Source organism: Pogonomyrmex barbatus, unplaced genomic scaffold (assembly GCF_055798465.1).
Source record: "Pogonomyrmex barbatus isolate J1 unplaced genomic scaffold, ASM5579846v1 scaffold2, whole genome shotgun sequence".
Lineage (NCBI taxonomy): Eukaryota > Metazoa > Arthropoda > Insecta > Hymenoptera > Formicidae > Pogonomyrmex > Pogonomyrmex barbatus.
In genome coordinates this window covers 23,929,562-24,072,053 of record NW_028297116.1, presented here as the reverse complement: position 1 = coordinate 24,072,053, position 142,492 = coordinate 23,929,562, and the positions used below count along the sequence as shown (strand labels likewise).

The window sequence follows — 142,492 nt, the reverse complement described above, 5'->3', positions numbered from 1 at the left end:
TCCGATTCTTTTCACCATCGATGACTCCGCCAAATTCTGTGTAACTTTTGTCTGTATATAATTTTAATATATAATCATGTTTCTTAACTTCATTTTATACAATTTTTACCAATGAAATATACTTAGTTAGATAATTAATGTGCGAAACTTTACTTTTGACGCGCATCGTTAGAATTATTATGATTTTAAGTCTTGTTTTTCGATCAATTTCAATTTTTATCAGACTGAGGATGACCTAATGTAAGATCAAAACGTTTGTTTATTAAATTTGTTTTTGTTTATTAGATTTTTTTATTAATTTATGTATTTATTTTCACTAATTATATACGAATGTTTTCACACTGTTTTTCGCTTTTATATTCCTGATCTTTTATTTATGAATTTAATAAGCGCCTTCTATTACTAATTTGGTATAATAGTATTTTCAATATTAGTTTCACAATGAAAATTTGTATTATTTTCTAAAACAAATGTATGAATTACAAATAGTAATTAAAAAATTCAATATATTATAAATATATGTCATATATATGTCATATATACATATAATCATATTTTAATGATAATAATTATTACTTATATTACATCGGAATACTAATTTTTCAAGTATGAATAATGCATATTTTCTTTAATGTTATATAAACCTCCAGTTTTTTTTAAGTATTTATTATTTTATAAAAATACAAAAACCAAAATTCTAAACAATATGTAAATCATTTCTAAATTGCTTTTAATATTCTATTAAAAATTTGGATTAGAAATATTTTTAGCAACATTTTAGAAATATTTTGTGTAATAAATAAATATTATAGATTTCATAAAAATTTTAAGCTTTGTGTCCCTGACGCTAAAAATGGATCTGAAATCTTAGATGAAGAAAGAATTGATTATACACATTGATCAATTAGTTGAAATAGTAAATGTGATTGTCAATTTTTTGTCCAAGATTTCAGATCGATTTTTAATATCGTAGGTGCAAAGCTTTAGAAAATTAGAAAAAAATATAAAATACACACATACATTTTGTGTACGTGTGTATTCGCGCGTGCATATTATTCTATTCTATTCTATTCTATTATACAATTATTATTAACTTCAATTTTTTCAAACTCCTGTATTATCGTTATCAAATTCATTATTCAAACCATTAACTGATGATTTTATTATACTGTACATCTTTTCCATTATAGGATCATATTGACTTTCACATAATCCTTCTCCTATTAATAAATATAATATAAATTTTATAGAGAATTGTTGATATAAATTACAGAAAGAATATTTTTATTAGTTTATTAATTTAATTGTTAGTTTAATTGTAGTTTGCAACTTGTAACACTATTTCTCAATCAATGAAATTCTATATAATATATACCCTAATAATGCGTACGTTCTGAGTATGTTCTGAGAAGATCGCAATACATATATTGCGATCATCTCAGAATATTCTCATACGTACTGCGATCAACTAAGTACGTTCTAAGTACGTTCCTATGTCCGGGGTAACACCTTCCATGGAATTTCGCGAATATTCGCAGCGAATGATGACAGTATCAGGAAAGGATGAAAAACGGGAAATTTTCAGTAGATTATGGTTGCATTCCAATATTGATTGCTAGCACTGAAAATCTATAATATACGTGACGCCCCTTACAAAAAAATAATGAAAAAATGAAAAATAAGAGAAAGTGATGAAACATCTTTTATCTTGGTATCATATTTCTAAAACGACCATCCCTCCAACTTGGGATCCTGGCTCGATGCTGCTTCACTTCTATGTTGGGATGAAACCTGCTACTGAAATGATGATATAAGTGAATACAGAATTTTGGCATAAAATATGATAGATATGATTAATGAATGCTACTATATTGTCGTATAAACAGTCTCAATTTTAAAATCTCGATTACATATGTAATTCTTGTAGATAATTTATTACATATATAAAGCCGTGAATATATTATTTAATGAGAATCATTTTTCTTATGAAAATTGTTTATAAATTATGTTTATAAATATGTTATATATATTTTATTTACTTGTTTATAAATTTGTTAATAATTGTATTAAATATGCGAAATATTTTTCTTATTTGTATATTATAGTTAATTAATTAACTATAAAATAGTATAATTAAAGAAAGATAGTAATTAATAATGTTATTTCATTATTTATTTATTAAAAAATGGCTTAAAAATAACGATTAAATGACGAAATATTTATGACAATAATATATCATGACAAATGTTACGTCTATAGAATATATGCGCGCGATAGAAAAGCGTATCATTTCTGTACCTCTGAGTATAATCTGAGAATATATGCGTGCGAAAGAAAATCGAATGATACTGTCCGATATGTTCTAGTGATTTCAGTACGTTACAGATAATCACAGTACTAACAGTACGAAAATAGGAAGATTCGCAGTATGTCGTGTGCTGTTAGGGTAATATATAAATGTAATATATAAATGTGTATATAACAATTATATTGTTGAACGAGACTAAAAAGATTTGTATAGGTTACAATAAATAATTTTACCTGTTTTATATAATTTGCTTCTTTCTTTAGCATAATATTTTCGTGTTCTCTTTTTCAAGTTTACCCAACAATTTTTTAATGTTAATGTATCACGAAATATTCTTGATTCATTATTAAATTTTTTGCAAATTTTGTCCCCACACTTATTTTTTTCTTTTGTGGATATAGCATCAGTTCTTTTGTTTTCTATTATATTTTTATATTGTATCATCAATTCTATCAATAAATATTTGTAAGAAGTTCCTAAGGCAACCGGTGGATGGCGCCAAGAGTGCTGCTCGGCGATCAAAAAGAACGGCTCTCGATCGACCACAGCGCTGTCATGTGATACATCGAGACGATCAATCAGAAAAGGCTGATGCAATTGTATTTGTTTTAAAATCATCGAACCTGCTCCAATTGTTCGGAACAGCGGGCGATAGATACTCTCTCTTCGGCGGATTGGACAGACGTATCATCCGCGATAGTCGAAACTTAATCGTAGTCGAGTCATCATGTGAATCGATATCTTAAGATTGTCATTGTATTTCGAGCAGAGTTCGTCAGTGAAAATACATTTTCAGTATTATATTGTTAAATTGCCTACAAGTTATTATGCCTGCCTTTCCTGCTCCATTATCCATCACGTGGCTGTTAACTCCTCTGAATGCGCGTATTAATCGAATCTACAGTATTTGAAATAACGGACACCAATTCCTGACAAACTGTTACTTTATTCAAATATTCAAATTCAAAATAACAAAGAATCTTACATATTTTTCTGTATTGAGAAAATTTGTTCCTCTTTTTTTCAGCATTTTTATTAATTTTTATTAATTATATTAATTTTATATTAATAAATGATTACAAATCCTTTCAATAATCATATCAACAATCACAGTGAACTGCTGATCAATTTATGCATCGTTTTATAAATTTATGTTCATCGACCAATTATTACTTGCCAAAAAAGTTTTAGCACATAGGGTATAAGTTTATTTAAACTCTTCTCAAGAGATGGTGGAATACGATTATATATAAATCGAGCTTAAATCGACGTGTGTTAATCAACATTTAGATGAACTTAGATTAACAGTCACTAATAGTGAAAACAGGCATTACTCGATAAGAACAGGCACGTGGATTCCACGTTGTATCCACGTGTTTTATGTAGATTACGCGGACAAGACTATATCGACATGATATTCACATGAATTCTATATAGATACTTCCATATAGATTTTAATACATGTGGTCCACGTAGAATTACTGATGAAATTTAATGTAGATAAAAATAGGAGATAACAACATAGAATTCATGTAAGTAAATTCATATCGATTTTCATCTTATGCAATCTACGTTGAAATTTTGTTATTTCGATGACGCAGACATAGACACACTAAGTTCACAAAAAATTCTTCAGGTAGCTTCACAGAAAACATAAAACTTAAGTTTAGATGAATTTTTTATATTTTAAAATCTATATCAATCTTTATCCCATGTATCAATTTTGTAATTGTTGTAAACAAGTGTTATTCAATAAATAAACAGATTATTTAATAGTATTTCATTTTATTATTAAATGTAACAACTAAATATCTATTTTAAATTATAATCTATTTATTTTAAATAATAATATATATAATTTAGATATATAGATAATATATAAACACTCAATTACAATTAATATTAATGAACACAAATTAAATTATAACGTAAAAAGAAAAGTCACCGAACAATTATTTTATAAAGCAAACAAGCTTATGCGATTTCATACCAGATGAATTTTTTTGTAATTAACATATAAATAAAAACATCTAAACAAAATAAGTTTATATACACAAATTACATTTTAATACGTAGCTAATGATAATATATATACTAATAAAAATAAATTGAAACGAAGAAATATAATAATAATTTTCTTTTATTTATTTATGAATATTCAACATTGATGAACTATCTTACAGAAAAGTTAAAAAATTAATACTTGTATAGAAATTAAAATTAAACACTTATTAAATTAATTCATAGAAAACAAATTTATTTATTTTAATAAAAAGAAAAATTATTATAAAAGAGAAGAATTATGAAATATAGAGATTATTTCATTCTTCATTCATTATTAATTATTAATGAGCATTTTTATTATTTATTAATATTAATAATATACAAGAAACAATACATGGAATAAAGGTTTATGTATATTGATAAAATATATATAATTATATATAATATATATAATTAATAAAGAAAACGAACAATTCTATTTTTACATTCAAAAAAATAAAAAGAATTGGAAAGCTTCTTATTGTTATAATTATAAAATTTCAGAAAGTGGTATTGGAAGACACACACCCTTTGAAGTGATGCAATTATTATCTTCCCTATATTTTTCAGAAAAAGATAAGAGCACTATTTTTTTTTTAATATCATCTATACGCCATTTTTTAGTGATCCAAGAGTTTTCACAACATATATATTAAAATATTTCGAAGAAAATGGATAAGAAAAAAGATCACATTTTTTTTAAATCTTCTACCAATCAAGTAGATTTCTTCATCACATTTTATAATATTTTCAATTTTAACTACTTCATTGATTTTCGTGAGACAATAGGCATCATCAGATTCCAAACGAAACATCTTATCTGATCTCAACTTTCTTATATGGTATTCCTTGATAACTCAAAGTTGGTCCTATATTATGGCATTGTTTTAATAATAATTCAGTTCTTATAAATGGGGAAGGTTGAAGCATAGCTGCTCTTTCCATCACACGGTAAGCTATTTGTGAAAGTGTCCTTCCTGGTGCATGGAGTAAGTCCTTGAGGTGTCCCAAAAAGCTTTCAAATTTAAATGCGCTAAACTCTTCAAGGCTTCCATGTAACTGACAACATCCACAACAATATGTATTAAATGATGGACATTATATACAAAAGTCAATCCATAAATTTGACAACTGTGCTCCACAAATAACTTAAGCAATTTATCTGCATCAAAAGCATAATCTTTGATTAATATAGAATCAACCAAAATTCGAACAGCACAAGCAAATAATAAAAAATTTTGATAAACTTCTCGAAGAAGTTTTTGGAAAATAAGAAAGCCATCGTATAATAAGAGTCTTCTGAGCTCTGTATCTTTGTAATATTTCCAATCACTCAATTTACGTGGCTCCTAGCAAGTCAGATAGAAAGAAAAGTTCCAGGAAGTTACAAAACTTGTCTATTTGAAGAATATGTTATACCCTGTATGGGCTACAACGATAATATTAGAGATAGTTGGGTTCGTTAAACCTAAGGAGTTGGGACTCCGAGCAGGATCAAAAGAATGTAAGGACCTTCTTGAATTCACTAACACACTTTCTTTATTTTAATTGGTTTATAATAAATGCACAAATTCTTGAGTTTAGTATTTCTTATTTTATTACTTTACACACGGTTAAACATCGGCGGGCGGCTCGGTGCGTATCGCGTCATTCTGGCGGCCGACGACCGAATATGTCACCTGAAACACTAATAGTACGGCTCGCGTGAACTTCGTCGCGCTTTTGTAATATCTTGCGCGATGTTTATAATGATTCCGAACGACGTTATTCTTGACTCTCTCGACTCCGCCTTGTGTAATCAGTTATATAGTCTGATCGATGCCCGATCATCATTCTGATCGGTTGCATCGATCGGTTGCGTGATATTGATTAATCAATATTACGCTCGGTTTAATCATCAAATTTAGGAATTTGCTGATAGGCTTTTTCGCAATGTTCTCGCGTGATGCATTTCTGCGATTTTTCGAAAGACTGGTCGCAATTTCGGCGGTCACACATTTGTGTCATTTTTCGAAAGACTTTTCGAGATTCATGCGGCCTAATTTTGTTGCCATGCGGACTACTTTTATTATTGGTTGTAGGTCTGGCTATAACATCCCCTCCCCGTTAGTAAAAGAAAACGGAGGTACGAAGTTTTCGCTTTTTACATAATTTTTTCTTCCGATACATTTTTTGTTATAATCGTTTGCTTAGAATCGAATACTTTTGCTTATTCTAATCGCGATCTACATTGCGCGCGATCTACATTGCGTGAGTTATTATTTTATTTTGTTTTTTCTTTCTTATGACAATTATTATTGTTGCGATAACACTTTTATTATTATTAATAAGCTGCTAATTGATACAGGATATTCAAAGTGTTTTTGTGAAAAAAGGGATATCTCGTTATTGTTTATTTCGTTCTTCATGTTATTTAATTTCTTTGTTAATTCTGTCTGTTGCGTCTTATATAACTTTTAATTTAATTTTTTCTGTCTTATTTGCCTTGAAAGTTTCGCTTAGTAATGTAATGTTATATTTTGTTAAATACGTTTTTATTTCTTTTCCCTTGTTGGTGCTTGTTGATTTTATTGTCGCATCTGATGTGATTATTTTGCAATTACTTGATAACGTTATTTTTCCTGTATTTGTAATAGTTCTACGCATTTCTTTATTATTTTTACATAAAATTGTAATAGTTTGTTTCGCTGGTGTGGAATATAACCAAGAATATGAATTGCTTAAAGCTATCCATATGCTATTTTTTATTGTTATGTATTTAATTTTACAATTGTTATAACAGTTGTCATTTTCTACATATATATCTATTTCGCATAACGGGTCGGTTTTTACATTTCTAATTGGAAAGATTTGTTCACACAAGTAGTTTGTATTTATTTGCTTGCATTGTGTTAACTTTTCGTAAGTCAGTTTTGTGTACGTATGTCTGTTAGTATCCAAAGCTATTAATGGATTGTTCGTTTCAATTAGTGCGGATATGTTTTGCTTGTATGGTACCGGTAGTGATATTATGTTTAATATTTCGTATAGTGGAAGTGAAATTAGCGGGAAATGTAGGATTGTGTAGACGTTTGTTTTGTCGCAGTGCGCGCTCATTGTCGTTACTTTTTCTATTATATGCCAATCCTCTTCCCTTATTTAAATGGAAAATATGATCTTTGTGGTATTTGTGTGATTGCTTCTTTAAGATTTTTCATTATTTCTTCTAACGGTATTAGTCGCGGATGTAGTATTCCATTTTTTATCGTAGTTAGGTATTTTAGTGTGTCTTCCGCGTTTTGTGTCACTGCGGCAAGTATTGCGTTGGTGATTATAAAGTGTTCTTTTATATTTTCGCTACTTATTTCCGTTGTTAGTGTCATTTCTAATTTTTTGATTGCGTTAGGTAAAATGTTTTCATTATTCTGGATTATTTCTTCGTGATTACTTATGTGCGCTATCGTCGCGTTTATAATTTTAATTTGATTTTTTATTATATGCTCTGTTGCTTTGTTGTTTGTTATGTAAGATACTTAATTGTTCATTGATTAGTTTTCTATCTTCATTGTCCATTGTTCCGAATAATGTTTTGGCAATAGTTCCTATTCCATCTATCAGTCCTCGTTTCGTTTTTGTATCTTGTGCTTTATACAGAGAGTTTATTCTTTTTGTTAAATGTTTTAACCGCTGGTAATTGTTTTCAATTATGATATTATAGTTTTGACATGACCCCTTGTTTGTGAAGTGTAACATAGTGCATATATTTTGCGTTTTTAGTACCTGTGTGTCGATAGCCCCCCAACATTGAAAAACATAAAGTTTCTATAGCTCATTCGATTGCTCATCGTTTGCACATGTGTGCACATTTCAAATTTTCGTTTGCACACTTCTAGTAAAAAAGTTATTAACAAAACAAATTTCGGGGGCTATCTTCACATTAGCCCCCCAAGTATGAGTAAATTAAATAAAAAATAGCTCAATTGATAGATATTCGTTTGCACATTGCCAAACAGGTCGATTTTTCATTTGCACACCTCTAGTTAAAAAGTTATTAACAATTAAAGTTTCAGAAGCGAACGACTTCGGTAGATGAGATAGAAACAAAAATGTTGTGCTTAAAATGGTATTATTCGATGGATTTTTGTTTGCATTTTTCTGAACAGGTCGAATTTTTGTTTGCACATTTCTAGTAAAAAAGTTATTAACAAAACAAATTTCGGGGGGCCATCTTCACACTAGCCCCCCAACTATATATAAATATATAGTTGGGGGAATAAATTAAATAAAAAATAGCTCAATTGATAGATATTCGTTTGCACATTGCCAAACAGGTCGAATTTTCGTTTGCACACCTCTAGTTATTAACAATTAAAGGTAAAAGGTTATTAACAATTAAAGTTTCAGAAGCGAGCGACTTCGGCAGATGAAATAGAAACAAGAATATTGTGCTTAAAATGATATCAATCGAAAAGTTGTGGGGTTTCAGTTATTACAAGATATAAGAGTTTAGGTACAGATATTAAAGATGAGAACATGCAATAGATTTAAGAGAAATAAACAAGAACCGAATATGAATGAAAACACCACAACTTTTCGATTAATATCATTTTAAGCACAATATTTTTGTTTTCACCTCATCTATCGAACTCGCTCATTTCTGAAACTTTAATTGTTAATAACTTTTTAACTAGAGGTGTGCAAACGAAAAATCGACCTGTTTGGCAATGTGCAAACGAATATCAATTGAGCTATTTTTTATTTAATTTACTCATAATTGGGGAGCTAGTGTGAAGATGACCCCCCGAAATTTGTTTTGTTAATAACTTTTTTAGAAGTGTGCAAACGAAAATTTGAAATGTGCATACATGTGCAAATGATGAGCAATCGAATGAGCTATAGAAATTTTATGTTTTTCAATGTTGGGGGGCTATCTTCACACAGGTCCGATCCATAACGCGTCTAGTTTTTTCGATCTCCCTCGCCGAACTGTTTCGTCTTGTAATAGGATTTTATCTCCTATTTCGAACGTGCGTATTTTTGTTTTTCTGTCGTAGGTTTCCTTCGCTTTTTGTTTTTCCTTTTTTACGTTTTCTTTCGCTATCTGATTCGCGGCTCGTATTCTTTCTTGCGCATAATCATCATATGTGTACGATGATTTCGGTGAGCTAGTTAGGGCCGTAGATAATTGTGCCTGGTGCCCGTATACCAGTTCGAACAGCGTGAATCCCGTAGTGGTGTGCGGTGTCGTATTATATGCGAACATCGCATACGATATCCACTCGTCCCAATCATTATTAATATAATATAAATATCGTAAATATTCGGTTAATGTCCGATGTGATCTTTCAAGTGCTCCGGTTGTTTCTGGATGATAGGCCGTCGTTTGCAATTTTTGTATTTTTAATAATTTGCACGTATTTTTATATATATATTTATTGTACCTTCGGCTTTCGCCAAGAAGCGGGACTTGGTTTACAAATAAGGCCTTAAGACACTTATCCCTCCACTCCTATTCACGCATCCATCCATATTCAAATCTAAATACTCGACTTCCTGAATCTCGCCATAACTTATACTTATACTTAATTAATGCCTAGGCATTGCATTGTGTCCCTTCCAATCACCCTACTACATTAAGTATACGAGATACATAAAATACTATACCATATATAACATAACATCACGTATACATAAAATACATATAATACATAACATACATAAAATATATAGAAAACACACTTTCATATACCCCTACCCTTGCATCTCTCTCTCCTCTTCAAGCCTTCCTATTCTTATATCTCTCTTTCTCCTTCCAAAATTTTACTAACACTTTCTCTTTCCTCTCATCCAAGCTATCATTCTCCAACCTGCTTATTCTTTCCTCTACGCAGTCTCCCAGTTCCTCAAACCAGTCTTTTGTTACTTCGCATTCTCCTATAAAGTGTACTAGGTTATCCTGCCCCCTCTCACAGAAACTACATTTTCTCTCTTCCTCTTTTAACCAGTACTTATTATCTATTTCCATATTTCCACACCTTAATCTCATTAATGCTCTTATTCCTTCCCCCTTTTCCTTTCCTCTCACTTCATTTACCTCTAAATAGCTAGGTGCTTTATTCTCGATCATAAACCTTCTATATCTTTTATTATATTTTGCTTCCCTAATCCTATGTTCCTCCTCCTGACGTTGTACGTCCCTTTCTCTTTCCCTTATTTCCTCAATTAAATCCCTTTCTACACCTGGCATCCCATCTATCGCTACTACCCCCCAACCGTTTCTATTGTAATATTTCTCCCTCTCCTTTCCATATAAGTCCTTCCATCTCTCTCTCCTTTTTTCCAATCAACAGACTTTTACCCATCTCTCCTCCCCCATTCCTTCAATCTTTTCCTCATATTTCCTCGCTTTAATACCCCATTCTATTTTAAGCTTATTCATCCCTAATTCCCTCGTGATCAAGTATCTTGGTGTACAAAAGTCTATTTTAAACATCCATCTAATGTAGTCCATCATTATTTTCTCTAATTCTTTCCTTTCCCCCCAACCCCATAATTCTACCCCATAGGACATCACACTTTCCACTAAATACCTGAACATCATCCATCTTCTTATAAAATCATCCCTACAAATTCTTTCTCCTAATCCCCATACCATGTTTGCCGCTATCCTTCCTTTTCTCTTTAGTTCCTTTATATGAAAGTCGTAAGTCCCTCGCCTATTAAAGTTAAAACTAAGATACTTGAAAGTCTGCACTTCCTCGATCTCGCTTTTCCTCCATTCCCATTTCATTTTCTTTTCCCTCCCTTCTTTATTGAAAATCAACATCTTCGACTTACCAGTATTTAATTTTAGTTTCCTTTCCCTTAAAAATCCTCCTAAAGTCCCCATCATATCCACGATAGCCTCCCTATTTTTTGCTAACAACACCAAATCATCTGCGTATGCCAGCGACCACACTCTGTTTTTCCCTAGTTTTATTCCGCCTGTTCCCCTCTTTTCTAGACGCTCATCTAGATCCGCAATGTACAAATTAAACAGCGTCGGACTCAGTACACACCCCTGTCTCACTCCCTTCTTCGTCTTGAATTCTTCCGATAGACCATCCTTCGTCCTAATTGCTGCTCTCGTATCTTCATAAATTTCCTTCATTCTCTGTATTAGTGTCCCATTGATGTTTTTCCTCTCCAGTGTCTCCCATAGCTCCTTCCTATTCACATTGTCAAAGGCCGAGCTCAAATCTGCAAAAAAGGCATACACTTTCTTTCTTTTTTCTCCTGCTTTCCTCTCTCTCTGCACCAGATGACTTAGCACAAAAATATTATCCATGGTCCCCCTACCCTTCCTAAAGCCACCTTGGCTCTCGGGTACTAGGGTCCCATGCTCGACCTCATCCTCCAACCTTTTCCTCAACACCTCCGCGTAGATCTTGTACGCTGTGCAAAGCAACGATATCCCTCTATAATTCTCCATTTTCTCCATATCTCCTTTCTTATAAATCGTTGCTATGACGCTTTTTCTCCAGTCCTCTGGTATTCCGCCTCCTTTCCATATACACGTCAGCAGGTCTGCTAACCTCCTCTTCACCTTCTCCCCTCCGTACTTCCACGCTTCCATAGGAATACCGTCTATCCCTGCTGCCTTTCCTTTCTTCAGCTTCTTTACTGCCTCCGCTATCTCCTCTGTCTTCAGTTCCCTTTCTACTTGTTCCTCCTCCTCTATCTTCCCCCTTTCGCTTTCCCTTTCTTCCTCTACTTCCTCTCCTCCAAGCAATTTTCTAAAGTACTCATTCCAACTTTCTTTACTCATAGAATTTTCCACCCAGTTACTTTTCCCTCTTTTCTTGTTAATTACCTTCCACACCTCAGCCTCATTTTTTAAATTTCTTAGTTCCTTTTCTTCTTTCTCCTTTCACTTCCTCTTCTTCTCCTCCACATGCTCTTTGAAACTTCTCCTTTCTTCCAAGAAACTTTCCCTACTCGACTTTCCTATCCTCCATCCTTTGTATAATCTATGTACTATCCTCTTCTTCCTGGTGCAACTCCTGTCCCACCATTCCTTGTAATCTAGTTTCTCCTTTCTTCTTTTTATTCTTACTCTTATCATTGCGTCCTTCACCAACTCCTTTACCGCCCCCCATTTTTCTTCTACTGAGACTTTACTTATCTCCTCTTCGTCTTCTTCCCCTTCTGTCCTTTCCTTATATAATTCGATGTCCTCCTCCTTCCATCTATATCTCCATTCCTCTTCTTCACTCCTCTCTTCCCCTCCTGCGTTCTTTTCTCTTCCTTCATCTTCTTTTAATTCCAGTACCAGGGGCATGTGGTCTGAGTCCGTCCGCCCTATTACCTTAAAGCTACTTACAACGTCCATACAATAATCATTCGCTATTACATAATCGATCGTGGAGCTGCCCCTCTCTCCTATGTAAGTGTATTCGCCTTCCCCGTCTCCTATCTTTGTCCCATTCATGATATTGCCGCCTATTTCCCCAACTAAATCTACTAAATCTCTGCCTCTGCTGTTAACTACCTTATCCTTACTTTTTCTTACGACACTCCATCCTTCCTCGTCATTTCCTCCCTCTAAACCAATTCTTGCATTAAAATCCCCTCCTATTATTATGTACTCCTCTTTATTCTCTTCTACCATTCTTTCTATTACTCCCCTTATCGCCTCCCAATTTCTCGTGGCATAGACTGCTACTAATACATAATCTCTTTCCCCTTCCCTCCCCTTGATTTTCGATACAACAACCCCATCTTCCTCCTTCCATTTTAGTTCTACATTATCCCCTTTCCAATCTTTTCTTACTCCCACAATAAATCCCCCCATTGCCCTGCCTTTCTTTTTTACCCTCCTTGCAAAACTACATCCCCACCTGTGCGTAGTCGGTAATCTGCTCTTAATTTTCTCCCACCCCTTTTCTTCTACCCACGTCTCAATTAAACACACATACTCCATCCCTCCTACAAATTTCCAAAATTCTATATCCTGTCTCCATATTCCTGCTATATTCCAAAACATTAATCTCTTATTTCTTACCCTTCCCCCTTCTGCTTCATCTTTCTCCTCCCCTCCTTGGCTTAGTCGAAATTTGTACTCGTTCCACTTCTCCTACTTTCCCCCCCTCCTCTCTCTCCCCGCTCCTATCTCTCTCTATCTCCTCTTCTATCTCGCCCCAGCTTCTCCAGACATTTCCTATTTTAACCCTCCCTGTCCCTATCTTTACCTCTAACCCCTTTTCTCTTTGTTCCCTTTTATATCTCTGTATCCTTTCCTGTATCTTCCTCTCTTCCCATGATAAATCATTTTCTATATATATCCTTCCCCCTCTTAGCTTGCTTTTATTTGTCATAATTTCCCATTTCTTCTCCTCCCCCTCTACCTTTGCTATTACAACTGCCTTATTAATCTTACACATTTTTATCTTACATTTTATTCCTAATTCTTTCTCTATGAAATTCTCTACCCATACTATTTTATTCTCTTCCACTTCTCTTATCTTACCCCCTAAACCTTTAATCACAATATTATTGTGCCTTTCCTCTCTCTCTTTCTCTGTTACCCATTTTCTCACTTTGTTAACCTCTCTTTCACTAAGCCTACTACATCCACTTCCTCGCGTTCTCCCACTTCCTCCGCTTCGAGAACTTTCCCCATCCCCTTCCCCCCCACTCATCGGCTCTCTTATCCCTGCAATCTGCCTTTCTACACTGCCTAATCTTTCCCCCATATCTCTAAATCTTTCCTCCCATTCTCTTTCCCTATTCTTATCTCTTTCCACCATCTCTCACCTCCTCCCTTAACTCTTTCACCTCTTTTAGCCATTCTCCCCTAAATTCCAACCATTCGTTTTTCCATTCCCCCGATTTCTCCTCTCCTGCCCCTGTCATCTTAAAGGTTACCTTTTTTCCACTCGCACTGTCCTCCGTCAGTAACTTTCTCTGCCTCAATTCTTTGCTTCCTACCTTACCGGCCTCGCTTCCCGCACTCGCCACGCTCGCCTTTCCCGGTGCCATAACCTTAACGCTCTACGCTCTCCTAAATCTCTTTGTATCTCTTCTAAACTTTCCTCCTCCACTCTCCCTCCAATCTCCCTACCTCTTCCAATCTCCCTCTTCTCGCATTCACTTCCCTACTTTCCTCCGCCAACTTATTCTACTCGAATCTCTAATCTAAATCACACACTCACGTTTTCCACGTTCACTCACTCATGCGCTCCCTAACCAAGTCCCAATTTGCACGTATTTTTAAATAATTCGCTGGTAAAGTTTGTTCCTTGGTCGGTCAGGATTTTGTCTGGAATTCCATATTCTAATATAATTTTTGTGACAAATTCTTTCGTTACTGTTGTCGCCTCTTGATTTTGTATCGGTATTCCTTTGCTAAATTTTGTTAAACTGTTCTAAAATGTCAATACATATTTGTTTTCCATCGTTGTTACAGGCAAAGGTCCTACAATATCTAACGCGCATTTTTCAAACAGTTTTGTTGGCGTATCTGTTATCATTAACAGTGCTTTAGCGCGTCGTTGCAATTTATTTTTCTGACAATGTTCTCATTTTGAGATGTATTGCTCAACATCTCGTTTTAATCCTGGCCAGTTGTGGTGTAATCGTATTCTATTTATTGTTCGTTCAACGCCCTGGTGTCCTCCTATAGGTGCGTTGTGGTATTCATATAATATTTGTTTCTTTTCTTCTTCTTTTCTGACGCGACGTCGTCAGTTTGTTGCTCTTGTGTTATTGCTGCTACGTTACGGCTTAATGCGTCAGCATTAGCGTTTGCTTTCCAGCGTTATGTATTATTTCGTAATCGAATTCTTCCAATTTTAATCTCCATCTGATTAAACGTGATCCGGGATCTGTTACATTAAATAACCATATTAACGGTTTATGATCGCTAATTATTTTAAATTTTGTCCCGTATAAATAAGGTCTGAAATGTTTTACTGCCCATACTATTGCGAGTAATTCCTTTTCAGTCGTATTATAATTCTGTTCTGCTCGTGATAGTATACGGCTAGCATACGCGACGGATTGGTCTTGACCTACTTCGCCTTGCGATAAGACGGCTCCTATTGCATAGTCCGATGCATCCGTGGTTAGGAGGAATTCTCTCGTGAAGTCTGGATATTTTAATATCGGTGCCGTCGTTAATTTATTTTTTAGCATGTCAAACGCATTTTGCTGTGTTTCGGTCCACTCAAATTTCTCTCCTTTTTTTGTGAGTTTTGTTAAAGGTTTTGCTATTCGTGAGAAATCTTCGATAAATTTTCGGTAGTATCCGGCTAATCCGATGAATGATTGCACATCTTTTACCTTTTTGGGCATAAGGAAATTTTTTATGACGTGCAATTTTGATTGATCTGGCGAAATTCCATTTTCCGTAATTATGCGTCCTAAATAAATTACTTCTTTTCGTAAAAATTCGCACTTGTCCGGTTGGAGCTTTAGATTGTTCTCTCTTAGTCTTTGGAGAACTAATTTTAATCTTTTATTATGTTTTATAAGGTTAGGACCGTATATTACAATATCGTCAAGATATACTATTGTGGCGGCTTAGTGTTGGGAGGAGCGTTATCCACGATATGAAGTATTTTGATGACGGAAAAAAGATGTTGGCCGCGGTGGGATTCGAACCTAGGTCCTCCGGTGTATGAGTCTCGAGCGCTACCACTGCGCCATGCGGGCCACGGTTCTTTTTCGTGTATGTTTCTGCTAGGTATTAGTTGTGTGAGCGGGGGACCGCCACAGGACTCCCCCCTTAGTGGACAAGCTCCGATTCTTCTCTGTGTGCCCGTTGTCCGGTGTGTCTGCTCAGAGAGATATGTGATGCGCGATGTGAGGAGGGTATGTTGCCGCTGCGACTCTTGTGCACTAGTTGCTTCTCCGTTGCGTGGGCGAGCCATTTGGACATCGACAGTGAGGTTGTGAGCGTAACCTCGAAAATCGAGGGGTGTCCAGTGATTGGCTGTCTGTATCGGTTGCGATGTGGACTGGCCGTATGGACGTCGACAGGGAGATGTGTGCGAGACCTCGGCAAGTCGAGTGCGTCCGATGATTGGCCAAGGAGAAGGCAGAAGGTTGCGGTTGCGTTGCGTGTGTTGCGTTGCGTTGCGTTGCATGTGTTGCGGGTGTTGCGTGTTCAGATCACGTCGGCGGTTACTAATTTGTGGCGGCTTGTGTTGGAAGGAGCATTGTCCACGATATGAAGTATTTTGATGACGGAAAAAAGATGTTGGCCGCGGTGGGATTCGAACCTAGGTCCTCAGGTGTATGAGTCTCGAGCGCTACCACTGCGCCATGCGGGCCACGGTGCTTTTTCGTGTATGTTTCTGCTAGGTATTAGTTGTGTGAGCGGGGGACCGCCACACTATTTAATTACTATTTAATTCCTTGCAAACCCCGTTAAAATTGAATTCATTAGTCGTTGGAAGGTTGCAGGTGCGTTTTTTAAACCAAATGGCATTCTATTAAATTCATAATGACCGTGTGGTGTAGAGAATGCCGTTTTATTTTTATCTCGCTCCGTCATTGATATCTGGTGGTAATCTGATGCGAGATCCAGTGTCGTAAAGTATTTCGTGTTGCCCAGCTGATCAAGTATATCCGTTATGTTGGGCAACGGGAATGAATCTCCGATTGTGAGATCATTTATTTTTCTGAAATCTATTACAATTCGTAATTTTGTTTTTCCTGACGCGTCTGTCTTTTTGGGCACGACTAATAGTGGTGCGTTCCATTGGCTGACGCTCGGTCTGATAATTTCTTGTTTCAACATTTCTTGAATTTGTTTATTTACCTCGTCTTTATGTTTTTTCGGTAAACGATAAGGTCGTACGTTTACTGGTGATGAATCTGTTCGTACTGATTTCATGCTTAATCTTTGTTGTGCACGATAATGTGTCCCCTTCTAAGTGGAACACGTCATTATATTCGTGACATAATTTTAATACAGATTTTCGTTCTTCCTCATTTAAATGTTCTGTGCGCAAGGAATTATTTGCTCTTCTCGAGCTATTAATTTTATCTCTTTATTTTTTGTCTGCATTGCGTTCACAGATTCCTGTATTATTTTTTCTTGTATATTTATTTCTTCTAATATTACTTGCGGTACTTGAACGGTTTTTTCTTCTTCCGTAATATTTATTATACTGATTGGACATGTATAATTTCGCGGTTCGATTAGGCAACATCCAATAAAAATTCCAGGTATCATTTCTTCTGGTTTCGTCAATCCAATTATGTTTTGATTAGTCGTGATTTGCACGATTGTTTCTACTGCGCGGCCTTAAAGTTACGCGCCTGTATGGGTAAAGTCTGAATTTTGAAATTGTACTGAATTTGTTTTTGGATTGAACGCAGTTATGTATTTCCAAATGAAATCTGCTCCTAGGATTGCATCGTATTCCATTGGCGCATTATCTCGCACTATGTATATGGGGTGTCGTATCTTTTTTCGTGACAGTTGAACCGTAACATGTGTTTTGCCCAATGTTATTATTTCATGTCCTGTTATGCCTGTTAACTTAGTTTTCTCTTCATAGATTAGGACGTGGTGTAGAACATGTTTTAATTTTATTATTATTGCTGATGCGCCCGTATCAAACAAGAAATTTATTTTTCTACCTTTGGCTTCTGCAATCAGTAATGTGATCGCATTTAATCCAGTGTTAACGAGCGATGTCCCCTTGACGTGTGCCACGCGATACTCTGGCGCGGGGCGCGGGACGGTCGGTTTATCTTCGCCGGTTTCGCTCTTTTTATTTTTAAAGTTCTTCGCGCAATTTTCTCTTCGCAAATTCGAAAAAATTTTTCCAGAATTTTTGCTGTTTTCCGATTTTCCATTCAGTGTCCAACATTCGTGCCGCAAATGTCCTATCTTTTTGCAATAGCTACACTGTTTTTTAATTGTATTTATTCGTGGTTGTCCTTCTGGCTTAGGCAGGGTATATCTATTTGAGAAACGGCTAGTCCTACAATCGCGCCCGTAATGACCGATTTTTCCGCATTTTTCACAACGCGGACTGGGTGTATGCGCTTTAAATACTGGCCAGTTTCGATAGATTAGCGTTCGCGTGCTAGGTTCTCGCGTTTTTTCTTCCGCGGTTGCTCCTGCGATTGCTTCCTGTATTGTTTGATATCGCTGCGATCGTACAATCAATTTAATTTCGTCGTGTAAACTGTTCTGGTAATTGTAGAGCACCTGCTCTTTTATATTTTCTAAAATCGCGCGTTGCTATTCGACCGTATGATTTTTTCCTTCTTCCATGGATTCGTATAATTCCATAGCTATATTGTCTGTTCGCCTACCGAATTCTTGGGCATTCTCGTTTAGTTTTTGTTTAAGCGAGTTAAATTCGAGTTGTAAATGTGCGGTACTCCGTTTGCTTAAATATTCTTTTTCTAGTTCTCGTTTTAATTGTTCGAAGTTTATTATATCTCGCGTACGGAAATCCATCATGGCCTTGCCTTTGAATTTAGTGCAAAGAATGGCTTATAATAGAGAATGTTCATCCGCGGGATATATATTTTTTTTCGCGTACTTGCGTTTAGAAATTCGTACACGCGTCCTCGTGATGTGCCATCGATCTCTGAGATCATGTTACGCGCGTCTTTCAATGTGAGAAATGTCAGTGCATTTCCCGGCTGGTTTCGTATATCTTGATACGAACGTCTGTAAGTTAGATCTAGCGGGTGCAGCAGAAAATCCTGAGATATTCTCGTTCGTTCGCCCATAGGCAATTGTGTTTGCCGGCTTAATCCGTTGACTTGCACACGGAGATCGCGTATTTCATCCATTAATTCTCGAAGGATTTCGATTTCATTCTGTTGTTCGACAGGTGAGTGAGCCATTTCGTTTATTAGCGATTGATATATGTTGAACGAATTAAATATGCTTCCGTCTCGGTAAGTTCGTATGTATGTGTTTGCGCGCTTGTACGTGTGTGTTAATGTGAGAGTCGGTATCGTTCGGTTCGAGCAAGCTATAATCCTTTTCGTCGTACGGAAATTCGCGTTCGGTTATTACGTGGACGTCTTCGTCACTATCGTATCGTAGAACACGTTATCGCATATTTCTTTTAACGCGTTTCTCACGGTATTTAACGCGGAGATAGTGTGTGGAAATTTTTCGGGGTTATTTATTGGCCGCGATTTTGGCCAAGTCGCATTCACTAAGCTGTCCTTCGCTGCGGACATTCGCCTTTACAAAATATGATTTTTCTGACTTACAATAGAAGATAGATCATATACGCTCGCATGGTCGCTGCTTGTGCTGGCGTTCAGTTGGCTGCGTGTAGTAGTGCGTGTCGGTGAAGCGTCCTTGCTGTCTGGTATCGTTGTACACGGTCAGCGCTGGCTGGCTCTCGGTGCTCGTGGACTCTTTGGTCGACAGCTCCGCTGTCACTGGACACTCGTTGTCGTAGGTCAGCACTCTACTAATGTTGCATTATACACTTATAATGACACCCGACTCACCCCCCCTCAATTATTAACAATGTGAAAACGTCCCCGACCGATCAACCGTCGGGGCGCCGACACGGCGATCCTTCCGCGATCCCACCGTCGCGAAAAGCCCGTCGAACAGCGGATGCGGCAAATCGAAGATCACGCGGCTTCACGTGCGCGCCGCGTGGAACAACAGGCACACGGTAAGGCCACCGCCGCCGGCCCCGCTACCGATCGCGCCACCGAACATCCTCGCGGAATTCCCGAGCGCGTTCGGCGAATTATCGCGTGGATTCCGACAAAGACATCCCCCGGAACTACCCCGACCCGAGTTCGGCCGACCCGTACCCGACGACTCCCGACCGATGGCCGGCTCGGATATATTAGGCGATTCCGGGAGATAATCAAGACCTATCTCCGGCGAGACAGTAATCAGTCTGATACTGCTCTCGATATTCTCAATCATCTCCAAAAGCGATCTAGGGTGCTACCTATCGTGCCAGGAGCTTCTGGCCGATCGCTCCTCTAAATCCAGCGCACAAGTATTCACAGGTTGAGGAACTTCTCAACCTGGGCTCCACAAAGAAAGCCCTTGTACACATCTTCCTCTGACGATCGAGAAGCAGGGAGCTTCCTGCATTCAAGCCGTCATAGCATTACACACAGCTGATCCGTCATAGCACTACACACAGCTGATCCGTCAAAACAAAACGGCCGAACCCCCCGCGCCCCTTCGCGCCCGCGCCGCGCCTATCGAGGAACGCGTCGAATTCAGAGAACCGACTGCGAGCAAGCGATTATATATAATACTTAGAAACCGCGCGTCTTTTCGCCGTACCAACGGCGAAATACCGAAAGATATATGTAAATACTGTACATACAAAAACCACAGCCAGTCGGCATTGTAAATATAAACCTAGCTATACAAAGAGACACGATATTTTATTTCTCGTATCGAATCCTGACCATATCCGACCGACGCTATCCTGCAAAACTCGCTCGACGCGGAGCTAGAGACGTTTTACACTTGACACAATTTCGTGGGCGGCTTATTTTTTGACGGGGCCTTTTCCGTCCGCCTGTTTTCTACAGGTCTTGTATTTTCTGCTTATCGGGAATTTGATTCTTCTGCCTGCTTGTAATTTATTACTACAGGTCTTATCTTGTTTCTTCAAGAAAAAAATTTTTTCTTCTGCCCGTAATGCAATGCGTCGGGGCTTACTCGTTTGATTCTGCTGGCTTGATTAACGATGATTCTCTCAAGTTGTTGTTCTTGGGGATGGTGGACTATCCCACCGCTGCCACCAAAATGTTGTACCCCGTATGGGTTACAACGATAATATTAGAGATAGTCGGATTCGTTAAGCCTAAGAAGTTGGGACTCCGAGCAGGATCAAAAGAATGTAAGGACCTTCTTGAATTCACTAACACACTTTCTTTATTTTAATTGGTTTATTTAATAAATGCACAAATTCTTGAGATTAATATTTCTTATTTTATTACTTTACACATGATTAAACGTCGGCGGGCGGCTCGGCGCGTATCGCGTTACTCTGGCGGCCGACAACCGAGTATGTTACCTGAGACGCTGATAGTACGGCTCGCGTGAACTTCGCCGCGCTTTTGTAATATCTTGCGCGATGTTTATAATAATGATTCCGAACGACATGTTATTCCTGACTCTCTCGACTCCGTCTTGTGTAACCGGTTATATAGTCTGATCGATGCCCGATCAGCATTCTGATCGCTTGCGTCGATCAGTTGCGTGATATTGATTAATCAATATTACACTCGGTTTGATCATCAAATTTAGGAATTTGCTAATAGGCTTTTAGCAATGTTTTCGCGTGATGCATTTCTGCGGTCTTTCGAAAGACTGGTCGCAATTTCGGCGGTCACACATTTGTGTCGTCTTTCGAAAGACTTTTCGAGATTCATGCGACCTAATTTTATTGCCATGCGGACTACTTTTATTATTGGTTGTAGGTCTGGCTACAACAAATAATATCATTAGATAATGTGTATCTGCTAGTCTTACAATATAATCTTAACAAAATTCTTTTCATAATGCCAAAGTAGAAGAGATGAAACGATTCTAAGGGAAATTGACTCAAAAGTGATCAAGTCTTGAAGTCAAAGGTTATTCCTTTGTGATATTCTTTATGGGTTTGCTCGAAAAGGGATTCATCTGTCAGCAACGATGCATCTTTACCAAGGGGATACGTCATTCGATTGCCGAACCATTCACCTTTAATAGTACATCTTTATAAGAGAATATTAATATTAAACAAATATTTATATTTGTTGAGAATATTAATATTAACAAAAATTAACACTTTTTCATCGTCATCACAAATTTGTTTCAAAATGACTATTAAAAATTGCTCTTTTATAACTACAATTTGTTTTCTTAGATTGATAACTTATGATCATAATTAAACATAATGGAATCTTAAAATTCTGTTTTACAATTCTGAATCTCAATTTTATTATTACAAAATCCACAAATTATTCATTATGTTCATTTTATTATATGTATATTTCAACTTTTTTATTCAGAAAATGCTTTAAACATGCTCAGTTTTATTAAATATACAAATAAAATTCATGTCAGATTAAATCATCATAAAACTTTAAAAATTATTAAAAGACAATTAAAATATATTTATATTTTCCTTATTTTATTAGGTATACAAAAAAGTTTTGAGCTTTTTTTTGTAAAATTCAATCTTTATTCAAAAACAAACTGTTGTAGCCAGATCTACAACCAATAATGTTTGAGCCATGCTCTCGCAGGTGCATCTGCAATAACGTTTCTGGTTTTTAATTTATAGCACTTGTTTTGTACAATGAAACCATTCATTAACTCTTGGGTTTCATTAATAAAATCTTTCAAGAAAGCATCAAGATCTGATGGATTTTTAGTTTCTCCACACCATATGCCTATAATGAAAACTTCCTTTCTATTAGCTATGGAGTCAGCAATTAGCCATAAAAATCGCCGTATGCTCTTGTGTATTGAAAAACCATCGAAAAAGACATCAATTTCTATTATGTTAGATAAGATATTTTCCAATTCTTTAGATAGTACAATTTTTAAGACTCGACAGGATACCATAATATCAAAATTCTTCATCAGATTTAAATTCTTTGATAAATAACGTCGTCTTTTTTGGAGTATTCAAAAGTGTCTTTGCACATTGAGGAAGAAATTGATGATTATTTTTTCTTAAAATTATTAGAAGATCAAATAATGCGTTAAGTTTTATATTTTTTTGAAGAGCCCATTGAGCAAGTTGTTGAGCTAACTTGAAATCAAGTTTTTTAGCTTCATTTATATTACAATGTTTTGAACAATACTTAATTTGATTTTGTGTATTTTGCTCACAAATATCATCATAAATAGAATTATCTTCAAACTTTCAGTTACTGATAGTATTAACAATAGAGGCATTGTCTATTTGATATTTGTATATATCCATATCACAAACTGTATTATTTCAATTAAACCAGTATTTTCATTAATATGTGATTCTTCTATGTCTTCTCGTGTGATACCGATAATATTATCATAATCGCTTTAATGATCATGATTGTGATCATGATCTTGAAGAACAAAAGTTGCATTTCTAAATTGATCAATATTATTATCTACTTTTTCAATATTATTATCTACTTCATTACTAGAAGAAGAATAATTATCCTGTGTTACAATGTCTACAGGTACAGTATCAAAATATTTGATATTGCTTCTCAAATCTAAATTGACATCTTTGTTATTGTGATTAATAGATAATTGTTCCATGTTACAACATTTTTTGTTAAAATAATCATGAGTACTTTTCTTAGCAACATTTTCAAAATATTCTTCTTCTGAATAAATATCAAGATTTCGGCCAGATTTTCTTTTTAATTTTTTTCCATTCTGTATTTCGTAAAATGCCTAATTTGTAAAAAAAAAATAAAATGATACACACGAAAAAATAATTAACATTCAGAAATAAATAACGTGTAAAAACTTAAACTACAAATCTCTTTAAACATTGTAGATACTTTACTTTTTTATTTATTTTCTATAATTTATTATTGAATAAATAAGATAAATTATGTTATTATATAATATCTCTTTTGTGTCTCTTGTGAGCAAGTGTCGTCAATCTGCTCGGAAAAGCGATATTTCATGATGTGCGATATTTCATTATGTAAAGAACTGCTAAGATCATATATCAGGTTGTTTCGTTTCAATCATTTAAGATGTTATTACATTTGTCGTATGACAAGTATATTGTAATAACCTTAATGTCTGTCTGTCTGTCTGTCTGTCTATCTGTCTGTCTCTCTCTCTCTCTCTCTCTCTCTCTCTCTCTCTCTCTCTCTCTCTCGATGTGAAGACGTGTGTCACATCGCTCCGTCAAAATAGTGAATTTTCGTGCGTAAATAGTGGGAAAAGACGTAAAATAAGTATTTCGAGTTATGTCGCCGTAGATCGAGGATGGATATGAAAGTTATTTAGCCGAGATACGGCGATCTGTGGATGTGAGCAGTGAATTTATTATTTGAGACATTGAAGTCTCACAAGACAGTAGACATTATACGTGGACACAATAGTGCTGACGTGTGAAAGTGGGTCACAGGTGACTGATCGCTTATGCTGATACTAGCGGTTTTGGCCGGTAATTATCAGCATGGACGACGAATATGCAGAGTATCGATGCTCGGCATGTAGGAAGGCAATTAAGAGCAGAGTCGTTAAATGTAAAAATTGCCCAAAGCTTTTTTACCATCCAGGATGTGTAAATAAGCATAAAATTATCGACAGAAATCAAGAGTACGTGCAGTGTAAAGGCCCATTTGAGAAATTTTTAACTGATAGTGAGAAAGCTCCGGCAGGGAGAGATAGGACATCATCTACAGGATCTACAGGATCTACAGGAGTGTTCACAACATCGAGCAGTGGAAATAAAGGGTCAAGCATTGATATAAAAATAGACTGGATTATAAGAACTGTAAAAGAAATAAAAGATGAAGCGATGCGTAAAAATGAAATTAAAATAATGATTAAAGAAGTAGTTCAAGAAGAATTAGGAAGTGTTAAACAAGAGATGGAAAACTTGAAGAAAATGATACAGGGAATAGAGTATGGATCGAAGGGAGGAACGCAAAGAAGCTACAGTGAAGCGGTTAAAGAAAAGAAGAAAGAGAGTCTTATAATTGTTAAACCGAAATTGCAACAGGAAAGTGAAGACACGAAAAAAGTGATAAAAGAGAAGGTAGATATAAAGAATATGGCAATGGGAGTAACAAAATTAAAAAAAGGAAGCAAAGGAGTAGTAATCATGGGATGTGAAACTGGAGAGGAGGTAAAAAAGTTGAAAGAGACAGTTCAAGCTAAACTGGGAGAGAATTACAAAGTGACGGAGTCTAAATCGAAACCAAAAATAAAAATTATTAATATAAATTTAGAAGAGATGAACTTAGATGATAATGAGCTTATAAATACGATAAAGAAGCAGAATAAAATAGATACAGTAAATATGCGAATTGTGAAGAGAATGGTCAAAGTAAAGAATAACGATCAAAGAAGAGGAAATGAAGAAGGATCAATAATAATGGAAGTAGATGAAGAGACACACGAGATGATATTGCAGAAAACAAAACTAAATGTAGGATGGAAGAAGTGTCCTGCATTTAATCACATCAGTGTCAAAAGGTGTTTTAAATGCTGGGGATATTTTCATATTGCCGAAAATTGTAAGAGAGAAGAAACATGCTGCAAATGCGCGGGGAATCATAGCTCGCGTGTCTGTACAGCGACAGAGAAGAAATGTGTGAACTGTATGTTCAAAAATCGAACATACAATTTGAAGATAAATGATGATCATGAAGCCGAGAATGTCCGACTTTTAAGAGGGCGTTACAGGAAGAGAAGAGGAGAGCAGGCTGGGAGGAGAAGTAGCAACTACAGAAGAAAGAAGAAATTATACTGTATACAAATGCGCAGAGTTTGATAGCGCATAAGGATGAGATTCAACATCAGATTATGAAGAAAATAAATCCTGCGTTCTTAGCATTATCGGAGACCAGATTGACCGAGGATATTGAAGACAGTGAAGTGAACGTTTCTGGTTATAATATGACTAGATGTAATGCTGAGAATAGAAATACAGGAGGCGTTGTTCTATATGTAAGGAATGATATTATTTACGAAACGGTGTTAGTACAAAAATTAGAATCGAATTGTTGGTGTGTCGCGGTAGAAGTGAAAGATAAATTATATAAAGGAGTGATAATGGTAATATATCACTCACCAAGCGCATCGCACGGGGATTTCATGAGATTTTTCGAGGATATAGTAGAGGAATTAGTAATAAAAGGTGAATGCATGGTAATAGGAGATTTTAATATAGATCTTATGATGGACTCGTTTTATGCGAAGAAATTGCAAACGGCAATGTTAAGCTTGGGTATGAAACAGTATGTTAACGAACCGACGAGAATCACGAAAGATAGTCAAACAATTATAGATCTAATCTTTGCTAATAGTAATAAAAAAGTGCAAGTAATTCATGAACCCAAAATTACAGACCACGCGTGGCTGGAAGTTGAGGTGAGTGTGAATAAAATTGAAAGTAAATTTAGAGAGTTTAGCGCTAGGAATTACAAAGAGTTTGATGAAGGTGAATTTGTTATGTTAGTAAAAAATAAATTACAGGAAAGCCAGGGATGGCAGTGTGTATGTATGGGTGTGAGTGAGAGAGCAGAAAAATTTGTTAATAGTATAGTAAATGCGTTAGATGTAATGGCACCGAAGAGGAAAATTAGAATTCCGAAAGTATGGGAAGGGAAAAAATGGTTCTCAGATGTAATAAGAGAGGCTGCGGATAAAAGGGATGAGGCATTTAGGCAAGCAGTGTACGCCGATACAGAACAAAGCTGGTTGCAATTTAAAGTTAATAGGAATGCAGTAGTAAAACTAATCAGGTCGAAAAAGAAAGAATATTATGAAAATATGATAGATTTTAATAAGGATAATCCTTCGACTATGTGGAAAACTTTAAAAGAAATTATTAGAGGCGAGCCAGTATGTGCTAAAGAAATAAAAGATATAGATTTTGAAATATTAGATAACATAGATTATAGTACAATAGGGTGCAATATAGCGGATAAATTTAACTTATATTATATACAGAGTATTAATAGTATAATAAAATCTATAATAGAGGATCAGTCTACAGGCGCAGGTAAAAGAATTATCTACGCTATAGAAAATATGGTAACTATGGAAAATTTTGAGGGAATCACGGTAGAGCATTTAGAGAAAATTATTAAAGGACTGCCAAATAAGAAAGGCACGGAAGAGGGAATAACTAGTAATATATTAAAAGCAACGTTTTGCGTAATAAAAGAGGAATTTGTTGATATAATAAATAACTCCCTGAGAGATGGTTGCTGTCCAGAAAGTTGGAAAACGTCCACAATAATACCGATTCCAAAAGTAGATAAAGCCAAGAAGGCGAGTGATTTTAGGCCTATTAATGTGTTACCTATATTTGAGAAAGTGTTAGAATTGGTAGTAAAAGAGCAAATTGAAAGGTATTTGGAAAATAATAGGATTATAACTGAACATCAATCGGGCTTTAGAAAACACTATTCATGTGAAACAGCGATTCAGACTATTGTTGACGAATGGAAACTGATAGTCAGTGAAAGGAGAATGGTAGGGGTAATTTTCATGGATCTGAAGCGAGCGTTTGAAACGATAGATAGGGAAAGATTATTAGGGAAATTATATCAATATGGAATCAGAGGAAAAGTCCTTGAATGGTTAAACTCATATCTAAAGAATAGAACACAGCAGGTGCGATTTAATAAATGGTCAAAATTAATGGCAACGGAATATGGAGTTCCACAGGGATCTGTATTGGGACCTTTGTTATTTATACTTTATATAAACGATATAATCAAAGTCTGTCCAGAAGAATGTAAGATAAAAATGTTTGCGGATGATACTTTAATATATGTGGAGGGAGAAAGTAGCGCAGAATTAGAAAGAAAAATGAATACGGTGTTTGTTATAATAGAAAAGTGGATGAATATAAATAAATTAAAAATGAATGCAGGGAAAACGAAATACATGATAGTTAGAAGTATAAGAAAAGAGCTAAGAGGTAATATTACGTTGAAATGCTTGGATGGAACTGAGATAGAGCGTGTGGAAACGATGAAGTATCTAGGTATAATTATTGACGATAGACTTCGATTCAACGACCACTGTGATTATATGCTAAAGAAAATAGGGAAAAAAACGAGTTTTCTCAATAGAATAGGTAGTTCTGTATCGGCTTACACCAGATGCACGGTATACAAGACAATTATAGCTCCTCATTTTGAGTATTGTGCGACGTTGTTGATTGACATGGGTGAAACGCAGTTAAGCAAATTGCAAAAAGCGCAAAACCGAGCTATGAGAGTCATACTGCAGTGTAATAAATATACCAAGGTGGAACATATGCTGCAAACGCTGCAGTTTATGTCCATAAGACAGAGGCTATATTATAATGTGTGTACGTTTATCTTTAAGGTTGTGAATAACATGCTACCGGAACAATTAAAAGATCAATTAGAGCTAGTGGGGAGTAAAAATGATAGACAAACGCGACAAACCGGAGATATTATAATAAGATTTCGTAGAACAAGGAGTGCACAAAAAAGTATGTTCTACGAAGGAGTAAAAATGTACAACGCGTTGCCAGCCACAATGAAAAGATGTGATAAACTAGAAATGTTTAAGCGAATGTTAAAAGAGCATATATTAAGTATAATTTAAGTGTGTATCATGTATTTGCAAAATAGCTGAGAAAGCTAAATAAAGTCTAATCAATCAATCTCTCTCTCTCTCTCTCTCTCTCTCTCTCTCTCTCTCTCTCTCTCTCTCTCTCTCTCTGAGACAAAAGATGTGCACGCAGTGATATCAGATGCAGCTCTTCTAAAAAATAGATAAAGCGGATATGCATACAAAGAAGAGATATGTCACGGCTCATAACATGCCTTTCTTTATATATGTATCCCCTCCACCTATTCTTTGGCATCCTCCGTCTGGTGCAGTGATACAATTTCGAGCCCGCGCACAACGTTGATTTTCCCCCTTCACTTATGTACACAGAGATATGTCGACTTAGCCGAATGCGTGATCACACGATTCACAAAGCGGCTCTATGAATGTAAGTAGAAGAGGAAAACCGACGATGTGCTCGAAATCGCATCATTGGTCTGGTGTCATCATTAGTCGCTCAGCATCACGTTGCGCGGAAAGTAATAACAACAGTGCCGGTGAAATTATATAACCGCCAATTAAGTTAATCGAAGTTAGTTATATCTGTTTTTATCAATGTATCTCAATTTTTAATCTCTTTAATCTTAGTTTAACTTTTTTTATCTTTTTCTAAAAATTAGAAAATCGAAGGTTAAAGTTAATCTACATTGGTAAAAATGGACATTAAGGACGTTATGTCACCATTATGTTTTATTGCACATTGTTACATTTAGAATAACTGAAGATTAGAATTGCAGAAATTATAAATCTTTAGCAGTGTTAGTGAAGAAAGAACATTATAAAACAGAAAAATATAATAGTTTTCTCTAATTTCGATATAATTGATATCGTGACGCTACGGCGTTGCACACACCATCTATTTATCTTTCACCATCTATTTATGTTTTTATTTATTGAGACAATTAAAATGAAATATAATTCTCAATATGACTATTGAAATTGCTGTGAAAATACTTACGGATAAACCAGTAAGTTGTTCTTCTTCTTGTTACTTTATTTATAAAACAATACACTTGGGCTTTTTATAAGAATTATGACAATAAGTTTTAGGAAAAATCTTTTTGTCAGAAATAATTCTATATATCCATGGATTTGTAATTATCGATTATGAAAATTGTTGTTTTATCGTATATTTTTATAATTTATTGGTATATACTTGTTATTCGTAATAAATAGCTAATAACTAACTTATTCTTAGCATTTAATTTTTACAACTTTCTTAGACTGCATAACACATTAAAAAGAGATCATTTTAAGAAAATTACCAATATCATCAATATGGTATGTATGTTAATTTTACGTAAACCAAGATTTATATTTATTAATATTTATATTTTGTTGCAGTATGCTGTACTAGAATTGCCTGTATACGTATCTAAGCCAACTATTTATGCAGTACCAGCTTGTACTAAATGGCTAGAAAATATTTATATTAAAATATGTACAGAAAATGGTAAAGAAACTAGATTTGCTGATATATGCAAGTGGTCTCCAGATGAATCTAAATTAAATGATTATCTGGAAAAAAAGACAAGACCAACTGATACTCGGACTACCCACTTATAAAAATGTTAAAATTTTAAAATTTTGCAGTATATATTATATGTATATGAGTGTGCGTGCGTGCGTGCGTGCGTGCGTGCGTGCGTGCGTGCGTGCGTGCGTGCGTGCGTGCGTGCGTGCGTGCGTGCGCATGCGTGCGTGTGGTGTGTATGTGCATGCGTATACGTGTGTGCTTTATATTACAAAATAGCAAAAGTTACAATCTTTGGTTTTTGTTCTATTTTATTTTGTTTATTTCGTTTTGTTATGTCAACAAAAATGGGGAATACGGATAATATGGATACTATTAGCTATTTTCAATACGTAATATATGTTCAAATAAGCATATAGATTTTGTTTACAAATCTATGTAGATTTTTATCCTTATTCACCCTTTTATATTATTATGTTTCTCTGTTTCGTAATTTTGTATTATCTAGAATCTGTAAGAAAAGCTAAAGAGAAGATGGAAAAAGCCTTAGATGTTTCAGACTTGTCATAGTCTGATAGGGATAATTCTATTAAGCGTCAACGATTTGTTACTCAAAGGTATAGTCCCTCTTTCAAGGGGCTCTTGAACCGACACAAAAGTAATAATGCTGATACTGATGATTCAGATGTTGATTCAGCTACTAATGTTGAATTGAAAGCGCCAACTATAACAAACTTAAAAATAAGTGGTTAGTTATATGCTTAAGTTTATTTATATAATTGACTTATTTGCATGATTTTTCCTTTTATTTGTTCTTCATAACATGTGTAATGCTATATTTTAACTTTAATACTTCCTTATTTTTCTGTAATACTATAGGAAATGAAAACAATAGACATCATCATTTATGTCATATTACAGTGATACAGATGAAGAAAGTATCGACGAAATTAATGCAAAACAGATGCAAAGTAAGGCACTCTTTTATTTGTTTAATATATCAAATTATTGTGAACTGAATCATTTCAATCATCTTTTTTGCAATATTTGTACATACATGATTATCATCCCACACAGCACACCTTATCCAAAGAAGAATGTGATGATATCGATACTATACGACTATACTACTATACGACATATGCAACGTCCGTCGGATAGAGTGTGTTATATGGGATAATTTGCATTAGTGATAAACTTTTTTTCTACAATCTTAATAGTATTAATATTTTTTCATGCTGCATTTTTTTATCGTTTCATGTTCTTTTTTTATCCAGATATTTCACATAAGTCTCAGGTATCAGAAAATATTAATGAAAATGTCAATGACAAAGTTAAACTTGTTGATCAAACTTATGCAAGAGAAAAAGAGATAAAGAAAATGTTCAGAAAAATGCAAAAACGAACAATCAGGACAAATTAATAAATGGAAATAAGAAGGATAAATTAATGAATGGAAATAAGAAGGACAAATCAATTTCTAAGTCTCACAATCAGCCAAACTTAGCAGGTAATATTAAACAATTTTAGTTTTCTTCACGAATAAAATTTTTAAATATTTAATGTGAATCATGTATATTATAATTAATTTGATAAATATCAATGACATTTGTAACGGAGCGCATCCTTCCGCTCCGTTCCTCCTCCGGATTTCCCCCGACCGACCATCCGTCGGGGACCGCCGAACATCAGGCGGAGTGCAGCAGTGGCCGCAAAGAGGCAGCAATGCCTCCTTTTTTAATTCTTGTACACGCGAACTCCGAAAGCGTCGGAGAATACCACGAAAACACGTATGTTTTCGTGGTATTTCCCCGCACCGCGCCAAGCGTCGCGCCAACAAGCGCGAGCGCACCCCGCACCGCGCCACGCACCGTACCACCGAGCGCGAAAGCGTCCCGCGCCGCACCGACGCCGCGCCACGCAACCGAGCGAGCGTCCCGCACCGCGCCACGACCGCGTCCACAAGCGCGCAACCACCCCGCACTGCGCCGTTACCTTCCCACCGAATTCCTTCCCTACCCAAAAAACCAATCATCCCCCGATCCTTTTTTTCCGCTCCTGGGGAGAGGGATGCTAACCCCGAGATCGACCAATCCGACCGATCCGACCGAAAATACCGAGGTCGATCTCGGATATAAAAAGGCATCGCTCTCCACAGGAAATCACTCTCCGTTTACTCCTGTTCCTAGCTCGTTTCCGAGAGCTCGCCTCGAGGAAACGATCTTCCGAAACCGGCAGCAAGCCTGAGATTGTTGGGGTTCTCCCCAACGCGCCAAGTTCGCTTGGCCTGGCCGAAAGCCGTCTCCGTAGCTCGCACGGCAAGCCGAGAGTTGCTGGGGTCTCCCCAGCGCGTCGAGTTCGCTCGACCCGACTCTGCCGTTCCGAGATTCCACCGTCGAGTACCGGGGTTCTCCCCGATACTACCTCTCCGAGCACCAGGGTACTCCCTGGTCGGCCGAGTACACTCGGCACCGCCACCTTCTTCTCCGCACACAGCTGGGGCTCTCCCCGGCTGGCCGAGTTCACTCGGCGTTCACGCAAACAGACGAGGGGCACACCCCCCGTCAGCCGAGCACTCTCGGCAGGGAACGGGCACACCCGTTCTCCGATCTTAACGATCCGCCGACCTCGCGAAATATCCACCCTCGCGACAACACCCGCGACACGCGTGCACGTTTAAATCGCCGATTTAAAGACCCGCGACGAACACGTGCGACACTGCCGCCGCCGCGCGCGCCCCGCGCCACCGAACTGCGCACCGCGATCAGTATCGCGCCGACCGCCCGAGCGATCTCTTATTTTGTATTTACGCATTATCCGCGCGCCGATCACCGCCTCGCCCGTCTACGGCCACGAACATTAAACGCGACGATTCGGTGCATTCTATCGCACCACTCTTAGTTAAATAAACATCGTTATTTATTATCGATCTCGCCTAACGATTTAATCACGCCTTTCTGTCTCCAACGTCCTCGCTTCTCCTCCTGGTAACCGACTGACCGCTCTCCGCGCGGAAAAGCGAGACCGTTTTACATTTATTACAAGACTTAGAAAAATATTTTATATTTTTCCTTTTTTTCAGCTTGTCATACATCGTTTTCAACAAATTCCTTCAATAAATCACCTCTTAAGAAAAATGGTAAACATTTCACATAGATAAATTTAACTATTTTGTATCAGTAAATTAGAATATTAATACCTTCATAACATATTCATAACATTGCTTTTAATCCAACCTGAATATTTTAGCTGATGTAATTCTTTCTTTTGTTTCAATGTCAAAAGTCAATGAAATCTCTATGAAAATTGTATAATAACAATGCCCTTTTTTGCTCGATATAATATTCCTTTATAGAACTGTTTTCCATTTATAACTGCTACTCACATATACTTACATAAACATTTCTTTTTACTACATTGACAATACTTTCTGTTTTTAAAATTGTAGAAATCAGAGGTAGGACTATAATGGCTGCTATAAATGATTTGCGAGCTCGCATTGATATACTTCATGTAACCATCACAAAAATTTATACTGCAACATGTTCTCCTGTAGAGACATCTGATAATTTAATTGGAATTCCAACTCTTCCATTCTTTCATTTCCTTGAAAGAATTGGATGACTGCGAGAATTTTTTATCACAAGAAGAAAACAAATTGATGATGGTAAGATATATATTTTATCTGTTCCTTGTTGTATATTTCAGACATTCATTACAGTATATATATTTCTTTTTCCTTTTATTGTGTATCACAGGTTGGACTTTAAGCAGAGCATGGCAAAGAAGATCTCAAAAGCTCTATATATGATGCATAAACTAATGACAAATAAAGTTGCTGTAAATTTTAATTTTAAAGGGATTAATAGAGAAGGAACAACCATTAAAAAGAAAAAGTTTCAAAATACTTTATCTCATGGTCTTGTTATTGGTATGTTTTCGTTATTTATATGTGCTTTAATGAATATTAAATTTTATATTTGGAAAAATTATATTAAATTTATAAATCGTCATTTCTTTAAACTTTTTTTAGATTTCTTAATTTTATAAATCTCTTATCTTATTTACAGCTGCTCATAAAAAACATAGAAATGACAGAGACCTTGAGTTCTTTTATAATAAAGAAACTGTAGATTCTTATATTGAAAACTGGTTAAAGAATGCAAAAAAGCGTTTTAAAAATGAAGAGCTAAAATCAGAAAAAAATCAGCAACGAAATAAAGTTAACAGTGATGAAGAAGTGCAATAGTCTCTTTTGCAAGATTTTTAGAAGTAGATTTATAATGTTTTAATTATATATATATTTTTTATTTAAGTTGTTAAGTTGTTAAGTTGTTAAGTTTCAAAAACATTTCAGAAGTTTATTTTTACAATGATTTGGAGAATTGTCAGAACTTTCATACATTTAAGATAAACGTCCTAATGAACGGACTTGTACCTATGTTCGGACACTTATAATTTATTATTATTAAATTCAAATGCTTTTTTTATCATAATATTAAAATTTAATTATAATCTTAAATATTTAAAGATTATAATTAAAATTTAATAATTACAATGAAATTTTTATATTATAATAAAAAAGCATTTGAGATTAATAATAAGTTTTTGTGTAAGTGTTTAGACATAGATACATATTTAATCACTTTTAGACATTTACCTTATTTGTACAAATTAATTTCTTTTATTTTTATATTCTCTTTGTAATATTTTATATTTCTTTTTTTCGAATATTAAATCTTCCTCCGCAAAGCTTTTTTTAAAAATACGTATATTTATACGTATTTGTTTAAGATTACAATAAGTTTAATAGACAAACAATATCAGAATTATTATATTTCTCTCCCTTTCGAACGTACGTGATTATCACAGATTTAACTATATATCTTGCTGTGTCAAATACTCTATTATTTTCCAATTTTAACGGCAATTGTTTTAAAAACAATTGTTTTATTTATACTGATTAATTATTATAATTAATTATTATAACATATTGTAACATATTGTAAACATGTATTGTCATACTGATTAATTATAATAATTAATCAGTATGACAATACATGTTTAATAAATATTATAATAAAAATTTATGCGTTATATAAAATAAAAAATATTTATTGATTTTTCTTTATTTCTATATTCTTATAGATCTCTGAGACTAATCTTCGGTCGGTTCTTATATTTAAGGCTATCTTAAGTACTGTCTTAAAATCTAATCAATCAATCAAAGAGCCGTATCAGCATGAGCCATAAGAGCATTTTAAGATATTACTTAAAACAGTCTTAAAATAAGAATTGATTATAAATACCGGCTTAAATTAGAATAAAGAATTCTTCATTTGGAATTCTGAGCAGAGATGCTTTAGTCAGTGGGCAAACTCTTAAGATGGATCTAAATTTACGTAGATGATAGAAAGATACCAAAATTTCTTTTATATTTGTGTGGCTATTAGGGTAAAGTGAAGCTTTTTCGTCTACGGGGCTATTTATTTAACGATAATGCTTATCTTTCTGAACAGCACATATTGATTATTTGAAGCTTATGCTTTATGCTCTTTTGATTTTGAAGTCCAGAATTTCTTTCTTGAGCACTGTTCAGAAACATAAATATTATCGCTAGACGGAATAGTTCCGTGGATGAAAAAACCTCACTCTATCTTATGTGATATAACGATGTAATATCCATGTTTAATCATGGAAATCCATGAATCAAATATTCACGTCGTGGAAATCCAGTGAAATATCTACATGGATATTTCAAGAAAATTCTTAGAAGAATTGATTCGAAATATCGATGAGATTTCAACGTGAATTCTAGTACCGTTTTTGAGAGGATCATCCACTCGATTGGTAACGTAGATTCCATCTGGATAGTCCACGTGATAAAAACGTGGATTCCACGTACTTGTTCTCATCGGGTAAACGGCCAAAAATGGGCGTTCAAAATAAACTCAGTTTAATTGCGTTTAAATTTTAAACGAAACTTGGTGGGAACGAAAAATGTGCTATAAACTGAGATTACCTAAATATCAGGATTTCAGATTTAAACCGAATTGATGAAATCAGGGGGTCGATCATGTCACTTTTTTCCTAGGGCGGAACGTGAAAAATAAAAAGTTTCACGTGAACTTACGATCATGTACGATTTTGCGAAATCATGTAATTCTCTCAAACGTGAAAATGTGAAATTTTTCACATGAACTTTTTCACCATATACCTTGGTGGCGGAAAGGCAAAAATCTAGGGAATTAATAAATATGCTTCGAAATTAGAGAAGATTAGGGCTGCGTTAGGATTAAGTGTACATAGTACATATACAATTGGTTATTAAAAGATATATATTGTACCAATAAAATAATTTTCATTAGCTATAAAACCTATGAAACTATGTGATTTCATTTTCCACACATCCAAGCTATATACATAATCGCTGAAAAGTTTCACGTGAAATGTCAAGGTGTGAAAAATGAATGGTAAAAAGTGAAAAATGAAAAGTGAAAAATTTCACGTAAAGTTACATGATTGACCCCCAGGCATTAGTGATACAAGTGGACACAAGTATCGTTCTTTTTCTTTCTTGGCTTTCAATGATTAACAAACACAAAATGATACTTGTGTCGACTTGTGTATCATTAAATGGAAAGCACCCTATATATTTTAGTACTAGCGACACAGTTTAATCATAGACATATGAAATATATAGACCATAAGATAGAGCATAAGCTGCCACTTTAGACAAGGGGGAGTTCTGATATACGGGACGTTCCAAGGGGCACTCCAGAACACTCGTCTGATATTCGGTTCATTTCGAGTAGATTTGGTAACATTCGCTTTATTTATGTTTTGTGCTCCATTTGAATAATATTAAATGAAAGTTTGAAGAAATTAGCTGTTTGAAGTAAAAATATATTAAAATAGTAATGAGTTTTTGCATTGTATATAATTGTAAAAATCGACATAATAAAAATTACAGAATTTGCAATGAATTTCATCATGCCATCAATGTTTTTAAACAATTTAAGAAATAGACTTTGACCGCATGCAATTCCAACACTAAATTTTTCAGTAAATGTAGAATTAGAAGATAAAAATTATCTTCAGTTTTATTTAATTCTATGCATTAATGCAATAAATTTTTATAATATTAATATTTCTATCTATCTAATAGTACATAAGTAAGCTTTTATGTTGTAATACATATATCTTATTATATTATATCTTATTATATTATATGCATGTAAAATATAAAATATATGTAATTTACTTTTGAAATGTTTTATTATTTTTATTATTATATTTCATAAATAGTAAAATATAATAAAGAATGAATTATTTAATTATTGGTTATTTTATTATAGTATATATTATAGTATAGTATATATTTAATTTTAAGACATTAATATTTTTAATATTTCTAATTTTACGATGTTTATCTTTTGAAATTGGCGCTTTTTCCAATCAACTATGGCGAGGGGGTCACATATTTCGCCTCAACATCTAAGATGCCGATGTTTATTGTCGTAACTGGTTAAACTGTGCGATGAATATCGGCCTGTGATTCGTGTCTCTTGCAATAGAAGTATCCTGTAATTTTTAACTTGTGAATTTTCCTTAAGTCGTTGTGCAAATTGGGTGTTTTATCTCCACGGCAATTTTTATATTGTGTTATCACGCATTTTTGGTTATCGTTCACATAACTTCTTTTCGATAAATTACTTTTTCGTATGAATCGTGATCTGTTTTGGCTCCGCAAGGAGACCACGGCTATATAATAATAGAAGAAGAAAAAGAAGATTTTTAACTTATTTCAAGATATACATTCAAACTTTGAGCACTCCTGGGCCCCCTTACTTTAGTAAACGGACACGCAATAGCATAGAGAGTTGATCGTGTATCGCAAATATCACAGTTTAATTATGTGGCATGAGTTCATCCACTGTCTTGGTCTCTCTTTGTGTTATTCGCATTGAGATTTGTGATACGGAATTAGAAGAAACTGCCAGTGAGCATTAACATCTTATTCGTATCTTGTTTACATAATACTTAGATAAATGTTAAGTTTACGGTGTTCATCTCCAATTTCAATAAAATTAGGCTTTATTCGACGTATTTTTGCATAAAACGAAAGACTTTGGCAGAAAAAGCTATCCCACGAACAGAGATATTAATCATTAAAGTTGATGATTATTTAGGTTAAAAAACCTGTATGAAATGTAGCCACATGCGCATTCAAAATACGCATGTTACTTGTTATTCATTTTTGAGTAACACTGGCGAAAGAGGAGAAGTGCAAGAGGAAGAGCAGAATCCTTTCTTCCGTCCATTATTTAATTAATATCTATTATAAAAATAAAAAGCAGTCCCCAAACAGTATGTATCGATCGTAACTCAGAAACGAGTAAGAAGAACAAGAAAGGCCCTCCTCGTCAAAGCAGCATATACTATGATGATTTTGCTTATAATTCGCGATATATTTTTTGCGTAAAGCTCTCACTGATCTTTATTTTTAATATAATATAGATTCAACTATTTAGTAAAACGAAGATTTAATAGATATATTCTTTGATCATTGAAATCCAAGCAATGCATTATAAGTACACATATGTTTCAAATTCGTGCACTTTTTGTATGCATATATGATCTCAGAGCATGTGCATATAGTTACATTCGTCGATTATAACAAGTTTTCTAACCTGAATAGGTGTCAAATTTAACAATTAATATCTTAGTTCGTGACAGAGCGACACGAACTAAGACGAACTTTTTTTTGTCAAATTCTTTCGTTTCGTGCAAAAACGCATCAAATAAGCCTAATTTTATTGAAATTGGAAATGAGTATTAGAAACTTAACATTTACCTGGAATTTTATAAAACAGTTCCCATGTTCTCATTTGTTTTGCATTTTATCATTATCAAAAACAATTAAGTCATCAATTACTTTTTAATAGTTACAAATAATAAATATTGTAGGCACCATGGCTGCAAAAAAGACAAGAGGTTGCAGAGAACCAAGAGATATTAATGTGGAAACTTATACAAATGTAGCAGAGAACATGTCTCCATTATTATCAAGCCAAAGCACAAGCAAATCACATTCATTTTCAAGAACTAATTCAGAAGAGACATCATTTGTAAATTCTAATCCTGTCATGAGTTCTGGAGAAATAATTGGTGCTGCAGCTTGTACTTCATCTGATCAAATAAATTTCATCTCTGGGAATCCTTTTGTTGAAGTTACAAAAGGTATTCTCCACCTCTTTAAGGAAGAGTAAGTCATATCTTTTTTATTTTAGTAAATGAAATTATATATTATGTATATTATATATGATTTCTATATAAGGCACGATCATCTTTGAATTATAAACATTAAAATAAAGCTGAATTGATCATATTTCAGCTATAATAGAACACTTTAATTTTAATTTGATTATGAAACTTAGTCACAAGTATATACTATTAAACATTGCAAAATTGCAATAATTGTTAGTATAATACATAATGTCTCTAAACATTTCTACCAAGGAAAAAACTTTAAATCAAATAAGATATTTTTGTATAATCAACGGTTTAATTAAAAATATAATTATTTATAATTTTTTTTTCTTTATTATATGTACAGTGAATTGACTGCAATGCACTGTGCTGCAGATCGCAGTCATACCATCTGTATCTTGTCAGTACCAGCAACAATGACTTGCCACGATCTGTTAACTTTCACAGCAGCTTGTCATCAGGACATACAATATTTTAGGATTCTCAGAGATGGCAGCCCGAACCAATATATGGCTTTAATCACTTTTAGATCATCGGTAAGTGAATAAATGTTTGAATAACATACTTTTGCAATATATATATTTTTAAGTCTCGGCTTTTTTGGATAATTATATTGATTTTGTGATGTCATAAGCAAAAAATAAAATGCAATAATTTCCTTATAATATATAACTTTACTTTTTAGTTTATTTTTAAAAACATAATAATTTCATGGTTTTGAAACTTATAAAATATGCAGAAAAATGAAATATATGTTTGATCTATCATTTTTAAAATAATTCTTAAAATAACAAGTCATTTTTCAACTTTGCTCAAGCAGCTGTGATATTTAAGCGTAATTGAAAAATGATCTGTTTCAAAAATTATTTTATCCTTTAACATGATAAATCAAACAGATATCTCATTTTTCTTTCTCTGTATATTTTAGAAGTTTCAAGACTATGAAATTATTATATTTTTAAGGCAAAACTAAAAAGCTATAATTAAAGCTATACAGTAAAGCTATATATCATAAGGAAATTAGTGCACATCATTTCTCACCTATGATATCATAAACTGTAATTGTAATATGATTGCAGCAAAAGAGCCGAGCCTTAATAAGCTGAAAAAATTCAACTTTATATATAAATTTAAATATATGTTTTACTATAAACATTCAAAATTATGATAATTTTATTAGTGAAGAATTGAAAATATACTATCTATAGTTATATTTGTTTAAATTATCAAACTTAAAAGTAAATTTTTGTAACATTTTAGAGCGCAGCGAGCGAATTTTATGAAACGTTCAATGGTGCTCCTTATAACTCTCTAGAACCGGATGTGGTTTGTCACATGGTGTTTGTATCTCGAGTTGAAGTAGGAGACAATGGAATGTCCCTAAATGGACATACTGAGTTACCATCATGTCCTGTTTGTCTAGAAAGGATGGATGAGAGTGTAGATGGAATTCTGACGATATTGTGCAATCATACCTTCCATTCTAGCTGCCTTGTCAAATGGGGTGATACATCTTGTCCAATCTGTCGATATGCCCAAACGCCAGAGCCATTAGCAGATAGTCGTTGCATGGAATGTGGTAAGTGTTAGTTTTACAGGTTATTTGATTCTAATTTTATAAAATATGCAATTCTTCAAAAAGTAAGGAGTTCGAATTATTTTATATAATTCTACATTATATAGAATATTAGCTCCTTTTTTCTTTTCTTTCGAAAAAGAGTTTTGGTTTATCTACTAAAGGCTTTTTTTAGCATACTGTATATGGATCTCTTTAGTTGCAGATGCCAGTAATGATGCACTGTGGATTTGCCTGATCTGTGGTCACGTTGGCTGTTCACGTTATCACCAAGGTCATGCATTTGAACATTATCGAGACACACATCATTGTTATGCGATGCAGTTAGGCAATAATCGCGTCTGGGATTACGTAGGAGACAATTTTGTACACCGTTTATTACAGGATAAAGATGGTAAAATGGTGGAAGGTCATTCCACAACTAAAGACGAAGGTGCTGCTGTAGAGGATAAGGTAGATTCAGTGCAGCTAGAGTTTTCATATTTACTAACGTCACAGTTGGAAACGCAACGGCAATATTATGAAGAAAGACTCAATCGTGTGGAACAACGATCCATGGCAGAGATTACTGAATTAAGTGATAAATTGGAAAAAGTCCTTGAGGAAAACTCGCAATTTAAGGTATATGATTTTTTAAAACATCTATATAGTGGTAAAATACGTATTCTTTTTCTTTCATTCTTTTTTTTTTTCTTTTTTTGTATTTATTTCTAATTTTTCCAATTTTTTTATTTTTTTCTCTTCTTAATTACAAAGAAAAAAATTTTTTTATCAGAAACAATTTGCAACGCTCGATCGCGACAAGCAGACACTGGATAAACGTTTACAGCATTCCACTAGTAAGTTGGCGCAAATACAAGCGGAATTGACAGAGGAAAAAGATCTGCGAAAAGCTTTACAATCAAACCAGATTTCATGGCAGGCAAAATATAAGAAATTGCAAGATGAATTGTCTATCAAAGAAGCAGAAATAACCGATTTGAAAGAACAAAACCGAGATCTTATGTTTTTTCTTGATGCTCAAAAACAAATAGATGGATCCATTAATCGAGACGAAATTGTTTCTGGTCGTATTGTTATTCCTCCAAATCTGAAAGATGGGAAATCATCAAGCTCGCGAGGACATAAAAATCAAAAGAAATATTAGTTATCAAAGATTGTTAAATATTTAAATTAGAAATTTTTTGATCCGTTTAAATTCGAATTTTTCATACTGAGCTTTTTTAATTATTTTTTCAATCTGTTTCATAATTTTTCAATCTGCAAAAAAAATAATGTTGAATATCAACTAAAAAAAAAAATTATAATGAAACAACATTTCTATAAAATTGAAATTGATTTTGGATAACGAAAAAGGAATAATGTATTATTTTGTAATAACAATTTTATTTATTATTATTAAAGTGTTTATTTTTTTTATTTGCTGACAATATAAGCTTAAAATTAAGGTCTCCGTTTTTTAATTAGTATATTTCTATTAATTTGTGATATTAGAAGTGAAAAAAATTTACAATTTTTTCCTTACATTGCAGAATAAGTTTATTATTTTATATATCATATATTCTCATGTTATTATTCTCCCTGTTTAAATCCTAGATTATCATAGTGACATTGACGGGAAGTTATCTCTCTCGATTGAAGAGTTTGATCATTTGAAAGTCTCAAATCAGCATTATCATAAATATCATATGGTTTTTGAGTTTGTGTCTTTCTTTTTTCTGCTAAAATTGTTGATCGCCTCCGTTCAAAGGCATTAAATGCGTTTTTTGGCATTCGTGAAGACAAGTGCTGCAATAAACCTGCAAAATAAACAAAAGATGCTTAAAAAAGTAATATATTAAAATATCAAGTATAATAATTTAATACCATTGTACTGAGTTAAATATGTGATTTAAATATGTGGCTATAAAATGATGTGATCTGTGCGTGTACACGCATAATGTTACTTTTTTATGCCAAACTGTTAAACAATTTGAAGTATAAATTCATTATTTATAGCTATAAGGAATCGTACAAACAATTAGTTTAAAATGAGACTTGCACAATAGGTATCGCGATTGATTTCATAGATGGTTATGTGACAAATATAATTCTTGTACTGTATATATTGTACATAAAGTATTGATTAAACATTATTTTAAATTAATTAATTTTAAATTATCATCTCTTTTATTAATATAAATTAAACATTAACTTTAAGTATAATAAATACAGGGTGTTCGATGACGAACGGCTCGTGCGTAATTATTACCATTTGAAGTAAAGTAAACAATTCCTCACGCGCTTATCAATTATGATCGCCGAGTGGGAGTATCTTACCGTGCGTTTGCATTTGCCGGTGAGCCGGGTTAATACGGTGATTTTTAAGAAATAATAACTCGTTAACTATTGCGAAAATTGCAAAATGGTAGAGGACTCAGTTTAGACCGCTCTATCTACACGAAAATAGTCCTCATTGCTCTGGGATACCCTGTGTGTGTGTGTGTGTGTGTGTGTGTGTGTGTGCGTGTGTGTGTGCGTGCGTGCGTGCGTGCGTGCGTGCGTGCGTGCGTGCGTGCGTGCGTGCGTGCGTGCGTGCGTGCGTGCGTGCGTGCGTGCGTGCGTGCGTGCGTGCGTGCGTGCGTGCGTGCGTGCGTGCGTGCGTGCGTGCGTGCGTGCGTGCGTGCGTGCGTGCGTGCGTGCGTGCGTGCGTGCGTGCGTGCGTGCGTGCGTGCGTGCGTGCGTGCGTGCGTGCGTGCGTGCGTGCGTGCGTGCGTGCGTGCGTGTATATGTGTGTGACTCAGTCAGACACCGCCGTGACAGCAAAAGTAAGTATTTTATTTCAAGAATTATTTTATACTTCTGGATGAAACATCTAGATAGATATCTTAATTTCTCATATTTTCAACTATCTCTATATTTTTCAACTTTTAAGAATACGAAAATATATTTTTAAAGAAAAATTAAAATATAAAAATATAAGACATAAAACTTTTGATGCATATCTTCTCTCGCCTATGGCGTCATAAAACCAATATGACTGATCGAGAGAGTCAAGCTTTAAATCTTAATTATTTTGGAAACTTAATATGCTGAAAAAATTTGACTTACTGCATTATTTTTAACATCCAAAAATTTATAAGAAAAACCGTGTCTCTAAATCCAAAATAATTTGTTACTAGCAATAATTTGTTACTAGCGCACTAGTGCTATTATCCAATTTTTTTAGTTTTCTAAAACGGTTTCTGACTGAATTTCACATTTAATTTTCATCAGTAACATCATTAGGATCCGTTTGACACGTTACAATTGACTACCAACCACTCATAGCGTTTGAACAGAGGAAAACTTCTAAGCATCGGTCATTGTGAATGGTCAATCGAAACGGTCAAACGGAACGCTCCCACATCATTATAGTTCACTTTCCGGGTATATTTTACATCTCCGAAGATTGTGAAAATATACATATTTCACTGGAAAACTAAAAAATAAACGACGCAAGAAATTTTATAAAGTGCGAAATGCTTGCCTGTAACTTCCAATTTTTCTTACTCGCGACGCTAGGCATGAATTTCAGCTTGGCTTTACTGACAAGGGAACACACAGAAGTGTCCCCCCCGATTTTAGTTGAGCTGAATGAGCTTCGAATATGTTAAAATATAGACAAAAATAGGAGACACGTATTTTTTTACAAATGCTGATATTACGTTCGTATTACGACTTCACGAATTTTTTTTTCGAAGAGAGATAACGGCTACTAATCGGCAAACAAAAATGCCTCGGACGATCTAGAAAGACTTTCTCTTTTATTACCGGAAACGCGAGTCTCTGAAAAAATGCACGGAATTTCTTTCGAGACATGTCATCAAATCGTCCGGAAACAACAATTTTTTTGTGGACAACAGTCCCGCTGGCGCCAAAAGATTTATAGCATCCTAAAAATTGGAAATACTAATTGGAAATACTTGAATATAAGATAAGGCTCCCGATAAAAGAATATAAGAATGAGGTATAATGACAATGAGAGCACGGCGCAGTACTAAGAGCGCGTAAAATTTAATAGTAATCAATGTAACATAATCGAAATAACAAAATCAAAATAACATAAAGCGGACGTTTCGGCTGATCTTTCAGCCTTCTTCAGCGCAAAAGATAAAAAATACAAATAAATCTACTTAGACGGTGAACGAATCTCAAATTCATAATCAATGTTGCAAACATTGAAATTCAAAACGTCGCTCTCAAATACGGTGCATCTTCAAGAACAGTTACAGTAGTTATTAGGATGACCAACTGCTTGATTACACGGTCAAAAGTTGAGAAATCCCAGATTGTACAAAACATGATGCATTTGTATTACTACCTGTAAATGATGCCCGGCATGGTTCATATACGAGATGATGTGAGGGAATGCGCAGATATATAAAAAATTTATAAAAATAACTTACACATAAATTTAGAGCCGACGACGTGAATAGAAAATTCACACTCGGGTGCAACGGGACTTAGGCGGTCACTAACAAATAAACGAGGCGATCGCAATGCCGTGACATACAAATAACTGTTGTCAACCAAGATAGCAAGATTCGAACGCAAACAATTTTTTCGGAAAGGCTGACAAAAACGATAAATAAGATAATAATATACATATAAGAAAAGACACCGTACGCTCCTGCAATTTCGTAACAATTTAAAAACATTATTAAAGACTTAAATGTCAAACTAGCATATATCGCAGTCTCAGTAAATTGAATAATTTTATTAAAGTTCACAAAGATTCTCATGCTCCATCTACTTACATTAATGTTGTCTATAAAATCAATTGCGATAATTGTGACGCGTCATACATAGGACAGACTAAAAGACAATTACATACTAGGATCTCTGAACACAAAAATACCATATTCGGAGGAATACGAATAACCACTCCGTGATCACTGATCATAGGCTAGCATATAATTACGATTTCAATTGGGAGAATGTTGAGATTTTAGATAAAGAGCCATATTTACACAAACGACTAATTTCTGAAGTTTTATACATTAAAAGACAAAAGAACAGTATCAATTTGCAGACTGATACTGAGTGCCTCCCGGAAGTATATGTGACTGCAATAGAAGAGCTCTCCAAAATTTGATTCAACGTTATTTTATTTTTATTTTTATTTCCATTCCGGTTTGTGTTTTACATATGTTTCACACTCTTTATATACTTTTTTAACTTATTATTCCTTTACTTTTTTATTGTGAACACATGTATTTTATCTGCAACGACTTTACTTTGATCTAATTTTAATGCAACAATGCACTCATAAAAATTTTGTGCTCGGTTGCTTTCGTTTTTATCATTTTTATTATGTATATTAATTTATTGCCATAAGTATGTTATTATTACTTTTCGACCGTCGCATGTCCGCTACGTACACTCGTGTCTTTTCTTATATGTATATTATTATCTTTCGATCGTTTTTGTCAGCCTTTCCGAAATTGTTTGCGTTCGAATCTTGCTATCTCGGTTGACAACAGTTATTTGTGTGTCACGGCATTGCGATCGCCTCGTTTATCTGTTAGTGACCGCCTAAGTCCCGTTGCACCCGAGTGTGAATTTTCTATTCACGTCGTCGGCTCTAAATTTATGTGTAAGTTATTTTTATAAATTTTTTATATATCTGCGCATTCCCTCACATCGTCTCGTATATGAACCATGCCGGTCATTTACAGGCAGTAATACAAATGCATCATAACATCATGCTCTGTACAATCTGGGATTTCTCAACTTTCGATCGTGTAATCGAACAGTTGGTCATCCTAATGTAAGAATTAGACGACCGTAAGTGGTCATGAAAGAGATTCGGAATATAAACAGCTAACAGAGAGGAGCCGTCGTGGTCGTGCAGACTAAGTGTCGGATTGGTAGACGAGGGATCCCGAGTTCAAATCCAGTCGGTCTCCGTTAATTTTTTCCGAATCTAATAGATATCTTTCAATCTCAGAAGTGGGATTCAGCCTATGTTACCTCAGAGAAGATTCAGCCTATGTTACCTGACAAGTCGATCGTTCAGGAGTGAACGGAAAAAATCGGGGGTAGTACTCCAAAGTCGTGTCGGTCGTTCAAGAGAAATGAACGGGAAAAAAAGTCGCGGAGTAGTACTCCAAAGGAGTCGTGTCGGTCGTTCAAGAAAGTGATCGAAAGTCGGGAGCAGAAGCTCCAAGTTTCGGATAAAAGTCCGATAGAGGAAGACTCGGTACATTCGGGACGAATGTAATACCAGAATGGCCGAACTGTAAGAATTAGACGACCGTAAGCGGTCATGAAAGAGATTCGGAATATAAACAGCTAACAGAGAGGAGCCGTCGTGGTCGTGCAGACTAAGTGTCGGATTGGTAGACGAGGGATCCCGAGTTCAAATCCAGTCGGTCTCCGTTAATTTTTTCCGAATCTAATAGATATCTTTCACTAATAACTACTGTAACTGTTCTTGAAGATGAAAATTTGAGAGCGACGTTTTGAATTTCAATGTTTGCAACATTGATTATGAATTTGAGATTCGTTCACCGTCTAAGTAGATTTATTTGTATTTTTTATCTTTTGCGCTGAAGAAGGCTGAAAGATCAGCCGAAACGTCCGCTTTGTTATTTTGATTTTATTATTTCGATTATGTTACATTGATTTATTAAATTTTACGCGCTCTTAGTACTGCGCCGTGCTCTCATTGTCATTATACCCCATTCTGGAAATACTAATAAAATCGAATTCCCAATGCGTGAGAAACGCACCAAGATCATTCAAGGCACCCCCGAAACTGGGAAGGGGGCAGACTAAAAAAACGCCAATCAGGAGAGTGCAATCGTTAATGCACACACCAATAAGTAAATTAAAGGTGGAACGACGAATGAAATTTTCATAAACTAATTCTATCATTCGCCGGGAAAACCGGAAACATAAAAACAATCACGAATCATAGAACGCCGCTTCCCTCCTTTCCCTACACTCGTGAATTTCCGAACTATCATTCGAAAATTAACACAGAGATCCATTACGCCCTCAAATCCTTCGGGTGGAGTCCGTTTGACCACGTTGCAATTGACCAGCCACTCATAGCGTTTGAACAGAGGAAAATCTCTAGGCAGGTTGCTGTGAATGGTTGTGGTCAATCGCAACGTGATCAAACGGGACGCTCCCGATCCTTCCCATCCTTCCAAAATTCTGTAAACCACGATTTAAAGCGGATCTCTCTTTTTTTTTATCTTACCTTCCCGAGGACGACATCATCTGGAGTAGTTAGCGAAACCTTTTTAACAGTTAGAATCAGTGAGCGACTAACTCTTTCGAATGTACTTCCCGAAAATTCCAACAATTGCCACGATCCACGCGCCATCGATAGCGACAACAGTAAGTCGAGTTATACATTTTCTTTTCGGTTTCTTCCGCAGTTTTGTAAGTTTTGTAACCCTCTTTAAATATTTGATAAATTTGACTTGTAAAATAACCAAAGAACTAATCGAAAAACCGTGAAGCGTCCTTGGCGGGAGCCAAACAATGGACGCGAAACTTGTTAAATGAAGCTTACTAAGAATATCTCGAATCAATCAAGCGTCGGAATTTCGCCATCATCCGAGCCCAGATCACGCGCTTCTCCGGAGGAACCCCACGACTCGCGCATTTTATCCTCCGCCGCTGCGAGTCCCTACAACTCACGAAACCTCTTCTTCATCGTCGCGAGTCTCAACATCTCGTGCTCCGTCCCCTGTGTCACCATCGCGAGTCTCAATACCTCGCGCTCCGTCCCCTATTTTCCAAGAAATCTCTCCCTCACCTTTGAGAGCCTCAATATCTCGCGTTCCGTTGCCTACTCGTTCTGATATCCCGCCTTCACCTGCGAGTTCCACGTCAAGCGTGGAATTCATTGGAGAAACTGCGCCAGTACCACCGGTATTCTTCGAGAAACAATTCTTTGATATCGTGTCCTGGTTCCCTGCAAACCTTTCCTTCCGGAACTTTCACAATAGGCTCCGAAATCATTAATCTCACCGAACTCAGAGATTTGGTTACAACGAGACGCCCAGATGACATTCCTGTATTCGTCCCCAATGTTCCTTACCTATTTCCTAATCCCTATCCGCTATTTTTATAGTTAGATCCACAAATCTTCTTTCCTTTCTATCCCCATACACACACACACACACACACACACACACACACACACACACACACACACACACACACGCGCGCACACGCACACGCACACGCAATGCTAGGAAATAATTTTTGTTTATAGAACATTAGTCAAGAGTTATGTATTAACTATGAATGTAGCTTAAAAAAATCGAACTTTCAATATGACTTGTTTTTTCTTATTATATAAAAATAATATAATCTATTGTCAAACCTAGGCGATGATTTGTTTATCTGTCGAAACTTACGCTTTGATTTGTTTTCATGTAATTAATCTTTTCGTCAAACTTAAACTATGTATGTTTTTATTTTTGTTTGATTAAATTTCTATGTTAAGATTAAAATTCGCATTTTTTATTTAAGACCTCTATCATTCCAAGCACCGAAGATCGCGCAAGGTCCAATCCCGAGTTAGAAGGATTGAATTCCTTGATTCAAATTAACCAACGTTCGCGCTGGGAGCGTTACAGCGTCGCAACGTGACGTTAACTTCATTTCGGGGACTCTAACGCGTGAACGACTCATTCTGATCGTCTAGCACGCGAGGAGCGAGAGGTTGTCTGTACGTCTTTCCGTTAACCCCGTATCCCTCCTTCTTTCCTTCTTAAATTTCATTTTTATTTTATATAATTATTTATATATCATTTTAAATAATAAAGTCTTTACCTTTTAAGTAAGAAAATCTTGAGATTTGGACGTAACACTGAGCTGCACGTGAAATTCCCTTTAAAAAAAATGGTTTTTTTTCTTTCAAAACGAATGTCATCAAAACTATAACAGATAAAAAAAAGTTTTACACAAAAATTGAATTGTTTTAAAAATACTTTATAAAGGAAATAAAAAAATTTTTTTTAACATTTTAAATTTCCCCGCCACTTCATATCTATGTTTTTAATTTTGGAATTTTTTAATGACCAAATTAAAAGTTAATTTTATATTTATTTTATTATAATTTTACGAAATCAACCATATATGATAAACTTATTTTCCAAGATATTTTTGAGAAATAATTATAAATCCTTATGTATACGCTATCTGTCCATGCAATCAATTCTTCACGCTGAATGGCTTTGTCTCATATTTTGCTGACTCCACGAGAGAGCAAGTTAGTACAGTATATTAAATATTGAAATACCAGTTTTATAATAACAATAATAATAACAATGATAATAAAAATAATAATAAAATAACAATAATAATGAGTTTATTAAACTGCTAAAATCAGTCAAATATTTTTGGCGATATGTCAAGGTATGTTACTTTGAACAATTAAAAACAAATTATAATCAAAAAATTACATTTACAAAATATCGTTCATTTAACTTTAATTATAGAGCAGCTAATTGCAATAATCAGTGTATTTTATTGATCAAAATAATTTTATATCTCATAATGTCTTATTATTGCAACACTATGAAGGATAACTTTGCTGACACAAATTGGTTTGGTACATTATTGATAAGAATAATACATTAATGAGACGCAAATGTATTTCGTACATAATGTCTTTAGCAGTCAAAGTGCAACGCTACGTGCGAAATAGATTAAATGTATATGCAATAACATATTACATTATTATATTGATATACATTATTATATTGATATACATCAAAAAATTTAACATTTTACTCATTATTTATTAACATGAAAATATTGTGAACAAATTGTAGTATATTACAATATAACAATTGTAATTCCCATTAATTAAATATATTTTTTTACTTCATTAATAATTTATTGCACTTATTTAATAATTTCTTTTTTTTGTTTTTTTTCTCTTAAATACTGCGAATGTAGAATGTAATATTCTAATTAATTTTGAACAATATAAGGCTTCTCCATTTTTATAGGAAAGAATTTTAAAATATAGGTAATTCTCTTACGTATATTTATTATTTGTAATCTTATGAAACAACAATTTTAACTTAAAGTTTGATTTTTTTATTACAATATGCAGGAGTAATAAATAAAAAGTTCAAATGAAATATCTCAAAACCTTGAAAGTTGCTTCATACTTTGTTGCAACTCTACAACTTTTATACATGTTTTTGAAACATTTTTTCTCAAATGTCTTATTTTCGAGATGTTTTATCGGTTGAGGACTTTTTACTCAACTTGTAAAGTATTAACAATTTATTTTATTTATATTTATATTTATATTTTGGAGTATAAATAATAACATACATAATTTTGATTGAATAAGCTATAATATAATTAAAATTATGGTAATTTTATAAAATTATGAGCATTTTTGCAATTAATGAATTACGGTTCCTATTGATTGCAAAGATGATGATCATGAAAGAAATGCGTTATGCAGAGAGATTTTTTGCATCATATGCAAGTAATTACAAGCCATTAACACCGGTCTATCCCCAATTACCTTATAAAGTAGAAAAAAAAAAAGTTTTTTATTATCTAATTTATAATAAAATAAATTTAAAATAAATTTATAATAAATTTAATAAAAATTTGAATTTATTATCTTTATCCTTTGTAGAAAATCGGAAAAATTGAAAAAAAAGAATAGTATTTTACAATATACAAACGTTTTACTATCTACAAATATTTTATAAATGCGATTAGAATTAATAGATTGTTTATTTTATCAAACACTAATAATTAAATAAAACAAATAAAATCAATAATTCCAATGTAAAAAACTATAAAAACAAAAAATTATAAAAGTATAAATAATAATAATAATTTCAAGAGTAGATAATTACTTCAACCCCTAATACCACATGATATTCATTATCATTCGAATATTCTACACTCGTACTGAAAGTACTGTGATCATACGTACTATTGCCTAATATCAGAGAACATTTATGACATCTTGATGGTATATCATTTCTCGTATATTCTTAAGTTCATCTTCAGAATATATCGAATATACCCTATCAGCACATGATCTCATACAAATATTCTGTATGTATATTGAATGTATATTGAATGTGATTATACCAAAGATACTAAGATTATTCATATAAAATCTGTGTAGAATATCATTTGTCGTATTGTCATATATAAGTAGCAAGATGACATCATTATGACAGTGATTTAAGATTATTTTTCGTCATTCGATGTCAGTGTACTAAATAATGACGTAAAATAAACATAACATTTGTCACGAAATATTACCATTATAAATATATCGTCATTTAATCGTCATTTTTAATGAATAAATAATGAAATAATGTTATTAATGTTAAATATTATTAGACTTTGAGAGTAATCAAAAACACATTGATTGCCGAGAGAAATATTATTTTTACTAATAAAGATCAAAAGCAATCGTCGAAAGAGCTACACGCATGCTGCGCGTTATATCGGCCATACATTAACTTAATTCTACACACACACGCGCGCGCGCACACACACACACACACACACACACACACACACACACAAGCTACATTAGGCGCTGGCGCCATCATACAACTACTTTTTAAACTACTCGCGCTTGTGCATACTCATATATCTTAACACACTTCCTCAATTAAATGTGTTTACATAAATACATTAAATTGTTGAATATAGATGCAAAAGCGCAAACAAACTTTACATTGACCAAAAAGAAAAATAATATTTGATTCGCGCTACAAAAATAAAACTACCCTTTTGGCTTACCGTTATCTTTTCTGTTATTAATGCATCAAGTATTTTTTAAACTTTATAAACTTTATTTTTCCCAGAGATTTAGTAAACATATCAGCGCAATTGCGATTCGAATTTATGTACTCAATTGTAAACTATTTATTTAAATACAAATCTTTAATCAAATGAAATTTTATTTCAATATGTTTACTGCACTTAGAGTTTTGATAAGTTTTTATTAAAGAGATTGCACTTATATTGTCTATTTTTAACACAGGAGTCTTTAATTCATCAAAGTCCATTAAAATTCCTTTCAAATTCACAATCTCTTGAGCTGCTGCACATGCTGAAATATACTCGGTCTCTATTGACAACAAAGCTACACAACTTTGTTTGCGAGAATGCTATGCAATTGGATTTTCAGCATGAAAGGCCACAAAATCACTGACGCTTTTTCGTGTCTATTTACCAGCCCAATCAGCATCACATATACTTACTAATCCAGTTTTATCTTTGGTATAAGTCAAGCACATTTCTTTGGTTGAATTTAAATATCTATCCTTTTTCCTGCTTCCCATGCCTGTTCAGTAGGCTTATTCAGAAATCTGCTCAGATAGGATATATAGGATATATAGGATAGATAGGACAGATAGGATACATATATAGGACAGATAGAATACACTATATGCAATATCTGGTCTCATCACGAGTGATAGGTACATTAAATTGCAAACAAATCTTCGAAATGGCACATCTTGCACTATAACTCCATCTTCTAGATTGAAGTTTACCTCCATTGGAGTTCTAACATTTTTACTGTCTTGCATGTTAAAGTCTTTTAGCATTCGATCAATCATTTTTGACTGATTGATTTTTAGTTTGTCACTTGTACGAACAATCTGCATACCAAAAAATGTAATTACTTCGTTCATGACTTTTACATTGAATTCCTTTTGTAAATCCTCCAGTAGCTTGCAAACTTTTTCATCAGGATAAATGCATTATCTATAAATAACATCAAATACACATCATCCTTCATGTATAAACAATAATCATATTGTGATCTTCTGAAATTTAAATTTGACATAGCTTCATTAAATTTTACATTCCAACACTTTGGAGCACTTTTCAATCCATATAAGGCACGCTTGAGTTTTAAATATTTATATTTTGTCTTAAGTCCCTCAAGTGCTTTTATATAAACATCTTGTTTACATTTAAAAATGCAGTCGGAACATCAATCTGCCTCAGATTCCAGTCTCTTACAGTACAGTTATTAACATCAGAATTCTGATTGTTGATAATCTGCATACTGGAACATAGCTGAAATTTTCTTCTGTTTCGAAAGATATTTGGAAACCCTTGGCGACCAATCTTGCCTTCTTTGTACCATCATCTTTAATTTTAAATATCCATCTTGTGTCTATGACAGTTTGATTCTTTGGTAGATCTATAGTTCCCAACTTCTCATAAGATTCTGTCTCCTTGTAGCTTGTAACCATTTTTCGGACTTACTCGCCTCATCATAACTTTTTAGCTCTTTAGTTGACGAACTCAATAAACAATAAGCATTGTAAACTTCATAGTCTTGTAAAACTTTAGGCTGTCTTACTGTTCTACCTGATCTTGTTTTTATACCTTTATTATCCCAAGTCTCGTTTTCAGATTCATCTTCCGACTCTTTAGACGAAATTTTTCTTGCCAATATGTCCTTACCTTTTTCTTCTTGAATGCTTTCTGCTTTATTAATTTCTATAGAATTCTTTCTTTCACAACTATTTTTCGATAGATCCATTTGTTGATACAGTATCTTATTTTTTTTCTTTAAATTCCATCACATTTTCATCAAAACGTTCATCTCGAAATTTTATTATTTTCTGTTCTTCTGATAGCCATAACCTATAACCATCACCACAGTATCCAATCGTAACTGCTCTGCTAGCTTTCGGTTCAATTTTATTGTCTTTAGGCAGATTTACAAACCATGTTCGGCAATCAAAAATCCTCAGCTTGCTGATATCATATCTACCATGCCAAATCTGCGACGGAGTATTTATCCAAAGCTGATATGGGAGTTTGTCCTGTTTAATTCATAAACAGAACACTTGAGCGCTTCAGCCCACAGCATTTTAGGTATATATGAGTCAATGATCTTCATACGAATCATGTTCAATAACGTCCGGTTCATGTTCAGTCTTACCATTCACTTTTGCGGACTGTATGCCATTGTATATTCCAGACAAATACCATTTACTCTTGCAAACTCCTTGAAGTGGTAGAAATGAATTTTCCTCCATTATCGAGGCGAAAATTTTTGACATAAATATTGTGTTGCGTTCTCAATTCTTGTATATAATTTTTTAAATTATTCTCTGCTTCAATTTTGTTTTTCAAAACTTTAATTACTACAAAATGTGAAAAATCATCGAGAATTACTTAGAAATATTTTCCACCATTGAAGTTTTCTGGTATGATAGGACCGCATACATCACTAGGTCATCAATTGACCTTGTTCGCTTTTTACTTGTCACAAAGAATGCACGCGTTGCTTTCCCTTCGACACATGCTGAACATATCTTGTCATGACATTTGAGCCCCAATTAACTCAGTGCTGCCTGTCCAGTGCTGCGTGACTTAGTCGTTGATGCCAATTTATTTCATTCATTGTAGTTAAGCATTTTTCTTATGATATTGTCGAGTGTCAATACGTATAAATCTCTTTTATTTTCACATGTAAGAGCAAAATTATTTTCTCTAATTGTTGTTGCTTCCTTTTTTATTATAATCTTCAAACCTTTTGATGTCATTTTTGACACTGATATTAAATTATGTTTTATTTTTGGAACAATAAATGCCTCAATAGTTACCGTAGTTCCATAATTCCTACTTTCCTTTCAATGTTCCAATTTTACTAGCTTTTAGAATTTCATCATTTGCAGACACTTGATGATCTAGATTTCTAACATCACACATATACTGTTCGAGATTTTCTTTCACAAAATGATTACTCGCACCCGAGTCTATTACAAAATTGGCTTTACCTTGTTTTTCAAGTTCTCCGCACAAATTTACAGCAAAACAACAGATTGATCAGCCGCATTATTTGCTTGCTAATGCATATTCGAATTTATCTCACTTTTCTTTTGATTTTGGCTACGTCCACTACAATTATTGCCGTTGCCATGAATTTTATAATTACCTCTGGAGCCTCTTTTAAAATTAATTTTATTGTTCGACATTTTCTTTCTTGCGTGTGGACATCTGCCTTGAGATGCGTTTTATCTTCACATATAAAGCATCCATTTGTGAAAGCTTTAAATATAACCTCATCACGATCGAGATCATTTTGTTTGCAATTGATTTTTATTTTTATTTCTTCGTCGAGCAATCTTGCTTTCACAAAGTCTAATTTTACATCGGACACTGTCTCCAGAGCTGTCACTACGGTATCAAATTTTGATGGTAAAGGTAATAATAGATGACACACCAAATCACTATTATCTATTTTAGATCCGAGATCCTTCAAGTTTCTAATAATTGTATCATGTAATTTTTAAAAATGATCTTCTAGCTTTTCATTGTGATGTAACTTTAAATTAAAGAATTTTCTCCACAACGACAATTTTGTGAAAGAACTTGTTCTTACAAAAATGTCTTTCAATGCCTTAAGCTGTTTTTTGGCTGTATTACTATCTTTGATAATGTCTAAATGTTTATCCGATAATGTTTATCCGACATCCCTGCACTATGATAAATTGTGCTTTGGCATCAATCTTTTTGAATGCATCCTTCAGTATGTGGTCGAGCATTGTCATGAAGCAAGATCACTTTACGACGTCCTTGGCCAGTAAATGGCCTTTCTTCTTCTAATGCATCGCTCAAATTGGTCAATTGTTGTTGGTAGCGGTCTGCCATAATTGTTTCACCCGGTTGTAACAACTCGTAATACAACACACCTTTCCAATCCCACCAGATACAGAACAAAACCTTCTTGGCGTGGATATTGGGCTTTGGCGTCGATGTCGAAGGTTGACCAGGGTCAACCCATAATTTTCTACGTTTAGGGTTATCATAAAGAATCCACTTTTCATCGCCTGTAATGATTTTGTGCAGAAAATCTTTTTTCCGGAATTTTGAAAGCAAAGTGAGTGCAGTGTCACGCCGACGATTTTTGTTGTCTTCGGACAATTCATGCGGAACCCATCTACCTTCCTTCTGAATCTTTCCCATCGTATGTAAACGTACGGGAATGGTTTGCTGCGTAACGCCAAGCTGTTCTGCAAGCTCCTTTTCCAGCATTTTTCTTCAGATGAAACGCGAAGTGGATGGAAAATCGAATATGCTCTTTATTGTCATCGTGAACACTACTGATTTTTGGTTATGTGCATCAAACGCCAAACCGTATGGCATTTTAGAAGGCCAAACGTCAACGCTTTAAAACCGCAAAAGGGCGGGAAGATATATAAAATTTAAATTGTTATTTCGGTTGTATGAAATCTAAAGCTCAGAACTTTTTTATACCTAATATATATATAAAACATCTACGCAAATTTTTCTTTTTTTTAAAGAAAAGTGCGCACGCACGTACGCACGTATGCATGAGATGCTAACTTCACAGAGGTGAATTCCCAGTTATTATAATTACTCGCCTCGAGTATTGGAACAGCTGATCTTATTCCCGCCATATTTTTTTTTTCTTCGAACTCATTCTCTCAGCCAAATTCGTTTATGTTGACGCCCAAAAATCTCGACTGCGCGATTTAGCGAATAACTGAGTCCATAACCTGTTAAATATGACTGGACTTTGTAAGTAATCGAAAACACACTGATTGCCGAGAGAAATATTATTTTTATCACTAAAGATCAAAAGCAATCGTCGAGACAACTACACACATGTCTGCGCGTTATATCGGCCATTAACTTAACTCTACACACACACACACACACACACACACACACACACACACACACACACACACACACACACACACACACACACACACACACACACACACACACACACACACACACACACACACACACACACACACACACACAAGCTATATTAGGCGCTGACGCCATCATACAACGACTTTTTAAACTATTCGCGCTCATGCATACTCATATATCTTAATAATTAATCATTATCTTTCTAATTAACTGTAATATATAAATAAGAAAAATATTTCCCATATTTAATACAATTATTGACAAATTCATAAACAAATAAACAAAATATATTCAACAATTTATAAACAATTTTCATAATAAAAATGATTCTCATTAAACACAATATATATAGGTTCACGCATCTACAGGGTGTCTCATAACTCTTAATTAATATTTCAAGGGGTGAAAGAGGATAGAATTTTGAATTAAAAGTTCCTTTCCCAATTTTGACCATTATTTACCGAGTTATTAACGATTAAAGTTGATCAATCAGATTGCCCAGCCGGAGTACGTAGAAGCGTAGCGTGCTGTGAGACCCCTCGTGCATTCTATACATTCTCCCGATTAAAATTTTATTCTAATTTTTTATATTAATTAATAAATAAATGAAATGAAATTAATTAATCAATAAATGAGTAAATAAATAAATAAATAGATAAATAAATAAATAAATAAATAAATGAAAAAAGTTACAGTTAGAAATTTATCCAATTTCTGATTGTTTTTTTTATATTATTTATCATTTATTTATTTGTTTATTTATTTATTTAATTTAATTATTTAATCCATTTGTTCAATTTAGTTATTTAATTTTCATAGTTAACCTATCAGCGATGGGGGAAAAATAATTACAGAATATTTGATATGGGTGCAAAAAAAAACTATTGACAAAAAACATTATCAAAATAAATTGTTTCTAAATAAATTGTTTAAACAACCTCTTCAAAAACTATTTTGACACGTGTTATGTATAGTTCTTACGTAAATATTATAAATAAATATTATAAATAAATTAATATTGTTATAAATTAATTAATTAATTACGTAGATTAAATTATTTACATATTCGTTAATTTCGGATTTTAAAACGATAACGCCATCGAATTGTAAGAAAAAATACGTAAAAATCATACATGCCAACGTTATGAAATAATCAAAATAAATTTTTCACAAGCAATTTGTTTAAACAATTTCTTTAAAAAACTAATTTTAATTGGAAACTGATAGTTCCATCGATTTCTACAAAAAAAAAAAAAAAATACGTAAGAACTATACATGATACATGTCAAAACAATTTTTGAAGAAATCGTTTAAATAATTTATTTAAAAACAATTTATTTTGATAATGTTTTTTGCCAGTAGTCTTTTTTTATACCCATAACAATTAGAATAAAATTTTATTCGAAAAAATGTATAGAAAGCACGAGGAGCCTCAAAGCACGCTATGCTTCTGCGTACTCCGGTTGAGCGCAATCTGATTGATCAACTTTAATCGTTAATAACTTGGTAAATAATGGTTTGAGCCAACATTGGAAAAGGAATTTTTAATTCAAAATTCCATCCCCTTTCACTCCTTTAAATATTAATTAAGAGTTATGGGACATTCTGTATATATGTAATTAAATTATCCACAAGAATTACATATGCAATCAAGATTTTAAAATTAAGACTATTTATATGACAATATAATAATATTCATTAAGCGAATATCATATTTTATGTCAAAATTCCATGTTCACTTATATCATCATTTCAGTTGCAGGTTGCAGGTTTCATCCCATTATAGAAATTAAGCAGCATCGAGCAGAATGGCCGTTTTAAAAACATGCAATGATACAAGATAAAAAATGTTTCATTACTTTCTCTCATTTTTTTCATTTTTTTTCACTTATTTTCCGTAAGAGGTCACGTATATTATAGATTTTCACGCTATGGCTATCTGGGATATCGTTATGCATGCCCTACATGATATACCGTTTTTAAATCATTTTCATCCTATGGCCATACTACTCTTTCCATCCTATGGCCATACTATTATATACTATATTCTCCAGTACTAAAGGGATTAGCTTAGTGAGCGGTAGTAACGATCTAAGTACATTCCACAGTATATCGCAGTATGTATTTCGAATGTTCGGAGAATATCTCGAATATACTTGTATGATATTCTATGGAACGTTCTCAGAATATACGAGTGCTATTAGGGACCTTACATCATTCACAACTGATACTTGTTAACTATAGAATATAATGGAACGAATATCAGTATCGAATTGCGAATTCGCTGTAACAATCTGCACCTTTTTATATCACTGTTCGTATTAATAATAGGTGCGTTCCGGTGTTTACTGCCAGAACTGGAAATATAGTTCGTGTCATATATATTATAAATTTTCTGTATTATCAATAAATATTGAAACGCAACTAACATAGATACAACTATGTGTCAGCAAATTCCTTCACAGTGTTGCAACAAGATTATGATAATAAAATTATGCGATACGAATACATGTTAGCCAATAAAATATATTGATCATTTCAATTAGCTGGTCTACAATCAAAATTGAATAAACGATATTTTGTAAATACAATTTTTTAATCATAATTTGTTTTTAATTGTCCAAAGTATTCAGTACATATTTTATCAAATCATCTAAATATTTGATTGATTTTAACGATTTAATAAACTCACTGTTATACTCACTGTTATTTTATTATTACTCTTATTATTGTTATTGTTGTCATTATTGTTATTATCATTATTATTGTTATTATTATTATTATTATTACTGTTATTATTATTGTTATTATTTTTAATATAAAACTTATATTTTAAAGTATTCAATATACTATACTGACTTATTCTCTTGCGTAGTCAGCAAAGTATGAGACGAATCCATTCAGCGTAAAGAATCAAGCGTACGGACAGATAACATGTATACATAAGGATTTATAATTATTTTCCAAAAATGATATCTCGGAAAATAAGTTTATTATACATGGTTAAATTTGTATAAAATTAACCATTAATTTGATCATTAAAAATTTTCAAAATTAAAAATATAGATATGAAGTGATGGGAAAATTGAAAAGGAAATATAAAAAAAATTTGTTTTTTTCCTTTATAAAGTATTCCTGAAGCAATTCAACTTTTGTATAAAACTTTTTTTTCCTGTTATAGTTTTGACGATATTCGCTGCGAAAGAAAAAAAATCGATTTTTTTTTTTTAAAGGAAGTTTGACCCCCTTAACATGCAGCTCAGCACTTATAAAAAAATACGTTTCTTTGTTTGTCTATATTTTAACATATTCGAAGCTCATTAAAATCGGGGATGAACACTTCCGTGTGTTCTCTTGTTAGAGCAACATACGAACCCAGCCGAATATCACCGAGCGCGTTCAGAAACAAGAAGAGATCTCGTCACGGTTAGCGCCCGAATCTGACTGAACAAAATTCGAATCTTACGGGATATAAAAAGATCACTTATTTCATTAGAGCAATAGCGGCGGCTGAATTACCGCTCACCCAAATAAGAAGGGAGGGTGTGCGTCACGACGGAGCCCGACCACAAACCAGTCGTGAAAACTCGTAATTATTTTGCGAAAAAATACCACCTCAGCCAGGAATCGAACCTGGATCTCCTGCTTACCAGGCAGGCATCTTATCCCTTCGACTACCGAGGCATGTGATGATATTTATCGCAAATAACGTGTTTAGAATAACACGTCACAATACAATGATACACATATATATGTATATTACAATATACATATATACATGTATTCGATCCGAATTGTTCTGAATCCGCAAATCGTAGTGGTATAAAAAGCCGCTCAAAAAGATCAGATCTTTTGCAGATCACGACGCTCGCTCCCATGAGCCTAATTTAACACTCTGTCTCCTATATATATATATATATATATATATATATATTAAGACTATTTGAAGATTCCGCTTATTTCCGAATCAAGCACATCAAGCGTGACGTCGTCGTCGTAATTTACAATTACCCGTTGTTAGGCAACAACGTGCTCGCGACGACTCGCAACCGCTTCGCCGATAGTCGAAAAACCCGCGCAAATACCGCGAATTGTCAATCCGCTTTCCGATAACTATCGGATCGCTCTGGCGATCTCAGCGAACCGCGAACGCCCAAATTTCATTGCGACCGCTATATCCTTATGTCGGCGTGATCTCTAATAATTTATACTCGATCGCTAACACCAACGACAATCATTTTGTTATAAATTTAATTTATTATTGAATAACTCTCAATAATTATTTCAATCACGAATCCGGCGAATTCAGCAAGCTTAATTATAGTGTTATAGTATAACTTAATTAAAGTTATTCACACCTTTCGGAAAAACTAGTCCATTTTCCTTTAGATGGACACTATGGAATAAATAAAACTTTGGAGAAAATTCGGAAATGTTTTTTCTGGTCGACTTGTAAGCAGGATGTAGAACATTAGGTTAGGACTTGTAAAGTTTGTATTGCAAAGAAAGGTCCTTCGGGCAAAGGGAGGTCTGCTCTTCAGATTTATAATGTTGATGTTCCCTTTAAAAGAACTGGATGTTTTGAATCCATTATCAATATCTTCTTCCGAAAATATTTACTGATAACGACCGATTATTTTTCCAAGTGGGTAGAAACGTTTTCATTAAAAAATGTCAGAGCCAATACAGTTACGAAAGCCTTTGTAAGTCAAATTATTTCTAGATATGGTATGCCATTGGAATTGCACATAGGTCAGGAAAGAAACTTTGAATCGCGAATATTTCAAGAGTTATCTCGGAGGATAAAGAAAACTCTGACCTCCCCACTCCTTCCTCAATTCAATGGTCAAATGGAGCGTCAACATCAAACGTTATTGAATTATTTAGTTAAATTTGTCTCCGAGAATTAGAGAGATTGGGATCGCTGGGTTCCTTTAGGCTGTTAGCGTACAGATCTAAATGTAAAATAACCTTTACTCCTTCAGAGTTGGTAAGGAATTAAGATTTGAATCTTCTTCGAGGATGTCTTCCGGATACTAGCGATATTCCTCAGGAAAAAGGATTTTCTTTTAATTTAAACGAAAAGTTGGATTATATTTATAACGTTACAAGTTAACGTATGAATTTAAGATCTCAAAGAACGAAATTAAATTACGATCATAAAAATAGGCAGTTAAATTTTAAGACTGATCAAAAAGTGTGACTTTATAATCCTTACAGAATATTAAATAGGGCCTCTAAGTTGCAGAATAATTAGAACGGACCTTATAAGGTTGTTAAAAAAAAGAATAATGTATTAGATGAATTAGAAAATTAGAATAGACATAAAAATAAAGTACATTTAGATAGGTTAGCTCCGTATCGGGAAAGGAAGAATTTTAAGAATTGTTATTTTGTTGGAGCCTGTGATGTATTATCGTTCTTATGGGGAAAACGTAGAATTAAAAAAAATGTTCTGATTCTATTAAGAAATTAGAAGTCTGTTTCTATTTTTGTTTCCTTTTTCGTGAAGATGAGTTGTGTGAGGACGTGGAAAAAAGGATTTTTTCGTTCTGCTGCCTGACCATCAGGCTAATTTTTTATAAAAGAAGACTGCCTTGCCCGTGGTTTTTGACTGTGGTTTTCCCGTTGGGCCATAGCGAATGCTAAGGCAGGGACTTGGGATGTTGATAAGGACGAAGGATTCACGGAAGCAAATTCCTCCTTCCTCTTATCCGAAGATTGAAGAAGGAAGAACAGGGCAGTGTTACGATCGAGCGATGATCTGTTTGTCATTGTCCCCGAAAATTGATATTTGAAAGAGAAGATCGTTCCCTATCGACGAGACGCGTAATGTTTCGCAACGCGATGGTCTTGACGACGAGTTGTTGTTTGTTATTGTCTGGTAATTATTGTTATTATTATTATTATAACTCGTATATCAATATTCAATATATTGTACTAACTTGCTCTCTCGCGTAGTCAGCGCAATTATGAGACGAATCTGTTCATGAAGAATCGATCGCACGGACAGATAGCGTGTATACGTAGGAATTTATAATTATTTTCCAAAAATATCTCGGAAAATAAATGTATCATATATGATTGAATTCATATAAAATTAACCTTTAATTTGATCATTAAAAAAATTCCAAAATTAAAAAAGAGATATGAAATCGTGGGGAGAATTTAAAAAAAAAGTTAAAAAATTTTTTTCTATTTCCTTTATAAAGTACTTTTGAAACGATTCAACTTTTGCATAAAACTTTTTTTTCTGTTATAGTTTTAACGACATTCGGTTTGAAAGAATAAAAACCGATTTTTTTTAAGAAGAGTTTTATCCCCTTAACATGCAGTTCAGCACTTATAAAAAATATGTATATGTCACTTATTTTTGTCTATATTTTAACATATTCAAAGCTCATTAAAATCCGGGGGAGAGACATTTCCGTGTGTTTTCTTGTTAGATATTTTGGATCATATTTTGAATGGCATCTTCTGATACGCTAATAGAAAGCACAAAAAAAATTCGAACAATTAAGAATAATTATACCTGAATTTGGATCACGGAGTTTCCGTCGAAACAGTTTTTCAAAGTTTCCGAAAATCTTGGATGATTTTTGTGGATTTTCTGTTGATTCTTGCGCATTTTGTTTGTTCGGAGAAGTTACAGTACTTCTTCTAAGTTCAAGAATCATGTCATCCTCTGCCATGCGTTGAAGTACTTCTGCTATTTTATCAGCGTGTTTTTCGAAAGCACTGTCTTCCGAAGAAGTTATCTGAAAAGGGGAAAGCAGTAGAAAGAAACTATATGAATTATTAAAAATTAGGGGAAATTTTTTATTACTCTTCAAAAAATTAGATAGATTAGACAATATACTTTTCAATGTATATACATACTTCCTAAAAAGATATTAAGAACATATGGCATTGATAAATATTTTTTAATATTACCTTAGTACAGAAAGGAAGTTTTGTATTAGCGAGCACATGGGAAAATGTGTCGAATCGATGAACTAGCATAGCGCAAAATTGAATGCCCAATATGCTGATAAATGCGGCGATAAATAGACATCCAATAGGTTCGAGTCTTAAATATTCTTTTGTTATATGTATCTAGAAAAAATTGATATATATTAGTATAACAATTAAAGCTTAAATAGTTTAAGTACAGTAATTGAAAAGTTCCGTACAAAAAAAGAAATAAATATAATTTTTAATTTTTAATAAACAAATAGAGTCATAATCAATTCCTCAGCAAGCAGGATCTTAGTTGCTCAATTTCTATATATAAAATAAAATTCAAACAATTTTTTATTACCAACTATAAAAGAGATTTCAATCAATATCAAGATATTTGATTATCGGGTTGCTACAGAACTGTTACGTTGTAAGTCTGCTAAAAATAATGACACGTGGTTGATAATAAAAAATTATTTAAATTTTAGTTCATATATAGAAATTGAGCAACCAAGATCCTGCTTGTCGAGGAATTGACTATGACTCTATTTGTTTATTAATACTCTGTTTAAATTAACGTATAATTTTTAAGTTCCATTCTAGATACAAGATCATATTTGAAATAGATCTTATAAATTATAGACTTTGCAGTGCTTTATCTTCCAGTATATTTTAATAACTAACGCTTAACTTTGCGAATTTAATTGTTATGTAATAATTTATTTGTTTAAACAAATATAATATAATATACAAATATAACAAACAAATTGAATTGTTCAAATCATAACATTATTAAATATAATAATTAAGTGAAATTGTTGTTAATGAAACACATATTATTATTATTATTATTATTATTATTATTATCATCATAATCAAAATATTTACCTCAATTCTTTTTGAATTAAATGTAATATTGTATTTTATTCCAAGTGGCCATTGCAAATGTAATGTATCTTTGTTTAATTGCATTAAAAACACAATTAACACAAACAAAGCATTTATCATGAAAAATCTTAATAAATATGCATCACGTGAGTTCATCAGTTCCTGAGTTATTTTATTCTAAAAAAATGTAATTATAGAAAGATTAAGAAAAGAAAATAGTATAAAAATAAATAATTTGATAACAATAAAATTATCTCATATTTCAAATTATTTTAAAATATATATACGGAATGTTGAATGACGAGGTGTTGTTCATTATTCAACATCATCATAAACATTAAATGTATGTCATATTTTTTTGAATATGTATCATATTCAACTTTTATATTTTTACTGCCTTATTCTTTCAAAGTAATCAAATTCCTGTAATTGCCATCATGTTATTGTCAACTGTTGCAATCGAAGCAACCAATTTTTAGAATCGAGACAAGGTGTTTCGTCATTGTGCATCTGAGGTTATACTCATGTGAATTTGACACCAGACTAGCAAGTCGACAGCAACTTGTTGACATTGATTTGCTTTCCCAATGAATTGATTTATGATAACAACATGATGGCAACATGAGAGTAACATGTCAACGTGGCAAACAACATGTTGATGGCAATATGATAGCAACATTTGCTACTAATAAATTTTACATTTAGATCTTAGACAACATCGTCTAAAAGACAATTAAAAAATTGTAAATTCCTATTAAAGATATTTTTAGTGAGAAAATACAGCCTACAAAAAGATGATTTATTGTGAACATTTTTTAGTCGCTTTTAAGCTTTGTTTCAGATATCTTTTTAGTTGCTTTTAATATTTTCTTTTCATTGTTTTAATTAATAATTATATTGTTAAAAGTAATAAATAATATTTAATTTATTTTCATCTCGGAACATCCCATTTGAGAACTCCGTTTGAGTGAGCTTTATTTTGAAGATTTGTCTTCAAAAAATCATTTTACTAGAAATGGTTGAAATAAACTTATAATACTTCATCTTTTATTCTATTCTATGATTTTTATTTACGAGAAGTTAAACTTTGTCACGTTCATCTAACGGGATTCGCTAGTGAGCGAAAGATTAATTAATAATACATCTCTTTGAAAAAGAGATTGAAAAGTTGTCATAAATGTGTGACATTTCATATTGTCAACATTTTATTAGCAATGAGCTACAATTAAAAAACTTTATAGTTTAAAAATATATACAACAAATGGAAATCATTATATATTTTATTGCCATTATTTTTATGATCATAATGCTCGAAATGGAACAATTAATCATTTGTTGCTGACATGTTGCCGAAAATATAACATGCCATTATTGCTGATCTTTTGCTCTAAAATTTTATCAACTAATTGTATGTAAGCAATCATGTTGCTGCATTCGTAACATGTTCTATTTCAATGTCAGCAAAGTATGGTGAATATGTAAAAACACATGCAATGTATTAGTTTGCTTAATATGCTGTATCATGCTTGATTATTTGGGTCGTTATTATCTTACTCAAATGCATGAATAATTTGAAACACACAAAAATAGATATTTATTTTTTTCATATTATAAGTACTTTTATTTTCATCTCACTTTATTTTTTCTCTTTTACAAAAAAAAAATCAATTTGACTTACATGACTCTCTTCATCACTTTCAATGGGTCGTAAATATTTTCTAATCAAATCTTTCCAAAATTCCTCTTCATCATTCGAGAGAAAATCCACCATACCTTTTCGCATTCTTTCATCTTGAAGCCAATAAGGGCTAATGAGGAAACTGGATTGGTCTTGACTTGAGGTTGCTGATATTTCCGTCAAATCACTTTCGTCATCGTCTTTATAAACATTTTCTTGATCATTCTTATCAGTTATGTGTTGTAATTCGATTCCTTCATGCATCTCCTCCTCTATTATTTCTCCCATTGAAAAATATGATCTTGGATATATATTAGTATTAGAAGATGATTGGGTAACATTGTTATCTTCAATATTTACTGTATGTAATCTGTAATTATGAAAAATTATATCTGTATTATAGATTATATAAATCTGAAAAATGAGATAAAATAAATAATTATTTGTACAATTTGAATATATCTCTTAATTACAGATTGATAAATAAAACATTAAAGAATATCAATAAAAATTAATTGCATTAATATGTCTCAATGAGTTTCATAATGTTAATAAATAACAAATCCATCAAACCTATCTAGTAAGTTCAAACGTTTGTTTATCTGCTGTAGAGACTCGTTAATTTCCATCAATCGTTTTTCTTCATAACTAATTCCTGAATGTATGCAACACATGCATTTGAAAAGATCTGCTAAAGAAAACTCCAATGAACTTTTTTCTTGCTTGCTTTGCTTATTTCTTTTTCTACTCATAAACCGAGCTAGATTACTGCTGATTGTAGGTCTCTGATCTTCTTGAGGAGTCTTCATTTTTTTATTGTAATTGTCATTGTGATTATTTACAGTTTATATCTGTTTGTTGTTTTTTTTAAATACATTAAATTTAGATAACAGCAACTTACGACAATCGGTTTCTTCGAATCACGCGTGCCCCATGTAATATTATGCACATTAAAAACGGAAAAAATAATTAACAACATGTACATGGATGGCACAGTAATATAATAAATGACACCGCACAACAGACAAGTGGCTTCTTGAGGGTGTAACAGACCAGCTAGTATCATCTGACATGCGACGATGAAAAAGAGAAGGCTACTAGGTGCAAGCCATCCATCTTCGGCAATTTGTAACATAATCCCTACCAGGACGACTACCATCACTAGCCCATATATAAGGCTAATAATCTCAGCTACTAATAGCTGCATAAATCCATGCCATAAATAGATCATATCATAACATATGTAACTATTCAATAATCATCGATTAATTTAGCGCATTCGTCAAAAGTACTTCATTAAATGTAATTTGTATGTAAATTTTAATTTCATTTTTCTAGATTCACTGCATGTTTGAAATAAAATTGATATGTCTCTGATGGAAATATTATATTATGTAATATTGAAATTTTTCCTCTTTCAATTAATCCAATTTCATTAGTGCATCAATATATATAATTTTACATATATCCACAATATTTGAATTATATATATATAATTCAAATACTGTATAAATAATACTAATAAATAAATATATATATATATATATATAATTCAAATACTGTATAAATAATACTAATAAATAACACACACACACACACACACACACACACACACACACACACACACACACACACACACACACACACACACATACATACACAGGGTGTTTCATTTTAAGTGATATGGTCGATTATCTCGCGAATCGATGATTTTATTGAAAAATTTTTCGAACGAAAGTTGCATGATTTGAAAAGGGACACATGATGGAAATGTGGACTTGACCTTGAGTGATCTTGTCAAAATCAGATCAAGGTCATTAATTTTTTAGAAATCCCTATTTTTTATTACATATTCTTGTAGCTTATCTCGAGAGCTTTCCAAAATACTATAATAAAGTTACGTTTCATTGAATACTTTCCGAGTTATGGAGCTTGAAAGTTACAATACTGTGATCGGTCTTGCCTTAGTTGGCCGAATCAGTGATCGGTCTTGCCTTATAATTTAACAAGTACTTAACGAAAAGTAACTTTATTATAGTGTTTTGGAAAGCTCTCGAGATAAGCTATAAGAATATGTAATAAAAGATAGGGGTTTCCATTTAAAAAAACATTAATGACCTTGATCTTGACAAGATCAAGTCCATTTCCATCATGTGTTCCCCTTCAAGCTATGCAACTTTTGTTCGAAAAATTTTTCAATAAAATCATCGATTCGCGAGATAATCGACCATATGACTTAAAATGAAACACCTGTACATACATATAATTTTCAGTAAATTTCATAATATAATATTTCAAAAAATTTCGAGCAATCTTTAATTTTTCTTATATTTCATAATATTATATTGAACTTCATAAGGATATGATAGTACATTATAAAACTGATGAAGTGAAATGAAAATTATTGAAAAATTATTTGAATTTCAATCTTGAAAATCAATCTTAATCTTCTTTGAACTTTAATGTAATACTGTGAAATATTAGGAACTAAAGAAAGTTAATATATAATATTGAAAAGTAATAAAAAATTTTGAAATATATAGGTTAATAAAATGAGCTCAATTGAGAGAGAATTTTAGCACAAAATATTTCCGTTAGGGGTATAATACAACAAGAGATCTCATTTCGTATCAAATGGAAAGATGAAAAAAAATAGATAAGTTGGAAAAAATGTATAGTAATTTAATTTACAAAGTCACTTATAATCTTTGTATAAATCTTTTGATTGATTTTTCTTTTTTACTTTTTACTTCCCTATTCCATTTATTGATTATATAAATTGTTCTTTTTCAAATATTAATAAAATTCCTAAAACTCTTTCATATTTTTTCATACCTGCATACGTTCCTTGCAAGTGAGGCAAGCTCCAACAAATATGATAATTGGGATTAGATTATACCAGAAACTAGTCCAATTATCAATATGAAATGCGGCGACAAACGCACCAACTAACATCAAAAATATCGTACCAGGTCCCAGGATTGTACTCCCTTCAAAAATAACAAATGATATTTAAAGATTAATAGATTATGAAAATGTATTATTTTAAGTGTGCATACCCATTAAAAACCATTGATAAACGATGTATAACCATGAGATATCATTATTCACTTTTCTTGTTTCTTTAGCAGTCATCAATAAGTCGAATATATTCGCGACAGTGGAAGGAATCCACCTGCGTCGTTGTATATAAAAATCTTTAAAGAGTTCTGGTGCATGTGTATATGCATCACTCGCTGCAGAATATTCGACCTAATAAAAGTGAATTATCATTCTTATATATGCAAATTACTTCCTAAATCTTCCAAATACACCCAATTTGATATTTTCATTCATAACATTGGCAAAAATATATATTTATCAATCAATTTCTTTTAAATTTAAAATTTTACATTTAAATCTAAGCAAAACTTTCTTGTTTTTAATATATATTTCATTAATTGTAATATGTTATAACGAGCAATATATTATGATATTATTCTAGAGAGAATGATGGCTTACCCGGGAACCCACTTGAAGAAGCAATGTACAGAGCCATCGATCTTCACCTTGATCGTATTGAATGTAATGTCTAGCTTCAGTAGACTTGGTAGCATATTTCGCAATCACATTAGGTTGTTTTAATGCTTTTGCTCTAAAGAGCGAGAAACAACCAGGACTACACAGAACACAGCCGATAGTATGTTCCGTAGATTTCTGTAGCCAATGACCAATAGCATATTCGAATTTTTGGAACCAAACCATTGGACCTAAAAAGTATTAAAAGTATTAAAACAAATATTAAGAATATTAAAACTTAAAAATATTAAAACAAAGTGATCATTTTATTGCATACACTAAAACTTTCCGAATAGAATGTTTTCTAATCTAAAAAATTATACAAAATTTAAAATCTCAAGTTGTTTTTAACAGTAAATAATGAAAGTTTTCTTCAGATAATAATTTGATAGTAATAAAAAATCAATATCCTTATTCTTAAATCCCTGTTACTCAATCACTATTAACAACTATAATAGTATGTTTTTAATATTATTATAAATAAAATATTTAATGATAATATTTGTTACATAACAATATAATAATTATAATTTGCACATTGTACCTGATCCAACTGGATGTATTCGACCGCATGCTGCACCAAGATCTCGATCCTTTTTCATCAGATCCAATAGAACTTTAACGGCGGCCGGTCGAAAATCGATATCTCCGTCCAGAGTCAGAATGTACGTGTTCTCGGCAATAATTTCTTTCCGATCTATGTCAATTGGTAATCCCATTAGACGATAGCCCAGAAGAAAGAACATATACATGACCTCAAAAAATTAAACATTATCATTTCTTAACTTCTACAATTTCTTTCAAATCTTTAAATTAGAAAGAAATTAAATTTCTTTCAAATAAAAATTTGATGAGTAATAATATCTATATTTAATTATTATCAAATGCACGTACATACATTTTTGTCAAAATTTTGTTAAACGCACTTAATGTATGTGTATTTATCAGGAGACACGGTAGTGTCTTGGGTGTCAAGTCAACCGAGAACACTACCGTGTGATTTTTCATACCTGACTCCATCGTTTTCTATGCCTAATCTTGTTTTTATCCTTCAAATGAACTATCAATTTAGTTTTTCCCGGCAACGTCCACATAAGACGACCTCCGTAAGGCGTTGGGTATTTAATAGGTGGTGACGAACGCATGCACAAGTTTTCAACACTTTTTTGGACCGTTTCCACTAACGTAATCACGTATTGATTGACTTGTGTCTCGTTTTCGTCGTGATCGCACAAGTCAATGCAACCGTGCATGCAGCAAAATGCATCATCGAAGAAAATATGCGCTATCAAAAATATATAACATTCATTCGACAAACATATTTTTTTATTACAACTATTTGTGTAATTAAATTAACTTACTTTCCAGTTCATAATAATCCTCAACATGAATTTTGTAATATTTTTGCGTAACGCGTATCGCACATTGGTCCTTGTCCAATCGCAAAATACTACTCACTAAATGATTCATCTCATTTTTTTCTTCGTGCCACATTGTAGCACACGCATAGATTTTTGTGATTCGATCTTTATGTTTATCAATTGCAATATCCAAATTATCTCTATTGAAATCTTGTTCAATTTTTTCAATATCTAAACTAATATCGGTAGCTTCTAATCTTAGATTATCCTAAAAATTTAATCAACTATAATAATAACAGTAATTGCCGTAATAAACAAATAAATAAATAAATAATAGATAATGGACTCTTTAGAATCAATCAATTAGAATCAAAATCAATAAACTAAAAAGGAGACAAAAAGTCAAGCACGATACTTTTTTATGCTAAGTTTAGGATTTGGTTAAAGTCGATAACTGTTGTAAACGATATATCTTCTTTATGAATTGAGTTGTCCTGATCACAAAAATAACTTGATGTTTTTTTAATTTTTTTTATAAATTTCAGTACAATTATAATGTAATTACCTTTGAAAATGATTAAAAAATAAACCAAAATGTTTAAGACTTTTTTATGTACATTAACTATTGTTGCTATTAATTATTGTATATTGAATGTGATCATATTTATATAAACTTAGCACAATAAAATACCATGAATAAATAAATAAATAAATCGTTTAATTTTTTACTGGAAATTGAACATCTTTGCTTTTCTTCTCATGGTCTTGATCAACATTTTCATTCTGCGTTTTTTTATTTAAAGCTAAACATTGATCAATCATAAGCGAATCATAAGTGATGGTGGAGAAGATTCTTTCCGCTAATGCTAGTCTTTCGTTTTCAGTGGTCCACAAGTGCATCGTGATCCATATTTGTGATATCAGCCATGTCAACCAAAACCAAATATACCAATTAGAAAAAAATTCGCTCCAATTTTCAAACAAGGTTTCCTTAAAGAAAAAATTGTCGAAAAAGGCATAGATAGTTTTGTTCCTGATAGTGCATAATGTCATAATCGAACATATTGTTCCCAGACTAACGAGATTTGTTGGAAGTGCGAAACCAAACTGATGCATATGGGTTCTGTACGCGAATTTGCCTAAAATTGTTGAAAAATTCAAAGTCAACAAAGTTCGTGAATTGAGGAAAAAAATGCAAGTTTTTAAAATATTTAAATTATTCACTTAAAAAGCTACTTACTGATAAAATAATAAAATAATAATTAATAAAAAAATTGCCAGGAAATATCATTTTAATAAAGAGAATTTTAAGCTATAAAGTATATAGTAAAATTGTATAAGTTGGGCGACCTCATGGATTTTAATGATCTTGACATATATTGACAAGGACATCATCCTGAATAATAATTCAAAGGTTTTAGTCATCGCTCACTGTTTATTAAAAAGTTAACAAATAAACTTGAGAATATAAATGTGTATAACTTAATAATTTAAACTTTAATTAGTATAATATTTCAGTATATGTATATTTTTATTTTAATTACAAGTTTACAACTTTTAATTAAAAGTTTAGGCGGAGAAGATTGACTTTTCTTGGCACTCATTTTTTAAAATGTTATAAACAAAACAAATCATAAGCCATTTTATCTAATATTAAACATATAGATTTGAGTTAAACTTTACGTAGAAAGTTGTAAATCCATGTGGAACCTCGATATTATATTCCACCCCTCCTACGGGGGGGAACCACTACCAAAAGATCTAATCTAACCTAACTCATATCATAATGATAGATAGGGAGGCGATGTGTAGCTCAGTGCTTAACACGTTCGACTCATAATCGAAGGATAACAATGATAGATAAATATCATTCTATACCACATCATCATTGTGATATTTAACTACCACCTGTGGAAGGGGGAACACATTGTTTTTACGCATACACTTTTCAACAAAGTGAGGTTCCATATGAGTTTACAATTTTTTACAATAATTTTTAATTATCATTGTAATACGAATTGTGAGATTAAATCTTTTGATAGTGGAGCTTCCCCATAGGGGGGAGGGGGGGAGGGACGGAACACACTGTCTCCATGCATATACTTTTTAATACGAAACAAGATTCCACATGGGTTTACAACTTTGTATATAAAATTGAACTCAAATGTATATATATACTTCTTTTGTTAATAACTTTTGTTGATAAACATATATGTCATGACAATATATGTAAGGTCGCTCAACTTATGCAGTTTTATCAAGTATATATCGTATAACATATAGTATATGTATACATTTAACTATCTGAACTTACAAGCTTGATACATTATCATGGCACAGACAGCTTGAATTATCAAGATATAAAGAGATGTAGAGTTAAATTTTGGTGTGAAAAAACTCTTGACATCTATTCCTTCACATATATTAGTGACAAGAGCACCTGTGATAAAAATAAATATCCTCCAAAAGGATACATATCCTTGTATGAAATATTGACTTGGTTGAAGGTTTTCTTTCGCATGAAATAAAAATCGTATCAGACCTGTTTTATTGAAAAATGATGATTTTTATTTTATTTTATTTTTTTAAATTTTATTTTACTTTATTTTATTTACGATTTTTATTTTTTTATTTTCTTAAAATTAAACACCCTCTTTTATCAGTGTTATACATAACCATACACACACACACACACACACACACACACACACACACACACACACACACACACACACACACACACACACACACAAAAAGATCGTAAGATAAAATTTTTTTTTTTCGTTCCTCTTTGTATATATAAAATAAAAATAAAATGACATGGAATTACATGACTGATACGTGATACATACCAACGTTGCTGTGCGACGATACAAAGTTACTCCACCAACGACTTGAACACAATATAAGAGCAATGGGAGAAACCCACATCAAGGTCCCATCGATATTACATTTGATACTAATGATCAAGGGCCATAATATCCCGCTGACTTGAGCGATCAATGCCAATACGTCAAAAATTTTAAATAATCTTAATTTTCTTGTCGATACATTCCAATTTTCCTTATTTCGTGAAAGTAGTTCTAATAAATATCAATTATATCAATTATATTTAACAAATAAATTATTACAAAATCGTGTAAGAATAAAAATTTTCAACCATTTTGGATTGAGTTTTGATTAATTGTAAGAGTTGGTAATACGGTATAAAGAAACCTAAGTAAATTGCTTTCAAATGAAGAGAAAAGATAATCATCATTGAAATTTATTCTAATACGACTCATCAATCTTGTTGATTACGTAATAAATTGCACACAACACACGCGCGCATGCGCGCATACTTACTCAACAATCCTGGGATGAAACATAAGCAACAGAAAATAGCGGCACCTTGCGCTGAACCGATTTCTGGCAGAATGACAAAAGTTAGCAATACTAAACCAATTGTATGGAGCGTGTCCATCAAGATCATGAAGAAAATGTTTCGCTTCTTTGGCATTTTTAATTTTTTCTTAAATAAATAATGCCATAAGGTATTTAACATTCCGAGGCATTCCGGTACGAGAAATATGAAAATTAAACACCATGTCCATTGTATGCGACTATCCTGCGAGTACCCACGCATTTCTAAAAAAATTCACCCGCTTTTTGTTTTAAGAAATCCAGAAGTTGATATAAAAGTATATTCGATAAGAAAGTTTTTATCAAAATTATTAATTAATATTAATATTACACAATTATTAATTAATATTAATAGTAATAGAACTGTGATAGAATTACTGATATAATATATAGTAAAAAAAAAATGATAAAATGATAAATTAACGATAATTTCTTAAAATAATGTAATTCTTTTCCCTAGAGTTTTTTTCCTCTTTAGTATATTAAAAGCTGTAAATTTTTTTTCTCTGCTAATTTTAACTTAATTCAGCATAGTATATTTTATATTTTATTTTCAAGAAATAATAACTCATCTCTTGTTTCTCATAATTAAGCATTCATTCTAATTTTCTAGATAAATTATGATTTAAATTATATTTAAATTATGTTTCAACACAAAAGATTTACACAGTCTCTTGAAATTTTTAAATTTAATATTTTCATACACGAATTTTCTTTGCAATATTTAATTTTAAAATTTTAAAAGCATAATTTGATATTTTAAATTGCTGAATTTCATTCAATTTTGTATTTTTGAATTTAGAAATTTATAGACTGAAAATTTTTGTAATTTTTGTGTGAATCGCACATATTTTAAATAGAATAATCTTACCTAAATTACAATTGCAATCAGACAATGATTGATTTTTTTGTAATTGTGCAATGGCAAATAAAACAGCTAATTTAGCTCCGATACCACTGCATAATACAATAGTAAATAGCAATCCATAAATGAGTAATTTTAGAATCCAAATGATAATCTCAAAACATTTATTTTCCATAGATTCATTTTCTGGTGGAGAAAAGCATTCAAATACATCCCATGGTGGAACATCTTTCTGCGAACTGAAAACTGCATGATTAGAGCTCTTCTAACAGTAATTAACACTGTTTATTTATTATTATTTCATCTTTTATATCTTTCTTAATTTATATCTCCCTACACTTTTATATTATCTTTTATTTTACTGCAACTTTATTCCTTTCTCTTTTTCTCGTACGAATACATTTATTTTTCTTGCAGAGGAATTACTCAATTTCAATTTTACAAAAACATAATACGTTCGCGTCTCTTCTATGCTCATCTATTTTAATTTTAATTAATCTATTCCTTTACTTTCAATAAATCAATTTCAAAATTAATTTCACAAAAAATAAATTTAAAATAAATTTAAAATAAATTCAACAAAAAAGATATAATCTATAAAGATATAATCAATCAATAAAGATATAATCAAAGTAGCATAACTTTAAATAATAAAACGAAAAAATAAATATCAATGATTTTAAAATGTTAACGAAAAAGAAAATTCACAAAACGATTTGTAATATAAACAAAAGACATTGAATTTACCAAACCAATTCAATTATATAAACCTGCCAAATATTTTAATTTTCTCGCTGAGAATTATTATTTCTGCATTTTTTTAGTAAACTATATTTATTATAACCCGTTTCATTTTTCACTTATTTTTAAGCAATTATTTTAAGTAACTTTTTACTGTAGGATCTAATTTTTTAAATACGTACCCCTCTTCGTCAGTTTCATCGAATTCAGACGAACTATATTCATAGAAATTATCAAAAACACTAATTCTCGGTTCGTTTTCTTGACTTATCGGCGACATATTTCCGAATCTTGTGACGACTTACGATTGCCACGATCACCAAAATTATATTGTGCCTATAATTACGTCACCAATCTGTTCAAGTATTATCATTGGTGTCACGATAAAGCCAGATAAGATTCATAATTGAGATCAATTTGGAAAGTGGAATATAGGCGTATTTCCGAATACTTACCATAATTTAAATATAGTACTTAATACTTATACTTAATAATACTTTTATAGTATACTGACTAAATGGGAGATATTGGTTTCTATTGAATAAACTATATTAACTTTTTAAAAGCATATATTTATAAGTATGTTACATATTTATAAATATTAATGCAGATGCTTAGGATATCTAAAATTGTATATATATTCTATGTGTGTGTACGCGCGCACACGCGTACACACGTACAATATATATACAATTATATGTAATAATAATAGGAAAAGATATATCTATATATATTTTCCAATCTTATTTCACATTTTATAAGTAACATAGATAAATTCAAATTTTAACATTTTAGCATTATCGCGTTAGAAAGATATGATAACTTCAGTTGTACGTAATATTCTAAAAACAAAAAAAGATTTGCATGATATGCTATATGCTAAAAACGAAATGATAAGAAAAATAATATATCTCTAACATATCCTCTCTATCCATCAATTGATCATGAATACATTTATTTTGTGATACCAATGACACCACAGGCGAGACGAGCACCAGCATTGCCGGTTGTTTTTGATAGCTCGTGGCCACCTTGGCCCAAATCATCAGGATCAGCGTGAATCTAAAAATTGAGGAAAATAAAGAAATTTTATAAAAGATAGAAAGAGAAAGCAAAAATAAGTAATAAATTATATAACTACTTTTGTAATGACAAAATGTTAAAGAATTTTAATTATAAGAAAGAAAGAAAGAAACATATAATATAGATATATAATATAACATATAATAAAATAACATATATAACATATAATATAATATAATATATATTTTCAATCAAGACTGGATTTTAATGCTTAATAATTATTCCTTAAATTTATAAATATAAATTTTTAGTATTTGCCTCAATCGTTAACTAAATACTGTTATTTTTAATGGATTTGCAGACCATTATAAGTAGCAGACTAAAATTAAAATTACACATCCTCTCTAATATATCGATAATTAATGATATCAATTAAAAATTTCTTATGGAATAACTTATTATGAAAAATATAATCTCAGCTAGAAGTCAAAACAGAACTCCTCTATTTTAAACTTTCATTTGCTTTACAAATATGAATTAATTTGCCATGACTTTATCTCCCTAGTTATTAAACAAATTTAAATTAAATTAAAAATTAATTTATATAAAAAGCAAATTAAATTTACTTGATAGGTATATTTTATATTAAATATGTACATTTCTTATAATGCATTCTTATAATGAAATATATAAATATTTTCATAAATTATATTAGCAATAGCATTAAGGAATATAAATAAGTTGGAATAAGTTGTAATTTAATAAAATATAAGTAAAAACAAAATTAATAATAAGGTTCCTGACTAGTTGCCACAGCCATAATGGAATTGTAAAGTCATAAGCAAGAAATGATACAGTGAAATTTATTATATATAATTTGCAAATAAATAGATATTTGACTAAAATGACACTTAAAATAGCTTTATGATACTTGAAATGATAAAAATGGACGGCTACTATCTTTTCTTCTTCTGATAGCCGTAAAAGGTACGTGAAATGTAGCTTATTCAGACAGAAAAATACATAATTTGACAGCTATTGAAAGAAGTGAAAGATATACTTTACATACATATAAAATTCAGAAATAATTATAACTGCTGCCCATTTTTACAAATTTGGTAAGTACGAGACAAGTCACATTTACATGATTAAGCACATAATAACAAAAATTAAATGCAATAAAAAATTTGTTAGCACATCATTTAATATAAAGAAACAACGACAAGAATAAGATAAACAAAAATGAATAAGTTTCTAATTTTTACCGCGATAATATCGCTACTATCAACGCTACTATCAAGTTCTTAGTCGAGTAATCAGGAGCCTTAAGTTTAATATATACCACGAGAGTTCGTCCAATAACATTATATGGTCCGCTTAGCTGAATTAAGGAATCGGTGATGTTAACTTTTGCGATACCATCAGCACCGGCTTCCACGTTTCCTAAATCTCCAATATGGCGCACATCATGATCTGGACCACCGTGATCTTTTCCTAACGGATTGAAATGAGCGCCTGCACTTGTGCAACCTATAAAAGCACAAAAAAAATAAAGGTTTTAATTGTGTGATGATAGTGATAATTGAGACTTGGGGAGAGGACACGGATTAGCATAGGATATTATGATAGAGGCGGTAGTCTAGAAGAATATTTGGAAAAAAACTAGAATGCTAAGATAATATAATTTATAAGAAATTGGAGAAAATTAAAATAAAAAGGAAAAAAGCCCCTTCTCGCTTGTTGGGGAGAGAGATTATTGCAGATTAGGGTCAAGATTATAGGGTCAAGAGCTATATAGAGAAAAAGACACAAGAACAACGACGGAAGAATTAGGAAAAATAATAAGAGATATCACGGAGGATGAATTTGAAAGGATGGCATAGGTATTAAATACAGAAAACTCAACCGAGGAATGGGAAACGATGGGAAATGAACAAGAGAAAGAAAGTAACAAAAACAAAGATTCAAATTCGATAGACATCTTGGCAATAGGAAAAGAGGGGAGTGCTATACAGGAAGGCCAATTGAATTGCGAGATGGAAGTGGAAGAACAGACAAACCTGTTGGTTCAAGTTTAAGAAAATAACGCGTGCAAGGAAAGACTGACGAAAACATGATAGAGGAAGAAAAAGCTATTTTTAAAGAAACATACATCAATGCAAGAGATATCTTAAGAAAGATAAATAAAGTAGATGCTACAGAATTACATAAAGAAAAGAGATTTAACAAAGAATATAGAAAAGAATAATACTTACTATATAAAATTACTATATAAAATAACTACTAAAATTACTATATAAAATAATACTTACTATCAAACTGGATAAAGTTAAAAGGAAAAAAAGAATTTGATCTATCTTATTAAACAAACAAAAAATTAAACCGAGTAATATTACACAAATTAGTTTTAAAACTGTAGAAATAAGATTTACAAATAGTAATGAGGCTAATCAATGTTTAGAGGTACTAGATCAAAACAACGAGGAAAATGAACTGAACATAAACACTGATGAAGGGTATAATCACAGACTGGAAGACTCTATCGTGGAATTATGGGAAACTATAGTTGACCAATCGGAGATACGTAGACTAGAAAAGATATATAGAAAAAAATGGGACAATAATCAACACAAATTAGTAAAGGAAAGCAGAGAAAATATTCTGTAACGATGAAAGATACAATTAAAAATTTCGATATTCGACAACTTAATCAAGATAAGATCATATGTCTCTCCAATAAAACAGTGCTATAAATATTATTGGTTTGGTCATCTAAAAAGTACAGTTACTCTCATTAATATTCGGACACTGTGATATTTTATAAATTATTACTTTCTAAACATTGTTTTTGTTAGAATAAAGAATTCACAGCTTTTTAAAAAATTAAACACTCATTATAGTTGCCAGAAATATAAATTTTATTTATATAATTGATACAGTTTTGAATACTTTAAACAAAAGAATTATGCTTATAGAATTATGGTACAAAAATATTCGAACACTTAATGTCTTATGGTTTCAGGACCTTGTAAAATCAGTCAGCTTATTCCTTGCTTATTTGTAAATACGAGACACATGATCTACCTCGCGGTTAGTTAATTTTGCTTGAATGTTTGTATAGATCAAACAATCAATAGTGAAAATGGAACGCAAAGGCAGAAATACTTCATTTGATAAACGCGAGCTTGTTATTTATCATTATGAAAAAGGCAAATGATATCGAGAAATTAGTAAATTATTAAATTTAAGTAAAAGTATAGTAGGAGACATCATAAAAAAGTATATTCGTGAAGGGCGCATTGAATCAATATCTCAGAAAGGACGTCCAAAATTACTTAATGCACGAGATAAACGTAAAATTATTAGAAAAATTAAGCAAAATCTTGAATTAAGTGCATCAAAACTGTATGACTACAAAATTATATGAAGATTGAAGGTACATCCTAATATAGTTCATCGTTCGTTGAAAGAAAGTAGTTAGAATTGCTCGTAAAAAGTCATTCATAAATGAAATGAATCGGAAGGAATTTATTTCTAAAAAGCAAGCATGGTGGAATGATATTTGCTGATGAGAACAAATTTAATATTTTTGGATCTGATGGACGGAAAATGATATAGCGTAAGGCAAACGAAGAACTGAAAATAAAAAATTTGAGACCAAGCATGAAACACGGTGGTGAAAGTTTAATAGTAGTAAGAGTTTAATAGCTTGTATTTCAACTACAAGAGTGGGCGAATTAGTTTTCATTGACGGAGTTGTAGATAAAAATAAATATTTAAATATTCTAAAAGAAAATTAATTTAATAAAAAATACTAGCAATACAAATATATGAAATACTTTCAAATTTTATGAAGATAATGATCCAAAATATAAATCACGAATAGTACAAGAATATTTATTATATAATTGTCCAAAAGTATTACATCCTCCATCACAGTCACCAGATTTAAATCCTATAGAAAATTTATGAGATTTATTGGATCGTAATCGATGCGGACTACACCCATAAGATCGAAGGAAGAATTAAAATTACGATTAGAAGAGTGAAAGCGTACTACGCCAGATTATTTAACGAAAATTATTTCTAACATGCCCAAATGTTTGCAACATGTCATTAAACAAAAAAGTTACGCAACGAAATATTAGAATTATTATTTTGTTAAATTATTTCATTTATATTATTATGCTTCGTTAAGCGTCCGAATACTGTTGTAATACTATAATTAAACATAATTCTGTTTTTGCTTAAAGTATTCAAAACTGTATCAGTTACATAAATAAAATTTATGTAACTATAATGAGTGTTTCAATTTTTTTAAAAACTGTGAATACCTTATCCTAACAAAAATAACAATGTTTAGAAAGCTATAACTTTTAAAGTATCACGGTGTCCAAATATTAATGAGTAACTGTATACGCAGAAGCCAGGAAAAATGTGTAATATGGAGAAAATAAACATAGCAGTCATTGCGAAAAAGAGGTTAAGTGTAGGAACTGCAACGGTAAACATAACAAGTCAAGAGCCTGCCCAATATTTGAGAGAGATAAAAAATATTAATGTTATCATGGACCATCATAATATATCATATTGAGAGATTGAAAAAATATTATATATTTTTATATATTATATATTAGAAGGCAAAGAAAAGGATCTCGAGTCAGTATACGATACAGCATACAAGTTTACAGCTCCAGAACGATGATCAAAATTAATATCAAGAGCAAGGATAATACATAGACAAAGAATCTAGAGGGAACAAAAGCCCGCAAGAATCGCTTGTAAGAAATACAATGAAAAATCAAGTAATAAGATAAACAGTGACAGGAAAAGACAAGGAAAGCAATAAAGCAAGAGAAATATAGAAAGATAATGCAAATAAGGAAATAAGTTTTACAATAGAAGGAAATGCAAATATAGAAATGAAGAGAAAAAGGTAAAAGAAGAGAGAAAGAAGAACAGGCAATACCGAAGAAATAAAATAAAAGAATATTAAATATCAACTAAATATCGAAGAAAACAAGATAGAAGGAATACATTGAAATGATGATAGAAATAATTGATAAATATAAAAAGGATGGAACATGAAGGTATGATGATTTGGAGGAAAAAGATTTGACATAGATATGTAAAGATATAATATTCGATACGGTATACAAGATCGGGAATTAAAAATCCAAAACAACACCTAAACAAGAGAGGAAAGAAAAGGAAGAACAACCATTGAAAAGAAACCACAATCCAAAGAAATGGTGAGACGCAGAGAGCAAAGAGGAAAAAAGCACTAAAGAAATTTATAAGAGAAGGCCATGGAAAAATTTAGAGAATGAAGAACAAAACGAAAAGGAGAAACTAAAAAAATAATAGAAAAAAAAAAGGAATCCTTCTGGGAATTCTGTAGTAATATAAACAGATTTACAAATATATGTTTGGAAATGAGGATCTTTAAAAATGCAAATAAAAATATAACATGGAATAATTGAAACCAATATAAATAAATAAAGAAGAAAAAATTAAGAAGAAAATAGACCAGTTAACACCAGCATATGCAACGCAAGGACAAGTTTCGGAATACCAAGCAACGATAAGACCATGAAGGTTTAGATCACTCTAAAAAGAAAATAAAGCCATAAAAAAGCCATGATCAGGAGAAACGCGGCTCCAGGGAAGGATACGTAGGAATAGAATACGTGATGATAAAACGTCTATGCAAAGAAATAAAAGATATACTGGACATAATAAGACTAGTATGGAAATACAGAATGGTTCCCAAAAAAGAATTAAGACAATACAGAAGGAATACATAAGGAAATACAGAATGGTTCCCAAAAAAGAATTAAGACAATACCAAGTATTATTTATAGACAAAATAGGCAAATTAAAGGTTAGACCGATAGCACTATTATTATGTGTAGGCAAGATTATGGAAAGAGTAATTAATGAGAGGATAGAGGATATGGTGGACTGAGAAAAAAAAACAAATTGGATGCAACATAAAATGAATTCAGAAGAGAAAAACGTATAAACAATTTAAATGAGATTACTAGAGATATTAAAACAAATATGTATAAGGAAGAAGCGCAAATCCAAAAGATACTACAAACTATAAACGATTCTAAAAAAGACTGCGCAAACGGATTTGCGCTATCGTAAAAAATGACAAAGTTTTCTTGGCCATTTCTTTAAATTGTTATAATTTTTGAACGGTTCGACTACAAACGAAACGAAAAACACTACAAACAACTACAAACAATTCGGAAAAAGACTGCGCAAGCGGATTTAAAATATCTTAATGCAAATCATTTCTTTAAATTTTGATATCTTTTAATGGATTGAATTACAAACGAAATTATTATTACTACAAATAACTACAAAGAAAATACTAACTGTTTCCATATAAAAAAGTTAGTTTTTCGAAAGTCGGGTGCCAGGTTCACAAAGGTGCAAACACAATTATGATATTTAAATAAGAAATCCAGAATGAAATGGAAGTCAACACAACATTAATGTTATATAAAAATCTAATCAGATTTATTACAAATTATCGAATATTTATTTATTTCCCAAAGGAAGATTTACTATAACTTAAAATAGAGAGAATGCAATACTTAGGAATAAGAACAGCAATGGACTATAGAATTAGTACACCAACAAACGTAATGATAATAGAGGCTAAGTTATAATTAAAAGATAGAGCTAATATGTTAGCAAAAAATTATTTAAGTAAGAGTCTAATTTATGGAGACAGAGAATTTATCGAAAAAAATAAAGGAATTAGAAAGAAGAGAAAACTACGTGAGATTTATCAGGACAGGGACAAACAAAAGCATTTTATTATAAGCAGGAGAAAGAGTCAAATAGGAAGTCAAATAGGAAGAATTTTAGGAGCACAACAAAGTCTACAACATGGAATACAAAGCAATAACAAGACAAGTTAAAACAGACTTAAAAATAGAAGAATTATATAAAGAGAATAACAATGAAAGGTAATATAGAATAGAAGAAAATTGAACAAAACTGTAATCTATGATGAATCTAAGAAGTGGCAGATCAGTAAGAGCGAGCATAATAATAAAACAACAGGAGGAGAAATATAAGTTCCCAAGCTTCCCAAGAGAAAGTTCTATCTTTACAGTTGAGACATTTACTATTAAGATGACATTAGAAGTAATGGAAGAAGAAAAAGATAACAGATGCGGGGACATCATAATACTAATGAAATCCCAATCAATAATCAAAATTTTAAAAAACAATAATATCAACGTATCTCAAAATAAATATTAGAAATAAGAAACAAGTACTATAATTAGACAAGTATTATAATTAGAAGTACAAGAGGATAAAAGGATAGACATTATATGGATCCCAGCACATGAGAATAACAAGAAACGAAGAACTGGATCAATTCGTGAAAGAAACTATAAAGGAGGAAACAGTAATACACACCCACAGGATTGAGAGATATATTCAAAAAGGAAAAAACACATATAGACAAATACACAGGAGACAATATTAAAAAAAGCGGAACATAAAGAAAAGTTTTACTTTAGTAATTTGTAATGGGCAAGCAAAAAAACTGTTGTTCCATAAATCAAATTTGAAAAGATACTGTATCATCTTATATAATAGAGGTAATCATAAATGTTAACGAGTTATTAGCGAAGAAAAATATAATAGAAGAAGCAAGCTATCAGTGTGGAAATGAGAGGAAGAGTATTGGTCACGTGATATAGCAATGTGCTATGTACAATGAGGAAAAAATTAAATTAGATAATAGGCTTAGAAGAATTTTGAATAGACTGCGAGGAATTTTAGGAAATATAGATTTAGTCAAAGTTGTAAAAGAATAAGATTGGATAGTATTTAAAAAAAAAATATATATACAGGATGTCTGGCATTGATCATATCATTTCTCGTGTGCAAGTAGTATGGTGTATGAATTGAGCATTCTATTATTTTAATTATTTTTTTATTGTCGTATGCGCAATTGCATATAACAATAAAAAAATACTGAATTTAATGAATACTTCAACAGCGGACGGCCTTAGATTTCGCCACATTACAAATTCAATGTGTTATTTTAACTAAAGTTTTTTTACACTTTTCTTATACCATTATAAATTAGTCTATTTAGCATTAAATACATCTTAATATAGGCTAATTAGGTTTATTAAACGACGTAATTAAGGTTAATTAGAGCGCTACGCAAAGCTTATGCTAAACGTCACGATATGTTTTCCTTTTCGTTTGCTTTATGCTGCGATATTTCAACTTCTATGCTTCGAGACACTACCTTGATTTCCTCGACACTATTGCGTCGCTCTACGTTATATTTTCGTATTAGGATATCATTTTTTGACATGTTAATGCATGTAAAAATTGTACATTTGGAGTTACAGCGTAAGCTACACTGTAAATCCAAGTATATTGTTTTTACACATTGAAAAAATCATTTTTTGCCCCAAATCATGTCATTAAATACAATTGAACATATTAATTACATCATTCATTTATTTTATTTTATAACTCGAAAATTAGAGCGAATATCACAAAATGGTATGAGGTTTTTTTGTTCCCTTTGATTTCTTCTACACTCCCACTGCTCATTTCCAGTTTTGGAACACCCTGTATATATATATATATATATATATATACTGTATATACATATATGTATATAGGTGTATATATATAGGTATATATAGTAATATATATATATATATATATATATATATATATATATTAGGTGTACAAAAAAGTTCTGAGCTTTTTTTTGTAAATTTCAATCTTTATTCAAAAACAAACAAAAAAATATTAATCAGCGAAATATTCCCCGTTTGCATCAACGATCTTTTGCCATCTTTCGGGTAGCTTGCGAATTCCTTGACGATAGAAGCTCACCGGCTTCGAAACGATAAAGTCATCAATGCATTTTCGTATCTCTTCAAATCTCACGAAATGTGTATCAGCCAAATGATGCTGCAGCGACCAGAATAGGTAGTAATCGGAAGGCGCCATGTCTGGGCTAGACGCCGCGTGCGGGAGAAGTTCCCAGCCTAACGCAAAGATATGGCCCTGAGTCGCTTTCGCAACATGTGATCGAGCATTGTCATGAAGCAAGATCACTTTACGTCCTTGGCCAGTAAATAGCCTCTTTTCTTCTAATGCATCGCTCAAATTGGTCAATTGTTGTTGGTAGCAGTCTGCCGTGATTGTTTCACCCGGTTGTAACAACTCGTAATATAACACACCTTTCCAATCCCACCAGATACAGAGCAAAACTTTCTTGGCGTGGATATTAGGCTTTGGCATCGATGTCGAAGGTTGAAGAATCAATCCATGATTTTCTACGTTTAGGGTTATCATAAAGAATCCACTTTTCATCGCCTGTAATGATTTTGTGCAGAAAATCTTTTTTCCGGAACTTTGAAAGCAAAGTGAGTGCAGTGTCACGCCGACGATTTTTGTTGTCTTCGGACAATTCATGCGGAACCCATCTGCCTTCTTTCTGAACCTTTCCTATCGTATGTAAACGTACGGAAATGGTTTGCTGCGTAACGCCAAGCTGTTCTGCAAGCTCCTTTTCCAGCATTTTTCTTCAGATGAAACGCGAAGTGGATGGAAAATCGAATATGCTCTTTTGTTATTGCCATCGTGAACACTACTGATTTTTGAGGTTATATGCATCAAACGCCAAACCGTATTGGCATTTGGCATTTTACAAGGCCAAATGTCAACGCTTTAAAACCGCAAAAGTGCGAGAAGATACATAAAATTTAAATTGTTATTTCGGTTGTATGAAATCTAAAGCTCAGAACTTTTTTGTACACCTTATACAGGAAAAAAAAATATATATATAATTTTTTTTCACTCGTCTTATTTAATAAATTTTATATATATTTAAAATTTATCAAATAAATAAGAAAAGTGATATAGAAACCAAATTTAATAAAGGATGAACATCCTTGGGAAGTCTAACAGAAATCACATATATTTAACTACTCGAGTAGCAAGAGAAAAAAAAAAGAAAGGAAATATTGGGAATTATTGTATTCGTATAACGAAAAATAGTACGATAGTTTTAATTTTTGTTACGTTTTGTTTTTGTTATATAGTCATTTCACATAAAATAAATTTTTTTTCTTTTTAATTGCTCTAAATTTTGGCAGAAACACTTTCAATAATATCAAAAAAATTCCCTTAAATGGATCTCTTTTGATAAAATAATTTAATAGCAAAAATATTTAAAAAATAAAATTGTATATTACTATTGATATACTATTTTATCAGATAAGTTTAAGTAAAAAGAGAGAGAGAGAGAGAAAATAAAAAAATTAAAAGCAATTTGTTAAAAATTTCAGATAAAAGTATTTTACAAATAATTATATATTATCGTACAAAGTTTTTCATATTTTCAATTATCAATTCATAAAAATTTCGTAAATTATTGTAAAATTAAGAATCACTTGAGTTTCAATAACCAAATTGAAAAAAATTTCGAAAAAAATGTAATTATATAAAATTATGAATATTTTAAAAAATAAATATTCTATATTGCATAAAATTTTCAAATTTTATTTTCAAAAGCTACAAACAAAAAATTATATTAATAAACAACTGAGAGAATCATAGCCAATTCCTCGGCAACAGGATCTTGGTTGCTAAATTTCTCTATGAAATAAATTTAAGTAATTAAATCACCAACAACGTGTCACTATTTTTAGTAGACTTATAACATAAAGTTGTTGTTCTATTTTTAGCAGACTTATAACATAAAGTTGTTGTTCTATAACAATTTCATAATCAAATACTATCGATATCGATTAAAAATCCTTTTTATTATCCTTCCCACAGTAAATATATATAATAAAAGGGATTTTTAATTGATATCAAAGTATTTAATCACCAAATTGTTGTAGAACCGCTATATTGTAAGTCTGTTAAAAATAATGACACGTAGTTGTTAAATGGTGATATAATTATTTGAATTCATTTCATATAGAAATTTAGTAACCAAGATCCTATTTACTGAAAGATTGGCTATGATTCTTTCAATTGTTTATTAACATGTACTCGGCTTATATTAATTAATGTATTGTTTAAAAAATTATGTCATGCATGACCTATATGAAAGTCAATTTTATAAAATTATTAAAATAAATATCTATCTTCATTCAACAAAAAATTGTATTTAACACAAAATCCTTATCTTTAATATTGAATATTGGATTAGTTTAGTTATAAAATCTCTGATGTTTAGAGTGGATGGATCCATTGTTAAATTCAGTTGATAAATTCTCGATTATCAATATAACAAAGATATTTAAAAAAGCAATTTCAAAAAGATTTTAAATAAAATTTCTTGAAAATTCCTTGATTTTTTAATAAATAAATTTCCTGAGAATTTCAGATTTTCCAGATTTTTCCAAGTAGTAGACACTCTGATAAATGAAGAAAGAGAGAGAAAGAGAGAGAAAGAGAGAGAGAGAGAGAGAGAGAGAGAAAGAGAGAGAGAGAACAATGTTTTGTTTCAAAAGGCTAGAAAAAATTGTATTTGTTTTATACAAAGTATTCCCATAATTGTGGTACAACAGGGAAGAAGATGATTCTTTATGAAAAAAATAAATCAAAAGCGCAGAATAAAGTTTTTGCAAGTTTTAAGATTTTGTTTTCAGAGAAAATGACTTTATTTATTACATTTATTAAAGATATAATTATAGATGTATAATTTATTTTAAATTTATTTAAAAAATTTAAATTTATTTTATCATTCCTTTCGAAGATTTGAATAGATGTTCCTATTCCTGATGTTTATTGTTTATCGACAATTACGATGCTTGTGATCCACTTTATATATGGATCTTGCCAATCTTTTTTCATTACTTTCAATATATTGTAGACTCATTCATTTAGTAAGACTTAATAGATTTAATAGATATATTCACTTATTATCTGTGAAAATGTTTTGGATAAGCTTCTTATTTATTTTCATTTTTCTTTTATTCTATTGAGAATATATCAAAATTAGCATAATATATATTAAATTAAACTAGTATATAAATTTATTTTTAACATTAAGCAATTTCTATCAATAAAAGTCTATTTAAAGATATTCATTTAATATCACTTCTAGTATTTCTGCCAAAAATCATAGCAATCTAACGTGGATCGTTTTTGAAAGTTTATTAAAAAAAATATTTCAATATCTTATTACTGTTTAAATAAATATTAAACATTAAATATTAAAAATATTTTTTATAAAATTTAACTTTAGTACATGGTAAAATATCTTTCAGATTATATTAATAGAAGTGAATTTGTTGATTTCTCAATATATGTTAAATAAAACAAAAAATTAATTCAAGTTTTATTAAAGAACTAATAATGTCTAAAAAAAAATACAAAAATATTGAATATTATATATATATTCTCTAGAAACATTATATATATTCTCTAGAATCTCCATTATCGACAAGTAAACATATATTTTATATACATTTATATATATATCTTATATTGATTTATATATATCTTATATCGATTTATATATATCTTATATCGATTTCTTTTTCAATTAATTTATCAATTTTACATAAGTTAAAAATATTCCAATTTGGATAAAAATACAATTGATAAAGATATAATTTATAATTTCAATTTGTACAAAAAAATAGATCTAGATTTTTAAAAATTACAAAATTATAGTTTTGCCAATGATAACAAATCTTTAAAGAAAAACTCAAAATTAAAAAATTTACAAATTACAGCTAATTTTAAATTACATAATGTATGAATCATGGTATAAATAATGTGAATCTAAATATTTTCATTAAATTGAATTCAAATCATAAACATACCATTAGTGTTGTCACCAAATTCATGAACATGAAAACCATGCAGACCTTTTTGCAAACCAGAAATCTGTCCAGTCACTTTTACCACATTTGTACCTTCCTACAATATATATCAAGCTTATTGTGACAGAAAAATACATGTTTATCAAAAATATTAAATAATGATAAATAAATACTAAAAATAATAAATATGATTATGATGATAAATATTAAATGTCATCAAACTAAATTTTCTAGAATGAATTATCTAGACTATTAGGGAACAAAATTTATCACAACACAATTTAGACATTTTCTATATAGACTATTACATATTTTTTTTTATATTATATCGAACAAAAAATATATCGCATCGCTAAATAAAAAATCTAGATTTGATATAAAAAAGATGTAAGCAAAAATATACTTTTACATAATAAAAAATATAGCGAGATTGATTAAAAAATTTCCACGAAATAATCACTTTTCAGTAAAAAAATAAAAAAAATTAATCGAGTTTACCGCTTCTTCAAAGTATATAGTTCCCTTGATAGGTTCACCCTGAAGAACACAAACTGCCTTGACTGTCATTTTGCGAATATATTCCTGTTTATTTAAGCTTGCTCGAATCTAAATAGACTTTTCTGACGGACGATAATTCCACGTCTACACAAATTAAATAATCAAACTGCTGAATCACGAATTATCAGATCAGAAAAAACCGCTGACGTGTGATATATACAGGGACTGATACGCAAAACACAATAATTTCAAATAGTAATATGACCGATGAATCGTCAAAATGGCTGCGTTCAGCAGAAAAAACAGTTTTGTCACTGTTGTAAAATCCTTTAATATGATTGGTTTATACATTTAGATTCATGAGGGACTAATGGCAAAAACCAATCATATCTAAGATTTTTTACGCAGTTGCAAGCTGCGTTCCGAAAATTATCCGAATACCCTTGTGTTAGAGACCTTATAGGTGCATTCGTTTATGGCTGTATTCCGATATTCACTGCCAGGACTGAAAATATATAGTTCAGATCACGTATATTATAGATTTTCAGTACTGGCAGTGAATATCGGAACGCAGCCTATGCAGTCACTATCGCAGATGTTCGTTTACTCCGTCTGCGAAAATGACTGCGCAGTTCGTCGTTCGTTTACGCAGGGATGTATCTCATCTATACAGCTATCTCGGAAATCCTGCTTTGGAGTACTCTGCTTGCAGTACTGCGTAAACGAACATCAAAATGAATTTTATTAGAATAAGAAGCGAAAAAGGTTCAGAAACAAATAATTGATCCAAGTAAAATAAGAATAATAAGATATAATTAAAATAAAAATAAGATAAAATTAAAAAAATAAGAAAAAATAAGAATAATAAAATATAATTCACAAAAAATTAATATCTAACTTTTAAGTAAAATTCATAGATTAAATATTTTTTATAATATTCATAATTTATATCAATTAAATTTAATATCAATAAAATATTATCTTTTATACAATAAAAAAGTTTTATTACATTTTAATTATTCGAATATAAATTTATGTATAAAATTGTTTCTTTATTTATAATTTAAACAATCGGCTCAATTTCTATTGGAAGGTACGATCCATGCAGTTATTCACGTAGTTATCCGTTCAGTAAATTTCGATCACGTGACAAGCAGATGAGAAAGCAATGGATGCACAAAACACTGTGTAAACGAATGCATTCTATAAGAAGAGACTCGCCAACTTGTCACGTAATGTTAGTAGACTCTGATTGGCTGGGGTATAAATTGCACATTAGAAGGTCGATCATGTAACTTTTCCCCTAGGACGGAAACGTGAAAAGTGAAAAATTTCACATGAACTTACGATCATGTATGATTTTGCGGGATCATGTAACTCTCTCAAACGTGAAAATGTGAAATTTTTCACGTGAACTTTTTCGCCATGTATCTTGGTGGTGGAAAAGCGGAAATCTAGGGAATTAATAAATATGCTTCGGAATTAGAGAAGATTAGGGCTGCGTTAGTGTCGGTCCACAATAGGTGATTTAAGCTTTAAGAAGTAAGAAATTGACCAATTATAATCGAATATGAAAAGAATAATCGACTATGATTGGTCAATTTCTTACGACTTAAAGATTAAATACTTATTGTGGACCGACACTTAGGATTAAGTGTACGTAGTACACGTACAGTTGGTTATTAAAAGATGTATATAATACTGTACCAATAAAATAATTTTCATTAGCTGTAAAACCTATGAAACTATATTTCATGATTTCACTTTTCACGCATCCAAGCTACATATATAATTGTTGTACATGAAAAGTTTCATATGAAATATCAAGATGTGAAAAATGAAAAGTAAAAAGTGAAAAATGAAAAGTGAAAAATTTCACGTAAATGATTGACCCCCTGTGCTCCATAAAACGAAACAGATATTTCAATAACCTATTTTGACAAATACATATTATGTACTGTTACATACTGTGTCATAGTTATACGTTATATATAAGTTAATTTATCATATCTATTTATTATATCTTTACAATTATGAAAGAAAGCAATATATATAGTTGTAAATAAACTTTAAATTAATAAATGTAAATACATATATTGCATATTGAAAGATATCTATTAGATTCGGAAAAAATTAACGGAGACCGACTGGATTTTAACTCGGGATCCCTCGTCTATCAATCCGACACTTAGTCTGCACGACCACGACGGCTCCTCTCTGTTAGCTGTTTATATTCCGAATCTCTTTCATGACCGCTTACGGTCGTCTAATTCTTACAATATATTGCTATTGTTACATATATTGCTTTCTTTCATAATTGTAAAGATATGATAAATTAACTTACATATAACGTATAACTGACACAGTATTGTAACAGTACATAATATGTATCTGTCAAAATAGCTTATTGAAACATCTATTTCGTTTCATAGAGCACAGATGTGCAATTCATACCAGTCAATCAGAGTCTAACGTCACGTGACGAGGTAGCGAGTCTCTTCTTATAGGGTCTCTACTCTGTGTTCATTTTATCCTTGTTTAACATTCGGTGAACAACAAGAATAAAACGATATATGGAGTCACTCAGGTGGTGTTTCCAAATGTAGCTCAAAGCTGTTTTCTCTGTCGAATGCAGCCAATTAGGCTGAAAACGAGATGTAAGCACTTACATTTACCGTAAACGACGATGTAGGTTAACTCCTGTTTTATAATGCATCGCATGTCAGTGGTGCAAGCCGCAAAATATGAAAAAAATATTCAACATAAGGAAATAGTATATAAAATAAATGTATGTATTTAATTAATATTACTTTAAAATAAATACATAAATGTAAATATATATTTCTTAAATTTATAAGATTTAAAAAATACAATTATTTCAAATTTAAAATTATTAAAATTATTAAAATTATTAAAATTTAAAAATAATACAAAATTTAATGAATAAATAGAAATGTAGGTATACAATAGTAAAAAAATATTTTTGTATAAAAAAAATAATTTATTTTAAAAGCATTATAAATATACTTATACATATATGCCATTACAATTATGTTAAATATAATGTCCATTTACTTTTAAAATAAGAACAAATAATAATTTTTAAAGGAAATAACGTTTTTTTAAATTTTCAATATTCTAAATTTATAATAAAAAAATCTAATAATAAAAAATCTTATATTAAAAAAATGAAGAATAATTAATCTGTATAAATCTTTATAGAGATTAATTATTCTCCAAAATAATTCTTCATTCTTAGTTTTATTTTCTCTCATTAATCACTATTCACTGAACACTGAACTATTCGTTAATCAATATTCAATATTCACTCAATACTGAACACTCCTATTTATTTTCTTTACGACTTAACAGAATAAACTCTTTATGACTTCATTTTATATGTCAGACATTTGTTCCCGCTAATATATTGGATATTTAAATGACAGAGAATGCTATAGAAAAACCGAGAAAAAATATGATAGAAAATTAGTTACGTGATTGGTTACCTACTTAGCTCGCGCATGTGCAGTTCAATTTTGTACACGCTAAAATCGGGAGATTTGCTATTGTATATACTGTGCTTACAGCTAGAACAGTGCGCGGGAAGCGTATCGTTACACACTAGTTACTTGTTAAACTAGAGACACTACAATAAGAGACTGACCACGACTCTGATCCGTCATGTTTTGGCTAAATCCTACGAGAGAGAAAGAAATATACACCATCTCACTCTAATCAATAACGTGTTCAGTAGTGATATTTTTTATTTTGTATGTGCATTGATTTAAGTATTGTGTATATGTATTAAACACGTAGTGATAATATATTATTACATAATAGAGATACTAAAATTGCAAAATATAGTCATAAATTAATTAATTGTGATATATCAATATAAAAAAATGGGTGGATATTCATTTTTTCACTTAAATTTAATTTTATATTGTAATAAAGTTTGTTTATAATAATAATAAATATATATAATAATCCTCTTTAAAAAAAGGTATGACATCGATACTTGCATCTTTCGAAATTTTCTCGAAGTTTATTATTGATGCTTTTCCGCGATGGGTGCGCTAACTTTGTCAATAGCTATCATTGTATTGATTTTACAGAAGATCATTTTAACAATTGTGTATTAAAAAGTTAAAAATATTATTGAAAGATATCTATTAGATTCGGAAAAAATTAACGGAGACCGACTGGATTTGAACTCGGGATCTCTCGTCTACCAATCCGACACTTAGTCTGCACGACCACGACGGCTCCTCGTTGTTAGCTGTTTATATTCCGAATCTCTTTCATAACCGCTTACGGTCGTCTAATTCTTACATTATAGTGTAATAGTAGTATAATAGTATTATATTAATAGTATTATATTATATTATATTATATTATATTAATTTTTGCTCTTGTGTTGAAAAAGATAAATAACGAAAAAAAATAAATAAAAAATAAAAGATAAAAAAGATAAATAAATAGTAATAAATTTAAAATCGTTAAAATTAAATAAAATATATTAATAGATACAATAAATATATTAATAAATTAATATATTAATATAATTATGTAAAATAAAGTTTTATAAATATACACATTTTATTACCTTTAAACCATTCATGTTTTTAAATTATAATATTACAATTTAAGATTTATGTAGTTAATGTATTTGAAAATAAGTGGGAATAATCAAAAGGTGGCGGACCAATCATAAGTGGCTTTTTCGTAACCAGTCTCTTATTGTAGTGTTTCTACTTGTTACTAAGCCAGATAAAGCTACGATTTCACATAGTATGCATATCCAGATATTTCCCCCTCCATCAATATTTCTTCTTATCCATGCTATGATCGCCGATAATTCGATTTTTCCATCTATGGGGTATGTCCATTGGATATGTGAACGCGAAGTTTCGAAATGGAGACTGACGGAGGATTTAACGAAGTTAGTATATAAAAATATAAAAAATATTAATAGACGACGATTAAATAAGATTATTAAGATTATAAGATTATTAAGACTATAAAATTGTTAAGACTATAAGACTATTAAAATGACTACCCTTATTGGCTACCCAATATTGTTTTTTATTGTACGCCCTCTTTTTTTGCAATTTTTTTTTAGAATCTCATATATTGCAGCAACATGTCGTCGTCTTATTTGTTCTGTTATTATTTGCAAGATCACATTACCGCATATTTCTGCTAAATGCTCGTCACATAAATTTATATTGCTCTCCAAATACCAAATTGAAAATTATATAAATAACTTTTTTAATTTTTCAATCTTTTAAAAAAATAAATATTTCTCGATTACAATATACAAATTTTATACTCACGAGATCTACAAATGCAGTGTTGGTTAACTGTCAATCCGTATTTCAAATCCAATATTTAGATATTTCATGCTACATAAAAACGTAGGAGACATTAGCGGCGAGATATTGATATTTAGATTTTCCCGCACTCTGTTTTCAATTATTCTGATGGGAATGGGAGAAATATCTGGATATGTATATCTACGTGAAATAGCAGCTTTAATGTCGCGAGATTTCATTAATTACTAGTTGTTAAGCCGGATTAACGTCGCCGTGTAAACGTAAGGCCTGTTTTTTTTTGACTGAACTGGTTGTACTAGTTCACAGTTTATCTTTTTTTCTCCCATTGGTAGAAGAAAGATAAACTCTGGATTGGTGTAGCCAACTCAGCTAAAAAGAACAGACCCGTAATAATATACAATAGCGCAATTCTCCGTTATGCTTTGATATTTGCATATGTCAAAATGAACTGCGCATGCGTGAGCAAGATAACCAATGGCTGCGTTCAGCAAACACAACAGTTGGACAACTGCGTTCTCATTGAGCTCTTTTTGAGCATAAAGATCAGTGAATAGTTTCCTGAATGATCTAAACATTTATTGACATGCGCGATATGTATGTACGCAAAAACACAACCTTTATTTAAAAATGGTATATACCGCATTATTGTGTCGTGCCATTCGTATTCACAGAAATCACATTTCTCTTTTATAATTTAATAATGGCTGCTAATAATAATTTCATACTTCTGGCTTTGTTAGATAATAATATTATAGAGAGAAATATAATAAGACATTTTATCAAAGAATTACAAAATCAATTATCAAATAATTTTAATGCAAGACATCATATACATTGGAAAAATGAAAATTATTATGAGAGAATAGTTCCATTATATAACAATATTGTATTTAAAGAACATTTTAGCATGTCGAGAATAGTTATAGAGATAAATCTTATGATACAAAGTGATAAAAATTCTCCATTTTCATAATAAAGTGTAAGTCCTGCCAAACTTACATCACATCGTATTCACGTACTTAAAAATCGCTCAGAAAATTGCCGCTCACTGAACATGTTGGCTGCGTTCAGTAGAAAAAGCAGATCAGTGAGCGTTCAGTGATTCTTTATTATGATTAGTTTTTATACTTAGATTCAACGAAGATCTAAAAGCAAGAACCAATCATATTGAAAAATCGTCGAACGCTCATTGATCTACTTTTCCTGCTGAACGCAGTCGTTGAGAATACGCTCATTGATCAGGGGGTCAATCATGTAACTTTTCCCTTAGGACGGAAACGTGAAAAGTGAAAAATTTTACGTGAACTTACGATCATGTACTATTTTGCGGGATCATGTAACTCTCTCAAATATAAAAATGTGAAATTTTTCACGTGAACTTTTTCGCCATGTACCTTGGTGGCAGAAAAGCGGAAATCTAGGGAATTAATAAATATGCTTTGGAATTAGAGAAGATTAGGGCTGTGTTAGGATTAAGTGTACGTAGTACATATACAATTGGTTATTAAAAGATGTATATAATACTGTACAAATAAAATAATTTTTATTAGCTATAAAACCTATGAAACTATGTTTCATGATTTCACTTTCCACGCATCCAAGCTACATATATAATTGTTGTACGTGAAAAGTTTCACGTGAAATGTCAAGGTGTGAAAAATGAAAAGTAAAAAGTAAAAAATGAAAAGTGAAAAATTTCACGTAAAGTTACATGATTGATCCTCAGGCGCGTTAGCGAATATTCTGCCAACAGTTCCGACAACTGTTGCGTTCGCTGAACCCAATGGCTGTGTTCAGCAGAAAAAGTAGATCAGTTACTACACTTACACGGCAACGTTAAACCGGTTTAGTAACAACCGTAGTTAGTAATTTCTTGTATTTAATTAGATCACAATCTTAGATTTAAAAGAATGTACCAATCTAATGCAAGATTTTATTAACTACGGTTGTTACTAACCGAATTAATGTTATCGTGTAAACGTAATAAGTGAGCGTTCAGTGATTTTTCAATATGATTGGTCCTTGCTTTTAGATCTTTGTTGAATCTAAGAATCTAAGTAAAAACCAATTATAATAAAGAATCACTGTACGCTCACTGCTTTCTCTGCTGGACGCAGCCAATGAGAGTATGATATTTTATCTCACTTCTTCTTTCTATTATAACCATTGAGCTTTATAGTATATTGGAGTGAGCCTTATATTATATTATAGAAAACCGCCCAGCGGAGAAAAGGATGAGCATACTATAGTTGGAATCTTTATCTCTTTTTTAGTGTCTCTATCTCTTTATTTCTTTTCAGTGTACTTATTGGTTAACCTTATGGTAGGAGAATAACATTAATCAATTTGAGAATCTCTTGACAAAGAGAGCGATACCAATTGCACTCTTTGCATTGTCTTTTTTTTAGTAAGTGAGACATCTCCACTCTTTGAAGGCTCACTCCAGTATACTATAGAGCTCAATAATTAGAACTTCATTTCTCTTTCTAATTTGCACATACACAGTGTACGTTTAAAATAGAAATGTACGTAGGCGCATGAAATTTATTTCTTGATATTTATTGCATTATATATTCTTCAATTAAATATACAGAAATAAAGTACAGATTTGTTAATTTGTATCGCTGTATTATATTATATAGTGTATATTACACGAATAAAATTATACATGACTTTTCTAAAAATAAATAAAAATTATTTAACAAAGTTAGTAACCATTGTTAGCAATTATCTGAAACAAAAAAAGTATAATTTATTAAAAAAACATATATATAACTTTTATTATATAGAACTAACTTATTCTATGATAATGTACATGCAAATATGCAAATTAAAAAAATAAAAAGAAAAAATTCATTAGGTAAAATAATATGTTAAACATACCGTGAAAATATAAATAGTTATTATTAGTTAATAATTAATTAATAATTATTAATAGTTATTAATTGTTAACAAATTTAAAAAAAAAATATCATTAGTATATCTCTACCAGTGTAGTTAACTTCATAAAATATATAAAATAAATATTATAATATGTAAATATAATGAATGAATGAAATGAATAAATAATAAAAATAAAAAATTTAGACTTAGATTATAGACTTTAGATTATAGACTTACACAAAGCAATATATATTTAGGAAGTAAAAAAAACAAATATTAACAAATATTAATAAATATAATTAATTGTATGTTATATTAGAAGATACAATAATACAATAAACTTGCAATTTACATGCAGATGCAATGTTAAATAAAATAGTATGTCTTAATTTTTAATATTCATAAATTAATGCTTTATATTCACTTATCATTATTTACTGAACACTAATTATTGAGCACTAATTATTGAGCACTTTCTCACTTTATTTTCGTACGAGATGTATGTTCTCGCCACTTTCTGCTGAACGTTAAATGCATATATGTAATACTACTATATGGCTAGCGAAACTCTCAGTGATACCGCAACACTACGGTGCAGACAATGTTTGTCTCTCTTTATCATTGTTCAGTTTATTGTAAAACGCGTGCGTGACATTTCTCCTTTCACTATGGTCAATACAAATTAAGATTATTCGGCAAAATTCGCATTGTATGAATATTAAACTATAAATATTAAACAAATTTTATTAAATGATATTTTTAGATAAATAGGGATTCCTTTCGATAACAATGATATGTGTGATCATATTATGACATAGGATATTTTGGATAATCACCGAATACTGTGTAAATCTATTATAACAATATATTTAAATATTCGATTATTTTCAGAAGCAAAACAAATGTCACAAAAGAGTAAATATTTACGAACTAAATACATTAAGCTAATTTTGTATAAAAATTAGTAACTTTGTATATTTGAACATTGTCATCTTTGTAAATAAAAAAAAAAGAAATTGAATTATTATTTTAAATTTTATTATTATTTATTATTATTTTATTTTTTTAGGTAAAAAATGAAATTATAGACACTTTCCATATTTATTTTTTTTATTAATTATCATTTATGATAACCCTAATTACTTAGATTTTATTAATTACTTGGATAAGCGAGTCTTAATTATTTTAATAAAAAAAGATCTGTTTATTTTATCGTCATGCTTGCGCATTAACAATTATTGAATACTGCTCCCATTCTTTCCTATAGAGCCAATAGGTGTCTATCTTCTATCTTTCAATGTTGGTTTAGTCCCGCTCAGGGCAGATTAATTCACATGTATTTGCAAACCATTAAAACGGTACACTCAGCGCACTCTCATAGAGCCGGAGAGAATTAAAACCAATATGGCGGTCTCGCGGTAGAATTTAAATGATTTTTTTTAATAATTCCTTAATTTCAATTATATGTAATCACATAATTATATGCAAACATATAATTAGAAAAAAATTTAATATTAAAAAACTTTATTTTTGGTTTTAAATATTTAGAATCAATTTTATTATATAGCTTATATTATATAGATGCGTATTTAAATATAATTATATAAATATATATATTAGGTGTACAAAAAAGTTCTGAGCTTTAGATTTCATACAACCGAAATAACAATTTAAATTTTATATATCTTCCTGCCCTTTTGCGATTTTAAAGCGTTGACATTTGGCCTTCTAAAATGCCATACGGTTTGGCGTTTGGTGCACATAACCTCAAAAATCAGTAGTGTTCACGACAATAACAAAAGAGCATATTCGATTTTCCATCCATTTCGCGTTTCATCTGAAGAAAAATGCTGCTGAAGCCACTGCAATGATTTATGATACATATGGAGAGAATACAGTAAGTCATACTACATGTAAAAGATGATATCAAAAATTTCGTCAAGGAGATTTCAGTCTTGAAGATGAACCGCGTGCTGGACGCTCAAAAGATTGAAACGGACGAATTGCAAGCACTGCTGGATATAAACTCTGCGCAAACTGAAAAGGAGCTTGCAGAACAGCTTGACGTTATGCAGCAAACCATTTCCGTACGTTTATATACGATGGGAAAGGTTTAGAAGGAAGGCAGATGGGTTCCGCATGAATTGTCCGAAGACAACAAAAATCGTCGGCGTGACACTGCACTCACTTTGCTTTCAAAGTTCCGGAAAAAAGATTTTCTGCACAAAATCATTACAGGCGATGAAAAGTGGATTCTTTATGATAACCCTAAACGTCAAAGAAAATCATGGGTTGACCCTAGTCAATCTTCGACATCGACGCCAAAGCCCAATATCCACGTCAAGAAGGTTTTGCTCTGGTGGGATTGGAAAGGTGTGTTGTATTACGAGTTGTTACAACCGGGTGAAACAATCACGGCAGACCGCTACCAACAACAATTGATCAATTTGAGTGATGCATTAGAAGAAAAGAGGCCATTTACTGGCCAAGGACATCGTAAAGTGATTTTGCTTCATGATAATGCTCGACCACATGTTGCGAAAGCGACTCAGGGCCATATCTTTACGTTAGGCTGGGAACTTCTCCCGCACGCGGCGTCTAGCCCAGACATGGCGCCTTCCGATTATTACCTATTCCGGTCGCTGCAGCATCATTTGGCTGATACACATTTCGTGAGATTTGAAGAGATACGAAAATGCATTGATGATTTTATCACTTCGAAGCCGGTGAGCTTCTATCGTCAAGGAATTTGCAACCTACCCGAAAGATGGCAAAAAGTCGTTGATGCAAACAGGGAATATTTCGCTGATTAATATTTTTTTGTTTGTTTTTGAATAAAGATTGAATTTTACAAAAAAAGCTCAGAACTTTTTTGTACACTTAATATATGTATATGATTAAAAAAATATTTCAAACTATATAAAATAAAAAATAAAGTTATGCTACATCAAATTTTCTTTTCTCAATTATATGTTGCATATAATTATGTGAATTTCGTTCCGATGTTCACTGCCAGTACCGAGAATATACAGTTTAGGTCACATATATTATAAATTTTCAGTACTGGCAGTGAATATCTGAACGCAGCCTATTAAATACTCAGAATGAATATTTTATCAGTAATCGTTAATTCACAGTGACCGTTAATAAATAATAACATTGATGATAAACCAGTAAAACCATATAATTTTTCTATACTTATAAGAATAAACATTATTTTTCATTGATACTGGCGCACTCTGGTAGAGCCGGGGACGCATAACGAAGAACTCGCGACTGCCATTTGAGTTTGCTGCTCCCGCTTATAGGAAAACTGCTCCATACGTACCTCGCTTGCGCATGTGCAATTCATTTTGACATACGCTGAAATCGGGAAAGTTGCGCTACTGTATATACTGTATATATGGTTATGTATTAAAAAACAAGATGGTAATTGGCTACCGCGTTGCTGTTTTGCTGCGTCCTATGTGCAACTAGCCATAGGGTCCGAGCACACACTTCTGCATAACGCATTAAGAAAATGAATTAATCAGAATCTTTCATTTCCATTGTGGAGGTAGAAATAGAGGACTATGATTGGTTCATTTTCTTATGCGTTATGCAGAAGTGTGTTGTTACGTCCCGAGATGGCGTAGAACGGTTAATGGTATAGGGTCTTAATACCCCCTATGCCACTCAGCGGAGTGGATGTAGTGCGCGAGTCTCCGTTCTCTTTACGCAATCCATGGTCTGGCAGAAAACGTGAATCGTGAGAGAGTTTTTCCTCTCTAGCAATCGTATCCAGACACGCCAAGATCGTATTCTCTTGTATTCGTCGCAAATACGAGCAATGTACGTAAATCAATAAATTGTTATATTTTTTATTACAAGAGTATTCTAAATCATTTCCTGCCACATAATCACGCGGATGTAGGCCGCACATAAGAGTTGGGCGTATCAATTCATCAATCTACAATGGAATTTGAGAAGGGATATCTAGTGTATTTATGTTTAATGGCGACGTTGGATATGTGGCGGTCCCCCGCTCACACAACTAATACCTAGCAGAAACATACACGAAAAAGTACCGTGGCCCGCATAGCGCAGTGGTAGCGCTCGAGACTCATACACCTGAGGACCACAGGTTCGAAACCCACTGCGGCCAACATCTTTTTTCCGTCATCAAAATTCATCAGATCGTGGACAACACTCCTCCAACACCAAGCCGCCACAACTTGGTAACCGCCGACGTTGATATGAACACGCAAACCTTCTGATGTCACCCATCGAAATACAGACGCGGCCTTAAGAAGCCCGCTGCTTTCGATCACGTGACTCTCCTTGGCCAATCATCGGACGCACTCGACTTGCCGAGGTCTCTCACACATCTCCCTGTCGACGTCCATACGGCCAGCCCACATCGCAACCGGTACAGACAGCCAATCACTGGACACCCTCGACTTTCAAGGTTACGCTCCAACCTCACTGTCGATGTCCACATGGCTCGCCCACGCAACGGAGAAGCAACTAGCGCACAGAGTCGCAGCGGCAACATGCCCTCCTCACGTCGCGCATCACATATCTCCCTGGGCACACACACCGGACAACGGGCACACAGAGAAGAATCTCCGGAGCTTGTCCACTAAGGGGGGAGCCTGTGGCGGTCCCCCGCTCACATAACTAATACCTAGCAGAAACATACACGAAAAAGTACCGTGGCCCGCATAGCGCAGTGGTAGCGCTCGAGACTCATACACCTGAGGACCATAGGTTCGAAACCCACTGCAGCCAACATCTTTTTTCCGTCATCAAAATTCATCAGATCGTGGACAACGCTCCTCCAACACTAGCCGCCACAGATATAATTACAAACTATATTTTCGAATTAGAACCCACGACCGAGCGGAAATCGCGGGGAAATATGTTTTGTTAATATAATAATCGGGATATGATATTGTATTGTAAAGTTGTGATTGTTGGTATAATTGGTTGTAAAATTGTGATTCAAAGTTATTTAATATGACAGTATAACGGTCTCGCTTTTCCGCGCGGAGAGCGGTCAGTCGGTTACCAGGGGGAGAAGCGAGGACGTTGGAGACAGAAAGGCGTGATTAACTTGTGAGGCGAGATTGATAATAAATAACGATATTTATTTAACTAAGAGTGGTGCGATGGAATGCACCGAATCGTCGCGTTAAATATTCGTGGCCGTAGACGGGCGAGGCGGCGTTCGGCGCGCGGACAATTGTAAATACAAAATAAGAGATCGCTCGGGCGGTCGGCGCGATACTGATCGCGGTGCGCAGTTCGGTGGCGCGGGGCGCGCGCGGCGGCGGCGGTGTCGCACGTGTTGTCGCGGACCTTTAAATCGGCGATTTAAACATGCACGCGTGTCGCGGGTATTGTCGCGAGGGTGGATATTTCGCGAGGTCGGCGGATCGTTGAGATCGGAGAACGGGTGTGCCCGTTCCCTGCCGAGAGTGCTCGGCTGACGGGGGGGGGGCCCCTCGTCTGTTTGAGTGAACGCCGAGTGAACTCGGCCAGCCGGGGAGAGCCCAGGCTGTGTGCGGAGAGAAGGTGGCGGTGCCGAGTGTACTCGGTTGACCAGGGAGTACCCTGGTGCTCGGAGAGGTGGTATCGGGGAGAACCCCGGTACTCGGCGGTGAAATCTCGGAGCGGCAGAGTCGGGTCGAGCGAACTCGACGCGCTGGGGAGACCCCAGCAACTCTCGGCTTGCCGTGCGAGCTACGGAGACGGTTTTCGGCCAGGCCAAGCGAACTTGGCGCGTTGGGGAGAGCCCCAACAATCTCAGGCTTGCTGCCGGTTTCGGAAGATCGTTTCCTCGAGGCGAGCTCTCGGAGACGATCTAGGAACAGGAGTAAACGGAGCGTGAGTGAGAGAGATTTCCTGTGGAGAGCGATGCCTTTTTATATCCGAGATCGACCTCGGTATTTTCGGTCGGATCGGTCGGATTGGTCGATCTCGGGGTTAGCATCCCTCTCCCCAGGAGCGGAAAAAAAAGGATCGGGGGGATGATTGGTTTTTTGGGTAGGGAAGGAATTCGTAGGGAAGGTAGCGGCGCGGTGCGGGGTGGTTGCGCGCTTGTGGACGCGGTCGTGGCGCGGTGCGGGACGCTCGCTCGGTTGCGTGGCGCGGCGTCGGTGCGGTGCGGGACGCTTTCGCGCTCGGTGGTACGGTGCGTGGCGCGGCGCGGGGGGCGTTCGCGCTTGTTGACGCGACGCTTGGCGCGGTGCGGGGAAATACCACGAAAACATACGTGTTTTCGCGGTATTCTCCGACGCTTTCGGAGTTCGTGCGTACAAGAGATTAAAAAGGAGGCATTGCTGCCTCTTTGCGGCCACTGCCGCACTCCGCCTGATGTTCGGCGGTCCCCGACGGATGGTCGGTCGGGGGAAATCCGGAGGAGGAACGGAGCGGAAGGATGCGCTCCGTTACAACAGAAAGAAATGATTTGTTTGATTATTGCAAAATATTAAATGTATGTAAAAAAATTACGTAACCCGAATAAATAGTTACATTAAAATAATAATAATAAAGAAAATAATAATAATAATAATATAATAATAGTAATGAAAGTATTAATGAGAATTATATGGTATAATATAATGATGAATAAAATAATGCCATAATATCGGAAATACAGGTTTACATATATATGAATATTTGATCTATGCAAAAGATGAGGGTGATATAAGCTTAATTATATATGAAATGGGAATGGAAATCAGAAAATATTAAATAGGAATGAGAAAATAATGTATAAATTCAAAGATATATGATTAAGGAATATTAATATACACACATATATATATATATATATATATATATATATATAAACAGAGATATCGACGTTGAACACAGACAGACGTAGATGTAATATGAATGATATACAACTCAACCAATATAAAAATATCAAATATATAATAATAATGAGATAAGATGTTAATTAAATTCTAAGTTATCTCTGAAATTTATATAAGTAGTAATATTAAAATGAAATGAAAATCAATAATATAATATAAGCAAATCAGATAATATAATATAAGAAAATCAATAATATAATATAAGCAGGTCGAATAATATAATATAAGCTAATCAAATAATAATAATATAGGGAAATCAAATAATATTCCAAATAATATTAGAAGCAATGATTACTTTAAATTGTTAGAAGTAAGTTATTAAACATATTAGAATTTTAATGATTTCCTTTTCCTTTCTTTTTACTTTTTCTTTATAGTTGTAAGATTCAGCGGCTTGAGACAGTGATTGCACTCTCTAACGATTTGATAACGACTGTCGCGTCTGCGTCCAAGCCGTATCTCTAGGGTAGGGGCAAACAAAGCACTCCTCGACTGAGCATTTTATTTCGTGCTATGGTTATTCACGCGAAAATAGGAAAAAATAAATGGAAAAGAAAAAAAAGAAAAATAAAGCTAAGACTTAATATTTTTTGGAGATATTTGTTAATGCTTAATAATAAATCTTGTTATTGTAAAACAAGAATTTATTTAACATTTTCGTCAGTTAAATTTTCGTTGCGCAACGAAAGACTCTCCGAGCTAGTCCTTCGTTGGAAAGTTTATATTAGGAATATTTTGAGTGCGACAAGCCTCCCCTTTAGTAATAAATTTAGTAAACTAAGATCGTCGAACTCTCCTTTGTTTCTTCTACAGTTGCAGCATCGAGAACTGAAGAAGAGGTGATTCGAGAAAAAGAAAATTACATTATAAAATTATATCTCTTAAAAGAAAACAATAATAATAGTAATAAAATAAAATTATATTTTATCACAAGACGAAAGAAAATGAGTTCTCGCTTTATTATTAATTATCTTAATAATAAAAGTTATATAAAAAAAAGAATATATATATATATATATATATATATATAATGATAAAACTGTAAAATGATAAAAGTTATATGTCTTAATATTTAAAATCGCGCCCGCGTTAATCTAAGGTACCACTCGACTGCATCTACATCATTTACACATTTCGGATGAACGTCCGCAAGTTTTAATTTTCGACGGACGTTACAGTGTGCTCTGATCATAGTTCTCCATTTTTATCTCGCAATGGAAATGAAAGATTCTAATTAGTACATTTTCTTATGCAGGATTTCGTTATGCAGAAGTATGTGCTCCGGCCCTAAGGACTTATCCAGACAAACTTGCATAGCAACATAACCATATGCGTAAGTGTCGGTCCACATTAAGTGATTTAAGCTTTATAAAGTAAGAAATTGACCAATCATAATCGAATATGAATAAAATAGTTGACTATGATTGATCAATTTCTTACGGCTTAAAGATTAAATTATCTAGTGTGGACCGAGACTTATGACTCAATTTATGATTTCTTTGAGATGTCTTAAAGACGTCTTATTTTTCAATAAATGACATTTTTTAGATGTCTTTCAGACGTCTTATTTGGAATTTTTTGGATATTCTATGATAGAATAAAAATTAATTATACGGAAAATATTGACAAGAGGAAGAATACGATGCAGAATTTGGAATTATTTAATAAATTGATACATCATTGATATAATAGTTACATAACTTTGATTTATTTATTGTAATCAGAAATCAATTTTGTCATTAGAAATGTTGTATAGATATTAAATCATTAATATACCAAATTATCAAATAATTCCAACTTCTGTCTTTTCCTCTTGTCAATATGTTTCCGAATAATAGTTTCATCTTAATTACGTTCTTGTATATTATAATAATATAAAATATTGGAGTACTAGATAAACTGACTGCCAATATTTTTATAGGTTACATTATATCAAAATTGATCATGTCATTTTTTTCCAATCAATAAATGTGTAGTTGCTTCTCGATAAATGTCATAGTCGATAATGTAAATAACTATGTTTGGAACTGTCATTTAGCATGCACCAATTGCTTCCGCGAATTCCATGAAAGCATTATGTAAAGTAGAAAGCATTATGTAAAGAAACAACGTGTGCCCAATTTGGATCATCTACGCAAATATGGCGTTGGAACAAGTCGCTTTCCATATTGAAAAATAATAATAAAATAAATTTGTGACTACGTGACATGTGATTTGATAATAGAGAATTTAATAATTATTAATAATAAAAGTCACAATAGTAGTTCTCAATTAAATAAATTTATTAATTGTCCTTTCCTTATTTATATTATATTTTGTCTTGAGTATCACGAGAAAGACGCTAATTGGCTGATATATTAATATGGCCGGTTACTTGTTCCACCATCCTCATTGGTTAAACATTTTCATGCTCAAGAGCACACCTTAAGGTTATATCAGACTAGCGGTTGCGCGGCTACGATTGCCGGTTGACGATTCTATTTCAACTAATCACAATGTAGCAGATCCTGGTCAATGTAATTGGTAATAGTAGAATCATCAACCGGCAACCGGTGGCCGCGCAACCGCTAGTCTGATATAGCCTTTAGGATCTATTGGAAAATTATTCAATCTCATTTCTATCATAAAGAAACATGTAAAATGCGATTGGATAATTTTCTTTATGCATATAGTTATGCTGCTATGCAAGTTTATCTGGATAGACCTTGAGGTTTGTTTTTTATTCCTGAACTTCCTGAACTAGTGTAAGAAGTGTACACTAAAGCATTTTCTATTCCCGAAATGACGTCAACGATACTGCTCGTTATTTCAATGCAACAGAATGCAGGAGTTCACTAAACAGGTTGCATTGGATTTAGTCCTGGTCTACAATAGATGATTTAAGTCTTAAGCTATAAAAGATAGATAAATCATCATTCAGTCGAAGAATAGGAGAATACTCGACTATGATTGGTCAATTTCTTATGGCTTAAGGCTTAAATCATCTATTGTAAACCGAGACTTAGAGTCAGTGCAAACAGTGCAGGGCATTATGAAAATAAAAACTTTCTTAGAGTATAAATCTCATTGATATTGTATCTCATTTATATTATTTTAATACATTAATATTATTTTAATACATAGTACTTGAGATACAAGTTAAAATTATCAGTATTCACCGTTTAAAAAACAGTATTCATTAAATTTATAGAAAATTTGTAGATTAGAAAGTCGGACGCTAATACATAATAATTAATAATATTATATATAAACATTACATATCTGTTTTTAAATTTATATTTACTTTAATGTCTTATAAATGCTTAAAATTTTTTTGAAATTTTTTATTACAAAGATTTTATATCATTTTACAAAAAGGTAAAAAAAGAGTGTAAGAGTATAGTAAGACTTATCTAAATCGCATTTATTTAAATATTCAATTTATTCAAGATTATAAAAGAATAGAAATAAAATCTAAAGTACATATCTTTGCACTTAAGAGTATTCCTATTTAAACCTAAGTGTTATATCACAATCTTATTAAATTCAAATAGTATCTAATACTCAACCTTAATATGTATATCATTTATATAAAAGATTTGATATAAAAAAATGCGGCGTCAAGTTTCCTAATAGCACATGATATCGTTCGAATATTCTACAATCATCCTGAAAGTACTGTAATCATACGTATTATTGCCTAATATATTAGAGAACATTTATATGACATCTTGATGATATATCATTCGGTATATTCTTAAGGTCATCTTCAGAATATACCGAATATAAGTAATATCACATGCCTAGTAGCACATGATATAATACGAATATTCTGTATTTATATTGAATGTACTGTGATCATATCGAATATACTACTAAGATTATTCGTATAAAATCTATGTATCCCAAATAGCAAGATGATATTATTGTGACGATGATTTAAGATCATTTTTTGTCAGTATGCTGAAAAACGACGTAAAATAAACGTAACATTTGTCACGAAATATTATCATAAATATATTGTTATTTAATCATCATTTTTAAGTCATTTTTAATGAATAAAATAACATTATTAATTACTATCTTTTTTAATTAACCATAATATATAAATAAGAAAAATATTTCCCATATTTAATAGTTACAATTACAATTAGTGACAAATTCATAAACAAAATATATATAACAATTTATAAACAATTTTCATAAGAAAAATGAAAGAAAATTTCTCATTAAACATAATATAGATTCACTTTATATTTGGCTTTATATTTGTAATTAAATTATCTGCAAAAATTTCATATGCAATCGAGATTATAATTGAGACTGTTTGTACGACAATATAGTAACATTCATTAATCCTAATATCCACTCGTCTGTTCTGAGAACGTTCCACGGGATATCATACAAGTATATTCGAGATATTCTTCAAATATTCGAAATGCGAAGTACATACGTACTGCGATATTCTGTGGAATGTACTTAGATCGTTCTATCACTCACTAACCTAATTCCTAGTATGTACTGGAGAATATTTCGCAGTATAGCCATAGGATGAAAATGATTTAAAAACAGTATCATGTACAGCATGCATAAGGCTATCTCTAGGACAGCCACATAGATCGTGAAAATCTATAATATATGTGACATCTCTTACGGAAAATAAGTGAAAAAAATGAAAAAAACTGAGAGAAAGTAATGAAACATTTTTTATCTTGTATCATTGCATGTTTTTAAAACGGTTACCCATCCTACTTGGGATCCTGCTCGATGCTGCTTAACTTCTATAATGAGATGAAACTTGCAACTGAAATCATGATACAAGTGAACACGGAATTTTGACATAAAATATGATAGTTCCGGTTAATGAATGTTACTATATCATATCATATAAATAGTCTTAATTTTAAAATCTCGATTGCATATGTAATTCTTGTGGATAATTTAATTATCCACATATATAGATGCCGTATATATAGATGCCATGTATAGATGTGTAACCTATATTGTGTTTAATGAGAATCATTTTTATTATGAAAATTTGTTAAATTGATGAATATACTTTGTTTATTTGTTTATGAATTTATCGATAATTGTATTAAATATGGGAAATATTTTTCTTATTTATATATTACAGTTAATTAAGAAAGATAATAATTAATAATGCTATTTCATCATTTATTCATTAAAAATGACAATTAAATAACGATATATTTATAACGATAATATTTCGTAACAAATGTTACGTTATTATTTAGTACATTGAAATAGTTAGTACATTGAAGTACGTCGAATGACGAAAAATAATCTTAAATCATCGTCATCATAATGATGTCATCTTGTTACTTGGGATACGACAAATAATATTCTACACAGATTTTATACGAATAATCTTAGTTTCTTCGGTATGATCACAGTACATTCAGTATAAATACAGAATATTTGTATGAGATCATGTGCTAATAGGGTATATTCGGTATATTTTGAAGATGAGCTTAAGAATATACGAAAAATGATATACTATCAAGATGTCATATGAATGTTCTCTGGTATATTAGGCAATAGTACGTATGACCACAGTACTTTCAGTACGAGTGTAGAATATTTGAATGATATCATATGTTATTAGGAAATGGTACCAAGATAAAAGATGTTTCATCACTTTCTCTTATTTTTATTTTGTTTCACTTTTTTTATTTATTTTCCGTAAGAGGTATCACGTATAGATTTTCAGTACTAGCAGTCATCAGAACGCAATTATAATCTACTGAAAACTTTCCGTTTTCTTGTGCTACGTGGAACTATAACCTTATAACTATAACTCATAATTATAAAGTTAAGTAATAGCACTCGTCTATTCTGAGAATTCCACGAGATATACAAGTATATTCGAAATATTCTCCAAACATTCGAAATACGTACTACGAAATGCTATGGAATGTATTTAGATCGTTACTATTGCTCACTAACCTAATGTCTAGTATGTACTGGAAAATATTCCGCAATAGCCTAGAATGAAAATGGTTTAAAAACTATATCATATAGGGCATGCATAAGTGTATCCCTAAACAGCCATATAAATCGTGAAAATTTATAATATATGTGACACCTCTTATGAAACCCTTGTAGAAAAATACTACTGAGCACTACTAGTGCGCAGTAATATTTTGAGGCACTACTACACTACTATACATTACTGCACTACTATACATTATTGTGCGATACTGCATTATTATGCACTCCTGCACTATTCCGCTGTAGTGTAATAGTGCAAAAGTAGCCAGTAACTGTAAATGAAACTCAAAATACGGACTAAACATGTCTATTTTATCGTAACGAACGAAATTTATAAAAATAAAAAAATATGTTTTTTCAATATACACATACTGTTGTAGTCAGATCTACAACTAATAATAAAGTCCGCATGAATTTCAAAAAAAAAGTCTTTCGAAAGACGGCACAAATGCATGATCGCCAAAATTGCGATCAGTCTTTCGAAAGACCGTAGAAACGCGCGAGAATATTTCGAAAAGCCTATCAGAAAATTCCTCAATTTGCTAATCGAACTGAGTGTGATATTGATCGATCAATATCGCACGATCAATCGATGCAACCGATCAAAATGCTGATCGGGCATCGATCAGTCTATATAACCGGCTATACAAGAATGGAAAGGCGGAATCATTCGGAGTCGAAAGTGTAAGTGATTCGGAATCAAAATTATAAAAGTCGCGCGAGATATTACCGAATCTTATCGCGAAGTTCACGCGAGCCGTATTATCAGCATCTCAAGTGTCATACTCGGTCATCGGTCGTCAGAGTAAAGCGAGACACGCCGAGCCGCCCGACAACGCTTAACGACGTGTGTGAGAAATATAACAGTTGTAATATCACGTGTTTGTGTTCTTGTTAAAATAAATCAATCGAATTATAGAAAAGTGTGTGTCAGTGATTTCAAGGAGAACCCCTACATTCCTTTGATTCTGCTCGGAGTTCCAACTCCTCCTTAGGCTTGGCGAACCCGATTATCCCTAATAATAAATATAATACCATACGGGGTACAACATTCTGGTGGCAGCGGTGGGATAGTCAAAACCATCCCCCAAGAGCAACAACTTGAGAGGATCATTGCTGACCAAGTCAGCAGAATCAAAAGAGTAAGTCCCGACTGCATTACGGGCAGAAAAAACATTTTTTCAAGAGATAAGACCTGCAATAATAGGTTAAAAGCTACAGGCAGAAGAACCGAATTTTTCTGTAAACCGAAAATACAAGACCTGTAGAAAACAAGTGGACAGAAAAGGCCCCGTCAGAAAATAAGTCGCCCACGGAACTATATCAGAGTAGTCAGCAGAGTGCCGATGTAAAGTCAGCAGAGTGCCGACCTAAGACAACGAGTGTCCAGTGGCAGCAGAGCAACGACCGGAGAGTCTACGAGCACCGAGAGTCAGCCAGCGCCGACCGTCACCGACACCAGGTAGCGAGGACGCTTCATCGACACGCACTACTACCAGCGCAGCCAACTGACGCACCAGCAAAGCAGCAGCAACCACGCGAACGTATCCGATTTGTCTACTAATGTAAGTCATAAAAGTCATACTTTGTAAAAGCGATTGTCCGCAGTGAAGGACAGTCTAGCGTATGCGACCTGGCCAAAATCGCGGCTAATGAATAACCCCATAAAATTTCTGTACATTATCTCCGCGATGAATACCGCGAGAAACGCGTTAAAAGAAATACGCGATAATGTGCACGGTGTATTAAAAGTGACGAAGACGTTCACGTCATAACCGAGCGCGAATTTCCGTACGACGAAAAAGATTATAGCTTGCTCGCATTAAACGACACCGATTCCCACATTGTCACATACAGGCACGCAAACACACACAAACAAACTTACGAGACAGAAGCATATTTGACTCTTTCAATATTGTAACGGTACGTCCCTGCGCGCTCGGTTTATTCCACGGCACGGACGCGGGGACGTGCGTTCGGTTGTTGCTCGTCGGATGCCAGGTTTGGGAGAAGCTTGCAGCCGCCGGCTTTTACTTTACAATAATTTATGACGCCTCTCGCCGCGCGGTCGTTTGTTGTCGTTTTTTTCGCCGGTCGCTTTGCGATGCCCGTAACGCAATTCGATTGCTGATGTGACGAACGTATCGGTAACGCGTTGCCAGGCAACCGGGCCCGCGCGTGTGCGTTGCTAGGCAACCGTCGACGCTGGTCGTGACACGTGGGGCGGATGTCGCGGGAAAGTCCGAGAACACTCCGACTTTCGGATGAGATGGAGTGACAATACTGAGAACGCTCGGTATTGTCGTGGGGAGAAAAATCCGAAAACACTCCGATTTTTTTCCGAGAAGGGAGGAACAAGAATACAGAGAACGCTCGGTATTCTTGTGGAGCGAAAAATCCGAGAACACTCCGATTTCTCGAGAAGGAATAGAACAAGAATACGGAGAACGCTCGGTATTCTTTAAGAAAATCTTCTCTCGCTGTTCTGGTCGGAATGGTTGTTTGTAACGGACAGGTCGGAGGAGCGGATAGGATTGTGTCCTTTTCGTAAAATTCGTCGGGTATTTATACCCGTCTCCGCGCCACGTGTCAACATTTAGTTGGTTAATCGTTTGTTAAGTAAAACAGCTGTCACATCGTTGACGCGTGACAGCTCACAGGCGCGCGTGTCGGTCGGTCACGGTCGGGAGTGTTCGGGCGACCCCGAATGGTGCGGGCCGCAACGCAGCGCGCGCTAGCAACGGAGCATCTTTCGGATGCTCCGTTACAACATATATCAATCATTGGTAAACGAAATGGCCTACTCACCCGCCAAACAACAGAACGAAATCGACAATAAAATTTTGCAACTACGGCATTCAGTTGATAGAAACGGCCCACAAGAAAATCGAACAAACCGCCGCGTCACAATTGACGCATAGCCCGATAATATCATACTCCGTGAATTAATAGACGAAATACGCGATCTCCGCGTGCAAGTAAACGGATTAAGCCGGCAGACATTACCTATGGGCGAGCGAATGAGAGTATCTCAAGATTTTCTGCCGCACTCGTTAGATTTAACTTACAGACGTTCGTATCAGGATATATGAAACCAACCGGGAAACGCATTGGCATTTCTAACGTTGAAGGACGCGCGTAACATAATCCCAAAGATCGACAACACGTCACGCGTGTACGAATTTCTAAACGCAAGCACGTACGCTATAAAAAATATACACCCTGCGGATGAACAATCTTTATTGGAGGCCATCCTTTGCACCAAATTCAAAGGCAAGGCCATGATGGATTTCCGTACGCGAGATATAGTGAATTTCGAACAATTAAAGCGAGAATTGGAAAAAAAATATTTAAGCAAATGGAGTACCGCACACTTGCAACTCGAGTTTAACTCGCTCAAACAGAAACCAAACGAAAGTGCGCAAGAATTTGGTAGACGAATAGATAACATAGTCATGGAGTTACACGAGTCCATGGAAGAAGAAAACCATACAGTCGAGCAGCAATGCGCGATCTTAGAAAATATAAAAGAGCAGGCGCTACACAATTACCAAAACGGGTTACATGAAGATATTAAATTAATCGTACGATCGCAACGCTACAATATATTATAAGAAGCGATTGCGGGAGCAAACGCGGAAGAGAAAACGTGAGGACTTGAACTCAAACGTATCGAAATCGGTCAATATTTAAATCGCAACCACCAAGTTCGCGTTGCGAGAAATGCGGAAAAATTGATCATTACGGGCGCGATTGCAGGATTAGCCGTTTCGCAAATAAATCTCCCTGCCTAAGCCGGAAGGACAACCACGAATAAACACAATCGAAAAACAATGTAGCTACTGCAAAAGGACATTTGCGCCAAGAATGTTGGACACTAAACGGAAAACCAGAAAACAATAATAAAAATTCAGAAAAAATATTTTCGAATTCGTGAAGAAAAAATTCCGCGAAGAATTTTAAAAATAAAAAGAGCGAAACCAGCAAAAGTAAACCGACCGTCCCGCGTCCCGCGTCAGAGTCGCGTGGCACACGTCAAAGGGACACTCGCTCGTTAACACCGGACTAAACGCGATCACATTACCAATTGCAGAAGCCAAAGATAGAAAAATAAATTTCCTATTTGATATGGGCGCATCGGCAACGATAATAAAATTAAAATACTTATTAGATCACGTCCTAATCTACGAGAAAAAAATTAAGTTAACAGACATAACAAGACATGAGATAATAACATTGGCCAAAACACAGATTACGGTTCAACTATCTCGGAAAAAAGATATGACACCCGGTATACATAGTGCGAGATAATGCGCCAATGGAATACAACGCAATTCTAGGAGAAGATTTCATTTGGCGATATATAACTGTGTTCGACGTAAAAACAAATTCTGTGCAATTTAAAAATACGAATTTCAAGCTTTATCCATATAGGCGCGTAACTTTAGAGTCGCGCAGTGAAACAATCGTGCAATCGTCACGACTAATTAAAACAAAATCGAATTGACGAAACCAGAGGAAATGATACCTAGAATTTTTATTGGATGTTGCCTAGTCAAACCGCGAAATTGACCGCGACACATGTCCAATCAGTATATTAAATATTACAGAAGAAAAAAAATCGTCTAAGTATCGCAAGTAACATTAAAAGCACTAGATACGCAAGAAAAGATAACACAAGAATCTGTGAACACAATACAGACAAGAAATAAAAATACAAAATTAATCTCTCGAGAAGAACAAATAAACAATTTATTACGCACAGAGCATTTAAATGAAGAAGAACGAAAATTTGTATTAGAATTATGTCATGAATATAATGACATGTTTCACCTAGAAGGAGATACATTAATATGCATAACAAAAATTAAGCACGAAATAGCAATACGAATAGATTCGTCACCAATAAACGCCCTTACCGTTTGCCTGAAAAGCATAAAGACGAGGCAAATAAACAAATTCAAGAAATGCTAAAGCAGGAAATTATCAAATCGAGCGTCAGCCAATGGAACGCATCACTATTAGTCGTGCCGCAAAAGACAGACGCTTCAGGAAAAACTAAACTACGAATTGTTGTAGATTTCAGAAAATTGAATGATCTCACAATCGGAGATTTATTTCCGTTGTCCAACATAATGGATATACTTAATCAGCTGGGCAACGCGAAGTATTTCACGACATTAGATCTCGCATAAGGTTACCATCAGATACCAATGGTGGAGCGATAAAAATAAAACTGCATTCTCTACATCATATAGTCATTACGAATTTAATAGAATGCCATTTGGTTTAAAAAACGCACCTGCAACCTTCCAAGGCTTAATGAATTCAATTTTAATGGGTTTGCAAGGAATTAAATGTTTAGTATATCTCGATGACATTGTAATATACGGTCCTAGCCTTATACAACAAAAAATTAAAATTAGTTCTTCAAAGACTAAGAGAGAACAATCTAAAGCTCCAACCAGACAAGTGTAAATTCTTAAAAAAAAAGAAGTAATGTATTTAGGACATATAGTAGTTTATTTAGGACATATAATTACCGAAAATAGAATTTCGCCAGATCCATCAAAATTGCACGCCGTAAAAATTTTCCTATGCCCAAAAAGGTAAAAGACGTGCAATCATTTATTGGATTAGCCGAATACTACAGAAAATTTATAGAAAATTTCTCACGAGTTGCAAAGTCATTAACAAAACTTACAAAAAAGGGAGAGAAATTTGATTGGACCACAACACAGCAAATGCATTTGATATACTAAAGAATAAATTAACAACGGCACTGATATTATAATAAAATATCCCGACTTTACGAGAGAATTTCTTCTAACCACGGATGCAATATGCAATATGCACGGATCGAATTATGCAATAGAAGTCGTCTTATCGCAAGGCGAGGTAGATCAAGATCGAGCTGTCGCGTATGTCAGCCGCATATTATCACGAGCGGAACAAAATTATAATACAACTGAAAAAGAATTATTCGCAGTAGTATGGGCAATAAAGCATTTTATACCCTACTTATACGGAACAAAATTCAAAATAATTACCGACCATAAATCTTTAATATGGTTATTCAATGTAACAGATCCCGGTTCGCGTCTAATCAGATGGAGATTAAAGTTGAAAGAATACGATTATGAAATAATACACAAAGCTGGGAAAGCTAACGCTAACGCATGCATTAAGTCGTAACGTGGCAGTAATAACAAAAGAATAACAGACTGATGACGCCGCGTCAGAAATAGGAGAAAGAAGATAAGAATCAAATATTATATGAGTACCATGACGCACCTATAGGAGGACACAGGGCGTTGAACGAACAATAAATAGAATCTGATTACACCACAACTGGCCAGGATTAAAACGAGATGTTGAACAACATACATCTCAAAATGTGAACATTGCCAGAAAAATAAATTGCAATGACGCGCTAAAGCACCTTTAATACTAACAGATACACCAACAAAACCATTTGAAAAATGCGCGTTAGATATCGTAGGATCTTTGCCTGTAACGATAATGGAAAACAAATATATATTAATATTTCAGGACAGCTTAACAAAATTCAGCAAAGAAATACCGGTACAAAACCAAGAGGCGACAACAATAGCTAAAGAATTTGTGACAAAAATCATATTAGAATGGAATTCCAGATAAAATCCTGACTGACCAAGGAACAAATTTCACCAGCGAATTATTTAAAAATACATGTAAATGCTTAAAAATACAAAAATTACAAACAACAGCCTACATCCGGAAACAAACGGAGCACTTGAAAAATCACACCGGACATTAACCGAATATTTACGACACTATATTAACGACGACCAGACAGACTGGGATGAATGGATACCATATGCGATGTTTGCGTATAACACGACACCGCACAGCGCTACGGATTTCACGTCGTTTGAACTTGTTTACGGGCACCACACACCGCTACCTACGGTCCTAACCAGCTCATCCAAATCCTCATACACATACGATGACTATGCGCAAGAACTTCGCGAAAGGATACGAACCGCGAATCAAAGAGCAAAAGAAAGCGTCAAAGAAGAAAAAGCAAAGGAAAATTACGATAGAAAAACAAAAATACGCACATTCGAAGTGGAAGACAAAGTCCTATTGCACGACGAAACAGTTCGACGAGGGCGATCGAAAAAATTAGACGCGTTATGGATCGGATCCTATGTAATTCTAGAGAAAACGGGCGACATAAATTATAAAATAAAAATGCCGCCAAACAATAAATGTACACGTAAACCAAATCAAAGTTCATCGAGAATAAAAAAAGATAACATAAAAGCGCATAATAAAAAATAATAAAAATAAAAACAGTGGGACTTACCAACAGAAAAATCCTATAATTACTATAAATTACTATATATTAAAAATAAATTATCACAAAATAACAGCTACAGTACACTATATTAAGAAATTACACTAAAGCATTACACTAAAAACTAACACTAAAAGTAACAGAAGTCGAGTTTTTTGAGAACTACCCGGCGGGGGCGGGAAGCTTGTCCTCGTCCAGATCGTTGGCCGACAAATCCTCCAACGGATCGTCCGCCAATTCATCCTCTGGATCAACAGAGGAAAAACTATCAAATAACTTATATAACTCCACAGTCTCGGTAACTCCATAGTTTCGATACCCGGGTCGTTAGGTACATATAAAATACGATCTCCATCTATGTGAAAAACACCGTCATTATAAAAAGTTAGTATAAGATGCATCCACTCCCGCAGGCTATCGAAACGTTCTCGAGTCGCGAAGCCGCGAAGAAATTCATCCAGCTCTGGATTGTCACCCTCGGGAATGATAAATTCCACCTCGGGCGACATTTCGCGATCGGAAGAGTTATCGTACGAGCCCATCTTACCACGAGAAAGACGTTTCAATGACTGACAATCTGCAATCAGAAGGCATCGCAAAAAATGAAATATTAGAAGCTCACACGGAATATCTAACATTGATATAATAAAAAGATAGACCAAAAGATAGAGCAAAAATTATCGTTATAAAAAGACACTAGGAGAAATGATAAACGTTACAAAAAAGCGAACTCAATATGTCCAATACTCAATAGGTCCAAAAAAGAATCTTTTTAACTAAAAAAGCGAAATAAGAATAAAGTAATATTATATCAGGGAATACGATAAAAAAGAAACGCCGACTTCAAATATCGCAAACTCTTCATGAAAAATAAGAAAATTTATTTTAACATTGCAGAATAAAGGTATGAATACCAATGGAGCTATGGAAGGAGAAGAAAAATTACCATTTGAAATAGAGAACTTCAAACCACCCCGAGATATACTTCGAGGAGATAGGAAAACTGAACATAATCGAATCATTTTGGAAAAAAGTTATAAAAATAGATATTTCACTAATCGAAAAACGAGCAGAGCAAATAGAAAAATACATTCTTAAAACACAAAAGGTATGTACTGTTACGTCGCAGGCGAGACGTGCTACGCGTGGAGCGAGTCTGCTCGCACTGGGCTGCGTGTTGGTTTTTACAGAATAACTTGACCGAATTATTGGTATAAATTGCGACTGTATAATCCGTATAGAAAGGTCGACAGTCTCCTAGAGAAAACGATATCATGCGGTCCTATCTCTGCATCTACATCAATGACGATAGGATTCGGTAAATCGTAAAAAGAAGTATTTTCTTCGCGTAAATATTCCAAAAATGCCACGAATGCTTCGGAGCAGGGATCGCAGTCGGTTACCTCGCGCCAGAGAGCCAATTTAGTACCGCAAAAATTGCAAAGCCTTTCTTCCCGTGTAGTCCCAACGTTAATATAATGTCTTAAGATAGCGGTGAATTGTTGAAATTATACCGGGATTTACACTCTAGGCATATGAGATTGGCAGAATTTGTATCGGTAACTATATCGACAAGACTATACCCGAATTCGACTACACACCGAGAGATACTTATTTGTTCGTTAAAGACGGCGGCTGGATGTGTTCTTTCTTGACGCGAGCCTTCCGATCGTCCTCTGCACATAACGCGATTCACGAGTAAGAAATGAAAATTCACTTACCTTTCGTTGGCCCGGTTCCTGGATTCGGGCTTTCGATTCTCGCTGTCGACCTGGCGGGTCTTGGGATGCACGCTAGAATGCGGGGCGTCTGGAGACGACGTTGCTGGACTCGGAGGACTTGGAGCCCACAGGCTGTTCTCGAAATGCGCTTCGTATTCTGGCTGGTAGATTTCTTCACACCCGAGCAATTCACTCAAATCACCGGTGAGCGCGGATTTAAATTCGTATAAGGTGCGACGAATTGCACGCTGACGTCCGGCGCGGTTTTTACGTTTATTAGGCATCGGGACCATGAAGGGAAATGCTTCCCTTACAAGTTACGAATATAAAATTGAACTTTCTATCGCGATGAGAACCTGTAACCCTCTGTGGGGAGTAGTGCGGGTGGACGCACAACTTGCTAGCCAAGAGGCGGGACAGGTTGTCAGATATCTTGTAATTTGGCGACTGAAAAGTGCGTGAGAAGCGGTACCTCTCTTGGGGAGTAGTGCGGGTGGACGCACAACTTGCTAGCCAAGAGAGAAAGCACAGCTTCCCGGAACGCTTGTTATTTGATTGAATTACGCGTGGTCATTCTACCTCGCGAATTCTGTCGATTGTACGTTTCGCTAGAATGGGTGGAAGGATTTGGATTTATTAATTGTTTGACACTGATCACTTTTCACTTATATATATATATATATATATATATATATATATATATTGTAAAATATTCAAATACAAGATTAATACAAAGATTGATTAAATTGTAAAACGCGTTTAAAATTGAATTTAAATTGAATGATGTTAAATTCACTGGTACTATCATAAAATTGGAATTGATTTGGAATTGTATTCGAGTTATTCCTTAACACTAGAATTGGAATTGATTTGAAATTGTATTCGAGTTATTCCTTAACATTAGAATTGGAATTGATTTGAAATTATATTGAAGTTGTTTCTTAACACTTAGAATTGGAAATGATTCGAGTTATTTCTTAACACTAGAATTGGAATTGATTTCTCTTAACACTAGAATTAGAATTGAATTGGAAGAGGGAGTTCACGGACTGGAGGTCCTCTCCAGTCGGATTCGCGGGATGAACTGCGCACAGTCAGCCGTGCACTGAAGTGCTTCGATTCGGCGGCTCGAAACTGCGGCGACGCTATGGTGGGGTGCGCGCTCGATGTGGGAGGCGCTGGTGGTGGGAGTGCGGCGCTCGCGTGGGAGGCCAGAGAGTTGCCCTGGTGGGGCTCGCGGTGGCCTAGGGACGTATCACGTCTATTCCTTGTTTCGTGCTATACAAAAATTATCATTATAAAATTGAAAAGAGTAACACTTTTACAATAGGGAATAAAATTATTAATTAATTCGTTTATTCTGACGCGACAGACGTGACACCCCCCCCTTATAATAGAAATGGAGGCACTCCGACCGACATTTCTTATCTTAATCCTAAGTACAAAAGATATAAAGATATAAAGATATAAATCATAAATGATCAAATATTAGCTAAGATATTACCTAAAGGTTTTAGGGGGTACAATTTTTACATTACTTTATAACAACGCTTAACTTAGTATTTCTTACATTCGCTCGTTTTCGTGGAGATATTTTCGCAGTTCTGTGTATGACTGTTCCGACACTGTTTTCACTTCACTATCCTTTTCTTGAGGGGTCGGCGCTGATGCTTCTTCTTGCCGTCCTTCTTTCTCGTTTGTTACCTTAGTCTTGCTGGATTTTCCCAGGAATAACAGGAGGTGAGTTAAGACGACCAGATAGCTCCGATTAAATGGATACTCCAGCCATAGATCGAGTGTAGAGCATAACCATGGATTATTGTATCCACTAACAGTTTAATAGTTCTGCCAATTATGAATAGTGCCAAGACACCAGCGCTCGCCGATCCAAATGTGATAAAACCATCCCAGAGTTTTCTATCTGCGTTCTCTGCGATATGGTCTAATGAGGCTTCGTCCAAGAGGTTAAGCATTGCTATAGTTCCCTTGGGTATTTCTCGGCCCATTGCGCCACGCGCAATTGTATTAAGCATCGAAGGTTTCTCTACAGGAAACATAATATGATCCCTGAGTCGATCCAGGTCTTCAGGTGTGTAGATCCCGCTGGTGGCTAATGCATCAGGGCTCATATACTTCCACGAAGGTTTGGTGAGTGGTTGTATGGTTGGTGGGGGTAGCGATTCCGTTATACTACCTGTCAATCTGTACCAGGTGGTGTCACGTCCCAGCGCCGAGAGTACCTCTGGTCATGTCTAATGTAAATTTTTCAAAAATTTTAATTACTTATGACTGACTGTATCAGGAGACAGCACAAACAAACCCTTCCTATACATTTAATAAAAGAATATACCGCTTAAAATTATTTAAAGATTTCTACAAAATGGCCGCTCCTTACCACAACCTTATGGCGCTACTACAGCCTTAATGTTCCTAGTAAATTTTCCCTAGAACCTCACTAACAAAAAACAGAACATACTGAAATCACTTCTCCAGACTGTTCAGTAAAGTAACAAGAAAATAGAGCTTAATATCGCATCCATATAAGCATTTCAACATTAACAACAAAATCTCAACAAATAGTAAATAATGAATAAAAACAAATGTAGGAAATAAAACCTCGCCCACGTAATGCACGAAAACTATAACGAAACATTTACACAATTACACAATTATCGGTACATTGTAATATCTTTATTACCAATTAATAAACAAAATCATATAATTATATAAATAACAAAATACCAACCAATTTCTTTATATCGTCAAATATAATTTCAGAAATTAAGAAACTCTTGTATATCAAACACTTTCACTTTTGTTCCATTTTAATAATAAATATAAAAGTTAATAACAAAACTAATAACAATAGAAAGGATATGAATAAGGAATAAAAGTCATAATGACAATATAACAAAATCCATGACAAAACATTTATTCAACAGTTCACCTGATACATATCCTTATTTCAAGGATAAATTTTGTTGATATCCTTATATGGATATATTTTCCTTGCATGAATACATTCTCCATCAAAAATCCTTTCGAAAATATAAATATAGTTTGTGGTTACGATTCTTAATTCTCAAGATATAAACAAAATTAAGGGTATATAAAAGCACACACACATGTATACATATATACGTAAATTATGCATTTCCTTATAAGATATAGTTTTCTTTATGAAATTATATATACAACCCCGATAGAAACATATTTTATCTCAGAAAAGAAATTCTACGATTTAAATTTCGTTTAATAAAATTTATAAATAAATAAATTATTATATTAACAAATAATTATTATGAAAGATTTGGATAACACACAGGAAATCCTGCAACTTACCTCATTACACATACCTACCTAACTCGCACCGTTTAGAAGATATTTAAACAATTATAAACTTCCTTACATACACTTACCTCAAAAACTCAAATCAGTTCAGCAGGCAAATCTCCGTATATAAACCAGTTCAACTTGTAGAAACCTTCATCCTAGACTTATATTTATAATTGTTACTTCCCTTTTTTCATTAACACTAATCCTATGGCTATGACAAAAATCTTGAATATTAACATGCATGGAAAACTACCCTAACAATTCAACCAATTACAATCAGAGCCATTTTGTACCTGAAAACATTTAATAAATAATGTATTACAAATGTAAAAAGAGTTATACTGATATATTTTAGATATACTAATTATATGATGTAATCATTATTATTATAAAAATTGTAAAGTATATCTAAAACGATATTGCGATAATTAATATTTATTATAAAAGCTTAAATTCAAGCAAACTATATGAAAGGAATTATTATAACGAAGTATAACTCTTTGAAAACAAAATAGGTCGACCGAATAGTCATAAGTATGACTCATGGTCAGGTTGTAAGCAAAAATAAGCCAACGTTAAATGTCAAGGCCGCCATAATATTTAGTCACAGGTGTGACTCATGATCAGTTTGTAAGCGAAAATAAGCCAACGTTAAATGTCAAGGCCGCCATAATATTTAGTCACAGGTGTGACTCATGATCAGTTTGTAAGCGAAAATAAGCCAACGTTAAATGTCAAGGCCGCCATAATATTTAGTCACAGGTGTGACTCATCATCAGTTTGTAAGCGAAAATAAGCCAACGTTAAATGTCAAGGCCGCCATAATATTTAGTCACAGGTGTGACTCATGATCAGTTTGTAAGCGAAAATAATCCAACGTTAAATGTCAAGGCCTCCATAATATTTTAATATCACGAGTCATCGCTGACTCATGATCAGTTTGTAAGCGAAAGTAGGCCAACGTTAAATGTCAAGGGCGCCATAATATTTTAATACCACGAGTCATCGCTGACTCATAGCAAATGTAGACTAAGTCGACCAATAGAAAACTATGTCAAGGATAACTAGAAGGTCTTAAATGCGTGAATCATAGCTGACTCATAATGAAAGTAGACTAACAATAGGCTTTATTCAGACCTGTAGAATCATAACATTGGAATTTAGGTCACCCCTACTTCCATGTTTTGGCAACATATAAAAACCTCAAGCGACGATACCGGGGCCTCTTTTTCGCGCAGGCATTCACGCATTCATTCATTCGTACCCACTCGCGATTCACATCCACGGACACTTACATTTTGTTCGCATTCGCACTTGTACGCGCACGTACATTTTTGCACTTGTACTTCCACTCGCATTCGCTAAATATATATATATATATACCTATCATTTATAAAAGTAAATAAATTCCAATTCAAATACCATAAGTGTGATATTGTATTATTCCTTATTCCCAAAATCGAAAACTCTTTCCTGAAAATAAAAGTCATTTCGACATTCCTGTTACCTACTTCCTTCGCAGTATCTAATCCTGAGGTTTTACCCTCTTAACCGCATGGAAAAGAATCTCACAAATAACATGTGAGTGTAGCTGTCGAGGATCTGTTGATTTCGGTCCCGTCCGATCTACCAGGACCTCCCAGGACGTCACACAAACGGGATTGTGGTCAAATAGAACAATGGTCAATCGGGACGGTGGTCAATTGCAACGTGGTCAATATCAACGTGATCAATTGCAACGTGACCAATCGCAACGCAGTGAAATGGGACTGTGGTCAATATTAACATGGTCAAACGGGTACCACTCGTTGTAATATCACGTGTTTGTGTTCTTGTTAAGATAAATCAATCGAATTAAAGAAATGTGTGTGTCAGTGATTTCAAGAGGACCCCTACATTCCTTTGATCCTAGTCGGAGTTCCAACTCCTTAGACTTGACGAACCCGACTATTCCTAATAATAACGTTGTAACCCATATGGGGTACAACAATACTTATTTGCACTTACTTTCGTAACTTTTAATAATTATTTGTACTGAAAAGGAAAAAAATATATAACGTAATTATGTCTTGTTTTATTACAATATGTTGTACTAAAGCTTATTTATTGTGTACTACATTATATTTAAAAACAACATTATTTGAGAAATAATTGTTTTTCAAAGATTCTGTATCGATGAAAAATAATAATTTTGGATCGTAATAATAGTTGTATCTGGCATTGAATAAAACAAGTTTTTTAATAATCAAATAACTTTCAATCACCAATAACTTTTGAATTGGCTAATTTTTGTCCTAATTAAAAATCCTAATTAAGATCTTAAAGTCATTAATGTGGAATCAATTAACGCGGATGGAACATGATATGCAGGGTATCGCGTCACTGTTGAAAGGAAACGAAAGAAATGTAAAGCGTGAGCTTTCACTAATGATACGACTTGTTCGCACTCCCGCGATTCAGTGTGTGTCTTTTCTTTTTCGCCGCCGTTCAGTCATGCCAGGATCACTAACGTCCCCACACTCAGGGGTACTAATGTTCCCACACTCGGTTCTGAGATTGACATCGTCCTCGATGTCGGATCCACTATCTTTGTTCTTAACGTTGGGGTTGTCAACAGAATCCTCAGCGTTTGAGTCATCATCCTCGTTGATCGATAGATCAATATTTGGATCCCAGCCGTGATATGACGGTCAAGGTTTGATGTGATCTACCGAAGTGCTCGTGCGCTTCGATCCTTCGTGCTCGCCTAGTTTTTCCACTATATAACGGTCATTTTGCAAAACCGTTACAATCTTATAAGATCCTAGAAACTTTGAATGTATTTTCAGCTCTGGACCAAGCTGTGTTCGTCGGATGACCACCACATCTCCGATTTGGTACTTCGCAGCGGGTTTACATTTGGTTGTAAGTTTTTCGATTCTCTTCTTGGATTTGCGCAATGTTTTCTTTGGCCTTGTCTCGCAGTTCCGATTTTTTTTGCTCAAAAATTTTGTAGCATTTTTTCTGTAGGGCATCGTGTAGCTCCAGATCATCCTTGAGTCGCATACTTCATTCCACTAACAACTCGAAAGGTGTCATTCCGATACTTCGACAAAATGAATTGATATATTACTGTAACTTGTCAATGTGCTTGTACCAATCCTCTAGATTGAGCATTAATAATTTTGTCAACATAGCGAGGATAATTTGATTCATGCGCTCCACCTGTTCATTTGCGCGTGGTACGCCTGTGATGATCAGTGCGTGCTCAATCTTCTCCTGTTCGCAGTATTCGCAAAAAGCATTGGAGGTAAATGTTGTTCCGCGATCTGACACTATACATCGAGGATTGCCAAAAGTAGCAGCTTGTTTTTTAAATCGTTGTATTACTTCTTCGCTTATCGTTGACCTAGTCGGGTATATCCAAATAAATTTAGTGAATCCATTCATTACCAATAAAATAGTAGCTTTTCTTCGTAGAGGGTATAAGACCCAAATGATCCACATGATACGTCTCCAATGGTCGGTCATCTTTCTCTAAGAGTCATAACCAGCCTTCCGCTTTGCCATGTTTTCTCTCAGCCAAAAGACAATGTACACAATTATCAATAACTCGTTGTAACTTAGAACACATTTGAGGAAACCAATTCTTGCTTCAAAAGATGCTCCGTGTTGCGCCAACCGAAATGACCACGTTCATGAGTTTGCACGATTAATGCTTGTTGCATCGGCTTCGATATCATCAACAAAGGATTCCCGTCGTTCTTCTTATAAAGTACACCATGTATTATGGTGGTTAAAGTCTTTATTGGTACCGCCTCTAACCAATTGCACAATTTTCTGCAAATCTGCGTCTTCCATCTATGCATTTCTTACCTGAGCTACCAGTGTGTCTTGAGACCTTTGGATGCTTAAACATTCCATTGGATTCTTGCTCAGCGCGTCCGCGTGTTTTATTGACGTCCCCAGACGACGATCTGACACTGTGCGACAATATAGTTGAATTCTTCTAACTGAAGTGTCCAGTGTGCCACTCTGATGCACATATCCTTCTTGGATGTATCTGAACGAACGCCTTGCAATCTGTCACGATGCGAAATGGAATACCCAAAAGATAAACTCGGAATTTGCGGAGCGCCTTCACAACTGCCAACACTTCCAACTCGTAGCTGGTATAGTGTTCTTTTGCCCCAGTCATCTTCCAGCTTGCATAATACACAGGATGCCATGCGTTGTCTTCGGCATCCTTTTGCAGTAGTATGGCTCCAAAACCATAATGTGAAGCATCTGTGTGGACTTCTGTCTCGGCTCCAACTCTGTATAACCTTAGCACGGGATCATCTGTAGTGCTGCTTTCAAGCGTTCGAAAGCTTGCTCTTGTTTCGCTTCGAACACAAATTTAACACTGTCTCTCAGCAATTGTGATAATGGCCTAGCTATATATACCGTAGCGTATTGTGATATGAACTTACGGAAGTAGGTCAGTCCCAGAAAACATTGTATCGCCTTCGTCGAAGTAGGCCTAGGGAATCTGGCCACTGCGTTCACCTTTCTAGCCGATGGTCGAATAATATTAGCTTCCACAATATATCCCAGATAATCAACGCATCGGACCAGATTATCATCAGCAGATTACATTTCTGCCAATTGATATTTAGACCGAATTCACTCGCAACGCTTAATACTTGCTCCAACTTATTCAAACACTCGCTCCGTCTTCGCTGGAATGATCAAATCGTCAAGGTATATCAAAAGTACATTCTTCGCTACTAGCTCTTAAAACACCGCTCTGATGTGCCTTGAAACACCGTCGGCGAATTACACAATCCAAAGGGCACCTTCAAAAATTCATATTGCCCATCTGGCGTTACGAACGAAGTGTACCGTACGCTATCATCGTCCACTGGAACATGAAAAAATCCATTCTTGAAATCAAGTGTACAAAATATCATCGCTTCCGACAATTTATCTAGTTGGTCTTCTATCAGGAGATATCGGTCCCTGACTATCTTCTTATTGAGTCTGCGGTAGTCGACACACAACCTCGGCTGACTGTTTTTTTTTCTCGACTAGCTATTAGGCTGGCGTATTCCGAGATACTCGGACGAGCAACGCCTTCTGCAATCCAATTAACAATGCTGTGCACCACCTCTCGTTGCGCCACTCGCAACCTCCTTAGATTCTGGTACCGGCATATCGTCCTTAAGAACTAAATGCATTTTCACGTCACTGTCCTTCGTTCTTTTAGGTTGATCCTTTAGATTGAGTTATCCATCAATTTCTAGATGCAAGTTCGCGCTACTGAATCTGTAACATGATCTAGAGCGATTGCTCTATCTGACGTGTCATGTTCACGCTAGTATCAATGCTAAGCAATTCCGTTCAGTTGGAGTCTCTGTTTTCTCGATCATCATTTCGGGTGCATCAGTCTCGATTCTTCTTAGAGTTGCTTGTCGCCTGCGTATGCAAATTTCAGCGAGATCAGACAGTTCACCGCCTAGTATAAGATCATGACCTGTATAATGGATCAAGTATTACGTCAATATCTAAAATAGGATTCAGATTTTCTAGCACGTTAATAGTAAATCGCCCCAATGTGCTCTGCTCCATCGAACCCACTCCATGAAACTTGGTTGTCTCCGGTCGGATCTTAGGCGCATCTAGATGTACATACAGACTAGCACGCATTAAGTGTATATCACTGTCTGGATCACAGCTATCGTCTTTATTTAAGATCTTTACTGCCTTATATGTTTTCTTGTCACTCTGCGTGTGCAGCGTATCTACTCTGACAGGGTTGGTGCCACTATTCGCCGTCTTGAAATCTTTGTTACATTTAGTTACGATGTGCTCATACTCACCGCAAGAATAGCATTTAGAGCCCTTCGCTCTGTTCGGGCAATCTTTTCCCAAATGCTTAAGGTCACCACAATTATAGTATCATTTGCTTGTAGACGCTACATTCGCTGAGGTAGCTGTCTTCTTTCTATCGAACGTTTGCATCGACTGCTTGTGCTTACCTCGCTTTGCCTGTTGCATCTCATATTTCACAAATCTCTGTCGTAATTCCTTGGTAGTTGATGCACCATATAGTATTGATTTATTACTTCATCTTCTTTAATCCCGCCTATTATATATTGAATCTTAGCTTCTAATTCTATTTCAGTGACTCGCGACTTCCAAAACACGGTATACGTACTCTTGATACGTTTCATTCGCCCTTTTAGAAATGGCACTTAGCTACTTGTGTACCTGTCACTGTGTGCTGTTCATTGAAATTCTTCGATAAGCGCCTGTCGTAATTCATTCCATGATCGTGCATAATATTCCAAGTTCGCAAAAAATTTCGCCGAATCACGCAGTAATTTCTTCAAATACACAATCTTCTGTACGTCACTCCATTTGCACAGATTAGCAGTTTCTTCATATGATGAGAGTCACTTGTGTACGCTCTGCATACCGTCGCCACTGAAAGTGTCTAAAGCGTCTTCGACGTCCTTAAATGATAAAATCGGCTTTCCTGTTGTCGCATTCGCGATTCGTCTAATGTCCTCCTAGGTGGTACTGCCGCTGCTGGCATCGATTCTCGATCATGGCGAGGATGACCGCCATTTTCTCCTTCATGTTCATCCTTGTCACTCTGGTCGTCACCATCTTTGTCGTTTTCATCGCCGTATTTTCCCGTAAAGCCGTTAACAGCCTTTCACGCAGAATCGCCTTTAATCCTATTATCGGCAGGCCTAACTCACTGAGTTTCTGTTGAAGATCCCTTCTACGCATCCCGTCAATATTTATGCCGCCACGCACGAATTCCCGCCGTTTACCGCCATCTTGTTTTCTGTCTAAACAAGAATGTGCACCATTATCGCCGCCTTTAGCACCGTTCGTAGCATCCTGTGCGTCTTCCGCCGTGTTAGCATTTAATGCCTTGCATAATTTTTCGCGCAATACCACTCTGCTGCCGGTTGCTTCCAGGCCGAATTATCCGAAACGCCGAACTAGCTCTTTCTCCGTCATTTCATCTAGACTGTCCGCCATTACTGTCGCGTTGCACTTGCGTTATGTCGCTCAACGTGCCACTTTAATTACGCACCTTGCCGCGACGCTTGAGTAGTTTTCACACACAGACCGCCTTTGCTCCCCTAAACGTGAATATTAATAATGCACAGTATTACTACTCATTCACCGTTCGATCACGATGTACACTCTTTTCGCGACGCCACCACCGATCGCCGATTTTTCGTATCGGACCACTAGCCGCGATCGCCGATTCCTCGCATCGAACTACTAGCTGCGATCCCGGACGATCCCCAGTTTCTGTGGGATTAATTAACGCGGATGGAACACGATATGGAAATCGCGTCACTGTTGAAAGAAAACGAAAGAAACGTAAAGCGTGAGCTTTCTCTAATGATACGATACGACTTGTTCGCACTCCCGTCATTCGGTGTGTGTGTCTTTTCTTTTTCGCCGCCGTTCAGTCATGTCAGGATCACCAACGTCCCCACACTCAGGGATACCAGTATTCCCACATTAATACATACATATCAGAAATACGAATGTGTGCATTATAGCCCGTATTCAGAACGCGCTTATAAATATGTTAGCGCGTATTTTTATCATTCTATCTTTTTTGAAGAACGTGCTAATATTTTTATTATACGTGTATATAAGCATAGAGCTTTCAGTAATAATAAAAAATAATACGATTCGACAGATATAAAATATACTGTTGTTCTTGTTCTGTCATATATAATTTTTATTTTTGATATTTTTTCATGACGGCTTTTATTAATTTTTTATTCCACAGCTTATTTTCACACTAGTAATGTTTAATAGTGAACACTATGACTACGTTTACACGCCCCCTTTAATCAAATTTAATAACATCCCTAGTTATGAAACTTCACAGTCATTCCATTCTTTAAAGGAATAGTTATGATTGGCCGGTTTTATAATTACGGATGTTATTAAACCCGATTAAAAGGGATCTGTAAATGTAATCTATGCGCACTAGAAGTGCTAAGTAGCGACACTACTGCGCACTAGAAGTATTCAGTAATGACACTATTGCGAATTAAAAGTATTCAGTAGTGACACTATTGTGCACTAATAGTGCACAGTAGTACTTTTCTACAAGAGAAAATAAGTGAAAAATAAAAAAAAATGAGAGAAAGTAATGACACATTTTTTATCTTATATTATTGCATGTTTATAAAACAGTCACCCATCCTACTTGGAATCCTGCTCGATGCTATTTAAGGCTGAACTTGTCTGTATTACCGATAAAACGTAATAATTTTTGTATTGTTCTCATTTTTTATTAACTTTATAGATCTAGAAATCCTTTTCCACAATTAAAGTTTATGCATTAATACGTGTTTAGCATATGAATTTTGTATCAAGAACGAGAAAAAAATTTTTAAATTTAGATCTTTTTTACCATTTAGTACTTTAAAATGACGTCCAAAGCTGTCAAGTCGCATAAATATTTGCTTTATATAAAACTTTTACAGACTGTACCTACAAAACTGATATTGCTAGACTAGAAGGTTACATGAAGAAACAACGTTGAGTTCTTAAAATTAGCTTAGACACCCCACACGGAATATGACATCCATTAGAGGTCCACATAACCTCCACAGTCTCCATGCGACATCTATCTCCTTGGTGGAAGATAGACTTCTAATAAAGATCCATGTTACTTCCATGATGGAGTTCCAATGGAGCTCTATTAGACTTGCATTAGGTGTCTATGTAGATGTCTTATGAAGGTTGTATGGATTAGAGACACTATAATCAGAGACTGGCCACGAAAAGGCAACTTTTGATTGGTCCGCCATCTTTGGCTATTCCCACTTATTTTCAAATACATTAACTATATTAATTTTAAATTGTAATATTATAATTTAAAAACATAAGATTTGAAGGTAATAAAATGTACATATTTATAAAACTTTATTTTATATAATTATATTACCAATTTATTAATATATATCCTTTAATTTTGTGACGGCACGCATGCCGTCACTAGTTTAGGGACCGACTACCAGTGCTCTTAGAGCGCCCCTACCCGTGTAATCCCCGTGGGGAAACTTCCCCCACCGAGAAAATCGAAAGGTAGGGGCAGCCGGAGCGGTATATAAGCTGGCTTGCCGGACGAGTCGGCACCAATTCCCGTCTCGAGCGAGACAATTCAGGGTGCTCCCGAGCCTCGACCGAGACTTCCTTCCTAGCCTTCATCCTGAGCGGAATCATGGAGAAGGGTGCTACCTCTCCGAAGCCAGGGTGCTACCAGCGTTGATCTCTCCCGATTTTCTCCATGCTACCGCGGAGAAGGGTGATATCTCTCCAAAGCCAGGGGTTCCCGGCGTTGATAGCGTGCTTGTGCACGCGCGCGCAACCACCCTTGCTTGGGCTGTATATATTGTATATATAGTTGTATATATAGTATTGTATATATAGTTAGCGCTGTAAGTTTCCCGCGTTCTCTCTCTTGCGCCGTGTGCATAGTTAGTTTATAAATCTATCGCTACCGCTACTCCGCTTCTATAGACTCTGTAAATACCGTTACTCCGTTCTACTTTGTATTTCCTGCTGTTGTAACTATTATCGTGTGGAACCTTACACTGCACCTGAATACATTTGCATACACACCCACACACGCACGCGCGCGCGCACACACACACACACACACACACACACACACACACACTCCCCCTCCCACACACACACGCATCCATTTATTCTCTGTACATAAGAATAGTCTCTCAATAAATAGTATATTTTGATTAATTGCTTGTTCGTAAGCTCGGATCTCCCCCTTCTCCCGAATTCACTGGCGAGTTAATCCGTGACGTTGGGAAAGGTGCACCGTTACATAGCTCCCAAACAGGGACCTGCTCCGTGGAGATCCTAGCTTACACAACCCTCATGAGCTCATGGGTAAATAATCTATCCAAAGAACAGGTTGTGAATTATATGAATTAGCTTGATGTCGATACAACCGCAAATCTCGAGTCATTGCAAAAGCGATTGCGCCAGTTCGTATCCGATAACCTCGCAACCGTCCATCCAAGCGAAACAAGACATCCCTGTAACCCGCTCGAGGTACCCCAGTCAACTTCTATACTAGAACGTACGAAGATCCTGAACCAGATCCGGAAATGGGGCCTCCACTTCGAGGGGAAGGATCCCCTTGCATTCTTGGAACGTGTGGACGAGCTCCGCCACGGCTTTAATAGGGAAATGCTACTACAAGGCCTACCAGAAATGTTAAAAGACAAGGCCCTGCTATGGTATCAGAACTATAGTAATTCCTGGACGGATTTTAGCCGCAGCTTCAGAATCCACTTCTCCGCTTCCCCTGACTACTATCGACGCGTGAGACGTGATATGCAGAGTTGTTACCAAAAACCAGGAGAGGCGTTCGTTAGCTACGCGACCGATCTCCTGACTATGATGTGGCGGATCGGGAGATACACGCAGCAAGAGCGAGTGGATCAATTATACATGGACCCGGACTTGCATCGTAATCTTCCAAATAATAAGGGAGGGTGTGCGTCATGGCGGGGACCGACCATGAACCAGTCGTGAAAACTCGTAATTATTTTGCGAAAAAATATCACTTCAGCCAGGAATCGAACCTGGATCTCCTGCTTACCGGGCAGGCATCTTATCCTTTCGACTACCGAGGCATGTGATGATATTTATCGCAAATAACGTGTTTAGAATAATCAATAATTCAATGATACACATATATACGTATATTACAATATACATATATACATGTATTCTCTCGAATCCCCACGACCGGTACTCCAGAGAGATAATGGTCCTATTCTTTCGATGTGCGTGCGTGCGTGCGTGCGTGCGGTGGAAGAAAGATTTGATGGATTTATTAATTCGCGGATTCTCATTGTTGAAGGTGGAAACATTTTGTAGAAGTATCGGACAGGGACTAGAAACGGATAAGGAATTCCGAGGATGAATATAGGGATGATTTCATCGGGGCGGTTGTGCTTACGTTAGTTTCGGAGTTCAATTAGGTTAACGAATTCGGGGCCTATGGTAAAAATTCGGAGGGAGAGTCTCGGTGGTTATAGGGAACTTATAGGGAAGTTATAGGGAGATAAGATATCTTGGAATAGATGTGAGTTCTTCTCTGTAGACTACCGGTGGTACCGGTGGAACCTCTCCAATGAATTCCACGCTCGACGTGGAACTCGCTGATGAAAGTGAAGTTTGTGGAGTGTTGAGGTGGTGACAGAACGCGATTTGTGGGAGGCCCGCGAAAGTGAGGGAGAGATTTCCGGATAGACAGGGGACAGAGTGCGAGGCGTTGAGATTCGCGAGGGTGAAAGAGAGGTTTTTCGAAGGATAAGTGACGGAGTGTGAAACGTTGAAAAATTCGCGGTAGAAATTCGGGAGACAATGCACGAGATGTTGGGACTCGCGGCGGTGGTGTATAAGATGCGAGTCGAGGGTCTTTCTGTTGGAACGCGTGTTCTTGTCTCGGACGATCGTGAGATTCTGGTACTCGGTTGATTGTTTCGAGGTATTCTTTCTAGGCTTGATTCAACAAGCTTTGCACCTGTAATTTTGCTTCATGCCGAAGACGCCTCGCGATCTTTCTATTTGTTCTTCGGTTGTTCATTGTTACATTTATCAGGAATTTAATGAGGGTGTTACGTCACGAATGACGCAACGTCGTTTTGTCCGAGCGAAATTTGACTTGATTTTATCGAATCGTATTTGCACCGGGCTGTATGGGGGAAATTCCAAAACTTTATTTTGGTAATGGTAAGGAACCTCGAGCGGCAAAGGTTCTAGATTAAAAGTTTGTAGTGATTTAAATTTAGATGACGGAATCTCGAGCGGCAAAGATTCTGTTTGATTGAGAGACCTTAATCGTCTCGTTGGGTATTTCGCCTATGTAAATTATGTAGGAAGAAACTAAGTCTTCTTGAGAAAATAATTTCGTGCGTCCCGATACTGTTGTCAACGTCTATGATAGTCGGGTCTGGCAACGACTCGAATGTTTGATTTCCTTCTCGTAAATGGTTTAGAAAAGCAACGAAGGCGTCGATGCATGCGTCACAATTATTTATTTCACGACAAATGGACAACTCGGTCGGGCAGTGCTCGCACTTTCGCGACACCGGACTATTTCCGATATGAATAAAATGTCTTAATACTAATCGAAATTGTTGTTCGGGGTGAATTCGTTCACAGTCTAGCTTGCACTGATGGCACAAAAGTCCCGCGTCATTGTAATCACTGGCGATACCGAACAACCCATAACCAAATTCAGTAATGCAATGGCAAAGACTTATGCGACGCGTGTATATTGCAGCAGGGGAAGTTTTCGTTTTTCGCGGTCTCTCGAGTTGTCCCCTGCACATTGGCGGTTCTCTAAATTCGAGTACGTGCAGCAATAAAAATCTGTCCTACCTTTAATAATAGTTGTAGAGGATTTTACTCCTAATTTCCATATATCTCTTCTTCCATGGATCCGTGGCGAGCATCCGTAGCGGCGGCAATCTCGGGGTACGGAAGGTGATGGGGGTCAGCTTCCACGTTGGAGGCGGCTTCGGTGACCAAAAGCTTCCGGAGAATAATTGTTTGTAGTTTTTGTCGTAGGCTGGCTCGACACCCAGTAGATTTCGCAAATGTCGCGGAAGTTGATAGTTCAATTTATTAAAAAGTTTTTTCAGTGATTGTTTTCGGCCTGAACGATGGCGACGTTTCGGTGGCATCGCAAAGAGATCTTACTGCAATAATTCATTATGAATTTTATTTCGTGACTCTAAGCTGTGCTCTTGCACAGAGAGATGCGCTTGGTGACGCAAGTGATAGCGTTATCTACGGTTTGTTATGTCTCACGGGCGACTCTGCAATGAGCGCCGCAACTCAATGCTTCATGAGAACACAATATTCCGTATTAATTTGCGTTTCCGACAAGGTGTCGTGCCTCGCGGGCGACTCTCAGGAGCGCCGCACGTTTGGTGCACGCACGAGTACACGAAACCTTGATAACGAAAATATACTTGAATTTGGAATTTAGAATAAATAGATCGTTATAGTTCCTCGTTGAGGCGCCGGCGTGTCAAACACGTAACAGCGTCAATCCAGAGGATCGATACAACGAACTAGTGTGTTTTCATTCGGAGTTTTTAATTTATTCGATATGCTTAAAAGATCTCTTTATCTTCGCGAACTCGATCGTTTCATTCGTTCCGCTAGGATAGGATAGGTGGGATTCGCTAATGATCACTCGCGGTTCAATTTTCACCTCGTATATTTGAAATTAAGAGTGAGTAGTATAATGAATTTTATAATATTAGTGACTTAACCGCACTAGTCTTATAAGTAGAATTGAATAGTAATTCTTACAATTAGAATTGAAGAAAACTCTCGGTTTAACACGCTAACGTGCCGAGGATTAAACTTAGAGTACTCGCATCCGATCCTAGGAGAGGATGTGTTCATGAGTCAGGAACCTTCCTGGCTGGAGACTCGATGTGAACTACTCGAAGGAGCCTCTGCACTGGACTCCTTCGTTTTCGGCGGCTCGAAGTGCGGCGGCGCTCTGGTGGGAGCGGCGGCGCTTGCGTGGGAGGCGCTGATGGTAGGGCCCCGGTGGTCATGTGGGGGAGCACCAGCGGCTCCCGTGGTGGGGATGTTCTTTATCCAGGGACGCATCACGTCTTTTATTTTTTATATATTCATATATATATATATAACACTGAAATAATGGAATTGAACGTTATAATTAGAATTGAATAAACTTGAGGAATATAATGAAGAAAAATATGTTTTGAAAAAGGTATGTCTACGCGCTTGACGTGACACCATCAAGTTCTATGGGAATACTTAAAGCAATTCGTGAATAAACACAGCGACTGGGACTGTCATCTTAGGCTAGCAAGCTTCTCATATAACACCAGCGTACACGAGGGGACATTATTCACCCCCCATGAGTTAGTTTATGGTAGGTTGGCGAGGACCCCTACTAGCGAACCGGCGCCAGACAACGACGAAAACGAAAGTTATACGCGTTACCTAACGGAGCTATATAATAAAATTTCTGAGGCTCAGGCAATGGCCAGACACAATTTAATAAACGCTAAAATAAAATCTAAGAAATATTACGACAAGCGAACAGTACAGAGAAACTTTTGTATAGGCGATCAGGTATATTTACTTAGCGAACCTAGGAAGAATAAACTGTCCGACCAGTATTCTGGCCCGCATAAAATCTTAGAGATTTTCAAAAATAATAATGTAAGAATTGCGTTAAAATCAGGAAAAACGCGCGTTGTACACATAGATAAGTTAAAGCGACCGGGGAATCGGAGCCCCACCACAACTGACTCCCCACCAGACGGCACTTCGAGGAGTAAGGAGTGTGCTGCTTCAGTCAGTTACCGACGGACCTTAGACAAATCAACATGTCGATAATCGTTACCATCGCCTGCATCTTCCAGCAACAGTCTACGGCCTCACAGGATATGACTGTGGCGGAACGGGACTCAACATTACTACTCTCTCCCTCCTTGACATAGGAGACTGCGACGTGGAAGATATCAAACCAGTCAAAACATCTGTTCATATACAGCTACTTCAGACAGCCGAATACGAGACAATTTCTGCATACCAGTGCAAGGTTAAGATCGACCGAACAATATATTACTGCGGAATGCACTCACATGTCTCAATAGTAAACCGAGGGTCGAAAACAATATATAAAGGAAATCGGAGCATACAACTGCCAAAAGATACACGAAACCGGATCCTTGGCCATTGGCACCTCTTTCGTTGACCGGGTAATAAATAACGCCACCAACCATCGCAGCGTAACGCTAGCAGGACAAGCCTTTACTGATGGTCGCTGCGCAGGCACGCAATATACGGACGGCTACGGAACTTGGGAGAATGTTGTGGTGCAAGCAGCCGTCGAAATAACTCTACGCACGTTCACGATGCCTTTTAAAAGATCGATAGGTAAAGTGAATCTGCCTTCAGGAACCCAGTGTCCATCAGCGCAAGGAGGCTGCAATGACTGGGACGGCACGGAGACATTTTGGAATCTCCCCTACACAGATGGTTGCCATTTCAACAAGTATGATATTTTATACGAGGGTACAGCAACGAAATTATCACCAAAGAAATACGAGCAAGCACCCGAAGTATATACAGTGACCACCAAGGATACCACCTTCGCATTAGCCAAAACTACAGAGACAAATCTTTGCGGATACAAATTATACCACACGGAACATCCCAAACTACTCATTTTCGAGACGCAGCCTGGAAGATCCTTCCAATCTAAAGCTAAAACCTCTGTAGACAATTTAGATATCTTCTCATATATGTTAACTGTAAGTTTGTATACTGTGACGTCCTGGGAGGTCCTGGTAGATCGGATGGAGCCGAAATCAACAGATCCTCGACAGCTACACTCACACGTTATTTGTGAGATTCTTTTCCATGCGGTTAAGAGGGTAAAACCTCAGGATTAGATACTGCGAAGGAAATAGGTAACAAGAATGTCGAAATGACTTTTATTTTCAGGAAAGAGTTTTCGATTTTAGGAATAAGGAATAATATAATATTACACTTGTGGTATTTGAATTGGAATTTATTCACTGTTATAAATGATAGGTATATATATATATATTTAGCGAATGCGAGTGGAAGTACAAGTGCAAAAATGTACGTGCGCGTACAAGTGCGAATGCGAACAAAATGTAAGTGTCCGTGGATGTGAATCGCGAGTGGGTACGAATGAATGAATGCGTGAATGCCTGCGCGAAAAAGAGGCAAGGTATCGTCGCTTGAGGTTTTTATATGTTGCCAAAACATGGAAGTAGGGGTGACCTAAATTCCAATGTTATGATTCTACAGGTCTGAATAAAGCCTATTGTTAGTCTACTTTCATTATGAGTCAGCTATGATTCACGCATTTAAGACCTTCTAGTTGTCCTTGACATAGTTTTCTATTGGTCGACTTAGTCTACATTTGCTATGAGTCAGCGATGACTCGTGGTATTAAAATATTATGGCGCCCTTGACATTTAACGTTGGCCTACTTTCGCTTACAAACTGATCATGAGTCAGCGATGACTCGTGATATTAAAATATTATGGAGGCCTTGACATTTAACGTTGGATTATTTTCGCTTACAAACTGATCATGAGTCACACCTGTGACTAAATATTATGGCGGCCTTGACATTTAACGTTGGCTTATTTTCGCTTACAAACTGATCATGAGTCACACTTGTGATTAAATATTATGGCGGCCTTGACATTTAACGTTGGCTTATTTTTGCTTACAACCTGACCATGAGTCATACTTATGACTATTCGGTCGACCTATTTTGTTTTCAAAGAGTTATACTTCGTTATAATAATTCCTTTCCTATAGTTTGCTTGAATTTAAGCTTTTATAATAAATATTAATTATCGCAATATCGTTTTAGATATACTTTACAATTTTTATAATAATAATGATTACATCATATAATTAGTATATCTAAAATATATCAGTATAACTCTTTTTACATTTGTAATACATTATTTATTAAATGTTTTTAGATACAAAATGGCTCTGATTGTGATTGAATTGTTAGGGTAGTTTTCCATGCATATTAATATTCAAGATTTTTGTCATAGCCATTAGGATTAGTGTTAATGAAAAAGGAGAAGTAACAATTATAAATATAAGTCTAGGATGAAGGTTTCTACAAGTTGAACTGGTTTATATACGGAGATTTGCCTGCTGAACTGATTTGAGTTTTTGAGGTAAGTTTATTTAAGGAAATTTATAATTGTTTAAATATCTTGTAAACGGTGCGAGTTAGGTAGGTATGTGTAATGAGGTAAGTTGCAGGATTTCCTGTGTGTTGTCCAAATCTTTCATAATAATTATTTGTTAATATAATAATTTATTTATTTATAAATTTTATTAAACGAAATTTAAATCGTAGAATTTCTTTTCTGAGATAAAATATGTTTCTATCGGGGTTGTATATATAATTTCATAAAGAAAACTATATCTTATAAGGAAATGCATAATTTACGTATATATGTATACATGTGTGTGTGCTTTTATATACCCTTAATTTTGTTTATATCTTGAGAATTAAGAATCGTAACCACAAACTATATTTATATTTTCGAAAGGATTTTTGATGGAGAATGTATTCATGCAAGGAAAATATATCCATATAAGGATATCAACAAAATTTATCCTTGAAATAAGGATATGTATCAGGTGAACTGTTGAATAAATGTTTTGTCATGGATTTTGTTATATTGTCATTATGACTTTTATTCCTTATTCATATCCTTTCTATTGTTATTAGTTTTGTTATTAACTTTTATATTTATTATTAAAATGGAACAAAAGTGAAAGTGTTTGATATACAAGAGTTTCTTAATTTCTGAAATTATATTTGACGATATAAAGAAATTGGTTGGTATTTTGTTATTTATATAATTATATGATTTTGTTTATTAATTGGTAATAAAGATATTACAATGTACCGATAATTGTGTAATTGTGTAAATGTTTCGTTATAGTTT

General features: G+C 33.8%; 7 protein-coding genes, 1 non-coding gene and 1 pseudogene across 20 annotated transcripts; 3 read left to right on the top strand and 6 right to left on the bottom strand.

Annotated features, from left to right (window-relative positions):
* Positions 1–349: 349 nt before the first annotated feature.
* Positions 350–2,926, bottom strand: LOC148936801 (uncharacterized). Its single transcript, XM_089076204.1, has 3 exons — positions 2,542–2,926; positions 1,376–1,404; positions 350–1,278 (listed from the first exon to the last, which is right to left on the bottom strand). Exons 1-3 carry the CDS (start codon positions 2,924–2,926, stop codon positions 1,105–1,107), a joined length of 588 nt encoding a protein of 195 aa, XP_088932330.1. The 3' UTR covers positions 350–1,104.
* Positions 2,927–9,484: 6,558 nt separating this feature from the next.
* LOC148936800 (uncharacterized) lies at positions 9,485–10,577 on the bottom strand. The gene has a single exon (XM_089076149.1). The coding sequence runs from the start codon at positions 10,575–10,577 to the stop codon at positions 10,107–10,109; it is 471 nt and encodes a 156-aa protein (XP_088932275.1). The 3' UTR covers positions 9,485–10,106.
* Positions 10,578–12,170: 1,593 nt separating this feature from the next.
* Positions 12,171–13,389, bottom strand: LOC148936799 (uncharacterized). Its single transcript, XM_089076148.1, has one exon. The coding sequence runs from the start codon at positions 13,353–13,355 to the stop codon at positions 12,240–12,242; it is 1,116 nt and encodes a 371-aa protein (XP_088932274.1). The 5' UTR covers positions 13,356–13,389; the 3' UTR covers positions 12,171–12,239.
* Positions 13,390–24,304: 10,915 nt separating this feature from the next.
* On the top strand, positions 24,305–25,742 carry LOC148936798 (uncharacterized; annotated as a pseudogene).
* Positions 25,743–25,823: 81 nt separating this feature from the next.
* LOC105423646 (uncharacterized) lies at positions 25,824–34,330 on the top strand. 11 transcript variants are annotated; one of them, XM_089076143.1, is made up of 9 exons: positions 25,824–29,584; positions 29,667–29,764; positions 29,840–29,897; positions 29,961–31,061; positions 31,368–31,600; positions 33,173–33,229; positions 33,539–33,757; positions 33,849–34,021; positions 34,161–34,330. In XM_089076143.1, exon 1 carries the CDS (start codon positions 25,824–25,826, stop codon positions 28,608–28,610), a length of 2,787 nt encoding a protein of 928 aa, XP_088932269.1. In that variant the 3' UTR covers positions 28,611–29,584; positions 29,667–29,764; positions 29,840–29,897; positions 29,961–31,061; positions 31,368–31,600; positions 33,173–33,229; positions 33,539–33,757; positions 33,849–34,021; positions 34,161–34,330. The 11 variants fall into 11 exon arrangements, with proteins under 11 accessions (XP_088932269.1, XP_088932270.1, XP_088932267.1 ...); XM_089076144.1 differs by having other exon boundaries at positions 29,661–29,764; XM_089076141.1 differs by lacking the exon at positions 29,667–29,764.
* Positions 34,331–37,581: 3,251 nt separating this feature from the next.
* On the top strand, positions 37,582–43,085 carry LOC105423647 (BRCA1-associated protein). 2 transcript variants are annotated; one of them, XM_011633470.3, is made up of 6 exons: positions 37,582–38,092; positions 39,061–39,358; positions 39,710–39,899; positions 40,624–40,942; positions 41,145–41,560; positions 41,715–43,085. In XM_011633470.3, the coding sequence occupies exons 1-6, from the start codon at positions 38,014–38,016 to the stop codon at positions 42,084–42,086; spliced, it is 1,674 nt and encodes a 557-aa protein (XP_011631772.2). In that variant the 5' UTR covers positions 37,582–38,013; the 3' UTR covers positions 42,087–43,085. The 2 variants fall into 2 exon arrangements, with proteins under 2 accessions (XP_011631772.2, XP_011631771.2); XM_011633469.3 differs by having other exon boundaries at positions 37,583–38,092; positions 41,139–41,560.
* Positions 42,323–77,493, bottom strand: LOC105423648 (chitin synthase chs-2). 2 transcript variants are annotated; one of them, XM_089077466.1, is made up of 20 exons: positions 77,258–77,493; positions 76,341–76,573; positions 75,413–75,694; positions 74,920–75,150; positions 74,382–74,609; positions 72,797–73,206; positions 72,068–72,335; positions 71,717–71,991; positions 71,251–71,461; positions 70,650–70,897; positions 70,208–70,400; positions 69,984–70,138; positions 68,050–68,349; positions 67,722–67,951; positions 67,149–67,518; positions 65,471–65,647; positions 64,577–64,738; positions 64,176–64,401; positions 49,760–49,817; positions 42,453–42,738 (listed from the first exon to the last, which is right to left on the bottom strand). In XM_089077466.1, exons 1-20 carry the CDS (start codon positions 77,353–77,355, stop codon positions 42,693–42,695), a joined length of 4,401 nt encoding a protein of 1,466 aa, XP_088933592.1. In that variant the 5' UTR covers positions 77,356–77,493; the 3' UTR covers positions 42,453–42,692. The 2 variants fall into 2 exon arrangements, with proteins under 2 accessions (XP_088933591.1, XP_088933592.1); XM_089077465.1 differs by lacking the exon at positions 49,760–49,817 and having other exon boundaries at positions 42,323–42,738.
* Positions 61,256–61,327, bottom strand: TRNAT-GGU (transfer RNA threonine (anticodon GGU)). The gene has a single exon. It is a non-coding gene; the product is annotated as a tRNA-Thr (tRNA).
* A 133-nt stretch (positions 77,494–77,626) lies between the features above and the next one.
* Sod1 (superoxide dismutase 1) lies at positions 77,627–91,737 on the bottom strand. Its single transcript, XM_089077468.1, has 4 exons — positions 91,451–91,737; positions 90,953–91,049; positions 79,441–79,628; positions 77,627–78,137 (listed from the first exon to the last, which is right to left on the bottom strand). Exons 1-4 carry the CDS (start codon positions 91,517–91,519, stop codon positions 78,030–78,032), a joined length of 462 nt encoding a protein of 153 aa, XP_088933594.1. The 5' UTR covers positions 91,520–91,737; the 3' UTR covers positions 77,627–78,029.
* Between the last annotated feature and the right edge of the window lie 50,755 nt (positions 91,738–142,492).

What these genes read in the sequence shown, in the direction of transcription:
- LOC105423647 (XM_011633469.3), top strand. Translation starts at nt 38,014, where the DNA reads ATGAGTTCATCCACTGTCTTGGTCTCTCTTTGTGTTATTCGCATTGAG. An exon ending in GGAATTAGAAGAAACTGCCA is followed by an intron (nt 38,093 to 39,060) that starts GTGAGCATTAAC and finishes TAAATATTGTAG; the next exon opens with GCACCATGGCTGCAAAAAAG. An exon ending in TAATCACTTTTAGATCATCG is followed by an intron (nt 39,900 to 40,623) that starts GTAAGTGAATAA and finishes GTAACATTTTAG; the next exon opens with AGCGCAGCGAGCGAATTTTA.
- LOC105423646 (XM_089076141.1), top strand. Translation starts at nt 25,824, where the DNA reads ATGAAGAAAATAAATCCTGCGTTCTTAGCATTATCGGAGACCAGATTG.
- Sod1 (XM_089077468.1), bottom strand. Translation starts at nt 91,519, where the DNA reads ATGACAGTCAAGGCAGTTTGTGTTCTTCAGGGTGAACCTATCAAGGGA. An exon ending in CTATATACTTTGAAGAAGCG is followed by an intron (nt 91,050 to 91,450) that starts GTAAACTCGATT and finishes TATATATTGTAG; the next exon opens with GAAGGTACAAATGTGGTAAA. An exon ending in TTATTGGACGAACTCTCGTG is followed by an intron (nt 78,138 to 79,440) that starts GTATATATTAAA and finishes CTCAATTTTTAG; the next exon opens with ATTCACGCTGATCCTGATGA.
- LOC105423648 (XM_089077465.1), bottom strand. Translation starts at nt 77,355, where the DNA reads ATGTCGCCGATAAGTCAAGAAAACGAACCGAGAATTAGTGTTTTTGAT. An exon ending in TTATCAATGGTTTTTAATGG is followed by an intron (nt 70,139 to 70,207) that starts GTATGCACACTT and finishes TTATTTTTGAAG; the next exon opens with GGAGTACAATCCTGGGACCT. An exon ending in ATTCGAAGAAACCGATTGTC is followed by an intron (nt 67,952 to 68,049) that starts GTAAGTTGCTGT and finishes AAAAAAATGAAG; the next exon opens with ACTCCTCAAGAAGATCAGAG.
- LOC148936801 (XM_089076204.1), bottom strand. Translation starts at nt 2,926, where the DNA reads ATGATTTTAAAACAAATACAATTGCATCAGCCTTTTCTGATTGATCGT. An exon ending in AAGCAAATTATATAAAACAG is followed by an intron (nt 1,405 to 2,541) that starts GTAAAATTATTT and finishes CGATCTTCTCAG; the next exon opens with AACATACTCAGAACGTACGC. An exon ending in AGAACGTACGCATTATTAGG is followed by an intron (nt 1,279 to 1,375) that starts GTATATATTATA and finishes TAATAAAAATAT; the next exon opens with TCTTTCTGTAATTTATATCA.
- LOC148936799 (XM_089076148.1), bottom strand. Translation starts at nt 13,355, where the DNA reads ATGTTTTGGAATATAGCAGGAATATGGAGACAGGATATAGAATTTTGG.
- LOC148936800 (XM_089076149.1), bottom strand. Translation starts at nt 10,577, where the DNA reads ATGCCAGGTGTAGAAAGGGATTTAATTGAGGAAATAAGGGAAAGAGAA.